Raw genomic sequence first — 144,179 nt, 5'->3', positions numbered from 1 at the left:
TATAAATGACACTTTTTATTTGAACTGAAAAGCAACCCTAAATGGCAAAGAAGTGCCAGTTATGCCAGTTCTGAAGAAAGTCCCATGTATTTGAAGCATCAGAAACATGAAGACACTTATTGACTCACATAAGCTTGCAAGGACAGTGACCCACCATTGTTGTATCATAAAGAACTGTCAGTTTCAGGGACCTCTATAATAATGCTCATGGAGCTGACAGTCTTTAAGAGAATATTTCATATGATTTTCTAGCCGAACCACCAAGCCACTCATTTCTAATGCATTAACTCATGTCCAGCCTCACTGAAACTAATACCCTGCCACTGAGCACATACTAGGATTTCTCATTAATATCCCCCCAAAAAAGGCAAAACAAACAAAAAACAACAATAAAAATGGCCACCAAGTCTTTGGCTGCCCAGAAAGCCAGCTCTGCTGCTATTTTAGGTTTATTTCATGACATCATAGAAAAGCGCAGCTTCAGGCCCGGACCTTAAATTCAATATTATAATCACATATGTCCTCTATACAGAGTTTTTACTATCACAAAAGAATAAAAAGGATCAGCAGCACTGAGAAAGTATTATCCAGGATGACAGGGAATCTCCTAGCAAAGATTGGCTTTTACTGGGGTTCAGCAGATGGGATAAACAGCCCAACTTTAGTACCCAAAGGTGCTCAATCATTGGTTGGAAGCAGTTCAAAGGAGTCTGTGTCCTCAGCATGAGCAAGTAAATCCCCAGGTACAACAACTGCAGATTGTCAGTCAACAAACTCTTTGCAATAGGTTCTCTTAAAAAGGAGATTGAAGGGCTGGCCCCGTGGCTGAGAGGTTAAGTTTGTGCACTTCGCTGCAGGAGGCCCAGTGTTTCGTTGGTTCGAATCCTGGGTGTGGACATGGCACTGCTCATCAAACCATGCTGAGCCAGCGTCCCATATGCCACAACTAGAAGGACCCACAATGAAGAATATACAACTATGTACTGGGGGGAGAATATACAACTATGTACTGGGGGGGCTTTGGGGAAAAAAAAGGAAAAAAATGAAATCTTAAAAAAAAAAGGGGGATTGAGCATTACGTCTTCATGACCACCACAATTATGTTTGACTCTCATTATTAAACTATTATTTTAGTTATTTATCAATTGCTCTCTACTTTTATATTATATAGAAATTCCCTTTATTCACTGATTTTCTAGGCTAGAAATAATTGGGCATGTAATTTTTTTCTATGTTCAAAATGAGTCATGAACATCACGAGTGACCCATATAGTTTCTCTTGTTAAATCAGACTAGTCTTTTGTCCTTTGTCATCCTCCCTTCCTACCACACTGCCTATAACATAATTTGTACACATCAAGTGATATACAAAATCTAACTGAATGATTCCTAAAATTTCTATAGTGGTGAACACTGATAGAAATCATTTTCCCATGGCTTGGTTTTAAAATTTAGTTAGGAAACAGCATAAAAGATGGGAAATGAAATCTGAGAATTAGCAGCCTGTAAGGGAAAAATCCCTGTTTACTTTTCAGGATCTTAAAGTCTCAAGTCCATTTAAAAATATTCTTATACTTGATTGAATAGCAAAAAGTAGATTTCCACAGGTCTGTAACTTGCTGAAGCTCCTGGCTTTTTAATAGCAAGCATGTCAAAGGGGAAATTTGAAGATGCTGGGAAGTATATTAGATAAAAGCCAGAGGATGGGTTTATATTCTATCCAAGATAGACATACCGGAGATAAAAGGAGTTGACACATTAAAGTGCTTTGCTATTTCCAGTCCTGTAACTAATATAAAATGTTATAACGAGTTCATTGGGTTTGGAGTGTGAACTTACTTAAAACCCACAGCCCATCTCCTGATATGCCTTATACTTGTGCACTGCTGTCAGGCCAGGAATTGCTTCTCTGTGTTCACAGGAACTTGAATTCCATTTTGCCATTTGAAACCCAATTGCTGTCCAAAAGTATCTCAGTTTAGTGAGTGCCAGTGAATTCCTTCAATTGCTTTAACTTTCTAATGCAGTGAGAAAGTTAGTCTAATGAATCAGAAAGAAATTTACAACCCTTTGATTTGTCTTAGTGAGTGCCGTGTTCAATGGTCAAGGCGCATGGTCTTAGCACGAATGTAAGCCTGACAGAGAGTAGTCATTAAGGAATCACCAGTTGGTCAATTCACTCATTTATCATTGGTTTCTTCTTTGTACATTCAGAGTGAAAAATATTTTATTATATGTTTTGTCCATCGGTTATTATCAGTTTACTTGGATTTTAGCACCTTTAAACTAGAAAATTAGCTAATTTGGTTATGACTTGCCACCTAAAAAGGCAGATATCATTGCTTCTCAAGATTATGAAGAAATGAAATTCTATAAATATACAAAATAAGTTGTTTTAAATGCTAACATTTTTAGTGTCTATTAGGAGCCTAGAGTTTTTACATGCATTATTTCATTCTCTCCTCCCCAGCTCCTTTCTTCTTTCTTTCTTTACTGAGTATCTACATATGCTTGGAACTGAGATTATGATGACAGCTCCCTTCACTCAAACTCCACACCATCCACTAATGCTTTGGTCGTTTTCAAATATTTTATAAGAATACTCTTTCTGAAAATTAATCTCTAACTTGTACACCTAAAAGAATGGCTCTGTTTATAGCAGAGAAGCAGGAATCAGGACGCGGAATCTTGTTTTGCATGTTCCTCTTCTATCAACTTACCCATCTGTAACCCTAAGTCTCCTCCAGGACACCTCTCTAAGCCTCTGAGTACCTCCTTTTGAAAACCATCAAGGTAAGGCATTAATAGTTATTGTACACATGTGTTTACCATTTGTGTACGTCAATTAGAAAAAATAGAATGTTGAACTATTAACACAGTGTCAATTCATATCAGATTAGCTTCAGAAAACCAGACAGTTTAGTTTGAATGTAAAGGGAAATATGCATAACATGTTGTGTTAGTTTTCCTCGGCTACAAAACAGACTTCTACAAACTTTGTGATTTAAAACAACACACATCTATTACCTCACATTTTCATGGACCAGAAGTCTGAACATGGCTTAGGGGGATCCTCTGCTTAGGGTTCCACAGACTGCAAGTAAAATGTCGGCCAGGGCTGTGGTTTCATCTGAGATTCTGGATCCTGTTCCAAGATCATGTACTTGGCAGAATTCAATTGCTTGTGGTTGTAGAACTGAGGCCCTCAGCTCCTGGAGGTCCCCTCCAGTCTTGCCAGGTGATGCTCTCCATAGGTAATTCACGTCATAGCAGCTTGCTTTTTCAAGGCCACTAGGATAGTCTCTTTCTTCCGTCTGGAAGGAGACAGTTTTATATAACATAGTGAGATCAAGGGAGTGACATCTTGTCACCATCACCTTTTCCAAATAAGGTTGCTTACTCAAGGGAATTGCATCCCCATTTCCTTTCCTATATTCTATTGACTAGAAGCAAGATCCTTACCAAAGGGCGGAGATGATGGGGGCCATCTTAGAATGACATTTGACATACCTGGGCTGCAACCAGAGAGATTGTAAACTGCCAGGGAATGTTTGGGCTATCTACAGGGAGATATGAAGAACAGAACAAAAACCTATTTCCTTTTTACCCTTTGTCTAAGGTTTTTCCCGAGGTTCTTCATCTTCATTTTTATAGTGTTTTCCCATTTAAAAACTAATTGTCATACTTTTTCCAATCTGTTTGTTTTTATCATTCCTATAGTGGAATAAGAACATTGTGATTCCCATTTTTACTAGTAAAGATATTGAGCTTCAGAGATGGTAATCACTAGCTCGAGTTCTTGTAGGTAATAAGATGCAGAGCTAGGAACTGAGTCAGAATTTCTGAATTCCGTTCTTAATTTGGTATCACATATCATAAGCATAATGTCTCTGTAAAGTTTGCCTTATTAGGTATATTACAGTGACTATAAGGGTTACCTTAACACCTCTTAATTCTCCATATAGGAAACACTGCATAACCATGTCGTACCTATATAAGGCAAACTGGGCTAGATGTCCACAAACACAGAGAGCAAGGTGTTTTTAACCGATATTTTTTGATGATAGGGATATTGTGGAGTCACTGTTGTATTCTCTTCCATCTCTGAAGTTAATATAAAGATCTCCTTGAGGCAGCATACCTGAGATATCAATCCAGATACTGAAGTACTAAAAGAATTTCTAATGAGACCTCTATTCTTAATATTCATTTTCAGGGTCTATTCACCAGAGCCATGATACAAATTTCAGAAAATAACATTTAGTTTCAAATGTCCCTTCATAAAATATACTGAGTTTTTCAAAGTGTATCCCTTATTTCTGCTCTGAGTCAATATGTCCCTTACGAATAAGTATAAGAGTGGTGGAGAAAGTTGGTTGAAAAATAAAGATGACTTTAAAATAAGATCCAGTGCGGAGCTAAATATCAAAGCTAACCAGGACAAATATTAGAATGGAAAGATGAGGTATGATGGTGTGAAGATGGCCAGAGGGATAAGAATGTCTGGCATCCTTCTTGGCCAAAAATTCTATAAGGAAAACTTATGAACAAGAGGCGAGGTCAAAGGAAAGCAAATTAACATTATTGTTAGCTGGATCTGTGCCCTCATGTCACCTACTCTATTCCCATTGTAAGCAGAAAGAATTCTCTGATATGCTGAGCTTCATCTTGAGGCCAAGATTAGAGGATGATGAAACCTCCTCAAACCATAAACCCCAATCCTAACTCAGTATATTTTCACACACTAAGCTGCCACATACTTGGAGAGAAGAATGAGAACCAACCAGAGCATGTGTAGAAGAAGAAAGAAAAAGGAATGTCCGCTCCTCTGACCTTTAATTTCTGAATAAACCTGATCTCCAGTAAAAGAGCCAAGTGATCATCATTGAATATTACCAATTGGATTAATTCTTTTGAAGAAGTAAAATTTGGGAGTATAAGATGTGGTTTGAAGAAAGACTGGAGAGAGGCTTGTCTCCTTCCAACATAAAAAACATTTCTTGTAGCATCGTTATAGTAAATATATCAATATCTGTAGAACATTATAATCAATAGAGATAACGAAAGGAAAATTTTGGGAAAAGTATTATCCTCTTAAATAAGTCTGGAAATGCAGATTGAAATTACATTTAGCAACTGTAATTGCTGCAGAAATTCTACAATGCTATTGTGTATTTGTGAATATCTATGTGAAATCAACTTGTCTGGCCATGGAACTATTTATTCAAGAATCATATTAATATGTCATCAAACATAAGTGTGTCAGTCGAGAAGTCTGAGAAGTAGAGACTGAGGCACAGTTAGCATTGCAAGAGTTTTATTGGGGAGGTAATGCTTGTGAGGAGGTAAAAAGGTTGAAATAGCAAGATTAGACAGTGTCACACCGCACTGAAGATATGAGAGTCTTCAAACCACAGGCAGCTCTGGAACAAAAACTGCTTGCCAGAAGAGTCCCATGTTGAGGAAAATTGCATTACCTTCATGCCTCCACCACGCTCAGTCATTGGCTGGGGGCTTCCCAAGAAGAGTGTGGCTGTAACTTGAAAGCTGAGGCAATCCTGAGGTGTTAATAGCTGGAGGCTGCCAGACAACTGTGTTCCTTACTACTGAACAGTGAGTGTTTCATGCTAGCCATCCGTGTGGTACATCTCCACGGCTGCCACAACGGGTATTTTAAAGTACCCAGATTGGAAAATTCTGACAATGACATATTCATATGAATAGGTCCAATCAATCATTTAAGCAAACTTAATTGCACGTATGGGGTTGTGCGTGCATATTGTGTGTGTGTGTGTGTGTTTGTGTGTGTGTGTGTTTTCTTTTTCTCTTATGAAAGCAGCAGCAAAAGCTGCCACCTAATATTCCTGAGAATTTACAGGATATGGAATTTCCTCATTTTTATATTCTGGTCTGCAAAATGAATACGAAATGATGACTGGCTTAATTCTCAGTAAATGCCTCCCATATTCCTCTCAGACCTGAATGCGATCTCAAGATACTGTATTGCTTAGTTTCTTGCTTTCATGAAGGTAAGACATTATGATCCATCTTACATGGAGCAGCAGGTGAGGACTAGAAGGCTTAAAGGACTAACATAATATGTGAGATAGCGCATGTTATATAAAAATGCTATCTAGAATGGGATGTTTCCAGAAATCTACCCAAACTCCTACAGACGTTGAAGTTTGTGCTGTGATTACAAATAAAAAATTGTTACATTCGGAGTTTAGTTCAGGACAAATCTATATTACATTGGTTTCCAGACCAAAGAAGATGGATGAGTTTTTTACTCAATCTTGCCCTTAAGTTTCAGAGTTTTATTTGTAGTGATCTATGAGTCATTCCTGACTTGGCCCAGAGGTCAAATGGAAATACCAACTGTAAAATGTAATTGTTTAAGAGAACTAGGCTACATTTTATGATAGTTTTACAAGAATTTGGCTTTGACTTTTAACACGACCCACACATACCCAGGGAAAATAAATTAAGCAGTGTTCTTTATGTTTACTATTCACTATACTTTGCGTTTATTGTGAATATAGCTCAGCTTGAATGGTTGCTGTTATTTATAATGAAATAGATAGAAACATGGATAGGTCAGATTTTTAAAGTTGGTTGTAGCAAGAGAAATGTGATCATTTTATAATCTTACAAATAACCTGTAAATTCCAATAAAATTTTCGTTATAAATACAGATGGCGGGCCAGATTTGGCCCGCAGGTCATAGGTTTCTGACCCTTGTTGGAGGGTAACTTTATAGAAGCTTGGAAGCCTGGAAACCAGGCGCTTAAACTTTCCTGGCTTCTGAAAGCTGATCCTGATAGTTACCCATAGCCACACTTTTTCCAGAAGCCAGTATGGCTGTGATCTGACAATGTCTAGAGATCAATTTTTGGCTACTGAAACAATCTCTTTTGACTTGTAGAAAGTATAGATCAGAATTTCCAGAGGAAAACTGTTGGGGGCTTCCACTTTTTGCTTTAGTTCATCTTTCCCTTTGCTGATCCCCAACATCCTGCTTCCCCAGCCCCTGCAGAGAACAGGAATTCGATGATACTCAAGCACATACTCTTGACTGATACACTAGGCAGAGAGGAATGGACATTCATGGAAGGCTGGGTCCGTTTAACTGAAATCACTGCAGCATAAAGTAAATTGTGCCTTATAGTCTATAACTCTGAAATTTGAGGGAAAACCTGCCTGAAAATTTGCGTGTATAAAATCGGGAAAATCAGAACGAATCCTTAGGGTTAATGGTGACTTGAGATGAATCTAGCACATTTTACGTCTTCTATACATAGTAATGCAGGAAAATATGTATCGCTGTGTGCAGGTTCACTAACACTGGTAAACAGAATTTAGAGCTCAGCATTTGTGTGTCCATTAAAGGAAATTTTACCCATTGGATACACAAAGATTATGGCTTTAAATCATTAACAGTTTAATATCATTTCTTTATTGCATTATTCATCAGCTTCATTTAATTAAACTCAAATCACAGACAGGTAGGATTCAGCCAAGCGTCTCTGTCCCTGAACCACCCCTCTTCCTTTGAAGCCCCTGACATGAAGCGAGAAGCCCAGGACAACCATCTCTTCAGGTTTACCATTAATTTGTTTTTCCCTTGGGAAAAAGAAATAAAAAGTTACTACTGAATAAAACAAAAGTTACTTCTGAACTCAAGAATAAGAAGTTACTGCTGTTACTGAACTCTGGATGCATTGATTCTGCTTGACTTCTATTATTCCTTATATAGTTGAGAATAAATCACAAAAACCCTTAGTAGCATATCTTTGTCTGATACGGAACTTACTTGTTTCATGTGTATTTCTAAAACTGACACTAATTTTTGTGCATCGTGAAAGGAGATCCTTTTATTCAGGGAAAGGTTTAGGCAATTATAAGTTGGTACACTTTGTTTATTTCTGACTCCCCTAATGATTGTAATAATTAATTTAGTAGCTATCATGTATTGCATAATTTCTGTGGGACAGACATGGTATTTGATATTTATCTCCAATCCTTAAATAAGCCACGTGAGAGAACATTATCCTGATTTTACAGTTAAAGATAATGAGAACACAATTGTTCACTTGACTCGTGCAAAGTTATACTGCTACGTGTCAATGTCACATTTTAATCTCTGTTCTCTTTAGCTTCAAAGTCCTTCTTTGTGTATTTTTTTGTTTTCCCTTTTCCTGCCATGTCATGCTTGGTTTCCCAGACTTGGAGGGAAAAGGAGTCCTCCCGGGTTTAACTTGCTGAATCAGTCTATCTGGATTAGGAAAGGAAAGGAAAATTGTGCTCATTTATCTCTCTTCTCAGAATTCCCGTGTTCCTCAGGCTGTGTATTAAATAATCAACCACTTAATTGCATATTGCCTTAAAGAGGTCTCTGATTTTTGAAAACTTCTTAAAAACAAGTCCTTGTTAGTGGACAAAACTTGTGTGTGCTTGAGCAAATGATTTTTTTTTTAATAAGCTTTGAAAAACCCACGGAGTGACTACCTACAGAAATAAGTACAAAGTAATAACAAGGAAAATAAAAGAAAAAACATGTATTCAAGCTATAAAATGATTACATGGATCAAAGAAGATGACAGCATTGTAGAACAGTGGAAATGTGTATTGTGATATATGAATATAACAAGAGAATTTAAGAATAACACTGATCACACTTATTTTCCCTACACTCTTTTGGAGCAATGTTTACTGCATATATTCATACTGACTTTGGAATTGTATCCTTGGCTGTGACAAATTTTCTTCCTTATATGGGGAGACTATCTGAGAGCTCATTCATCACAATGTCCCACATGGAATCAGGAGACCCATGATTTGATAGAATTACATCAACTGAGTGGCAGGCATGCACATACCAGTATGTTTATATGAACAGTACAGTCCTTTTGTTTTGCCTTTCTATAATTGTTTGAACTGAATGGAGAAGGCAACAGAATGGATTTCAAATTTGCTTAACCAATATTTTCTGACAGTAGATTTTTAAGCATTAGAATGAGTTATTTAGGGATGCAATACAATCCATTTCCTCCTGAGAAAACTAAGAGCCAGACAATTCTATCCAGAATATATTTGAGAAAAATCTACCAGGAGACACAATGTTGGAATAGAGTCTTTTCTCCATTTTTGACTCAGGATTTTTCCCCTAATAATTAATTGGATAAATGAAGCATATCTAAGCAGCCATGTTAAAATCTTGTTTCAATTTTTGTATTCCATTTTCCATATCAGCTTTGTACTCAAGCCTAGATAACAGTATTGTATATTCATGCATTCCACTGCAAAGGGATCAAGTCGTCTGCAGAGCTTTCTTAAATTTATTTTGAAACAAGGTAGACTATAAATAAATACATTAATTAAAAAGTAGAGAAAATCCTCTTTTGGTTAATTTGTTTATTTTAATTGGTATTAGAAATGTTTCTACATGGACAGTTTTGAAACTAATGAAAATCAGACTTTGAAAGAAACTTTAAAATACATTATATTTGCTTTTTAACTATTTTGAACTGTGATTCTGTTGTCCATATTTAGCGGCATTGCTGAGTACATTAAATTTAGTAAGAAAAAAGGAAATCTCAAAAGAATCTTGGAAACATGCTGTGGCTCAAACATTTATCACTGCTACTGGGCAAACTTTCTTCTTCTGCAACTCCTACAGGAAATCTAGTTTCACTGACTCAATTATTGTAATCCTTCAACTAGTAAGCAACTAGTGAAGCAAAGGAGGAGGAAAGGATGAAGTGATAAGAAGAACATTCTGAATTTAAGTCTCTTAACTTCAAAAAAGTTTTTTTTGCAATTTATGAGAGCTGATTTAATCTTTTCTGTTAATCATTCCAATTTGAGAAGCTAGCCAAACATAATTAACAGAAAAGAGAAGCCGCGGAATCGAGAGAGAAATATCCAGAGGGGATGTTCTGAACAAAAATCACAGTGTTTGGTATTCTAAAACAGAGTTATATGTGGAATCTCTCTCTGGCCATGGTGTACCATGAAAACTACACGAACAAAGAAGAATTATTCTTGGCAGGCCTCTTCCTTTGTGCCACAGTACACCTTGACAGATAGGCAAGAAGACTTAAGAAAAGGCAAAGCCTAATAAAGCCAACCTTCCAAAACCGAGAGTTGGCCCCAAATTAATGTATTTATCCTCCTCCTTGTAAAGCACCATGCACTGGAAAGATGGTCCATGTGATTCTTAGGTCCTGTCCTCTTAAGAAGTGAAGAGACGGGAGAGGTTTTCTTGAGTTTCCCTTAAAATAGGAAACCAGTAATCTTTGTTCATTTCTTTGTCAACTAGGGCCACTGATATTCTCTTCAAGATATGGCAAGGCTTTATAGACGAGGACCACTTCAAGCTTTTACTCTTCTTAGCGATTTCTGTGTTTTCATTTGGGAATAATAAGATACCTAATTCAGATCCTTGAGACTTTATGAATGTCTATTTGAATTTCCCCCCTAAAACAAAAACACTAACAAAAATAAGCCCTGTGATAGTCAATAAAACCTCTTAAATGGTTCAATGCATTGTTTAATTTTATCTCACTAGACCAAGAAATCACCCCCGAAACAATACCCTCACCCATTCCATATCATCAGTAACCGAGCTGAGTGGCTAAATTGGCCAAACACTGAACAGAGATACACAATGTGTCTCAGAGAGCAAAACAAAGAGATGGTAATGAAAATGATCCAAATATGACTCTGTCTGATCACTCTAACAATTCAGACTTCTTTCATCATGAGTCAATGCTCAAAACCCTTTAGGCCTAATGCTGATAAACAGACCTAATAACAACAGGAGTTTCTATTTCTTAAGCTTTAACTCTGAACCAGGCACTGCATTAATGTCCAATATAAATGTGGGACAAAAAAAGAGAAAAATCCAACCAAATGTGCATTACGTGAAATTTTCCAAACCCATGCTTGTTTATATTAACGCTCCTCTACTCCACTTCCTAATACAGGCTCTATTATATCCTTGTATTGGATCACGCAATCTCTTCTTCTTCTAAAGCAATGGTACAAGAGAGTAAGGCAGGGGATGCAAACTGTGGCCCCTGGGTCAAGTCTTACCCAGGGCCTATTTGTGTTTGGTCCACAAAGCTAAAAATAATTTTTACTTTTAAAGAGTTATGAAGATAAAACAAAAAAAATATGCAACAGTGACTTTATGTGACCCACAAAGCCTAAAATATTTATTATGTAGCACTTCACAGGAAAAGTTTGCCAACCTCCAGATAACACACTGTATTCATTTTCTAGGGCTGTTGTAACAAATTTGACAATCTGGGTAGTTTAAAGCAACAGAAATATATTCTCTCACGGTCTGGAGTTCAGACGTCGGAAATCAAGGAGTCAACAGGGTTGGTTCCTTCTGGAGGTACTAAGGGACAATCTGTTCCATGGCTCTCTCCTAGCTTCTGGTGGTTGCTGGAAACCATTGGTGCTCCGTGGCTTTTAGATGAATCACTCTAATCTTATCACATGACCCTCTCCGCCTGTCTCAGTCTCCATTTTCTTTTCTGGTGATCATTGGATTAGAGCCCACCCTAACCCAGTATAACCTCATATTAACTAATTACCAAAGACTACTCCTGCATAAGGTCATGTTCTGAGGTTCCAGGTAAACGTGAATTTTGGGGGGACACAATTTAATCCAGTACAGGCATTTCGAATTTCTTCTGTATTTGAGAATGTAGCAAACATTCCCCACTATCAACCTAAGAAAATGAGCGTAGTGTGCTTCACCCTATTTGAACAATTATCTCATCTTAAGTGTCCACTTTTACAGAGAGACATTCCTGACCAGTGAGTGTAAAGTAGCTATGTGGTCATTCTATTATCACCCCCAAATTTCAGATGTACTAATTGTCATTTTACTGAAGTGATGATTTAATCATACTTTTTACATGAAAAAAGTGTATAGAATTAAGTTCCTTCCCTATGGAGGGAGTCTTGCCAAACTCCCAATATTCAAAGTTAATGCAGTTTAATTGTTTTTTGTTCTTTCAACTATTGAGAGAAAAAGTCTTTAAAATATTTACTTAAAAAAATTCCTTCTGGGGCCAGCCCAGTTGCGTAGTGTTTTAGTTTGCATGCTCTGCTCTGGAGGCCCAGGGTTCACAGGTTCAGATCCCAGGTGCAGACCTAGCACGACTTATCAAGCTGTGGTGGCATCCCATATAAAATAGAGCAAGATTGGCACAAATGTTAGCTCAGCAACAATCTTCCTCAGCAAAAGGAGGAAGATTGGCAACAGATGTTAACTCGGGGCCAATCTTCCTAAAACACACACACACACACACACACCCCACACACAAAATCCTTCTAACATTGTTAGTTCTCATGGGGTAATTGAGATCTTCATGCAAAATTAAAGTTGTAAAAAAAATAAGGGGATGATGTCTTTTTTCCTACATTAAGCAATGAGAATTAGTTAATACATCTCACTTAATAAGTTGCAATTATATAGATCCTACAAAAGGGAGGAAGCTATGAATAACAACATAACTTGAGAGAGAAGAATTTTCAACAGTGCCTTATTTAGACACTGGATAAAATGAATACTACTATCTGGAAAGGTCAGATGTTAGACTAAAAATAATAAGTATGTAAAAATAATACCACCACATAAATATATAAATATTTTGTATATTAACTTTTGAAATATAATTTTAATTAAAATCCACAGACTTTTCTATTTATATTTTATAAATGTGAAACTAATAGCACTTTCCAAATATGAAATCGAAAGCGTCAAATATGTTCTTCTAAAAATACGGATAGCTTCTAGTGTTACTGATTCTCATAGAATCCATATGTGGATCTTTGTACATAAATTGATTCACTGGTTTCAGGACCAGAAGCAGTTATGGATAACAGATGTAAGGGCAGACGAAAATTAAAAATAAGAGGTTTAAGTCTCCCAGATAAAAATCAGGGAAGAGGCTCCTCCTCCCTTTCTGCCCTTTTCTTAGAGCACTTACTTTAGAAAACTTGTAATTTTAAATTATTTCTTTGTCTCTTTGAAATGTATGTAAATCTTTTTAAAAGCTAAATAAGGCTCTTGCCAACTTTAAGACCTGGGAATGTCTCTCTCCAGGACCTAGGAAGCATCTCTCTCAATGTAATCACGTGGGAAGACAGCATCCTTATCTCCTACTTTCTGTAGGAGGAATAGGCATCTACGTGCAGTGGGGGTCTAGCCCCCAGATCACCTCCTGTCAGAAAGATGTGAGGAGTTTACTTTCCTTTGGGTGAAGGCAATTAACTAGCACAGATGGTCATCTCCATTACCAGATGAATTTAGGATGAACTATGTGTGATAAATGATTCTGTCAAGTCCTCTTACTGGGGAACTAGTCACTGTTTATCTTGGGAGCATATATGTAATGGGTTGTATCTGTTTGGCTACACAAAGGGATGAGATTTTTTCCTGTCTTTGCAACCACTTAGCAGATTGCCTGCAATACGTGCCATCTTCTGGTTTAATGCTTATTCAATAATAAAACTATTCTCTTTCTCTTCTACCTTTGTGGAGAGGTTTTCTGGGTTGGGAGAAAATTTTGTTTTTAATTATATTTCCCCTAGATGGACCATACTAAGTAATGCATGCACTCTCTGAGTCAGTATCACATTAAAAATAGTGTCTATTTTATGCTTTCTGATATCACCCATATTAACAGATTGGCTATTCAAATAGGGCTTTTCAAAAATGTAGAAGTGTGATTAAATATCTTTTTTAAAAAGTTTTATTCTATCTTTCTGTAAAAATAAAACTTTAATTTGACAATATAAACTCATCCTAGGATTTTGTATTTGATATTTGAGAAAATATTTTAAATTACATTTTTTAAGTTTCAAATTTTATTTGAGGTCATTTCTGATCTTATTTTACTATTAATTTTGGAGTTGCCTGCTAGATATGTAATTTGTAAAGTCTTCCTAGTAGCACACAACTTTACTTTTTAACTCTTTAATACTTTTGCCTTTAATAGTCTTCACTATAATCAGCAAACATGAAGTTAACAGGTAAACAAATATTATGATCACTAACATCACAGTAACTAAAGCTTGTCAAAACACTGATGGCAAGAGAAAATGGGGTGCTGTGGCACCTCAAAGACAATTACAGAAATACCAACCTGTATACAAGTCAAATGATGATATACGTCCATCATCTATAGAAAAAAGCGAGGTAGCATTTAACTTTGGCTTGCTCTAGAGAATTCCCAGCTCTTTCCCCCAATTCTCAGTAAAGTCATGGTCACTATGAGGCTCCTATTTGCTTGAACAACTGGCCAGGCAGGTGGCTGTCTGTTGAGAGAATTGTCAGGTCGTTTTACCCCCATGGACTTTTTATTACACTGCCCATTTGACTAATTCCAAAATAGCAGATTGATTAGAAAGCATGTTGTAGATTTACCTTGAAGATGACTAGATCTGGTACATAGTTACAAATATAGAGTCAATCAAATACAAATTAATTCCCAGCGTGGACATGGCTGTGTTAACTACAACAAGTTACTTAATTTCTCTTCTTGTCTGTTTTCTTCTCATCAGGAAAAGAAACATAATAGCAGCTATTGTAAAAGGCTGCAGTGAGGATATGATGAGGCAATTCACTTAGAGTCTGATACAACAACTGGCACATTTAGGTTTCTTGCTACTGGTAAGTATTGTTTATTGTCATTTCACATTGCAGAGAAGGGACTTGAAGGGTAACACTCCAGGGGCTGTTGATTTGTTCTTATGAAAAATGCCTCCATGGGAGTACTTTAGTTCTCCCATTCTTGCATTCAGAGTGCAAATGATTATACAAGATATTGGTGTTAGCAACATGGGAAGAAAATTTAAGAGATTTTCCTACTCAGTTTTACTTTAACAACAGGGTGAAACCTATTTATGTCACTGTGAATTCTGTAGTAACTGATATATTTTTCAGGGATTGTCAGAAGGAGATTTCCCCTTCCCTCAAACTAATTGCAGTCATTGTTGTTAATCCCATTATAAAACAATTGTTGTAGCTGGTATCCAAAAAGTCCTCCCTATGAACTGTGCCTCTGATATTCACTCTGCCGTGTGGTTCCCTCCTGAGTTGAATTTGGGCTGGCCTTATGGAACAGACTGATTGTGGTGAAGGTGACTTCTGAGGCAAAGTCCTAAAAAGTCTTGAAGTTTCCATCTGGGTATCTTAGAAAGCTAACTGGGAGAAGCTGGAGACTTCATATGAAGTTTGGCTATCCTGAACTGACATCCTGTGATGAACCTAAAGCTAATCACATATAGAGGCAATATGGAAAGAAAGAGATGCCAGCCAGTCTCCAACTGTTCCAGCCATTCCTGCCTGGGTGCCAGACTTGTGAAGGAAGAGCCATCTGGTCACTCAGGCAAGTTATACCTCCAGGTGACTCCAACACAAACCTGTGGTTTCTGACTAGAGCCACCTGTGAACCCTAAATGAGAACTGTCCAAGTAAGGCCAAACAACCCACAGAACCATAGACATTGTAAAATATTTCTTAAGTCAGTGTTTTTCAGGTAGTCTGTTACACAGCAATACAAAAAAAAAATCATTTTTTATACTTAATTTGAAAAAAATGGAAAAGAACGTACCCTTTACTCATTTACGTAATTGGAATTTATGCATACTTTGGCCTGAATTGTCCAAAAACATTTAAGAATACAAATCTGACACAAGGTAAAAAACTAAATCCATACATAGGTCACACATCCTGCTGAGGACTTTGAGTCTCGTGATAGTGTTTTGCACTAAAATGCGTCCCTTCAAAATTCACATGTTCAAGCCCTAGTCCTGAGTGCCTCTGAATATAACTGCCTTTAAAGAAGTGATTAAGTTAAAATGAGGCCATTAGGGCGGGTCCTAATCCTATCAAACTGGTGTCTTTATAGGAAGAGGAAATGTGGTCAACCTGCAAGACACTAGAGATGCCCGTGCACAAAGCAGAGACCATGTGAGGACACAGCAAGAAGGTAGCCACCTTCAAGCCAAGAAGAAAGAGGCCTCAAAAGAAACCAACCCTGCCAACACCTTGATCTTGGAGTTCCAGCCTCTAGAACTGTGAGAAAATAAATTTCTGTTGTTTAAGCCTCCTTGTCTTGTGTTACAGTAGACCTAGCTGACTAATACGGACGTGAAATAAGAGTTAAAATCAGAGTACTCCCACAGCTGATTAAGGGAGTGCACCAGGGTTGGCTAATATCAACCTGCACATCCCAGCCCAGTAGGGAAAGCTGGGTTCTGCCTTCTCTGCCGTGGCTCTGCCTTGAGACTTTCCATCAGTTTTATGAAATCCATGACACACTTTAAATAAATCCCCTTTTCTGTTTAAATTAATCTGATTTGGTGTCTGTAGTTTGTAACCAAGAACAGTAACTATGAAAGATCTATGGTTGAATACCGATATTTAGATGGGTCATAGTAAACCATATACGGTAAGAGACCTCCACAAAATGCCTGTGCATGCCTTTACAGCAGGAAGTGAACACACTTACAAAAACACACGGTGGAAGAAGAAAAGCATCACATTTTGTAAAAATATAGGAGGATGCAAATTTGGCTTAGTGCAATATTTAGAAAGAGCTACAAAATAATAAAAATAGTCATAGTAAAATAATTATTATTATGCTAAACAAGAAGGGGCTGCCAAATGCTTATTAATGGCACTTTGAATAATGAATTATAAGAGAGATCTTAAGAAGTTCTTTGCTTTAGGAGTAAACTAGTGAGTCATGGCATTTATAAGGACTGCTTTTAGAGAAAGACAAATGTGTGATTGAATTCCGACTACATTATCTAACAGACATGGCCTTTAGTAAGTTATTTCTTTTATCTACAAAATGGGGATGTCTTTTAGTAGAATTCTTCTGAAGATTTAAAGAGAAAATATGTATCAAACATTAGTCATGGAATACAACAGAGCCCATATTTTCTTATTTTCAAGTCCACACCTCTGAAAGAGATGGGGAGGATGTGGTTAACTTGCCAAGAAAACTAAATTTAACCTCTTCTGAATGTAAATAGTCTATTTCGATATTAAACAGTATTTGGGGGATAAATATTCAGTCAATTCAAAGTTAATTACCTATCAGGGGTAATCTCTCCTATCAATGGATGATCTTTCTCCTACCTGCTTGCCTAGGAAGATTCCTGGATATGAGTGCAGCACATAAGTGACCTCACGCAGCAAGGCAAGTGGTTCTTGCACTGGTGCTTGTGCCAGCTGGTTTGCTGTCCTCAAATGCTGATTCTCCAAGACATGTATTATCCCTATGTGGTTATTGTGCACGTTAACTGCTACTGAACTTTGATGATAGTTTTCCTTTGGTGGAGCTTCAGAGAATAACTCTCTGTGAATTATCAGGGTCTAGTTGTCTGTCTCTCACATCATTAATCATAGGCCCAGTTTAGCAGTCACTGGCACTCCGTCGGTCCTGTATCCCGTCCCTGACTAGGTTGTCATCTTCATGGTGTCACCATCCCTTCATCACAACAACCCTGTGGTAGACAGGCTAGTACCAGCCTACTATTTCTGGTTCATCTGCTAAGAGCAAGAGAGGAACCTCTATAACTTGCATGCCACAAGGAACAAAGGGGAAGCAATGGAGACCGGGAGATGGTGGAGTACTAAGGTAGATACTTTTTGAAATTGGCTGTAGCATGCTTCCCTTCCTCCTCTGTAATGCCCATGGTGGAACGAGCGCACCTTCAGAAGTGGTCTACACACCCTGAGTTCAAAATTGGTGAACTCAAGAAGGACAAAAAATATTTCTTCTTTTGATCGTCTTCCACTCCCAGCTTATCTATGTTCTTTCTATCATTCCTCTCGAAGTTCAATTCCAAAGTGGGAGAAGATGAAGAATCAAGGACTTTCTGTCATCTGACTCCTTGCCCTTTCCTCTCTCTCTCTTGTCTTCTTTCTCTCAAGGTCTCAAAAGTGCTCTTTATTTGCTCCTTCAGTGGGTAAGAATCCCCTCCTGTCTCTTCTTGATGTCTCTCTTAATTAAGCCTCAAATAGTCCATAGAAGCTTGACTTTTGATGTAAAAATGAGAATTCCTTTAAAATTTAAAAACCCTTTGTCTTTCTACATAAAGCCTGTCATTCAAGGTTATTATCTTGCTTTACACACACGCACATGCACACACACTATATTTCTTATAAGTTAGCAATGGTTCTTCATTGTTCTTCTCCTCTGTGCATTCCTACCATGACAGTTGTAGTTGCCCTTCTAGCATTGGAGGCCTCAGGTAAAATAGGAGCAAGATCTTTATGTGGAAAAACAGAAGAGAAAAAGCATCTTAAAGTTTTTTTGATGATATCATTCTGTTTAATGAGTAAGAGAAATGCTTATAATTGAAATTATATATTCAATTTACTCTTTCATGCAATCAGTGAAAAAATATCTGTTGACCTTCCACTATATGCAAACACTATGTTAGAAGTAGGAGGATTGAACAGGGAATGAAATGGAAATAATCTCTCTTCTCGCGATGAAGACAATCACAGAACAAGTAATTACAAGTGTGATAAGGATCACAGAGGAGAAATTTAGGGTTCTATAGAACACATTACAAGAGAAAACTCAACTTTTTTTTCTCCTAAGTGACTATTTTTTTTTAACATTCAAGTAGACCTACCTGAAAAATAAGTTTGAGTGTAAATTACTTTTGAAATAACTGAACATTTATTTTAGGATTCTGTTGAAATCTTGACGTTTTAATCTACTTATTTTATTAGCAAAATTAATTATAAAAATGACAGGTAGGCATTTTCCCTAAAAACTAGCAAACTTTTTTATTAATGAAAAATATTTCCTTATCTGAAAACTTTAAAATCAAATATACTTTTCTTAATTTAGCTGGATAGAAATAAAGAGCATAAGCTAGTGAAGGAATGACTACCTGAATTGAACAGGATGCATTAAAATGTATTAAACAAATTTGTTGTGGTGAATGTCTATATTTGCATTTTTATTAACACTGTCATTTAAAAAGCGGCAATAATTAGCCTCTACCCATTAAGGAAAACTTGATTTACAGATTTATAGCCCATCAACTCTGTGATTTCTGATGTTTAGACAAAAAAAAATCTGGTTGCACGGCAAAAGTGTTTTCCAAGGACAAAAAGCAGCTGAGAAATGAGAGGGCCAATTAATCTCTCATCATTCAGAACAGAAAAGCAAGTGTATTCCATGCTGTCCTTTGTCTAACAGCGTGTACATGGAGCAAACCTGCTGTGACAAGATAGAGTGTAAGACCACAGTCTGCCGTGTTCCATCACCTCTACTAGCCGGAGAACGCAGCGGGATGATAAATAACATCAAAGGACAGGAATAATTCTACGCATCATTGGTTTGATTATAGGATTCTGAGTCCCAAAGGTGCCCTAGCTCTCCAGCACACAAAAGAATTTCTGGTTTATCTTTGATGTAATATTTAAAATATATGGGCTTCAGTGGTATTAAAAATCATTTCTATCAAGTTGGGATATATACACATTTCTCTAGGAAAAAAAATAATTCCAGCTTCTATTTATTGAGTGCTCATGTCATACCAGGCTTTATACTAAGGCTATTATATACATTATTTGATGGAAATACCATAAAACCTTATAAGTGAATAGCATCTCTTTTCTAATGAAGAAAGTGAGTTTTGAAAGGTGAAAGAAATTGCTGAATAGCACAAATAATTTCATAGGTAGTAGAATCTGTCTGATTTCCAAGTACACATACTTTACTAATTTTCCTACACACACTTTGATTGTTGTGGCCATATTTTATTTGAATTGAACTTTGTCTTTTCAAATACCTTTTATGTTCACCATCTTATTGAATTGCCGTCAAAATTAAGTGAGCTTGGGAGAGTAGAGTTTTTTTTCTCATTGTATATAGATGAGAAATTTCATAATTAAAAATTTATATATATTATCCAAAGTCATGCAATTTACTGAGTGGTAGCAACTAGACAAATCCTGGTCTTCTAGCTCAAAATCTAGTGCTCCTCTCTTTTTCGTTTGTTTGTTTGTTGACTTTGCTTCGCACTTGCCTTCTTGGTTAGAGGAGAGAATTGCCTCAGTCTGAAGGCAGTCCCTGAGGCAGAGTTGCACATTTTGAGCCAGGAGACCTGGGTTTTCATGCTCTTTGAACAAATTCAAAGGAGAGTAATAAGCTCAACCACATGTACATGAGAGAAAAAATAAGTTTTTAACATCCAGGCTCCCTATCTGAACATCTCCTATGCTGTTTTCCCCCAAACTATAATCCAATTTCCTGGTGCATGATCCAAGTTCTCTCGAACACCTGTGATGTAAATATGATCAAAGGCCCAAAACATGGACATTTTTATAGGTGAGAATGCCACAGATTTCTCTCTTCTTTTTGGTAGGGTCGTCCTCTTAATTATTTCAAACACACTTTAAACTCTTAAAAATACACTAAAAATAGAAGGGCATTTAAAAGGAGTTATAAAAGGTAAAACAAGGTCTTAGAGACTTCTCTAAAGAGCAGCTTTTCCTCAGCCTGTGGGAGCCTTTACTGGGACTTTATCTCACTTTGTAGGACACAGTGCAGCAGTGAGGGAGTGATCTGGTTGCCTTAATCTAAATAAAAGGATCTTTGAGTAGGCGATGATGCTGACAGCAGCATTCAGCAAGTACCCAAGATTTTCTCATTCACCACTACACACCCAGTATCTTGCACAAAGTAGGTGCTTGATAAATATGTGCTGATATTTTAAAGGACAGTGATAAATAGCAAAATTGATACCTGTGCTGTGACCAGGCTGAAGAGTAAACTTGAGTGAGTTCAATCTGTTGTAAGATGGTCAGGCACAGAAGCTTCACATTTGCAGTGATCAATCGGAAGGTGCTCTTTACTTAGCAGAGTTCACGGAACATGTAACTCTATCCACCAACCCCACCACCCCAACCCATGATTTCCTTCTTGGTCACATTCCTGGGAGGAAATTTTTGGAAAACTAATGCTAGAATAAGAATAGCAATGGCAAGAGAAGATCTTCTGACTTGGGGAACCCACTCTCGCTTTTTACCTGGAGGTGTTTACTGGAAGGATAGCTATTGGGAGGAGGCAGAGGGTTTAAGATCTTTTCCTACTAAATCTTGACTGAAGCTGGCCTTGGCTTCACCTTTTCCGGAGGGAGCAGTAGAAGTGGGCAACCTCAACAAAGTTCGAATGGGTGGATGGCCTATACTGCAGAGCTATCAGGATAATCAGATACGCAGACACCTCACAAAAGTTATGTGAGTTAATGAAGAGCTGAGGCGGTCTTTGCTAGGAGCTCATAGATCATTGATATTGCAAAGAGGTTTCGGGGACACAGTGAATGGATATTATTTTTACTCTAACTGGGATAAGCTAGCCATTCTCCTTTGATGATGATGATGATGATGACAACAACAGAAAAACAATTAAAATCCTCTTACTATTTATCCTTTTTATTGATCTTTTGTTCCTCCATTTCTAGATGTGAATATGATAATTGCAACTGCCTGTGAAGAACTATCATATTAATACTATAAGCAGTGCCATACTGTGGTTTTGCCCTGATTACATATGCAATTTTATTTCGGTGGGTGAACATAAAATATTATTGAATTTTCTTTCTTAACTCAAAACTGTTCTGACTTATAAAAAAGTAAATGAATAAAATATAAAAATTTAGTAAATTGGCTTTTAACCATTCTTGTGAAATAGTTGCAGGCACTTCTAGTGAGTTTTTAAAGTATACATATATTCTTATTTAAAAGTCTGAAACCAAAAGAAAGTAAAAGGTGACATCTCTTAACTAAAGAGAGTTTTCATTTACATTGGATTGATTCTGTACATAAGAGGCACCCTGAAGAAATCAAACTGAAACTTCACAGTCTTAGCAATTGGCTCAAAAAAGTTTTGACTAAAATATTTTATTTGATTTTCACCAAATATGACTTTGTCAATCTATATTAGTTATGAAAACAAAAACTGATTCCATTATATCCAAACCTAACATTCACATATGTGTTCAAAAATGATTTAATTTTAAATTACGTAAATCTACTGGTTCCATTTATATTACTCAATCACTACAATGCCATAGCCTTTACTGTAGATAATGAAATGTTTGCTTTTGTTTTTATTTATAAATGATTTATCAGGAATTAAAGTTGTCTTCTTTCTGTAAATGGGCTTAGGTAATATTTAAAAAATTCTTATTAGTGTTCTGGTTGTGATTATACACACACACTCAAAATAAATATTTCAATTAACGTTTAAACACATTTCGTTTAGAAGTCTTCAAAACAGATATATTTAATTTGGAAAAAAGAACACACAAAGAATTTAGTAAATTTTGTTTTATCATTTAGAAATTTTAAATGTCCTGACAAAATCATTTTATTGATGTTATTTGTTTATTTATGTTGATGTTATAACTTGGTCATCAAGAGAGAACCTTTTATTTGTGAATGGATATTTTAGATAAACATTCTCCTTTTCTGTAGTAGGAGGGATCTAGGCTAGCACAAATGCTGGAAATTTATAAGAACTCACACAATGATATAAACCAATGTGACCTCAATGAAATAACTATAAAAAAAACTGACAACATACAAGTTCACAAAGTAAGTCTCAACAAATTTCCAAAAATCAATATCATACAGATTAAAACAAAAAGAATTAGATGTAGATGTACATAAAGAGAATCACCCACTTTTAAAGAAGAAAGGAATATCCTTTACTGCAAATCAGTGCTGTTGTTAAGAAAATGCCCTCAGGAACCAGATTGCCTGGATTTGAATCTTGGCTTTTCTACTTAATAGTTTTTTTTTTTTTACTTTGGAGAGTGTACTTAACTTTCTATGCTTATCCCCTCATGTGTAAAATGGCAATGCTTAACTCCTCTGTTTGTTACGAGAACTAAATAAATTAATAATTATCCAAATCCTAGATCAGTGAAAAACACAGGTTAGGTTAGGTTAAACCATGTGAAATTGTCATTGTTATAACTGAAAAATTATTGCATGTCAGCAATTTTATCGTCCCAGCCCAGTACTACTGTTATTATCTAACTACTACTCCTTCTTTAAGATTCAGAGCAATGATCACTCCCTCCCAGGGCCTTCCCTAACCCTTTACCCTCTCTTTCCTGTGACTAAATTCAGTTCCACAGCTCTCTTCTCTGCTGCTATTAAAAATAAATAATAATATAATATATATAATAAATATATGTAATAAGTATTAATAAATAAAAAATCAGAGTATATTTCTCTATTAAACCTTAATTGTATTATTCTCTGTTTATTTCTCAATCTTGAAACATCTTTTTCAAGATTGTGCTTTTTATTTCTGTAGCCCTGGAGCTTATCACGTATTTCATTATATTAATTTATCAAAATTATATTAGAAGTGTCAGTAGCAATACCGGCACAGAACTTTTCTTCTCACCTTGCCCTGTTTCACAGCTGTCCTGTGAGCCCACCCAGAAACAAGCCCCCAGCCCAGTTTGTAGGCTTCCCGCTGTGCCCCTAGGGACTGCATATAGACCCGCATGGGATGCAGGGACACAGCAAAGAGCAGCACAGACACCTGTACTAAATGGAGAGAAAGGGACAATAAAAAGGAAATTGATCCTGCTCTTAGAACTATCTAAACAACAATCCTCCAGAATGAATTCACTATTTTCTAAAAGGTAATTTCCCAGACATAAAATTATGGCCACAGGAGTAATAGGAGATTTGATGCAAGGAGAGGGAGCTCATGATTTCTCACACACAGGGACTGCCATAAAGTGAAAGAGAAACACAGCAATCCTACAGACTTCAAATCTTGAATATCGTATGCATTCCATTCTTACAAAGAAAAAAATGAAAGAAAAAAACGGACACAAGAAAATAAGCGGAAAGAAGGATGGAAGGAAGGAAGGAAAGAAAAAGAGGAGAGGGAAAAGAAAGAAATTTAAAGTTAACAACAGAAAGAAAGATTTTTTATTTATGCATTTTTTTTTTTTTTTCCCATAAGTGCATTTATCTCATCATGAACACAAATATAGTATCATGACCAGCAACTAGGCTCTGGAATCATTATAAACTTGGTTTGAATCTTGGCCATTTACTATCTCTGTGAGTTTTAGCAAGTTAATTTCCTCTCTATACCTCAGTTTCTTTACCTATAAAATGGAGATTTTAATTATAGTATCTATCTCATAAAGTTGTGAAGAGTAAATAAAGTAATGTGCATAAATTATTCAATGCAATTCCTGGACTGTAGTAATTGTTCAAGAAAAGTTCATTTCTGTGTGATAGAGGTAGTGCCAGTTCATGACTAGATATGTTATATATATTTATTTTAAAAGTACAATAATCTTGAAAAGGAATATTTTCAGAGGCTATTGCTCAAAGGAGATTTCAAAATGATTGTTTTAAAAAGACCTAATAACCATTATTTTAACTTGTTTTATTATGTACAATTATAATTCTTATTTTGGAAAATGTGAACATCTAAGAATTTACATTCAAATTTGGTAAATGACTCTTGAACCATTGTGGAACTTCCTATATAAGGCTGTAAACAGGAACTTAGACAAGAAAAGTGTTTATTTCTCTCTTAATTGCATAAGAGATCCAAAACTGATATGGAAGCTCCACAATGCTGGAGACCCAGACTCCTCCAGCTTCGTCTTCTGCCTTTCATAGGATGTTGATCTGTCCATTCATTAGTCAGTATATGCTATTATATATTAACAAATTAACCCTGAAGTCCCAGAGGCTTCATGTAGGAAAGGTTATTGTCACTCTTTAGCATATCGTCAGCAAAAGGCTCTGCTCCACAAAGTCATTCAGGGATGTGGAATGATGGGAACTCTACCATCTGATACCACCATCGAATGGAATATGAAGCTTCCCTAGTTAGCATGGCAGGGGAAGAAAGAGACTGCAGATTGGTACCTGGGTTTTTTCCTGCCTAAACCAGAGTGATATAGGTCATTTCCACTCACAGTTTATTGAACAAAGGTAGTCATGTGGCCTTACCTCACTACAGGGGCCTTTGATATGTTAGGAATACATAGAATGTTTGGTGAGCATAACTATCTCTGTTATAGCCTAAATTCTCTAACACGGCTTACCACTATAGCTTCTTTCAGCCAGAGGGAAAAGATAAAAAGAGAAGTGGAAGGTATTCTCCTTTTTTTAAAAAGACAAGATCTAGAAGGTGTGCACACACTTCTATTCACAAGCCAATGGGCCAAACTTAGTGAGGTGGCTATCCTACCTGCAAGGAAGACTAGGGAATACGGTATTTATTCTGATAACTAAGTACCTTTCTAATACTTAAGGGTACCTTTACTTTAAAGAGGAGATAATGGTTATTTAAATAAAAATTCCAGCCTCAGCCATAAAATTTGTGGACAAAATTATATAATAAGTTCAATTCATTTTGGGGAAATATTTGAATTTCTGGATTCTGATATAAACAAAAAAAATAAAAATTCAAAGCAATCTTAGAGCATTTACTATGTGTCACCAAAATAGTTATTTGAAAATCAATAGGCAGTCTATAGATCTGCTGAAATATCATCTTTCCTCCTACTCACAAAGAATTTCTTCTGAATTACCAAGCCAATTTGTAGGCTTCTAGTGACAGGAAATCTTAGAGGACGTCAGTGAACTAGTGTAGAATACAGATTAAAGAAAGAAGAAACATAGATTTACGGTTCATGGTTTATCTTTCTCTGCAGTTACATGCGGGAAAACAAGTCATCCATTACCATTGCTCAGCAGAGTTTTGATGGCTTCTTTTCTCTCTCAAGAAAGGCTCAATTCTTTGAAAGACACATTTGACAGTTCCAAGAACTAATGTTCCAGTTCTGTAATTATATCAAAATCAATTTAAGGGAGACAGTTGCTGGTTGTTTTCTTCTTTTGACATTATTTTTTAAAAAGACAAGACAACCATTGCCAAAAGCCCTTTGCCCAGTTGAAATTCATCCTTAGATAGTATTTTTTAAAAAATCATTATCACTGACCACCTAAGGATTGCATGAAAGCTAATTGGTAGAAATTACTTTATTATACTGCCCCTTACAACCTGAAAGAATATTTCTGGCAGTGAATATTTCCTGTAGTGAATCCACTTGGCTATGAAAGAGAACTATTTTTTTCATGTTTTAGATAACTTCCTTACAAGTTGATTTGCAGTGGACTGGCTTCCTTCAGAATGCCAACAATTTTTAAAGAATGCATAGATTAGAAATGTGTGCTAGTTAAAAATTTCATTATCATTCTAAGGCAAAGTGCAGAAATGGAGAATCATTCCTCTATGTTTGGGACACACTTTATGTAACTCTCCAAGTTTGCTCATCAGTCACTTTCTGCTCTAATCTTGTGATAAACTAATTAAACCTATCATTCTGATGGGTTTAATCTTCTTGGAGGAAGTCTTTCTGAGCTCCAAGGCCACCTTGTGATGAGACCCATAGCCTCATGGAAATATATCTGCTTGGGCAGCTAGACCCTCACTCAGGCTGGGGCTTCTGGTTGGCCACGATGTTCATTGACGTGAATAGGCAGCACTTCACCTCACATCTTTACCCACACAAGTTGCCTTCTACCATGGGTTCTCTTATTCCCTCTGAGACACAAGGTACCCCTGGACCTTTCAGAGGCAGCCTTTGCTACTTTGAGATTGGCTTCCCCAGAAGATGTCCAGTAAAATGGGATGGCAAAACCTGTAACTCTGGGTTTAAGGAATTCTGTGGGGTTAACTTGGCCAGTGGGAGATAAGAAACAGAGGAACTTTCTGCAACAATGGTTCTCTCAGACGTCCCTCACACTGAACAATTGCCCCTGCTTGTTATGTGGCTATTGCCAGCTCAGAAATACACCCCCTTGTGTGGGATCTTCCTCCATCCTCAGCTCATTTTTCCTCACTCCTATTTTCCTGAGATTTCACTCACCCATAAAACGTTAGCATTTAGGTTTGGGTTTCAGCCACCATTTTTTAGAGAACCTGGGGTAAGACAACCACAATTCAAATATTCTTAATGTCCAGAGCTACTACATATCTTTCTCCCATTCTTCTTCCATTGTTTCTTCTTTTCTCCTATATTCCTTTCTTCTTTCATTCCTATTTTTTCATTTCCTATTTAGATTTTATAACTAATCTTTAGGCTATTCTGTGGAATTAGCAAGAGCGAAAACAAGTTTACGCACATTTGGAGGAAATATAAACTATGCTGTTTTTCTCTTTAAATGGAGATATTATCTTAAAGGACCTCCAAATAAATATGTATTATTACTCCCAATAGAGAAAAGGGCCTACAAATCACTTAGGAGAGTTGCTGTCAAACTGTAAGTTATTGCTCATAAGAAAACTTCAGTTATGTGTTCTTGGCAGATATGAGAATTTATAATGAATATAATTAACACATTAATCTGCATTGGGATTTTTTAATTTGTTTTTGACCATAGGAATTTAGCTGTAAACGTGTAAAATGTAATTTTAGAGACTAAAAAGACCTCAGCATTCACCTAATCTTAACTTTAATTATCATATAAGGCTATTAAGTCTCAGAGAGTTGAAGTGAGTTTTGAAGACATATAGCTTCCTAAGTTCAGAGACTCAACTAACCCAGGTCTTCTGAATCAAAGATCAAATCCTTTAAGTCGCTTGTACTCAGTTTGCTCTATGCCTCAGCTTTAAAGTTCTCTCTACCTTGACTTTTTGAAACTAGAACTGGAAAGAGGAAATTAAAAAATAAACAATAAAAGAAACAAAGGAATTGAACACTAGACTTTGAAAAATCTTCATAAATTGACAGATTTCATTTATGTGTTCCTTTAGAGAAATGGCCCCAAAGCTCTGTTTCTTATGTGCTGCAAAACGGAAAGCTGTGGATTCTAAATTATTTAAGCTCATGTCTTTCCAGAAGGCATGGCTTTAAACCATAGAGAAGGAAGCTATTGGCAATACTTGAGATTTTCCAACTTACGCTTCTCTGGAATATTTTGGAAAAGCATTCTTTTTAACGCATACTCAATACTCCGGGTGATAGATGGTTTTTAGCAAATCTGCCATGTAGAGATAATGAATCACAGCAATTAGGGAAACATAACACATTTCTGCTTGCTTGTGCATGTTCTCTAGCTATGATGAACATGTTCAACATTAGCCATATTTTTATTTCATTTTACTTTTAAAATTTTGGGGTTTTATTTGAAAAGTAAATCATAGTAATGATATGAAAAATAGACAACACAATCAAGTAAAAAATGGAAATAATACTAGTACCTCACAACCCAGAAGTGACAAATATTAAAATTTTGAAGTTTATCTTTATAGCCATTTTTCTATTTACATACATTATTTGTTTTTAGAAACATGGGATCTTACTATAAATACAATTTTTATCCTGCTTCTTTGCTTTAAAATATATAGTATATGTATCTCCAACTCTGAATATTCTTACATAAGTTCATGCTAAATGTTTCAAAAATACTCCATTATATAGACTATATCAATATAGAAGTAGAAAGAAAAAAATTAAATATAAATAATAAAAAAACTAGGAACTGAATAGTAGGCTGTGAATATTCTTGTTAAACTGGTAAACTTTATTTCTTTCTATTGCATAGACAAGAAACAAATTTTTAATTTATTTTCTTTCTTTTTTGATGGGTCAAAGACATACATTTACAAGATCTTTACTATATCAATCTTTTATCAAAATAATAATAAAATCAGCTAGTATTGATTTTATGCTTATTGAGGGTCAGACACATAACACCCATCAAAGCTAGATATTTTTATTATCTTCACTTTACAGAAGGGCAGAGACTCTTAAGTTGAAGTAGCTTGCTTTGTAATACAAAGATTCAGATGATTTTTTTCTGTCTTAAAAATTTTGTCTAAAGTCAGGTTTAATTATATATTCTTGTATGTGAAATATACATGCCAAAGTATATATAATATATATATATACACCAAAAAGATTCACCCCATTTAAGTATATTTGAGAGGTTTATACAGTCATGTAAACATCACCATATCAATATATAGAGCATTTCCATCACCCCAAAATGTTTTTGTCTCCACTTCAAAGCAAATTCCATCTCCAGGCAACAACTGACACACCTTCTCTACAGTTTTACATTTTCAGAATGCCACATAAATAGAATCACACAGTATGTAGTTTTTATGTGTTTGGATTCTTTACCTAGCATAATGCAATCAACGTCATCCATATTGTTGCACCTATCAGTAGTTCATCCCTTCACATTACAAAGTATTACACAGTATGCATGTTCCACACTTTACTTATCCATTTAACATGCGCTGGAGAGTTTGCTGACACTTTTTGGTGATTATTAATAAACTTGCCATTTTTCTTACTTAAAAAAATTAACTAGGAAAAGAGGTATGTTGAAAACTCCAACTATAGTCGTGGAATTGTTTATTTCTTCTTTCAGTTTTTGCTTTATATATTTTAAAGTCCTATTATTGATGCATTTTTGTTAGGGATTATTTTGACTTCTTGATAAATTGACTCCTTTGTCATTATGTGATATCTCTCTTTATCACACATAGTATTTCTTGTCCTAAAGTCAACTTTATCTAATAATAATAAAGCCTCTCCTGCTTTCTTTATTTTGAATGGTATATTTTTTCCCATCATTTTACTTGTAACCCATCCATGTCTTCATATTTTAAGTTAATTTCTTCTAGACAGTAAATAGTAGGGTCTTGCTTTTTTAGCCAATCTGTCAATCAATTCTTTTTACTAGAAATATTTACACCATTTATACTTAGTGCAATTATTGATATGCATGTATTTAAATCTTCTACCTTGCAATTTGTTTTTTATTTGTCATATCTTTCCATTCTTTTTCCTCATCTCATGTCTTCTTTTTGATTATTTGAGTATACTTCTATTCCATTTTATCTCTACTATTGGTTAACTATTTATATATTTTTTATTCTTATAGAGTATGCCCTTGAGTTAACAAAATATATTTAACTTATCCTAGTCTATCTTAAAATAATATTATACTATTTCCAATGCAGAATAAAAAACCTACAACAGTATATTTCCAGTTCCTCCCTCACATCCTTTGTGCTATCATTTTTGTACATTGTATGATATAAACCTCACAGTACTTTGTTAATATTTTTCTTTAAGTAATAAATTATATTTTAAAGATATTAAGCATGATAAAAATTCTTTATGTTTATATTTATTTTTACTATTTTCACTGCTTTTCATTTTTTTATGTAAATCCAAATTTCCATCTAGTATCATTTCCTTCTGCCTGAAGTACTTTCTTTAACATTTCCTTGAGCACAGGTATGCTGGCCATAGATTCTCTAAGTATTATTTTGTCTTGATTTTTGAAGTTATTCTCACTGGTTATTAATTTCCATGTTGAGTGCATTTTTCCCCAATATTTTAAATGTGCCACCACTATCTTCTGGCTTGAGTAGTTTCTGAAGTTTCCTGTAATTTGCTCTCTTTTTGTCTCTGATTTTCTTCCTTTTTCTGGCTTTATTCAACATTTTCTCTTTATCTTTGGTTTTAAACACTTGATTATGATATATCTAAGTGTCTCTTTGTTAGTATTTGTCCTTCTGGCATTTCTCTGAGGTTTAATCATTGTGGCTTGTTGCTTTTCACTATTTTAAAAAATTGGTCATTGTCTTCTCAAGTATTTATTCTACCTAGTTTTCACATTCTCCTTCTTCTCAGATTCCATTTACCATGTTAGAACATTTGATAATGTGCCTTATTTCTTGGATGCCTTGCTGGCTTTTTTCACTCTTTTATCTCTTTGTCTATAAGTTTAAATAATTTTAATTGACCTTTTTCTCAAGCTCACTTATTCTTCCCTCTGTGCTGTGTCCAGTCTTCTCGTAAATCCATTAGAAAATTATTTATCTTGATAACAACACACTTAACTGGCTCCATAATACTCTTAGAAAAAGTTTGCTCATTAGACAAAATCAGGCAAATTAACACCTATAAACGTGAAGAAAAGACAGTTTTCATCGTATTTAAGTTTGTTTTAGTGTTTGTGGTAGATTTGTTTTTGTGAGTCAGAAAATTCTCCATGTCAACTTCTTTTTTAGCCCCTTTAGATGGAGAAGGTACACTGTGTGTTAAGAAAGCAAGTCTTTTGGGGCCGACCCTGCAGCCAAGTGGTTAAGTTCGCGCACTCTGCTTTGGCAGCCCAGGGTTTCTCCTGTTTGGATCCTGTGCATGGACATAGCATCGCTCATCAGGCCATGCTGAGGCAGCATCCCACATGCCACAACTAGAAGGACCCACAACTGAAATATACAACTAAGTACTGGTGGAATTTGGGGAGAAAAAGCAGAAAAAAAAAGAAGATTGGCAACAGTTGTTAGCTCAGGTGCCAATCTTTAAAAAAAAAAAAAAGAGAGCAAGTCTTTTAAGTTCCCTTTCTAAAGCAATGACCCATCACTTTGATGACCCATTCTTATGTATAACCAAAAAACTGTATAAATTTTACATTACTTTTTGGTAAAATATTAAAATAATATAAAGATATAAAATCTAAAGTAATGACAGATATACATGAAATTTAAAAATTCATAAAATTGCTTTCAAAGAATATAAAATATTGTACTTATTAATTCTATGTTTTTACACATGTCCACAAAAAATTTTTGGATTTCACAATAACTATTTATGGGACAATAATGAAGTTACAGAGATTGCAGCAGGTATAACCAAAGACAGCCTGCTAAGAACACAGTAGACAAACAAACTATGGTAATTTTTAAATATGACCCAAACCTATTATGTGGAAATTCTAGAAAAAACAACACGCAAGCACGTATTCCATTAATAATCAATGATGATGTCATTATATCACATATTCTCTAGAAAAACTCCACTATTAAGAGGAGAAAAGTGAGGATGAGAAATGTAGATCATGACTTAGCATTACTACAAAAATTTATTTTAACCTCTCTGACCCCATGAAAGTCTTAGTGATCCCTAGGGGTCTATGGACCACCCTTTGAAACCCACTGCCTTTGCGTTCCATTTTGCTATTTTACAATTGCATAATTTTTAAAAATCAATTCCTGGTGACCATTATTTATATTAGATTTTCTCAGCCGAAATGACTGAGAGGATTCTGCCTAATTTACACCAGTCCGGGGAGTGCCTCCCTGGAGAGCCCTGCGAAAGGCATCACCCTCTCCCAGGCCTCCTCAGAATAAAGGCATTGTCTTTGGTCCAGCCTATGTTTGCTCTTTATTAGGTTTGGTTCCATTTAGAGCATGCAGAGATCCCCTCACATACTTGCTAAAAGTTTAATCCCCAAATTTTCCTTCACTCTGTTTTTATCCCAGACCCCATGACTGAGTGTTCAAATTGGTAAAAATGGTTCTGAGAAAAATGAGATTTGGAGTCAAGTGGCAGACTTAGTATCTTAACTTCCCAACTACCTTTAATTTATTTTATATCTATAAAGCTCTCAGTTCATTAATTTTTGATTTGAGAATAGTAATACCACCTCTCACCTATAGATTTCTTGAGTTAAATGTGCTAATATGTTTGAAATTGTTTCCTAATTTTCAAAACTTTGCCATGCTACAATGGTTAATTATGATTTTTACCCATTTTATTATTAATAATTGCACATATTGATCAATGATGTAAAAGAAGTGAAAGTATTCATTAAAAGATAACTAAACTTTTTATTCAAATATGTCATACAAATAAACCAATTTATTGTTTAAAATTAAGTATTCACACCTTTTCAATATCACATAAGCACTGCTTCACAGTGAGGTGGCATTAATTAACATCCGTTAACTCAGTAAATACTTCTTATGCACCTTCTCAAAGCTTATTACACATTTTTCTTAATTTGACTGCTATGCACATGGCATGGAGAATCTCTCCAGAGATATGAGATGAAGTCAAATGTTTTACTTTTAGCTATGTGAACTTTTTGTTAATACATATTTTTTGTGAAAAAGCATTTTCTTTAAAAGGAGTGTATGTAACAAATGTGAATAAATTTTTCCTCCCTTAGAAACAATGACAATTGCTAATTTTACATTTTTACTGTATGGCTCACATTGTTCTAAGAATTTGAACATTCATTATTTCACTTATTCCTCAGAAAACTTAATTATATAATTGGCATCATAATTCTCATTTTATAGATAAGGCTATTCAGTCTCAGAGAAGTTATTTTTTATCAAAAATCAGACAGCTAGATAGCTAGAATCTGTCAGAATTTGCATACCATTCCAAAACCCATATCAGTCTAGAATCCATACTGTTAGTTATACACTGCTTCTAATTAATAATATTAGTAGTAGTAATAATAATAGCATTATTTCTTTTTGGTGAGGATGTACTAACTTTGGAATTATTCATACCACCCTCCTCTCTCAACATTTGTAAATAGATACTCATAATACAATACTTAAAGCATTGTATATAGAGTATATGAAGCCTGTGGCCAATTTAGTGAAAAATCACTGAATCATTTGTACTGCACTCACTTTACAATCCGATTTTACTGCCAAAGATGGAATTTTTATCAGTAAAAAAAAAGTATTTCAGAGAGAGCCTTTGATTTTGCTGGAAAACATTTACACCAATAGCTAAAAAAGGCAATGACCTGTTCCCTACTTTTAAATACATACTCCTAAAATTTGAGTATACTGAATGGTTTCAAGATGTTTTTCACTGCTGAGAAAAAGAGGACTCAACACTCCCTACTTTATCTCAATTGAAAAATGTATCTTAGTTTCCTCTATTAATGAGTAGATCTTTTTGCTCTTTGAAGAATTTGAGCCAATCTGGTGTAAGCAAAAAGGGAATTTTTTGGCTCATGTAACTGGAGACATCCAGAGGTAGGGCCGCTTCCAGGCACAGCTTGATGTACTGGCATAAATGCTATTCTTAACATCTGTTTCCTCCCTACCACTTGGCTCAACTTGACTCTTCATGCTTTGACTCTGCTCTTCAACAGCCTCAAAAAAATCAGCTGTAGGAAGTCAGGACTTTATATTCTCTTAGCTTCAATTCCTTAGGAAGGGATAATGTTTTCTCTCACAGGAATCCCAAGGAAATCTCACTGTGTCTCGTTGGTTTAAAGTGGATACCAACTCTGAACACAAACTTATGGCAGGAGAATTACGTCGCAAATTGGCTTAGGTCCAGGTCACAAGATCTCTCTCTGTCTTAGGTTAGGTTCCCCAGAAGCTGATCCTGAGACAATGCTCCCTCTGTAGCTGATTAAGGTAGTATTTGTAGGAGGAACCAGGAAGGAGGATGGGGATGGGAACGAAACCAAGGAAGGGTGTAATTTCAGGCAGAGTACAGAAAAGTGTGTTTCAGGCGCTGTCCAGAAAGAGATGTCTTTAACCTTTTCCTGCAGAGAAATCTGGTGTGCAATTTACCTTTACATTTTTCAATTATTGAACACGGATAAACGTAAACTCCAGGCCTTCTGTGTGTGAAGGCAGAGTGGCTCCAGGGTCCTGAGGGCAGTCTTCTGAACAGAAGTCTTAAATGTAGGCCACTGGAAGAAAATAAACATGGAAGCTGGGCAGGGGCCCACAAAAACTCAAAAGGATTGGAGCAACAGTGTTTCCTACAAACTCTAAGGTCAAGGGGTAGCTAGGGATCTCACCCTAATGAAAACCAGGGTGAAGCTACCAGAATATGAATGAAATGAGTGCTGTGTAGCACAAAACGAGAGTTGTCCACTACATTCTCCAAATTAAATTTGGAAACGAATCAAAATACTTTTTAGTAAAGTATTGGTTAACTGGTTCATATTAGAAATCTTGGTTTTATGTTTTAAAGGACAGTAGCAGTAAATTAAGCGGCTGCTGTGAAGTAGAATTTTTACTGCACAGAGGGCACGATCTGCTCGCCGTGAGACAAAAGCCAATCATCAAGAGGCAAGATGGTGGCAGAGAAAGGGCATTTTATTAGAACTTGCTAGCAAGAGGGAAGATGGTTGACTAACGTCCAAAAGAATCATCTTAAGTGGGGCACAAAATCTTGAAGCAGTTATATAGGCCAATGGGTTATAGGGGAGGGAGTTGGGAATGTTGACTCGGGAGTCGCCTCACTAGAACTTTCAGTTTTTCCTTGGTGGTGGCCATCAGCATAGACTCTCTGAGGGGAGGGGGTGTCATCACATTCCTAAGGAACTCAAAAGAACGAAGTTATCAATTTGTCGCAACTGGGAGGCACATGGCACTAGCAGGAGTCATAAAATATACAGAACAGGTGGGTCTGCTAGAGGGTGCATATACAGCTAGGTTAGTTAGGCAGAGGTCATTCAAACTTAGAATATGGTTTCTTTCCTACAATACGGCTTCGCTTATGTCAACCTGTGTTGAGCCCGTATCAGAATGAGCATAAGATTTAGGAAGAAGTTCTGGTTTCAGCCTCTTATTTGGAGTGTAAATTTGGACAAATTAATTAACCTTACTGAGCCTCAATTCCCTTATCTGCAAAGCGAGAATTAAAATAAGACCTCCATCACTACTTGCAATGAAGATCAAATGAGATAATGAAAGCAAAGGAGGTTTTGTAACTGTAACACTGCTTGGAATGTTAATAGCTCCACCTTGCCCATTTGTGTGTAAATTCCTGAAGGCCGGGACCTTAGCCTCCTCAACTCTTCACAGTGTTTAGCCTAATGCCTACTCCTAATTTATACTCTTTGGGGATTTAATAAGAAAACATATATTTGGAAGGCAAGAATTTTGCTTTGGGAGCTAGATGTTCATGGGCATGATTGTTTTATCCAAAAATATTTGTTTTAATAGAAATATAATAAACTTTCAGGGTATTTTTGAGTCCAACTTGTATACTTCATAAGGAGAAGAAATAAAGACTATGAGGCAAATTCTTTCTGTCTTTTTTTGTCTAATGTCTTTTTTGTTTTATTAATCAGGAACTAACTAGGCATCAATTCCAAATGTTTGAAATAATTAGCACTCATTTGTTGTCAGAGTATTCTGGTTCCTTCAGAAAATTAATCTTGTGTGTGTCAGGAAGGAAACTATGAGTGCTTTTCAGAATTAAAAGTGTCATCAAAATTTTCTTAAGGAGACGTAAAAGATGTTGAGGCAGTGGGGAGAGTGAGAGAGAAAATGATAGGTAAAAGAGATTCAAGACATTGTAGTGGCTAATTGTCTAGACTTCAGAACGAGGCTACCTTGAGTTATCATTTCAGTTCTCTCAATTTTCTCATCTACATAACAGGCGATAATAATAGCATTGCTCTCAGAGGTTGTGTTGAGGACTAATTGTCTTAATACATATAAAACATTTCATTAAAGCATATGCCTTGTTTTTACCCTAATATGGTTATTGTCAGCCTGAAATTACCATTGGATAAAAGACACTCGGGACATTGTAGAGTATCCATGAATATTAACTGCAAGAATAGATGAACACCTGTAAGGGTGAATAAAATTAAAAATAAGGAGCTTAACTCTCTCTGTTAAAAATAAAGGAAAAGATTTCTCCCCCTCCCTTTTCAGAGACCATTTACCTTAGAAAATTTGTAGTTCTAAGTTCTCTATCTCTTTGAAATGTATGTAAATTCTTTTAAAAGCTAAAGAAAACTTTTGTTGGCTGTATGAATACCCCAGAACAGCCTTCTCAAGGGCCTGAGAACCACTTGATTGGAATGTGAACATTCAAGGAAAATAGTATCTCTCTCAGTTCTGTGGGAGGATAAGAGCCTAACTTTAGCTAGCTTCAAGTTGCAAAACTGTCTCCTGTGATAGAAATATGAAAAGGCTATTTTGCCTTTGAATAAAGCCAATTAACTAACACAAATGGTCACCCCAATTATCAAGTGAATTTAGGACGAACTACTTGTGACCAATGATGCTTTCAGATCCTCTTCCTTGAGAACTATTGTTTATCTCAAGAACATGTATGCATGGCTATGTCAAGGGGTGAGATTTCTTTCTGTCTCTGCAACCTCTTAGGAGATTGCCTGGGATGCACAGCACATTTTGATTTAATGTTTACTCAATAATAAACTGTTTTCTTTCTCTACTACATTTATGGAGACGTTTTCTGGATTGACAGAAGATTTTGTTTGCAATTACATTTTGCCAAAACACGTTTTTCTTTATATGTGGGCCAAGAGATACCTGAGAGAGAGAAAAGGTGACAACTGGCAAAGAAGCTCCTGGTTTATCCCTTACTCAATCTTTGATAACTTTTTTCTCTGCACAGAAAGCGGTAATCACAAAATCTAGCAAATGTAGGATTTAGATAGATAATCTTTCTTAAAGTGTTGACAAAGAACTAAATCCATCAGAATCACTTGCTCTGCTGATAAAAATGAAGATTTGGGACCCACTGCATCTTACCTCGGTTTAGTACTATTGACCTCCAATTGCCAATCCTATGGATAACTTAACTGTTGTAAGTTTCAGTTTAATCATTATTAGAATGAGGCTAACGATGCCTAGTTCACTGGGTTGCTCTGCTTCATATACTTCCCGTTGTAGTATGTCAGTCTGTTTTCACTAAGGGGGTATTGTGAATTTGCTGTCATCATTATCTTTTTGTTTCACAATAATCTGTGATTATCACCAGATTTCTTGGTTCCAATAAGGACATCTGCTTGCAATTTGATTGTGATTGTGGCTGGAGTAGGTAACACCAAAGCTGTCGACCAAAAAAAATGAAAGATCAAAAGGAATTGAAAAGTTTTAAAAACAGATTTCTATATTAATACAAAAAATGTCCAAGAAACTCAAATCAACAAGAAAACACAGTAAACCTGTTAGAAAAATGGGCGAAGAATGTGAACAATCATTTTACAGAAAAAGAAACCCCAGTGACCATATGACAAGGCAATTGACTCCTCTAGTAAATAGAAATGGCAAATTAAGCCTACAGTGACATACCTCAATCAGACTGGCAAGCATAGAAACGTATCAAGGGCTCAATATTAGGTGACAAAATAGTAGCATGAGTGAATTCTTTAGTGGAAATGAAAATGGATCTAGCTATTTTGGAGAGTACTTTAATAGGATGCAGTAAACTTTAAGCATATATAGCATGACCCAGCAATTCTACTCCACATCCAAATATACAAACAGGCTCAGAAGAGAATTTTGCAGAACGTTTACTGCACTGTTGTTTGTAGAAGCAGAGAGTTGGAAATAATTTAGGTATCTCTAATGAGGAGAATAGTTAAATAAAATGTAGTTAATATACACTGTAGGACAGTATGCAGCAGTAGCAATCCAAAGCAATGAATGACATTTGAACCCAAATGTGGACAGGTCTTAAAAATATAGTCTCCTGTTGAAATTTAAGATATGGAAATAGATCTATAGAGCAATGCAGTGTACATAGAAGCAGGTTAAAACTTCCAGATTCTAGAGCTGCATTATGTCTGGGTATGACTTCTTGCTAGCTGTATGACCTTGGGCAAATCATATAACCTCTACGTGCCTCAGTTTCCTCATTTGTAAATGGAGAAAATAATAGTACCTACACCATAACATTGTTGTGAGAATTAAATGAGTCAATACATGAAAAACACTTTGAAGAGTGCCTGACACAAATTAAGAGCTGAATAATTCTTAGAAATGTTTATTATTTAGTTTAAAATGTATTTAAAACATGTAGATTCACCGAAAAGTACTGTATATTTTTGAAAAGATCTATGTAATTTCTTGATGATATATGAAAGTGAGACTCTGTTTAAAGGCAGGATGGGTATAAAATAAAATAAAATGTCAGAAATAAATAAAATAAAACATAAAATATAAGAGAGGACCTGTACAGATTGATGATGATAGAGTCCCATGAGTGGAAGAGCATGAACTATCCTCATAGAACTGAAATGAGAGCCAAACAGAACTAATCTACTTAGTTTTTGTATGCTATTTTAACTTCAACTATATTCAGGCTTTTTCGGGACAACCTGGCACAGTTAGTTGGAACACAATTTTTATACAAATCCTTAAAGGGAAAATTCACATTTGATTATGTATGGAGAGAAGGGTAGCTTAAAACCTTGTAGGAAATCATGTCAAGACACTCCATCAAAATTTGTGTTCCTCATTCTCGCCATAACAAAATACACATATGAAACTTCTGATTGTAAAATAAATTATATTCTGGTTTGTAGAAAGGGAAAAGGTAATGGAGTTTGCCCTGCTAGAATATGAGTATCTACTTTTTTATTATTATTATTGAGGAAGATTAGCCTTGAGCTAACATCCGTTGCCAACTCTCCTCTTTTTGCTGAGGAAGACTGGCCCTGAGCTAACATCTGTGCCCATCTTCCTCTACTTTATATGTGGGAGGCCTGCCACAGCATGGCTTGATGAGCAGTCCATATGTCCATGCAAGGGATCTGGGCCCTCGAACCCTGGGCCACAGAAGCAGAGTGTGCAAACGTTGACTGCTACATCACTGGCCAGCCCCAGCATGTACTATTTGTTAATAGCTTGGACTCTAGCTCCTATAAACATGCCTGACACTTGGTAGATTCTCAATTATGATTTGTAGAGTTAATAACCAGATATTACAAGCAGATATATTCCCTCCTCCCTCACTGCATATTTAAGAACTTATTCTCTCCTAGGGATCCAATGGTCACTGCTTCACGAACAGGAAATGTAATCATAGCGCTCGATGATCTGCGTCTCTCCATGCCTGTGCTGAGCTGCCCAATTAACGAAGCCTCACAGATGCAGACACAGTTCCTTTCTGTCCCCAGGCCAAGGAAAATGACGCTGGCAGCAGATTAGAAGACTTTGATGCAACAGAGTCAGCATTTTGTTTTCTGTTTTAAGCCCATTATCTAAAATGGATAAAGCGAGGCCCCAGGCCTGAGCTGAGGTGCTCTCCATTCCCTCCTCTCTGCAAACTGTACCAAGGCAGCATGATGAGATTTCTGCAACAGCATTTCCATTATGCTCTCATTTCATCCTGAACTTGTTGGGAGCCATAGCAACTGGTGAGAACTTCATCAGTCTCTTCTCCTTGGTTGAGAAGATCCTACTTCAGCTTAGGTGGGACTCAATCTCGCCGTCCCCTCATTTGTGAGTTGAGACTCCTATGGTGGAGCCCACCTCCCAGACAAGTGCCCGTAGATATTTCGTGGGTGTGAAGCAGACCAAAGCTTATTTGTTCCACATCAGTGGGCACAGTGTTCTGGGTCCTTGTCCTGCCAGTTCCTCAAAGCTTGGCCTTATCAATTCCCAAGCTACGCCCCTCTTCCTGCCTGCCTGATTCCCATACTGATTTGTGATTAGGTGTCTGCCTGCTAACATAAGTTGTGCAAATGTGTTTGCTGAAGTTTTTTTTTCAATTATCAAAGATTAGCAACCCCAAAAGAACCTGCTTGTTAATTAAAACAGAACATATGCCAATGAATATGTTTGTCTTGATTTGTAACTATAATAAGCAGCATTTTGTTCCGCTAATGATAGTGATCACTGTCCCCCTTATTTGGAGGAGATAAAACTTCATAGATTTCTCCCATTAAAAGTCACTTCAATAATACATAATAATAAAATGCTGTTTTGTACTGTATAAAATATGTCAACATTAACAGTCTCTTTATCTCTTCTTACTCTTCTTATGCATTAGTTGAAAATTTTAAAAATGGTTTTGAAATTTTCTTTCTGTATAAATCTGACTTACTAATTAAATCTACCACATGTGCTTCAATATGTATTAGTTACTAATTACAGAATGATAGCAATGATGAAAATAAATATAGTAGTGGCAATAGGTTTTCATGTTGAAATATTATGTTTTAGGATCAACAGAAAGTGTGCTTAATTTCTTTTCGCAGTAGATAGTAGAATCACCTACTACTAAAGATGCTATGAGAATCAAATTTGGCACATATTAAGTGTTCAATACATGTTATATATGATTCTCAATATATACTGTGGTGCCATATAATGTAAGAGAAAATATTTAGCACAGCTTTATATTAAAGTATAACATCAAAAGAAGTATAAGGTTATGGTAACTTTATTCATTCAGGAATTACATTATTGACAATAGTAGAGAATATTTGTAGCTTCCTGTGGGTTTTTCTTGAAGCTGGCTGATCTAAACACTTCACTCTACCTGTGAAGACACTAATCAGGGTTCTAGAGTTGACGTTTCAGAAGAACATCTCCTTCTGACATCTCCTGTGGTGGACGTTACCACTGGTCCTAAATCATAATGCCCATCACATCATGCTATGGAGGAAAATACCATGATGCATTGTTTCCCCTGTGGGATATCTTAATGCAGTTTGCCTTTTTATTCAAAACCAAGGTCAACGTTTTCAGTAATCAGGACGGATTTTGCTTTGGTGATTTTTTTTTCAATGGAGAGCTGTAAGTAGCATCTTTTATGTTGACATTAGGTATACAGCCTTTGTCTTGTGCACAAAATTCAAGTGGGAAGTTTTATTTTATGCACTCACTTTCTTATTTAATGTGCATTATAAATTTTTCTGCCACCAAATTATCTAATAAATCATATTGTTTGATGTTTACATCAAACTTGCTATCTCCAGATTGTGAATAATTTCTCAGGCAACTCATGGGAAGTCAGAGAATCTCTATGAACAGTACACCCAATATTTATGAATAATATTTCAAAAAAATATATAGTTGATATTTTTGAATTCCATTCTTAAGAGAATAAAAGTCAAATGAGATTTCAACAGGTCATTTTGAACAGGTATAAATTCACTTTATCAAAGCTACATCTGTATATCAAATTAGGGAGCATGGTGAATTTAGAAGAGATACTTTAGTTCATATCCTCAATATCTGATTAAAAAGATTCTTGCTTTTCTATAGTCACATAAATCATTGCAGACATCTGAATCTTAGCAATTGTATATGGTATTTGGGACTAAGAGCTCAGAATTGGGAACTTAAATATGTTTTATCTTATATATTAATGGATGGCAATTTAAAACGGTGGAGCCATATAGTTTACTCAAAAAAAAGTTAGTTTTCTGCATAACATCAAGAATGGTAACAAATTGTAAAAGAAAGTATATCTTTTTTCAAATAATCATTTTTTTTAAAAGGTATGCCTTTTGGTGAGGAAGATTGACCCTGAGCTAACATCTCTTGCCAAACTTCTTCTTTTTTTTTTCTCCCCAAAGCCCCAGTACATAGGTGTATATCCTAGTTTTGAGTCGTTCCAGTTCTTCTATGTGGGATGCTGCCACAGCATGGCTTGATGAGCAGTGCGTAGGTCTGCGCCCAAGATCTGAACCAGTGAACCCTGGGCTGCCGAAGTGGAGTGCACGAACTTAACCACTTGGCCATGGAGCCAGCCTCTCAAATAATCGTACTTTATAATTAATCTAGCCCTTGAGACAACACGACATACAGTCAAAGAGCACAGGCTCTGATGCTACATCATCTGGGTTAGAATCCTAGCTTGCCACCGAAAACTATTTAACTTTCCTGTACATTACAGTCCTTATGTGAAGTCCTTATATGCACAGTAAGAATAATAACAGCAACAAATTGGATGGGCTGTTGTGAGAGTTAAGTGTGTTAATACAGGTAAAGCATATGGAAAAGTGATAATATGCAATAAGCTCTCAAAATAATTCTTAATATCAAAAGTTAATATGAAGAACATAGAAGGATAACTATTTGCAATAAATATGACAATATTGGGTTACACTAATTTTTCCCTTAAATCTATTGGAAATACTTAGATCAGTGAAGAAAAGACATAAATAGAGCATTCAAAAAGGAGGACGTATATTGCTAATGGGAAAAGGTAAACTTCATTGGTAAACAAAGATATACATATTCAAAAAGTGAAAAATAATTTTTATCTTTTAAGTTAGCATAGATATGGAAAATATAAGAAGGTACTATGCAGGAAATTTACACTTAAAAAGACATTTTTTTCATAATGCTAGTGGGAGTCTAAATTTGCGTAACCATTTTAGAAATGATTTTGGCAATACATAATGAGATTTAAAATGTTTTTATTATTTGACCTAAAAATGATATTTTGTAATTTTGCTTTTAGGTTAAAAAAGATTTAGGAAAAATGATAGTTAGTACAAAGTAATTTGTAAGTGCAAATTTTTGGAAACATTATAAAAGTACAAAAGTAACTGTTAAGTATATTAGTTTAATTTCAATTATCAAAATGCATTTTGTGAACTATAACATGAACTATGCTTATGATGAATTGTTAATTTTAAAAAGGATACAAGGTGGACTATATGATATGATCATAGTTATGTAAAACAAGCAAATACAAAGTACACATAGGCAAATTACACCAGGAGAAAAACACCAAAATATAATTAAAGGTTATTTGTAGATAAAGAAATAAAAAATATTTGTATATTATTTATATCTTTATAAATTTTTCATATTTTTATATATTGAGCATATGCTACTTATAAAATAAAAAAGCAAACTTTATTTTAGGAAGAAAAATAGTTCATAAACATTTAAGTTGCTTTCAAATTAAATAATAATTCATAGAGATTTAAATTACTAAAAGGACATTTGAAATGAAATTGTCAATGCTACAGGAAAGAAATCAGATTTCATTTTTAATCTGCATATTTCTAATAATAAAAGGTAGCGTCAGATTTCCATGTCCCTGATTAAAATGCACCTTGTAATCATTTTCATAATAGTCACCATGGACTCCATGTAAATATCTTAATTTTAAACTTTTTTATTCAATTCTTTATTTTCAACTCATTTCCTTGATCAGGAAGCTGAAGTTTGGAACGGTAAGACGCTTTGCCTCCGGTAACTCAGCTCATAAATGGTGAAGCTGGAACCCTGGGGTATTCTGACATGAAATGCAAGTGGCTTACTTTATCCTACATGGGATGCCTCTGCTCTCTTATTTGCAGAAATTCAAGGGACAAAGAATAGGTGAAAATATCATACCAGTTTTGTTATTTAATCAACCAGCATCTGTGGAGCACAACTTGCATCAGATTGTGTGATAAATACGGAAACTAAAAAGTGAATGTCACCCGTAAATCCATGAATCTTGAAGTTATTAGGGTGACAAAAATAAACACATATAGAAAATGTCATATTGGAAGTTTGTGTCAAATATGTGGAAGAAAAGTCATCTTGGAACTGTGTGCCAAGTGCAGGGAAAGAACAGGGATGTCAACGTCGGGAGTCAGGGAAGGCTTCCTAAAGGTGGTGGTCCCCAGATGAAAGAGGATGTAGAGGAACAAAGTCACAAATCAAGCGGCACTTTAGAGGAACAGTAGGTAATTCCATAAACTGGAACCACAGCGTGCTGAAGAAGTAATAAATGAGGCTGGGGACATGAATACGTTCAGACCATCTGGGTGGAATTAAAGATGATTTAAGTAAGATTAAAATATATGGCGTAGTGGAAAGAGCACTAGACTGAAAAGGAAGAAAATTAGTTTCCAGTTTTGACTTTGTTTTATAGGCAGATACTGTGAGTCCTTTATGTGCTAGATACGGTGCTAACCACATAGCTTAGAGCAATTAGCAAGAACAAATAAAAACCCTGCCCAATTGAACTCATAGTCTAACGGGTAAACATAGATTCAAAAATTATTTACATTACATATTATTGTTGCTAAGAGGTATTTGGTGGGGGGACAAGAGGGAAGGTGTGTTCAGGGAAGAGAGGCAGGATGCCCAAGGCATTAATGACATTGCAGTTCTGACCTGTAGTCTGCAGGAGTCAGATGTAAGGGGAAGGTGTAAGTCCGTGTAGAGCAAGAGATCAGCACTTAGGAAGCCACAGGCCTGCAAGAATGCGCTGAGGTCAGCATGGCTAGAGGATAACACTGGAGAAGGAGAGGTCAGTAGAGTTCAAGCTGGAAATCAGACGTGGCCAGATTAGTTTGATTTGTAAGGGAAATTAAGGGGTTATTTTAAGGCAATGGGATTTGATGGCATGAAAGGGGCATTTTTGAATGAGTACTCATTTATCATTGTGTAGAGTGGATTGTAGAAGGCAAATCTAAAGGCAATGATACCACTTAGGTTGGTGTTGTAGTCAACAAGGAAAGAGATAGTGGCATCCTCCAGTCACTAGGGTCAGTAGGAGTAGAGAAGTCAATTTCACATAACCTCTCTGAGCCCCAGGTTCATCTTCTAGCAAATAAAAATGTTGGCTAGATGGACTCAAGTTAGCTTTCCGATGGAAAAATTCCCCCCTGAGTGTTTAGCTTACGTACTACAATGAAAGGAGCATCCCACCGGACCACGGGTGTTCAGAGAGCAATGCGATGAGGATTTGGCTTAACACATAGCTCTGAGGGACTAGGCTGCTTGAGTTTGAAAGAGAAAGATAAAAAGGAGCCACAAGAGAAAGAAGGGAAAGCTAATCAAGTGAAATGTCTGCTGGGAACTGCTTCACACAGGTTCATTTGTGAAGATTCCTAGGGGAAAGGAACAAGCTGAGACAGTGTGAAATTTTCATCAGAAACTCCAAACCACATGAACACTGCCTCCTTCCAGGTTTATGCACAAATTTCGTACCAAAAGGATTTCATTCAGATTTGCGAATGTTCTCCCTGAGACCAGGAACCTTTCATCAAAGCGGAGATTCCAGTTACGCTGTCTAGAGAGGGGTCCTTTCTCGGGTTGATTGTTTAGCTCTTCGCTGGGTGTGCTGCAGTGTAACAAGGAGTGGAGATGGAAGGGAGGGGTTTGACTTTCCTGTGCTATTGCATGGAAAATCAGAGGAGGGATTTTTTTAATAATACCTGAAAAAATGTCCGGGCTCCTGCCATTTTTAGTGGCAATGGAGAAAGGACTGAAGAAGAGTCCTCATCTGGCTTTCTCATTGTTATTCACTACTCCCCCCATTCGTCGCCACCCCCCCCCACCACATTTATGTCCTTTCCCAACAAGGGGCCAGTACACTTCTGTTTCTACCTGATTGTCAGAATTTCTTCAGTTCAGTGATCTACTGGGGCTCACCTGCTATTCAGACATATCTCTTTCACATTTTACCCTGTTCATACTCAGTGAATTTATGATTAGAGTTATCAAATCTTAAACCTCAAAGGCCTTTTAAGAGTCAATCCAACATCTTCATCTTACTGCTAAAGCAACTGAGTCAGAAGTCTATGGCATCCTCTGCCTTCTCAGCCCTGTCCTGAACCAGGACTGAATAAATGGGAAAAGGATGCTATATGCCAAGTCTCACAACATTGAATAAGGCTCCTTCCAGGGCTTCAGTCCTTCTATTCCCACAGAGGTATCATCTTTGCCACCATTCTCAATTTAATGTAAGGAAATACAATGGCATTGCTGTTTGTTTAGTGTTCTTCCTGAATTTTAGAATACAAACTGCAGCTGTCTTCACAGAATTTTAACCTGATGGTTAAGGTGAAATCGCTGAAGAAATTAGTTCAGAAAAGCATTAGTTTTTACAAACATTATAGGTAGTATCAATCTCTTCATCTCTGTGCCCTGTGATGACTCCTTCAGCATCTTTTTATGGCTTCTCTAACACTGTCTCCTCATATATCTCGTTACATGCCAGCTTTCTTTTTATACTATAAGCATTTTGATGGCTGCGTGCACATATACCTCATTTTTGTATTCTAAGCCTCTAAAATTGCATCTAGCAAATAGAAAGGGCTGAGTGAATATTTGCAGAGTGAATGAGTATTTTTTTAATACTGAGGAGACAGCGTCACCTATATTAAACAAAGTCATCATAAAAAATTAAGCAAAAATATATATATCCATGAATTCTTTCAAGATATCTTAATTTCAGAGCTTTTCTGTTTATTCAGAGCTGAGAGAAATTTGAAAAAATGGTTTAAGCAAGTTTAACATGTTCTCAATTTCTTTATATAAAACCAGAAGAGAAACAAAATAGTAAAAGAAATTAGATCACTTAAATTGTACATTGTCTCATTTATTAAAGGTATTATGCAGTGTTAAGAAATACTGGCTTGAACTGACCTATCACGTCTAACAAAAGAAATTGTATGTCCACCTAGGATGTGCGAAGAGTTTCTGTGAGTTTTAATATGTATGAGACGACAGTGAGCATGGTCTTTAGCAATAATTATGTCACATATACTAACTTCAATTTCTAGATTTTCAAGTACTTTTTATTCATCCAAGGTTGAAATAAATTTTTCAGCAGCAGAGTAGATGTGTAGTGGATGCAGCTCTTAGACATATAGTGACATTTGTCATATTACAATTCCAAGTCTTCTTACACTGAAATCATTGCTGTTACATAAAGAAAGATGAATTTTTTGGGACTAAGGAGGTAGCAATTTATTTGTCTCCTGGATTTGGTGTCAAAAAGAGGCTTTGTATAAATGACTATTAAGCCCCTGACTAGGATCGCCTAACGTGTATTGAACCACCACCCACAAGCAGTAAACTGGAGGCAGTCAAGAGCCCCATCAGCAGACTCTAGCTGAATTTTCCTTTGGATCTTGCCAGAGAAATTTATCCTTGGGTGCCTCCTTTTTCAAGGTAGCAAAGAATCCTTGTGTACAGCTTGCACATGTGAAAGTAATATGTTCCCTCTAACTTTGCCACACTGACAAACTTGAGAACATATTTCTGTAGAAATGATCTAGAAGAGCATTTCTTAAAGTGTATTCTGTGTCATACAGTTTGATTAGATTTCCCCTTTTTTCAAAAGGGGAAAAGGATTCTGTGATCAAATCGTCTAGGGAAACTGGTTGGACAGGCTCCTTTATTGTCAGACTTCTTAGGAGCTATAAATGCAATTAAGTATCATCTATCTCCAGAAAGGAGATAGAGAATACAGTATTTTCTGAGCTTAATGACTGCAAAATCTGTGTTCAACCCTAAAGCATCTTGTAGGAATAGTGTTCTGTTAAAAAACACTTGCAAAAATCTCATTCGTGTTAATGGGATCGGAAGTGAAAAGAACAGCCTATTAATTGAGAAACCTGAGATGAGTTCAAAAGTCAAAGGTTTCCTTAGAGAAAATAATCAATTCAAATGATAAAAATTTACATTTTATACTGATTTATCTAATGCTAATTAAACACAATTAGCTAATTAAACACAATTAGATTTTTCCTTTCCCCATTCTGTATTTGTCTTCTGTCCTGTAGTAAGAACACTGCCTCCCAACAATATCACCATGTTTACCAATTTGCTTAGTCCTACAATACCCATGGCATAATTCCTGCCTCTATGCTCTAAAAAGATATAGAAGAAATGGAACTACAGTCACAGTGTGCATGCCTCACAACTGTTTCTTATTTTCTAAATACCATTCTTCATTAAAAGTAAAACAGGAGGGACTGGCCTGGTGGTGTGGTGGTTAAGTTTGTGTGCTCCGCTTCAGCAGCCCAGGGTTCGTGGGTTCAAATCCTGAGTGTGGACCTAAGTACTGCTCATCAAGTCATGCTGTGGTGGCATCCCACATAGAAAAATAGAGGAAGATTGGCACAGATGTTAGTTTTTTAAGTGATTGTTTTGTTACTACCTACAGATGCTTTGAAAATAAATGAGACGAGATCTGGTCAATTAAAAAAAACACACAACAGACATAAAAGAATTCATGAATCACACATTAACACTAAAATCAAACAAACAAATAAATTCAGGGAAAGGGAAAAGCTCTTCTTTACACTAAAATGCCAACTAATAATTGTCAAAAGAATGATGGAGTTAGAAAAATCACCGTTCTGCAACCAACGTACATTCAGGCAAGAATGGTCTTTTGTAGAGTGTTTTTTCTACATTACCTGTGGCTTAATTCTTTGTAAGTGGAACTCTTAGCAATAATTGTAATGTGTAGCCCACACAAATATAAAAGAATAAAGCTTTACTAAAAAATTCTGTTAAAAGTCTGGATGCAATGATGGTTTTCTTTTTTCCCAAAACTGTTCTAAATTTAATGGTGTGACTTAGAATTCTTAGCATTTTGACCAATTATCTAAATTGGGTAGTTTATTCTCCACTTCTGTCTCTAATCTTAAGAGTCATTAACTCTTTTCTTGATGAATTCTGATGTACCAAATGTTCTTTTCCAATTTTCTTTTTTGTATCATTTTAACAAACTCCAGTTAACATCAAAGTATAAAATTGACTATTGTACCTGCACACTCTGTTTTTTTGTCTTCTCTACAGTTGTTTTGTTTAGATATTTCATTGCTAACCACCTGATGTACAGCTTTATGTCTACTTTAATTTTTTTTTTTTTTGAGGAAGATTAGCCCTGACCTGACATCTGCTGCCAATCCTCTTCTTCTTTTGCTGAGGAAGGTTGGCCCCGAGCTAACATCCATTCCCATCTTTCTCTACTTTATATGTAGGATGCCTGCCACAGCATGGCTTGACAAGTGGTGTGTGGGTCCACACCCAGGATCTGAACTGGTGAACCCCAGGCAGCCTAAGCTGAATGTGCAAACTTAACTGCTGTGCCACAGGGCCAGCCTCAACATCTACTTTAATTTTTTAAAAACAGTTGGTTATTTTTAACAAGTTGGTAAAAATTAAGAAATTAAGGAAACCTATAAGAAACTAATAATCTCGTAAAAAGATTTTAGCAGCTTTCTGAATTTATCAATTATTTTTCTCAAGTTGAACATATTTTTATAATACTGACTTAAAGGATCATATAATTTTCACATTCTAAAGAAATTAATGATATTTTTGCTGACTTTGTCATAATAACTAAGAAGATTGTAAATTTATATAATTAAGGGGCCTTGTTTCATTCTTTTTTTTCTTAGTTTCTGGGAAGGCACAAGTATGCATTATGAGCCTAGGAGATGATTTTGACTCGAGATTAAAAACTAAAAGTTAATTGTAGAAATAGAAAGTCATTTGAAAATTTTTGGGAATGGGATATATACGTGAATATGTAGAGATATATATGTCCCATTTTGGTGTTTTTCAAACCTGACTGTAGTCAGGTATCCTGTCATAACGAACATCTGTTTCTTTACTGCTTAAAAATCTAACTTGAGATATCTTTCAATGCTGCAGACATAAACTGACAAGTTAAAAAAAATAAAGTGAACAACTTATTTCAGTATGAATGGTTTATTAAAATTGCAAGATCATTCCTTGATTTAGCAAATTCTCTGTCTTCTCTAAAATAGGGAAATCAGACAAAGGCATTTGAAAATAGATTCTCTGTAACTGGAATGTGTTATTAAAAACATTTAATCTACCTAGAGAACTTCATGTTCTTGTAGATCATAAAATACCGTGTAATATAGATGTTAGCACTTATCACTGCTTTAAAGAAATTTTCTGTGGGGGAAGAATGGAAAATCTGATTCGTGAAGAAAATGCAAACATTTTCTGCTGTTAGTCCATATATATCCACAGTCAACTGGATATGAATTTAGTCCTCCTTGAAAAAATGGTGCAAGTTGTTCTGTTCTTCATGATTTAATAATTATAGCAAATATTGTATAAGTTTATGTCCTTGAAATATGAATATGTTCATCTTTCAAAAGATATAGGTAGAAGAAAATTATGTCAGTTAGCTTGCTAAGATTCTGCAAGAACAAATTAGTCTTCTTCTAAATGGCCCCAAAGCAGTTTCTCGCAAGGAACAAATACAAATGATAACATCAAACTTCACTGATGTAGAATTGGGAAGTGCTATCTAAATTGCTGAAAAATCAGAATCGTTGGAAAATCATTTAAAGACAATCAGCTTCTACCAAAACATAAAATATGAAGTCATTTTAAATAGTGCTGCTACGTAAGGCTAGTTTCTCTGTGTCTGCTTTGATTGGATCACAATTAGGATTAGATTAGCCATATGAGTTCTGGAGACGGTAAGGGCGGGCTATGCTTATTTATCTTTACATACAGGATGGCTAACTTAGAGCCTGATATATATGAGAGGAACATAATGAAAATTTTCTGCATACATAAATGGCTGAATGAATGAGAATATTTGAGGAGTTTGCTTCCATTGAACAAAATATCTCACAAAGTAGTGTTCATTTTTACATAAAAGTAAGCTTTAGTCCCATATATTGACTTGCTAAGAAAATTAGAAAGTGCTTCATCTTAGTTAAAATCAATACTGGGAGAACAACATTCAAAAGGCTTTGCTGAATACCAGCTCTGGTTTTAAACACAATAGTTTCATCCATTAAAAATCCTATATAAAAAAATACTTAACTGTGGCAACACTTTAATAAAAACAATCTGGGATTAATCATTTGATTCATTTAAAATTGTCACCAAAAGTCATGGAGGAAAGTCAAGTAGAGTAAGGGGTTATCAATTGCAGTGGAGAAGCAGAAAAGAGGTTGCAATTTTATCTGAGTTAGCAAAGGCCTCTCTGATGAGATGATACTTGAACAGAGGCCTGAAGAAAGTGAGGAAGCTAATCTTGAAGCTGTCAGAAGGAGACTTTTTCAGGCAGAAGGAACAGCAAGCACCAAGTGTGGCCTGGAGTGTGCGTATTGTATTTGAGCAAACTGCAAGGAAACTAGTGTGGCGGAGGTGGAAAGAATGAGGAAGGGAGGGAAGCAGATAAAGTCTAGAGGTTAGTACCAAATCTGTTCATGTAACTTTGTAGACCATTTTAAGGGATTTTGGAGTTTTCCTTGAAAGAGATGGGAAGCCATTAAAATCTTTCAAGCAGAGGATTGGAATTATCTCATTTACATACATTTCAGTGGATCACTGACTGGGGTGTTAAGAAGGCAAATGAAGAGTCTATTCAACTCAGGCAAGATATGATGGTGACCTGTTACCACGGAGAGAGCTTTGGAAGTGCTGGGAAGTAGCCATCAACCTGATAAATTTTTAGGAAGAACCAGCAAGATTTGTGCTTGAATTAAATGTTTGCTCATGGGCAAACCCAAGGTGTTTGTTTAGCCTCAGCAACTAACCTGAAGGATGAAGTTATGTTTTATTGTGATAGAGATGACTAAAGAAGGAGCATGTTTGAGGAGATGGAAATCAAGAGCTTGCCGCAGGTTTATGATGTCCATTAAAGAACCAAATAGAGACATTAAGTTTGCAGCTGAGTGTAGAGTTCATGGAAGAGATATGAATTTAGGAGTCATTCACATTTAGATGTGTTTACTAGAGGAAATCACCTAGGAAATGAGTGAATTAGTAAAGAAAATAATCTAAAGACTAAGATCTAAGCACAAATTTCTATACTCCCAAAATGTAATGCAAGATTTAAGCTCATTCATCAGACCTATCAAGTCTCCTGCTTGCAATTATTGAAGATTAAGGTTTATCTTGAAAGTAAAGGAATAACTGGTGGTATGCATTCATTATGAAGTTATTTATTTTTTGGAATTAGAAAGAAATGGAACATATTGTGGCACCACAAAGAGAGAGTGATACGTATGAGGAATCTGGCTTCTGTTTACAAATCTCTGTGTGACTTTTCAGGCTCAACCACAGGCAATTACAAAGGCTTTACCTGACAGGTCTCTCCAGGGAAGTTGCCCTCCCCACACCAGACTTGGGGCACAGCCACTGTGCTGCAGTCTGTGAGGGGAGTGCAGTCAAGGATTCAGGGCCCCCTGGCTGGTCTCTCTTCTCATATTTGCATTCCAGGCCCTGGCACCTTCTTTCCTAGGTCTTTATCTGAGGCCCTGGGCAGTGATCTTCTGCAGGTGCCTCTGCTGAGGCCTCCTTTTGGGGACTGGAGGAAGAAAACTTGAAGGCATCTTTAACCAAGTCTGACTCAGTACTTTTCCACTCCTAGCCTTTCCCCTTTGCTGTCCTCCCAACCCTAAGGGCCATAAAACTGGTGGCGCCTTTGTTCAGGAGCCTCCTCAACACTGAGCAGACTCCCAAGTCTGTGCTAATCCACTTAACACCTGACTGTGCGCCTTTCTAGGGAGGAAAATAGAGCAACGGGAGTGGGCACTTTTTCGTGCTTCAGACTCCTGCTCATGCCATAGCATTAAGTAATTAAAGGCTTAACTCTCTCATTTCTGGTTTGTTGCTTTAATTGGCTGCTCTGACATCTGATCGCTCCCTGCTCTCTCTCAGCTCACCTGAGCTTCTGACAAAGTAAATTATCCTTTTACATATCTTATCAGAACAAATTTTATATATATGTATACATATATGTATACATATATATATTTTTTAACAGCTTCATGTAGCTTAAATTTGTATTAAGGTATTGTCCTACATTTCACATGTACTGTGATTTTCTTAACATTTCCTGATGTTCGGGTAGTTATTCCCAAAACCCTATAAACACCTTTTTTGTAGACAAATACTGCTTTTATGTTAATCTTTCATGTTCCCACTAATTCCTTAGCAAAAAAATAAAATAAGCAAACCGTATTTTATTCACTAGGTTCTTTCTCCTGGTAATTCTTCTAGCAACATTGTTACATAATTGTAACCTAATTAATTAACGGGAAGTCACACACTTGGTGATGTAACTTCAAATTACTTGAATATATTTACAATTAATCAATTTTCCCAAACTTATTTTTACTGCTTGTTTGGTAATAATGTTGATAAACAAAGTTTAATCTGCTTTAAAATCTGTTATTATTTAGTATATAATGTGTTCCAACCTTTTTTTGAGAAGGTAAAACACTGAAATTCAGTCAAAGATAATTCCATTTTGAATCTAGATATATAGAAGAAAGCTACTTATGCATTATCAGGAAAAGTGAAATGTATCTATTAAAAAGATTACTTAGCTTTTACCCAGTACCTTATATTTCATAAGAATTTTGATATTATCCAAGTACCATTCTTAATTATATTTTTGATGTTGTCATTAGGAATCAAAGGAGCAAAATGTGTTAGACATGACAGGTACAGTTCACCGAGATTTATGAAGAGGAACCTAAATGGGAACAGGTGTCAAAAGCTGGTTCCATTTTCAACTCTGGAGCTTGCTAGCTAATAACTTCTATCGAAGTCACTAAACCGCTCTGAGTCCCAGTTTCCTCATCTCTAAAATTAATTTAGTCAAGACATTATCATAGGAATCAAATGTGTCGGTATAGTTAAAAATGACATGTATTGTGCTGTGCTACTCAATCCTATGGTATTTTTATTACAACATTAAATTTGTGGAATCTCTTGGTGAAATGCATTGGATCTTCCGTGTGGCAACAGGTAGACCATGCCTGGGGAGGTTTGCAGCCTTCCATTTCCATCTCTCAATAACTTTGGTTCTTTGCCCCTTTGTTTCCTTACTGCCTACCATGGTCCAGTCCCTTCTCTCAGCAGGAAAACTTTCTCCTTCCTCACATCTCACAGGGCCAGATTATCCGGGCTGGCCAAAGAGAAAGGTCGCTAATCAGTAAGGAATGGTGTTATGGCAGGAAGAGCTCTGGAATCAGTCCTGAAAGGGCTTGAATCTTTGACCTTAATTGACCGCTTCTTTAACTTTCAGAAAATAGCTAGCTCTTGTTTCTTAGCTGTGTAATGGGGCTGGTGATACTCTTTAGCTACCTCCTAACATTGTGAAGATCAAATAAGGTCCTCAAAAGTGCCTTGTAAACAGTAAAACATATAAAAGCAAGTGGATATTCCATTTCAGATAAACTGATCCATTCTAGCAGAAGGAAGGCAGCAAAAACTCCCTGCAAATCTTTCATGATTATGAGGAGGTATTTAAGTGTTTAACAAAGGCCTTCCAGGGACAAGATCTCTCCCCTATTGCTGAATGGAAAGGAATGGCATGGAAGACAAGCTGGGGAAGGAGATGTATTTAGTCGGGGAGGTGTTACAGGTATCATTTATTGAAAAACTGATAATCTAAGTGTAGAAATGTATATCAAATATACATTATCTTCAATTCTTATTTTAAAAAATCATGCAATGTAAAAATGGTAATGGTAATTCCTCTGGAATTACCCCCAATAAATCCCTTGCATATCTAATCCCCTGTTGGCTTTATCCTTCTTGGAGAACCCAGCTATCCCACCGTACATTCACATCCCCACCACTGCACCTGTACCACGGCAGGAATTCCTTTAGAGGACAAGCTCTAGTAGTGACTTCATAGCTGGGGACTCAGTAATGGAAATGAAAAATATTGACTCTCTGATAAGATGAAGTCTTCTTGTTACTCTTAATAACATCAATTGTATATGAAATTGCTTGATGGTTCTTAATTTTGAAAGTTGGATTTTATGACTCCAATGTGTTTCTATACTGATTCTTAAGACTCATAGATATTGTGCTGTGTCTGGAAGAAGTTTCTGAAACAGAAATGAGTAACAGATGGTTTTTCGTGTATTGGAAGGACTTTTGATTCAGATATTCAAGATGAGATTCAAAATATTCGGACTGTATCCAATTGTTCTGGAACTGGTAAATGGAAAACTCCAGTGGTTTATTTAATGTGATTGGAATTTAATGTGATTGGATATAGTAGATGGAAAGTGATCTGTTTGACTCTAACGAACAGTTTTTCCTGGTTTCTATGAAAAGACTAGGTGTAAGATATGTCAAATGATCACCATTAGTAGAAGAATTGACAGAGTTTCACAAAACAAACAGAAAATATTTTAAAAGTTGAAAGTTGTTAATATTGGGTTAAAATTTCTATCAAGATTCTGGTTGAATATTTAGTGATATATTTTATATTTAGATGAATAGAAAATTAGAAGTAATCAGTGGAAGAGTTAATGGAGGCAAAAAGAGAAAAGCTGAGTTCAAGGCTTTTGTTAGTTTGTTTTGAGTGGCTAGTGACCACTAACAGCTGGTGCCAAAGAAATCATATTTAGATTATAATCAATTTGAATAGGAATTAAAACCATAGCTAGACTCCTCAAGCACTTTGTGATTATCGAAAACAGGTTGATCATTCCCATTTTTCACAATTCACTAGAAAATTTTGTTTGTTGTTACTTGTTATTTTTTATGACTTCTAAAAGTTTTATATCATTAATAGCTACTTTCCTTAATCTTGAGGGCAATTTGGTTTCAGTTTGTAAATTTGTTAATGTACTTTAGAAAAGAAAGTAAGTTTACATTTGTGGCATTTCAACAATTTGGAAATAAAATGTTCTAAAACAATATCATTTGGAAAATAATCCTTGATGTTTATAATAATATTTCACATTGAGAGTCATCATTCCTAATGTTTCTGTGACTTGATTGCTAATTTATTTTGCTTTTTATAGAGGTAACCACATTTCTTTTATCCTTCTCTGTATCAAACCATGAAAGAAGGAAACACACACACACACATGTACACACACACACGCTCACACTTTATTTAATCAGGCTGATCCAAGTTCAAGTCTTGCTCTCTCATTTACCAACAACATGACCTCAACAGAAAACTCTAGTACTAAATCTTTATTTTAAAATAACTACCTCATAGGGAGGCTGGGGGAATTAAATGAGATAATGTATCAAGGATTGCCACTATTTAAGCAAGTATTGACAATGAATTTACTTCCCTATCATGGCTTATTTCTTACCTTTGCCCCCTGCCCTAGCCAGGAATATTTCAAATAGAATTAAAGCATCCATAAAATCATTTATATGCTTTAAAAGTTGACTATGAACAAAGAGGACTCCAAAAGTTTTCTTGTATGAGAGAAAATTAAAGAGGAAGATTGTATAAACTGAGAGTAGTCAGCTTGGATTAATATTTGTAAATTGCAAAAATACTATTTTTGAAAATCTCTTAGTACATGTTCCTTCATTACTTTACTTGGTTTGAAATTTCTTTAATAATGGTAAAATTTCCTGAAAGAAATAATCTGTAAATCCTCTTTTCCATGTTATTTTCCTTCAACTACTAAAAGTATATTTACATATGAGCACATTTATTGCTGTAAGTTCTTGAGCTAACAATATCATTTTAAACTGTCATATGTATGAGATATCATCCCAAATATTCAGCCGTGGAAATGAAAATGTAGCTTAAGGAAATCCCTCTGTGAATCTGCATCTTTGTGATCTCTGTGAGGTATTGCTGATCACGATCCTCTTTGACGATCATTTCAGAAGATCTTGGCAATATGTTTCCAGTAATTTTCTGTCAGCCATGGAACTATGATTGCTGAATTTTATTTGCTAGAATTTTATGTAAAACATATTACCTATACCTATACAACAGGTCTGCAATTTTCTTATTTCTGCCTTTTTTAATGGTTTTTAAAACAAACTTTCTGAAAAAATCAAATTGAGACGTTTTAAAAACTTATTTCTAGTCTATTCCTTGAAATATAAAATAATTCATTGATAAATTTCTTTGGCTTCAGTGTGTTTCCCCCTGTTTCATGTCATTATTGTAATAATTAATACTTTCATGTCAATCTTGGATATTCCATGTTGCCTTGTTACTATTGTGTAATTGTAAAAAGTATTCTAGATGTCTCAAGTCTTTCTCCATGAGACGTTTTGTCTTCCTTACATTTTTAACTTTGGTTATGTAAGTTATCTGTTTTATTCTCACTTGCTTTACCAGTGATTTTTCTCTTTTACTTTTTAATTTCTTGCCTGTGTTTTTCAATTCAATTTACGTCATGTTTATCAATTTATAATTTTGTCTTAATTATTTTTCTCTTTTCTGAATATTCTTGCATTTGTTGTATTATTTGACTGAATTCTTATGTGACCCATTGTGTTTTTTCTAGTTGATAATGATAGCATTAAATACTGTCCATTTGCCTGATTAAATATACCTTGCATTGCATTCTTTTTTAAAAGCACTTGTTCATGCACTTATTGTATTGTAATCAGGGTATAATTATGAGTTTTTTTCTCTTTCAAACCATTATTTCATGATTCTTTCAAATAATATCAATTTCTTCTCATGTGGTAGCTATTTTGGCCTCTGATTTTCTCAAGTTTACAACAAGAGAACAATCAATCAATCAATATGTGCATATATATTTATAAACATTATTGGTTATAGTAAGTGCTGCAAAGTAAATAAATGGGCTCAGATCAGGCAGATATAGAGAAGAGAGAATAATTGTGGGGATCCCACATTTATAGAGTAGTCAGAGGATGTCTCCTTTAGACTACAGTTAAGCTTAGATCTAAAATATAAGAAAAGGCCGACAAAGCAAACTGTAAGGGAAAGAATAACTTAAGCAGAAATCATAAATTATGCCAAGGTTCTTAGTTGTGAACACCCCAGGGTCTTTGAAATGGCACTAGACAAACTCGTTGATGTTGGCAAGGCCAGATATTGGAGGGCTTCCTAGGTAATACATAACTGAGTTAATTTATATTAAAACAAACAAACAAACCTCCAACTGCAGTGTGAAGAATAGATTGCAGTGAACAAGGGTGGAAGTGGGAAAAACAGAGTCGTGAGCCAATTTAGGAGTACGGGAGAAATAATGAAGATGGTGTTCACTAGCTTACAATGGAGGTAGAGAGAAATAAACCATGAAGGTAGAAACAACAGGTATGTAGTATGCATGTGTTTTCCCGGAATACTGAAACAAATATTAATTTAAATGCCTTACGTAGGATATATACTTTTGAGTTTGCTCCCCTATCTACCAATCTGCATCAGTGTTGGGGAGGCTGCTTCAGAAATTGTACATGTAAGTAACACACTTGGCCTATATATCCTTGCATTCACAAAGCTCACATTTATTCAGAATAATTGGAGAGATGATGCAGTATAAATATATAGGTTAATGCATTACTATCACTGAAGAATCCTGGGTTCCAGCACTCGGAGCTCCTTAACATCTAAAAAAAAGAAAAGTTGCAGTAGTTACTATTATTACATAAAGTACCCCAGTACTTACCGCATGAAGCAATCATGTTAATATGCTCACAGTTTTTGTAGATTAAGAATTCAGATATGGCAGAATGGGGATGATTTGTTTTGATTCCACCATGTCTGGGGCCTGAGCAGGGGAGACTAGAAAGCTGGAGCCGATTCAGTGCCTGAGGACAGGAATTGTCTGGGGATACCTTCACTCACATGTTGAGTAGTTTGATACTGGTTGTCAGCTGGGACCTTAACTGGCCTAACGGCAGGAACACCTGCGTATTATCTCCCTGTGTGATTTCTCTGTGTAGGCTATTTTGGGCTTCCTCACAGCATGCTGGCTAGGTAGCAGGACGAAGTGCCCCAAGAGAACCAGAAAAAGGTTGTGTTACTTTTTATGATCTAACATTGGAATGCTCATAACATTACTTTCACTAGAGTCACAAGCCTTCCCAGATTATAAAGAAATAAACTAAGTCCTGCCTCTTAATTGGAGGAAGGTGAAAATCACATCGTAAAAAGAAGGATTGGGAAACGTTTCAACCGTTTCTGGAAAACACAATCTACCCTGCAGCTGGTTCAGTTACTAATGGAACTCTGGATGTATGATTTGATTCCTACACTTTCAAAGTCGTATCTTTACTTCATTGAATGTATCATTTAGTTTAAATGTTATTTTAATTTTCATCTTGATAGTTTAAGGAAAGCAAGTCACGGTTGAAAACTACACTATTTAAAGACCATTAAGAAACATACATTTTCCAGAATAGTAAAAAAAGTATTTCAACGTATTAGCTTTTCCTATGATGAATCACAAAATGAATCAGCTTTACACTAGGAAGTCAGCATGGCTCAATACACTAATCAATGAACTAAAGCTTGAGCATATGGTGCACATACTCTACTCCTCCCAAGATATTTAAGCTCATCAAAATAGTCCAAACCAGATGCACATCCAATTTTTTTTAATGCAACAGTGAAAAATCATACTAGAAAAGATTTTTTGCAAGCTCTGTGGAAGTTCTTACAATATATTCACATGCAGTCTTTAATGTCTACTTTCCTTACTGTTCAATGAATCAATCAGGATATATTGGGCAATAGCTCTGTAAAAAATGAGGGAACCTGTAATACAATTGGCTTTTCGTATTTTACGTGAAGCCAATTCATAAATTACGTATTCATTGACAAAGGTTAAGAAAGTAATAAAAATGTTGAATTTTGACGTCATGTAGATTGATACTGATGCTTTCTTCTTCTAGCAGATGCTCAACATCATAGAATATGAAATAGAAGGGTTATGAGATGCACATTCAACTAGGCACACATCTGTCAATAATAATTTGCTGCAGGCAAGACACTGTGCAAAGTGCTTTCCTCCTTTTGCTTCCTTTAGTGCTTGCAAAAACCCTGTACATTGTCTTAAAGAATGGAGGATTTGTTTTTTTGATCCATAGACAAGAAATCCTGGGAGAAGTCGTCTAAATCTTATATGGGAAATCAGCAGTAGTATAATGCTCCCTATTCTTCCTATACATCAACTTTTGCACCTCCATGTCTTGTGTCTGAATTCCAGAGAGGAAGAAGAGGAAGCCAAAAGCTGACAGATCTAAGGATTGATTGTACACACCAGCCTAGTATATTTCTTAAGAAGAAAAAGAAAAGCTTGATAGAAAAAACACCCAGGTACTTCCTTACATCTGCTTAATGAGAATTGGATCACATGGCCACCCTTAAATTATGCGAAAGTTTGTGAAGACAAATATTTATTTTCTTTTTCTGCCTCTATAGTAGAGAAAGGCAGAGAGGAAGAAAGGGCTGTGAATATTTTTTTAGCATTCACTTCACAGCGCCTGCTGCAAATCCTTTAGAGTCTAACATTTATTGTCATCTGTGTTTTACAGTTGAGATGAGTGTGGCTTGGAGGGGTTAAGTACTTTTCCCGGTGCCATACGGTCAGTGACTAATGGAGAGGGGGTACCGACTGGTCATCCGAATTCAGTCACATTTTCAACTGCTGTATAATGCTGCTTCCTATTGCAGTCCTGGACCAAAAAGTCATTATTTCAAGAAATCTCCCTTTCATAAGCTTTTCCCCTCACGTAAATATCAGGAGCAGGTATTAACAGTTTTGGAGTATCAGTAAGATGTCAAATGCTTCATAAAAGTTATCTTTATTAAGTTCTTTGAAACACATGTTAGCCCAAATTTTTAGATTAAAAAAAGAAACCACCAAGGCTTATAAGTTTAGGTAATTTGTCCATGACCACACAAAAATAAGGGAGAGCTAGGATTTGATTCCAATTCTGAAAAATTTCAAAGCTGCTTCTTTTATTTACTACACAGCAAGGCTTGTGATTTTCTTAAATACAATGACTATTCCTGACTCCATTCATCTATATCCAGTGTGCAAAGAAGATTGTAGAAGTAATTTATCTATCTATTTAATTGTGATTAAAGAAACACATAACAAAATTTATCATCTTAATTTTTTTAAAGTATAGCTCAGTTGCATTAACTATATTTACATTATTGTGCAACAGATCTCTAGAACTTATTCATTCTGCAAAATTGAAACTATACCCATTGAATAACTCCCCAATTCCCTCTTCCCCCAGCCCCTGGCAACTACCATTCTACTTTCTGTTTCTATGAATTTGATTACTTTGATACCTCATATAACTGGAATCCACAATATTTGTCTTTTTATGACTGGCTTATTTCACTTAGGATATTGTCCTCAAGTTTCATCCATGTTGTAGCAGGTAACAGAATTTCCTTTTTTTTTAGAGCTGAATAATATTCTATTGTATGAATATACTACATGTTCTTTTTCCATTTGTCCATCGATGGCCATTGGGTTGCTCACTTCTCTTGGCCATTGTGAATAATGCTGCAATGAATACGGGCATGCAAACATCCCTTCGAGATCCAGCTTTCAATTCTTTCAGATAAATGTAGGATTGCTGGATCATTGTAGAAGTAATTTTAACTAATAAAATAACTTAAAACATTAAATCTACAGATTCCATTTGGAGATTGCCCTTTTTTCTTCCCCCTTCATCCTTGCAGTTTCATGCTAGGACAACTAACCTATGGCCTTTGACCTTCCAGTTATATAGATTAATAGAAATCATCTTGTTTCTCCAATTTGTCAGACCCTTAGCGAAATCTTCTGTTTTTAATCCCATTCTGGACATGCATGTTCTGCTGACACTATCCTCCAATGTCAGTGGCTATAAAAAGCACATATTCATAGTCATACGTTAGGGCCTAGGCGGGTACGTGGAGCCTGAACACACAGAGGGGCAGTTTTGTAGTGATGTGGGGAACAGGCTCTCAGGCTGTGTGCCTGGGTTCAGTCCCAGTTGTACCATTCACTATCTCTATGTCCTTGGGCAAGTATCTCAACCACTCTGTGCCTCAGCTTCCGTTTATGTAAATTGTAGATAACAATAATAGCTACTTCTTAGAGATATGTGAGGACTAGGCTAGTTAATATGAATAAAGCTCTTAGTATAATGTCAAGTACATATTATGTACTGGCTATAATTACTTTTTTAAATTGTCATATTACTTTTATCACCCACTCATTTTTTATTCTCAGAAGCCATTCCCTTTCACAAGTCCTCACAGAAAATCATGCCTCTTTCCCCCACTATAGTTAGGTCAATGAGTCACCTGCAATTTCTTGTATTACAGTTATTGGTCCAAGGTGGTTAAATTACCATTGAACTGTGGTGTGCTCACATTGTATGACAAATGCTCAATTGCCAGTCAATACTATCAACACATTTTGCAGTTTCACCCTCTCATTTGATTGAGTTTTTGTAAATAATTCTGTCATTTAGTGAAAGCTCAGAGTATACAATTTTTACTCTAGTTTATAAGCGATTGAAGTCAGAAACTGTCAGATTCATTGTTCTAATCCTAGCAAGAAAGGAAGAGCTAGGAAGACCTGGATCTTGTCTTTCTTGGCCCAGCCTTCCTTCCTCCATTCAAATTTTCAAGAAAAAGAGTGTATAATGGAGACAAAGAAAAAGAAAAACATTTATATTAACTGGAACTTTGGCAACAAACATCAATTTTTTAAAAATCTAGTAAATTAGCCCTTGGCTCCTAGAACAAACATATACATAGAAGTTTACTGCATCCTGTGGCAAAAATTTTATCTGCCAGTATCAGAGAAAATGGAGCTGGATAGACACAGAAGCTTGTTTGATGCATGAGTCAAGCTTGCAAAGGGATCCTGGCCCAGCCATGGCTACTGACCCTGCAGGGAGAGGTACAGAGCTCAGAGTCACCAGGTAGAGAGAAAGTAAATATGTTATCATAAAGTGCATTAATTGTAATCAATTCTGAATCTTCCAGTAGTGTCCTCAGGCATTCTTCTGGGTATTTTCCATTTCCCCCCTCCAAATCTCTCCTGGCTTCTGCCCTCTGCCTGAGTCTCAGAAAACTGACCTGTATGGATTAGATCGAAGGCCCCCTTGCCCTCTGGTTTCAGCTAGAGTTTGCCAATGAGGAGCACTAGCAGAAGATCAAAGGGAAGAAGGGAAGCAATGTCGACGGGGTGTTTAAGGTTCCCTCCAGTAGGGCTGCCACCAGCTGCCAGTGTCTGTCAACTGAAGGTCACAGGGCTGATTAAATGTCCTTTTGCCCACAGCTATTTCTTTTTAACTTCCTGTAACTACTCCCTCCTCTTTGGTCCTTTAGCACCACATCCTCCTTCTGGAATTAGTTTCAAGATTCTGGAAGATGCTTAAGGGCTTTCCTAATTGTTTCCTATATTTTCTATAAAGTGTCCTTTTATTAAACTCTCCTTAAATTACACAATTTAAATACCCCATCATTCTCCTTCTGGGATGATGACTGAAAAACATCAAAAATACTGAAGTGAGAAAACATTTTCTTGCATTCCTTCTTCATCCTTGAGGAGACGAAGTCAGGGAAGAGGAGCGGGATTATGCATGCAGTACAAATGGTTCACATTCTTGTAAATATGACTTAAAACTCAGAGTTTGCATTGTCAACACACAATTTATAAGCAAAAGGCTTGAACTTGATATGTGTAATGTTGTCTGGATCACCTCAGCTCTCTGGCCCACTGTTTTCTTCTTTGTCAAATGGAAAGCTTACTATTGGTTCATTATATGCCATAGGCTTTGCTAATGGTCAGCTGAGATCATTAATATAAAAATACTTGTATAGTAAAACAATATGCTAATATTAATTACTAATATTAATGCAAAGGGAGGTTTTCAAAATTTCAAAATTTTTATTATGAGTAATCTTTTAAGACGACAAGCCAAATGAAGAATTGAAATTTTAGCACAATAATTTGAAGGTAAGAAACTAAAAAGAATTAAAAATCTAAACCTTAGTATGAATGTAAGCAGTTTTTAGTAGTGTACTTGAATCAATATGCAGGGATTTGACTTAGGGTAACTGTAGAGCATAGCATTGGTAAAGTTACCTATTGAGTAGTATTCTCTTAAAGAAGTTTTTGTATTTTATTCAGACTGTACAATTTTTAATAAAGTACTTTTTGTGACTATTTGAAATGCAAATTTTAATAATTGAAGTGCATGTCCTGAAATGCAGGAGGAAAGCACATGAGTAATGTGCAAGGTGAATTAAATATTTATTCCCATGAAATTATTCAGAGAGGGCTGCTTGGATTTTAGTACAGTGAAAAATGTTAAAAGCAAGACTTTATATTGACACAAACAATTTTAATGAGAAAATAGACTTTACGCTGTCTCAAGGGGGAAAATATTGAAATTACTTTAATATTTGCATGTATCACTTTTCTTTTACTTAAAGCATCTTGTGTCAATTTTAGTGGTAACAGCAATCTTTTCTCTAGATTAATCCACTTTATCTACTGCAAAAAACATTGAAATAATTATGAAGAAGCATGTATTTTCATTAATAAAACAGGCACTATTTTTTTACAGATTCTAAAAAAGAGAGCATAGCTTTGATTACTGTATCTGAGAGGAGTTGAGACTATAAAGTACAGTGGAGAGTAATTAATGGCATTTTTCACATAAAACTCTTCAACCAAGATCTTTTTCTTTTTTTTGTTTTTTTTTTTGCTTGAGGAAGATTAGCCCTGAGCTAACATCTGTGCCGGTCTTCCTCTAATTTTTGTTTAAGGCATGCCTCCACAGCATGGCTGACAAGTGGAGTAGGTCTGCGCCTGGAATCTGAACCCACAAATCCAGGCTTCTCAAGCAGAGGGTGTGCAACTTTAACCGCTCAGCCACAGGGTTGGAGCCCAAGATCTTCTTTTAAAATTAAAACTAAAATAAAGAATTAAGAAAATGCACTTTTAATAATGTGAGGCCTTTTCAAATGGCACAATAAACTTATTCCAAAACAGGCGTTGGCAAACTTTTTCTGTAAAATGCCAGAGAGTAGATGTGTAGGCTTACGGGCCTGGGCTACTTGATTTCTGTTGCACCTACTCAGCTCCGCCTTATGGTGCAAAGGCAGCCCCAGACGATACAGAACGGAAGGGGCTTGGCTGTGGACCAATAACCACCGCCATGGCCGTAGTCGCCAGCCCCTTTTCTAAAAAATCAATAGTCTGCATTATATTTGATTGGGACAGTAGGAGTAATTTTTCAAAGACACTATTAGTACATGTTTAAAATGTTTCAGCTGAAATGAAGTCCACACTGTAAATAACAAGGAAGGTGATAAAGATTATGCTCTTACTGGATAATATATTGTTTCTATGCTTTAAATAGAACTAAGTGGGTTGTTTTTTAGGTCTAAACTTCTCTTTTGTGAAAAAGCCTGTTCTAGTGTTGGAATATGAGCAATCACTTTGTCATCAGGTATTTCCAGGTAATTGAAAGACAAGGGTTGTTACAGCTAGAAGTACCTAAACTTAATCTCAGGTTATGGCTATAGGGGCTTGGGGAATGTATCTAATATACTCAGCCTCGGTTTTCACATTTGTTAAATAGAGCTCTTTGCTTTGAAGAGTAAATTATTAATGTATAATGCATGTAAAGTTCTAGACATGTGGCAGGTGCTCAAGAAACATTATATTCTCTCCCATCTTCAGCTTTTTATGAAAACAGCATGTCTGTTATTTTGGACCTGAAGAAAGAACCACAAACTTTATTTTTTTAATACTGCGCTGTAGTGACAGGGAAGGGAGAACCGGGAAGGTGAGGCAGAAGATACCTTCTTTCCTGATTTTCTGGCTTTTAATTTTCCTTCACTAGCTGTTTCATCAAATTAAATAGGAATTTTTTCATACCACAGCATATTTGGAATGGTTCAGGTATTAATCTTAACTAATATATGTTGCTCTTATTGACTCATCTGGGGAAGAGTAGCTGGCAGTTCAGATTAGAATGAAATTACAGGTATTAGAATATTCCAGAAATTCATAGTCTTTGCAGGAAAATTCATGCATAAACATTGACTGTCTTTACCCAACCTTTTATAGTTCAGTTCATTTTCAGAACTCTCTATCGAAAAGAAACTCTTATATTTATGTTTTTTTCTTTCTTTCTTGGTTTTTTTTTTGCTGAGGAAGATTGTCCTGAGTTAACATCTGTTGCCAATCCTCCTCTTTTTATTTTTTCCTTGAGAAAGATTAGCCCTGAGCTAACGTCTGTGTCGATCTTCCTTTTTCTTTCTTTCTTTTTTTTTTTAATGTCAGGCACCTCCACAGCATGGCTGGTGAGTGGAGTAGGTCCATGCCTGGGATCTGAACTCGTGAACTCAGGCCACTGAAACAGAGCACACGGAACTTTAACCACTCAGCCACCGGGCTGGCCTTTATGTTTATTTTCTTAGTCGGGAAATGTGAAATAAAATTAATGAGAAATTGACTTCAATGCTAAAGTGGTGATTACCTAATCTAAAACAATAAAGATACATATCTCCATGAAAACTATCAAAAAAGACACATTTTAAGAGAATGTAACCCTTTATTTCATAATGAGTAACTGAGTTTATTTTGCACTTAGGATCCATAAAAGTACAAAATACTTTGAAAAACTGAGGTACATTTGCCACACACTCACAAAATTCTCCCCAAAATGACAAGGCAGAAGCAGACAACAGAAGCCATTACTTTATTATATGCAAGCCATAAAACTTTATTTTGCGAAGTTACTACATACACATAATGGAGGAAAATAAGTTATTACGGCGATTTATCAAGATCCAAACTATTTCCATTTAGATCAATCATGTCTTAGAAGTCCATTAATTAGCCCTTTCTGCTTAAGTGCATTCCAGTCACCACAGGCTCATCTTTACTATTCAGACTCAAGGGGTCAAGGTACATTTCATTGTCCAACAATAACAATTTACCTATTTATTTTGAGACACATATTTCAGATATTGTTTGAGAATGAGAAATCAACTTCTTGGGTGTGTCTGGCCCCCAGCAGCATATTTCTATTCACAGTTCCCCTCCTTTCATCTCTTTGTCCTAATACATTATTTTTTTCTCAGTTAGAAAGGAGAGAAAGCCATTTGAAGAGCAAGCCCTTTTAATGAGAACAGATTTTTTAAAAAATAATAAGAATCTGGACAGACCTGCCTCATGATTTGTATTTCAGGAGACTATCCTTTTTCTTCAGCCCTAATATGTGAAAAACATAGGTGAATAGGAAAAATAAGCATTTGATTAAAATGTTCAAAGTAATGGCAAAAAGATTACAACCAGAATTTCCTTGTAGTGTTTTAGTGTCCATTTACACACAAATAGGTACTATTCAATACAGAACCCCCCCTCCCCTCACACACACCATGTCTCTCAGTTCATGTTTCCTGTTAATCGCAGCTTCATGACTGCCACTTGTTTTTCTTATTTAGAGGCTTTCTCCCTCCTCCATTGAACTTCTGTCTTAGAGTACTGACCTTCATCTTCTCCCGTTTCATGTATTATAGTAGCTTCCTAACTGGCTTTTCTTACTTCAAACATGACACACTAAGATGAAATTTCTGCAGTGTTAATAATGGCTCTTTTGTACTCAAGTACCTTTGTGAACTCTTCAAAAATCTACCTCACCCATCCTCCTGAAGTTCATATTCTTGCCTCTACCATAGGGCTTGACCTGTCTCTTTAGACTCACCTTTGTCTCTATATGAATGTTAACCTTCAATTAAAATGGAATTTTTTTGTGTGCCCATGCTTCTGTTTCTTTATTCAAGCTGTTTATTTAACTGGAAAGTATGATCTCTGTTAACCTCACCTATTGACATATTGAATCCTCAAGCTCCCATCTCTAAACACATATCTTCAAGAAACCTTCCCAGCACATCCTCCTGCCCTTAAATTGTATAATTCATCCTCTTACTCTCTGACTATATTATGTACTGCTTGAGGGTTCATCTTTATTCTCTTTTGTATCTAGAACAGTACATTATACACAAAAAGTGCTGCATAAATATCTGCATTTAGATTATATCACTTCCAAAATACAAACGCAAAAAAGACAGAACTGACCTTGTGTTTACTGGAGCAGTGTGGGCAATAGTGTTTGGAAATTCCATTTGGATTGTCTCTCTGATAGAGACATGGTAATGGTTTCTGTGACTTTACAGTGGCCTGTTAGGGCTCCCTAGCAGTGAAAAACAATGATGGCCCACAGAGATGTAATACCAAGTATGTCTAGTCTTCATAGGGTATGACATTGAGGAGTTAAATTTGATGATGCAAAGACAAATAGCTTGGTCAATAAATTATCTCCAAAATGTTTATGGTGGGACAAACGCTAAACCATTAAGCATCTATTGGATCAATTCAACTCCAGCACTAAGATCAATGAAAGAATCATGAATGTGGTGTCTTGTTACAGGAAATTTTGCAAGAGTGAAAATAGGCACTGGTATGTATCTTTGATAATTTTATATATGAATTTATTCATTAATTATGTGTTTATTCAATTATTGGTTATTAATTTCAATTTTATTCAAACAAATCATCTTATCTAAATCTCCTCTCTTTTATATGATCAAAGTAAAAGGTGCATTTAGTCACAATACATTGACTTGGAATACAATTTCACATTTTCCAATTATGGGCCCCTTGATGTAAGAGTACTAGCAATCATTCTTTTTGATGCTGAATCATTGGCAAGAATGTAGCCCTCAATTTTGGCACCGTTGTTAAGCTAAAATATGGTAAATTTTACTAATATAATTTGATGTCAGCATATGGGAACGCAGTAAAGGAAAAAAGCCCCTGGTGATTGTCTCCGTATTTACACACACTTACTGTGCTTTGACCTAAAGTTAATGTTTTAAAAACTCCTTCATGAAGTCTGTGTCTTTAACTCCAAATAAAATGCATGAAATGAATTGTCTAATTCCTACTTACATTAAAACTTTATATTTAGTTAGATTTGCTGGGGAATTTTATCCTTTATCTACTGAATGCTTATTTTTTCCAGAAACTATTTGATATTTTGGAAATTAATTTCAAGTGAACCTAAGTTTATCTATGCAATTCAAGAATAAATAAAATATTATTACGTCACTGTGAAACCAAAAGAATAAAAGTGTGCCTGTGACAATTTCTCTTCTCAGAACTTCTAGATCTTGGTCACATAGTTAGAGGATGGCTCTATATGAATTTACAGTTTTCCAAGTGATTCTAAATCCTTCTGCTCCCATTATCCTTCCCATCCTCTATATCCACCTTTTCGGTCTATGTTAGTGCCAAAGTTATCTAAAGGAGCCAAGAAACACAAGTTCCAGTGAATACGAGAAACTCAGACATAACTCACCTAAAAAAAAGGAGGATTTTTAAAAACATTATTTCTTAAGATGGCAAAATTAATACTTGAAAGAAGGAAGTAGGAGTTAGACTGCATTCCCTTGAAAACACACTCTACTGGATTTCTTGCAAAAAGTCTACTCCATTTTCACCTTTTCATTCTCATTTTTAGAAATAATAAGATTTGTTATTTTGAAGACCTCTCTGATGTTCATATTTAAATAAAACTACTCAAGATACCACAGACTTTGAAAATAAGTGTTTGTTTTGATGGTATATACACTGAATGTATATAGAAAAAATCTTTCATATTTTTATCAATTTTATTTCCACTTGTAAATATTGTCAACATTTAAATCCAAGTTAACAGAACACCAATGAGAACATCAAAGCTATTTATATTAAGCATTTTTAAGTATTTTAAAACATAGTCATGCTCAGATAGACTTGTAGGATCCCAAAATTAAAACTTCCCCATGATAATGCACAGATTATAGCTTAAAATATGGAAATAGCCATAACACATTTTAGTGAAATATTTTATTCTTCATGAATACTTCATTTTTCATTTGTCCCTAAATTAATAGTCACCTTAAGAATATCTATCAATACTCAATGTTATAAAAATGAATGCATGAATAATTTGTAGGTGAATATATACATGGCCAAAGTTTAATTTGGCTCTCCATTCAAAAAAAGCAGTGTCGGTGGATATTTGGGCATTATCGTTCAATTCATGCTTACCTTTTTCAGAGATTTATAAGCAAAGTGAAAAATTCAGATTTAGCTGGGGAACACACAATGAAATATATTTAGATTAAAAAAAACATGTCTTTTAAAAACATAAGTCTAACTATGTCAGAGCATCACTCATGTATTTACTAACTACGTGGAGAAATTATTGCATTAAAAGCTACAGTATTAAATGCGCAGGTGACAGCTTCTTCTCCACGCCATAAGAAAGGGCTGATCATAATTATCTTCACCCTGACAGTTGTACTTGGCAATGGAAACATTTTTAAATGTTATCATCTCCAAGATCACTCTGGTGATTTTCTAGAAAATTAGGTGATGGTGAATGAATATGGAGTTCTAGAAACAATTGATGTGCCAAAGTAGTTACAGAAATATAATGATTAAAGCTTAAATTTAACTTTCCTTTGAACAAAAGAGACATTTTGAAAACTACTAACTGACAGGTTTTAAACTATAGTGAGACACTCACTATATGAGTCCCAGACTCATGTTCATTAGAAGTGCTCTCTAACAAATCTCCACTTTTAACGTAATTTTTGAGCCTGCTCCCATTTTCTAGAAAAGAGAATTATCATAGCGATTTAGAATGAAGTTGTAAAACTGACCAGGTCCAAACTAAAGAGCTGGGAAGGGCAACACACCACACATGCCCAAAACTATGTTTCCAGAATATTTCTGATCTGAAAAACAGTACATATGCAAGACCATAGCCTCAATATGAACTTCAACTGAATTCGTTGGATGATAATTCTTTAACCACAATGAGTAAACACAAGCACTCTTCCTCAATGTTTTTGTTAATTTAGGATATGTAACATTTTTGTAGAGCATCAAGGAAAAATCAGTTCTCTCTGCATTTAACTTCAGTGTCGGTAGATCTAAACATTTCAGTGTTAACCTATTCATTCCTTATAAATGCTATGAGGCAGAGAATAAAATGGTTAAATCTAACATTCTTCCTTAGTTTTTCTTCAACTTGCATTTAAAAGAAATGACTTTGGTGGTTTCCATCCTAGTTTGTAAATGACGAAAACTAAATGTAACTGGAGTTCTATCTGATATTGAGTCAGGAAATGCACTGGATTAAAATATAGGTAAAAATTGGTTTTTCCATAAGGTAAACATTGGCCTTTTCTTCTTCTTCTTCTTCTTTTTATTTTTTTTTTGCTGAGGAAGATTTGCCTGAGCCAACATCTGTGTCAATCTTCCCCTATTTTGTATATGGGTTGCCACTACAGCTTGGCTGCTGCTGAGTGGTGTAGATCCACGCCCACGAACTAAACTGGGGCCACTGAAGCAGGGTATGCTGAACTTAACCACTCGGCCACAGAGCTAGCCCTGGCCCTTTCTTCTTTAATTAATAAAGAATTCAAAACTAATTTTTTCTTGGGAATAAAACATCTTGGAAATAAATCCAAGGAAATCATGGTTTTATGTTTTCAACTAGCTCTATTCTAAACAAGGCATACAAATAACAAGTGAAAAAAAAAAAACGCTAACGATATTTTCCAGTCAAAAAATTACTACATAAACATTATGCTTTAGAATAGGCCCTCATTACAAATAATGGTAGATTATATTTAAATAAAATATGTATTAAAATTATTCCATCTTTTAAATATGAATTACAGAACTCATAAATTTGAAATCTTAATAGGATATAAGTAAAATAAGGCAAATTAAAGTAAACATATATAATGCTATTTTAATATACTGAAATTTGCAACTAATCTGGTTTACATAAATTTAAGTAAATTAATCTGCAAGCTTTAAAATATGAAAGCCTATGAAAGCCTTAAAATAGTTACAATACTACTCACATTTTAAACATTGGTGCCTGCATGTTAAATTTACACTTCATGTATTGAAGTACAGTAGACGATGCTGGATTCAGTCAGACTGCTTATGATTTTCACCTAGTAAGTAGAACTTACAAGTAAAGATAGCCAACCCAATAAACCAGATTGAACAGGGCAAAAGCTGTTGGGAAAAATATTCGAGAATAAGAATCAATTTTGGCAATGCGTATGTGTATCCTTCCCTCCCTCCAAGATCCTGTTCTGCAGTCTTCAAAGCAGCAGAAGAAGCTAGCACAATCTTTGCCCTCCAGACACTGATACCCGTCCTCATCTTCTCCTTGTGGCAGAGAAATGTTATTCATTGGAATCAGAGTGGATCCGGGATGGAGTCCAGGAGATATCTGAGTAAAATAAGAAATGAGTTTTGAGAGAAAAAAAAAGCATGAAGAAAGATCAATTTGTCCCCTCAAGGCAAACCCTAAGAGGCTGATATACAATAAAAATACTCTTATTTTCCAAAAATCAAACAGGTATTCAATCTTATCATGTTTTTAGATGATAATTTATTTTGTAACACGTAACAATATCATTTTACATTCCAAAGATTAAGCAGAAAAAAAACACCTTTTGAAAATGAAATATACTGTATACATTTAGAAAGTTGATCTACTAAAATATTGCTAGTCATGAATCCAATTCTAAAATGAGAATAAACTGTATATTTCTGATATTTAACAGTAAAACATTTACATGCTATAAATATCTATTCATTTGCTATGGTAATATAATGGACTTTGATTATTTTAGTAATAATGAGAACAAACAGCAAAGATGACATTTTGGTAAGGCAGAAAACTTTGAGAAACTGTGAACGAATAAGAAAGATATGGGGTTTGTAATAGTGGATAAGCACAAGGCATCATATTTAGGAGAGAGAACATGCAGGTGTTAAAAAGTCAGGTTTGGGAACAATTGGTGTTCAAAATTCTGCTCATTCTACCGGTGTAGCTCTCCTCAGAGCTGGAATTACATTGGCACCTAATTTTTGTGATGGCTGTGATGAATTTCATAACTTATGTAAAATGATCTGTGTTCCACCTTGACCGATAATAATAGCTACTATTATTATCAGGAGTATTTGGGACACATATCAAATTAACATTTTATGATAACCATGCTCTGAATAGTACTTAAACAATAAACAGAATTTTTAAAAACATAAAAACTCAAGCGAGGCCAGGCTGCTACGGAATATTAAAGCAATCACTTTGGAGTCAGACAGGCTTGGGCTGAAATTCCAGCTCTGCCCAGCAGAGTTGAATAACCTTGAACAGAAAATGTCACTTTGTGTCTTCTGCTGTACAAAGCTTGCAATAACAACACGTAGATCTGTTTGATGACTAAATGAAATGATGCATATAGAGCACCAAGTAAAATATCGGAAACATAGCAAGTATTTAGCTGCAATAGGTGATACTTATTGTTGTTGATATTGCCATTGTTATTATTGATTCCTGAAGAGGATTATATCACAATTCGCTCTAAAATATGTTCTAAAATAAGCAACAATAACAACAACCTGGACCTCATCAAAAGTGTTACTGGAAAAAAAAACACGTTAATTAACACAAATAAAAAAGAAAGTAAAATATGAGTAAAGATGTCAGATTTAATAACTCTTCATCCTTCAGAACTTCCACATATTTCAGGGGTATCTTAAGACGAGAATATCAAAATTTATTATAGTCAGTAGTTTTGTTATCTAAACATTAAATACAATGCTGAGATTATAAATTTTTTAACCTGATCTTAAATTCTTTCCAATGAAAATGTTTATAAATTTTTTCATCCTAAGTTTTGAAATAAATAAATCTCAAAGCCATGAAAACTAAATATTGCTTGGAGAAGATTTTAAAAATTAAATGCAAAAAATGAGAATTTCCTAAAATTTGGACCTATATTCAAACCTATTTTATTCCTAAAAGGAAACATAGAAGCCAAACCGCTAAATATTAAACATTCAGTAGATGCAAAAAAGCGAATGATCACATTTAGTGATATTTTAAAAACATAAATGCATCATACAAGTCATAATATCCATGTTAGAGACAAAATGTGCAGGCCGAAGATAAGGAGCAATGCCATAAACACAAATAAATTCAGGATCCATTGCCTAGAAGTATCCAAAAAAGCAGAGGCAGTATATTACTAAATGTTAATGACAGATCTTTTGAGGTTGACATTTGAGGATACCTGACTAAACTCCTAAATTTTAGTGGAGCACTAAAATTATGCATAAAAATGAGACAAATTGATATTCATTTCCTTGTCACCTAATACTTAAATAGCATATGTTCAAATGCTAGTCAGAGTGAAAAGTGATTAAAATACAAGGTTGTTAGTTGGCAATTTCAAGGTTATATGACATAAAACACATTCTATATATCACTCAGCACGGCCATGAATGGAAAGATGATGTGTTTATTGGAGATATCAATTGTTCATGAAAGGGATGATTAAACATTAAAGTGCACAAAAATGGAGAAAAACTGCAAGTGGTTCATTTAAAAAATGGACTAATCGCTGGTGGTCAAAATCATGGAGAGCTCTTTTGCAGCTGACAATTTTCTAGTTTCCTGCTGCCCCCCACAACACCACAAATTCATAAATTGACAGAAACTACACTTCAATGAATGATGAATGTGAATAGAAATAGACTTAATATGTGCTGAGAAAAATATCCAAAGAGCTGACACAGTGTCAATAAAATAAAATACTTTTGACACACAGGTTTGTGACCTGGAAACCACTGAGAGATTAATTGGACGAATATACATCTTCCAAACCTTATTTGTCTGAAGTGTAACTATATTACTCATCTTATAATTTTTCAAGTAAAGATCCTGCTGCCCTTCAAAATGCAAGCATTGAAAAAATAAAAATAAATGAATTTAAGTGATATAAAAGGAAATGATATAATTGAATAGGATTTTCTTTTATTTTGAATGATATAGTTTTGAGAATATACCATTTTTCTGTTATTTCAAAAGGTCTTTAAAAATATAGCTAAATTTAACATTTTGAGAAATTTATCCTATTCTCATTATTAAAGATACATATATGTCTGGTTATATATTAAATGTTATATTCCTTATATATTAATAATATAGTTAAATATACAAAATATATTTTAAGATATACTACTATCAAATAAATATCATTAATTAGTAAAACATCTACGTACAAATTATTTTATATATATTTACATATTATAATTACTATTTACATAATATGCTAATGTCATTAATGCTGTTAAATATTACTAATACGAATAGCAACATTATAAGGTCATGTTATTGATATTATGAAATACTGACTATTATTACTATCATTAATTTCCCATTTAACACATTGCACATGAGAATGCCAACCTAAGCACAAGTTTTCCTCCACTCCACTTCCCCAAAATCTCATTTAAGTATCAGTCAGGATTTAAAAAGTTACGAAATCCACATCAGTGTTAAATATAGACATAGGATGGATCTTGGTGATGCTGAGCTGCCAATCAGCATGTCAGAATTTGTGATGAGTTTTTGAAAGACAAAGAACAGATGGCAGTAGGCCAACAGATAAAGTAGACCAAAAGAAGCCAAATGTCAGAAGAGGTTCAGGCGGATAGGAGCTATTCTTCCCATCAAAGCTTCAGAGACACTCACTCTAAGGCAGGAAGAATGAGAATGATAGAATGGAAACCATGGCATTGGCTAAAGGCCCATCTCCTGAACTAGCTTTCTACTGTGCCTGCAGAGAAGAAGAGGTGCTGACAGGTTGGCATTTGCTCCTGGTTAGAACTTTATAACTTCTAAAATAAGTAAATAAATAACCTCACTCTAACCCGGGGAGGACTAGGGCTCCTGAAGCTGGTATTGGAATGTCCTATAATATCCTCCTCATCATTTAGAGTGTGTGTGTACATTTGGAAGCAATCAGATGTCATGCTCCCCACACGCACACACGAAAGTGAAATCCCACAGTTGCAAACTCATCAGTTATGCGCCAAGTTTGCAGGGCCTGTTGGAGAGAAATCGCCAAGAACTTTCTAGGTAAACCAACAACATAAAAGAAAAAAATGAAAATGAACAGCTATAATTACTGATTCTAATATTTCAGGAAACATAACAGATCATTAAACTTTCTAATTAATTCACTTAGAAATACTTAAGGGGCTATTGTGTTCATTTAAGGAAAAAAGGAGGGAGAACAATTAGAAAATAAGAGTTCCCAGAAATTCAAGTTATTATAAATTTTAAAAAAACTAAAGCATTGTAAGATAAAATCTTGAGGAAGTTTCCCATAATATATAGAAAAAAATACCTCAACGAAAAACATGATAAAAAGAAAATCTGGAATACGTGGATTATTAACTTGGGAGGGCTAATTCATCTCATAATAATTTTACAGGAGAAAGTAGAAATTAATTGGAATAAAGAATCAAGAAAATTCTCCGAAATAAGAGATAGGAATATTAAGTAACAAGGAAGTGAATGAGGTCAAAAAACAGAAAGTGTACTAATCATTAAGAAAATGTTTGTGCCCTGGGGAAACCAATGATGATGAAAAATTTTAGGTAAGAAAAGAAAAGGGTTTACTGACAAAGAAATAATAATCAGATTGGCATTAGAATTAATCATAATAATGAATTAAGAAGTAGAGATTTAAGTGTACTGTTTAAATTTTTTAAACTAATCAGTATAATAAGTATTAATGGTAAGATAAAATATTGAAGAAAAGAACGGGAAGGAGACAATGGGAAAGCTACATTTTTCTTTCATTTATACCAAACAGTTGTAACTACTTTGAAGTTTGGTACTTCAAAAATTAGTAGTATAATGGAAATAATCATCAGAGGAAAGTAAAAACAGAAATGGTTAAAATGTGGTTAATTCTAATGGTTGAGACCAAGGGTGCAGGGCAGAGAATTTTATTCTTCCTTTGTACATTTGACATTGTTTGATTTGTTCAAGTGTTTCAACCTTGCATATATATTACTATTAAAATAATTTTTTAGATGAAATTTTTACTCATGGTTAATCTGGTCCCTTTCAGCTGCAATAATCTATGGTGGTTTCAGTAGGAAGAGAAATATGAAGGAGTGTTATCTGGAAATCAAGGTAGAAGGAGAGCTATTGTTGGGGAGACCTACATGCCTCGAGAGGAGCGTTACATGACCATTGTCATAAGTGATATTAAATGGCTACTCTATCTGTTGAAAACATCCTACATCCACTGACTCTTTAAAGTCATTTAAATAACATTCTTGCTGTATTTCTCATTTTACCGAGATCAAATGATCACTCCTGGGAACTTTGCCAAATACTATTATAGGAAGGGAGGTCTATAATTTGTGAAACAGTATATTGATATAGCTTCACATTATTTCAGTACTCTGAAAGGAAGGCAAATGTTTATTCATATAGGTATGCAACTGGCTGAAAATAAGCTCTTGTCTTTGCAGGGATTGTGAGCAGAAACAAAAAGCAAAAACACAAACCCTTCCACACATTATTTCCACCTTAATGTGCTGGTTCTGGCTCTCAGTTGTATATTACTTCTTGAACTATTGCAATAGTCTCCAAATTTATCTCCTCGCTTCTTTTGCCATTCAAGTGTATACACTATGCTACTTCTGATTATATTTCAAAAACATATATAAAAATGTCATCTTACTTAAAAACATACACGGCTTACCAGTGCTGACAGGACAAAACCTAAATTTCTTACACAGTACAGGAGATTTTCTACTTCTTGGCCATAAACCATTTTTCTATCATCAACCTGGGCTATTTTCCTTCCTATGATTCCTATTTTCTAGATCAGCACTGTTCAATGGAAATTTCTGTGATGATAGACATGTTCTCTATCTGTACTGTTCAATATGGTAGCCACTAGTCACATGTAGTTATTGACCACTCGAAAGGTGACTAACAGTACTAAGATACTGAATCTTAAATTTTGGTTAATTTTAATTAATTTAAATGAAGCAACCTAGCCATATATGACTAGTTGCTACTGTATTGGGCAACACAGCTTGGGACTTATACCAGTCTACTGTTTATTCTCACGTGTAAGGCTCAACTCTGCTCACATGGTTCCTTCTGTCTTAAATGTTCTTCCTAATTTGTTCTCCTGAAAACTGCAACTCATTCTTCAAAGATCTACTTCAACAATGTCACAATTTCTCTGTAATTTTCTCTGTCAAATTCCCTTTGGAAGAATTAGTTTACATGCTTTTTGAATACCCTATTTACACTTGAAATGAAAGAAAGCCACCCTACTCCACTGGGGCCCACTGTGACATAGCCTCTTCTCAACACTGTGTGCTTGCTAAGTCAGTGTTTCATAGACCTTAATACATGGTGTCTCAAGATTTCCTCGGTGCAAAAGATAGGCCAAATAAGTCAGACTTTGTAGTACCTGTCTCTATTTCAATAGGAACATCTCCTTTAAAAAATAATTTTTATTTATATTCTTTATAGGAAGTATTCTATTTCTGAAAAGGTATTTGAAACCAGTCATCTAATTGTTAATTCCCTTATAATGTCTTTGTTTACTTTTGATTTTTATACTGAACTATTTGTATTATACTTTATTACCTTACATTTATGTTTCTAATGTATTTTTTCACAACTGCATTTAAAGACCCCTGAAAGCAGAGAATACATTTTATCATTATTCTTTCCAAAGTGCCTAGTCCCTGGTTGGCAAAATAAATTTCCATCATTTTACAGTTTAAATTGAGAGATTTCACATAAATTCTATCCTCAAATGGATGTATTGGGCCCCTGACATAGTGTAACATGGTTTTCTGAGATTTCTAATCCGCTATGGACTGAGCATTTGAGTTTCAACATGAACTATTCTTTAGTTGGTTGGTTGACCACAATTGCTCTTCTGTGATCTTTATCTGTTCCATAAAGGATCTTGATTCCATGCTCCAGCATAGTTAACTTATTAGATTATCTTGAAAATAGATGTTGAAACAAACATACCTGAATCATATTCTTTTTTTTTTTTTTAGGAAGATTAGCCCTGAGCTAACATCCACCGCCAATTCTCCTCTTTTTGCTGAGGAAGGTTGGCACTGAGCTAACATCCATGCCCATCTTCCTCCACTTTATATGTGGGACGCCTGCCTCAGTGTGGCTTGATAAGGGGTGTGTAGGTCTGCACCTGGGATCCGGGCCGGTGAACCCTGGGCCGCCGAAGTGGAATGTGAGAACTTAACTGCTGCACCATCAGGCCGGCCCCCATATTCTTAATGAATAGAAATAAGAACACCATAAAATGTATTAAATGGAAATATGGACCCAGTCAAAATTTCATTGACATTTATAATAAAAAATGAAAAAAAAAGAAATGAAGAAATAAAAGAAAAAGGATAGAAGGAAGACCAGAAGGAAGGAAGGGATGAGAGGGAGAAGGAGAGAGTGAGGAAGAAAAGGAAAGAGAGAGAAAGGGTCCAATATATCATGTGGAAAGTAAGGTAGAAAGCATCTTTATTAATTTATGCTCTTCTGGAGGGTTCATTAAAGCTAAAAGTCTATTGTGCTCAAATACTACCTCTTCCTAAAGAAAATAAATTGGAGTGTTCTGGGATTCTCAGTAAAGCAGTCAAAGAGAGGTCAAGAAGGGAGTTTTAGTTTTGCTTAACAACAGACATATTGACCCTTCAGTGACTCTAGTCAAGGTCTTTGGTCCTGACCTATTGCCATATATAGTTTAGAGAAGAAAAGGGAGAATGCTGGATTTTAAACTACTCAGAATTTTGAGCCTATAAAAGAAAGTGGAGAGATGGAAGCATGGAGAAAGAGGAAGAGAGAGAGAGAGAGAGAGAGAGGGAGGAAGATAAACTCACAAACAATTGAAACAGGTGTAAAGGCAAGATGCTGCAAGATTTCTGTGTTTAGATTGTCCATTTGACTGTCCTGGCTGGAACAGAAGAAAAACACAGATTCCACAAAGCCCTTTAAGTAGGCCATTTGAGACAACAGCAAGCAGAACTGTCTATTCTTCATAAAAGTTCGTCCTGATTTACCTGATTAGCAAGACCATATGACCACTGAACCAGGCAGTGAGTCAGATTTGGTTAGCGATCCCAGTTTTTTACTCAGTTTCATTTAGTATCCAAAGAGCTCATAAAGCATATAACTGAACAGAAAGAAAAGACGATAGAATTTTATATTGGATGGCTCTAAAGGAAACATTTTTCGGACCTGCGTAGTCTATTTAACTTCTGATAGTTGCAATTTGGTGCTTCAACATTCTCATTTAATTTTTATTCCTTAATTTTTCATCTTTAGAATTTTGCTTCTGGAGCTTGATGCTAAATTTTAAATACTGACATATAGATTTTTTTTCTTAAATACTTATTCTAGAACAGTGTCTAGAACATGGGTATTGTTAAAAATATTTGATGAATGAACGACTAAATAAACATCATAATTTTAAAGTTTGCACTCCCATGTTTCAGCTTTCTGAGTAAATGCAACGTCTGGTAATGTGGTTGCGAGTGCATGATCTGGACTCAAACCAATCAGCTGCAGTCCTAGTGTAGCCACTTACTGGTTGAGTGCCCTTAGCTAATGTAATAATAGTACAGACATTATATATTCATAGAATGAAATTAGAGAATCCATGCGAGATTGTAGGCAGACTGGATTTTAAAGTAAATTATTTTTACTCCAAAAATTTTCATTCACAATTTCCAAAAGTAAAATTTTCAAGGCAGTAGTTGAACACGGCTATAGATGAGTAAATGATGAAATGGAAAATTCAGAGAGGATGCTTGACTTTGATCAGAGGAAAATAGCAGAAAACCTGTGTTTTTCTTTATTTAAAAATTTAGCAAATGGATATTAAAGTTGAAATAATTGCCTTCTGATGGTTTGTCTATTCAGGGGCCATAATATATCCTATGGATAAGCTAAAATAGTGTCAAATCGAGAGAGTGACAGGGTAATTGTGCAATGTAAGTCTCGAATGTGCCAGCAATGTTCTCTGCCTTCTTGGAATACTGTGGCAATCTGAAAGTAAGTATACAAGGGTTTGGTCCTGGAGTATAACATGAAAAGTAAAATATAATTTAAAAGTATGTCAAAGTTTTATGAAGAAACTAATGAAAAATGGGGGAAGGGAGGAAAGAGAATCCTAAAACTTACAAAGTTAGGAGCTAACATGGAAAACTCTATGTCTCAGTATATACACACTACGGTAGGTTTACAAGCTTACAACTCACACATAGCTGTTTTATACGTTCTCATTTATTTGGATATTTTGGAACCAATTTTTTTAAAATAATTACTAAAATCAGCAATAAAGTGCCTTCGTTGTTGGTATCAGATAAACAGTTAGCTACTTTTCTGAGTCTTACGAGAACAGGAAATATAAAGCTTAAGTTCTGACACCAAAGAAGACCTGGGTTTGGGTCCTGGACCCTTCACTTCCTAGGGCCGTCCTTGTGTAAATTACTGAATTTGTATTCGTATGAGTATAAATGAAATCACACATGTAAAATACTTAGAGACATGCCTGGCATACATAGCAAGTGTTAGATATTACTTTAAGATTGTTATAATTACTATTATAACAAGAAATTATAGTCAATCATTCAACACTTAAGTATCTTAGAAGCAATAGAATCAATTCTAATATACCAATTTGATGTGATATAAGTTAAGGTAAATATATGATTGGGAAGGGGGAGTAAGAGCATACAAATATATAAAAAACAAAAAAATTTTTATAGCTATGACTTTCGAACATAGCTCAACACTAACATTAAAGAGAGATCTCTGTTTTGTGGTCCACTTGTTGAAAGTCCAAATCCTAACACAAAAATAGGATCAAAGAGAGATCTTAAATAATTTTTTTAGGTCCAAAGAATCTACCACTTGGGGAAAATTCACAGCATAAGAAGCCACTCTTTACATGGGTGGTCCGAGAGTGTTTCCTAAGGATAAATATAAATACTCTTTTCTTGGTGGGCAATGTTAGGGTCTCCAGTTTCACCTTAATTTTATTTATCTTTTGCCAGGGTACCTCAAGCGTCCGTATCACTTTAAGCAAATATAACATGAGTGTTTAAAACAGTATCTCTAATAGTGAGTTGCTGTTTATAAAAATAGAGATTTTTAACGTACCGAGGCCTTATTTTTTAGCTTTCTGTTTCGTGTGGTCTTTCCTTTTTTGTTGCTGGTGAAATAATGCAACGTGCCATATTCCATCAAAGCTGCAAAAACAAAAATGAAGCAAACAGAAACAAAGAGATCCATCGCAGTCACATAAGAAACTTTAGGTAAGGACTTCCTGGCGATTGTACTCAGAGTTGTCATAGTCAGAACTGTAGTGATACCTGTGGAGGGAGGGAAAAAAAAAACAGAAGTTGAAAAATTACTTAACAGACTATTTTTATTCTTCCACGGGATTAGGCAATATTATGAGTGGAAATTAACAATGGAAACAAAAGGATGTGATTACTCATGATTTACAAAAAAAATTAAAGTGCCGGTAACCATAGCTACATTATGTTCAGTGTGCTCTTTGTGTCTGTATGAGTTTTTTGGTTTTGGTTTTGGTTTTTTTTTGAGGAAGATTAGCCCCGAGCTAACATCTGCTGCCAATCCTCCTCTTTTTGCTGAGGAAGACTGGCCCTGAGCTAACATCCATGCCCATCTTCCTCTACCTTATATGTGGGACGACTGCCACAGCATGGCTTGCCAAGTGGTGCCATGTCTGTACCCAGGATCCGAACCAGCGAACCCTAGGCTGCTGAAGCAGGACATGCCAACCTAACTGCAGAGCCACCAGGCTGGCCCCTGTATGAGTTTTAATCATCTAAATTCAGTGGAACGCAAGTAGTTGACTCCCCGTACCCATCCTTCCCTTCCTAATAACAGACCACCCACTTTTTCGCTGGCATGCGGCTGTCTGGAAGAACAACTTTCTTTGTCACCTTTTCTCAGCTATGTGTGGCTGCAGGCTGAGATCTAGCCAAGGAGGATTAAGACAAGGATGTAAAGAACGTGTCTGAAAGATGGCGTTAACAACGATTGAAGGGAATCAGAAGGTACAAACTTCCAGTCGTAAAATAAATAAATCACGAATAGAAGGTACAGCATGGTGATCATAGTTAATAATACTGTATTGCATATTTGAAAAGTGCTGAGAGAGTAGATCTTAAAAGTTCTCATCACAAGAAAAAAAATTTGTAACTAAGTATGGAGATGGACCCTAACTAGATTTATTGTGGTGCTCATTTCACAATATATGCAAATATTGAATAAGTATTTTGTACACTTGAAACTAATATAATGTTATACATCAATTATCTCCCCCTTAAAAATAGAGATGGCATTAACGAGACAGGAAATGCTCTTCTTTCCCTCTTTCTTATGGCTTTCTGCTGGAATACAATGGCCAGAGCACCAGCAGCCACCTTAGAAAATTAGATGGTCATGAGAATTAAAATCACTCACAACACAGCAGAAAGCTCGAAGGAGCCTGAGTCCCTCCCACTGCAGTCACCCGTTGACTTCCCCACTCCGGACTTTTCAAATGAAAAACAAACACCCCTCTACCTAATTTAAGCTATGGTGATTTGAGGTTTTCTGCCACACATGGTTAAAATTACTCCAAACTAGTGCAGTGTTTTCTTACAAGACAACTTGAATTAAACCTATTTTTTTATCTCAAAGTTTAAGTAAGGAAAACAGGCAAAATTATATCAATGGAAGATTTTAAAAGCACAGAGTAAATCTTCATATTTTGAAGAATTCAGCATACAAAATTAGGATATCACCCTCGGCCCCAGCCCTATGTGTACATCCTGGGGGTGTCTGTTTCTCTTTACCCACGGCCTTCTTGCCGTTCTTAACTCTTCTGGTTTTAGCCTCCCAACTCACAGTTGCACATGCTGTATCTCTTCTTATCTAAACTGCCATAATTCTCATTCTTTGTCCCATGAAATATGGCCCCATGAACCTAATTGTCTATTCTCTAAAAAGTACTCAATAAAATGCCAGATGACTATTAATTTGGCCAATTATTTATAGAGTGGATATACCTGGGATGAAAATAAAAATAGAAAGGGTCTCTTTGGGCTGACGAAGGCAATAGCCACCTCTTTTTCTCATGTCTCCGTTGAAACGTGCCCTAATAATTCTTCTTACACGCCTATCTTTTTATTTTCATCATCACTTCGGGTTGAAAAAAAAACTTAAAGATGACACAGGTATGGTGGTTTGGGAGTCATGAAGGCAAATTTAGGTTCAAATTCTGATGCTCCCGTCTGTTAGCCCTGTGGCTTTAGGGAAGTTTCTTAACTCCTCTGTGCCTTCCATCTAAAACAACTGGCACGGTAATATCTTATTTGGTACTATAATAAATTTATACAAAAGGTATTTATTTTACTTATTTGTTCTTAAAAGTGGATACCTGGAATACTGATTTTAAGTCTTTCTTCCTTTCTAATATTAACATTTTAAATCTATAATTTCTCCTTTATGCAATACTTTACCTGCATCTCACAAATATTTATATGTTAAATTTTTATTAAAATTCAATTTGAAATATTTGCTAATTTCCCTTTTGATTATTTTTTGACCCCAGGGGCATCTAAAAGGTCATTTTTAAATTTCCAAATAAATTATTGTCTATATTACTTTTATTGATTTTTAATTTACTTCGTTTTGGTTAGAAAAATACTCTGGAAAATTTTAGTTTTTTGAATTTTATTGAGATCTTGGTCAATGTTCTATATGCCCTTGAAAATATCATGTATTCTGTAGTTGGGTGTAGTGTTCCATTAACATCAGTCAGGTCAAGTAGTTGATAATTTCATTCATATTTTCTACAATTAATTGATTTTTTTCATGTATTCATTTCTTCATCAACGAATAAGAAAGAGTATTAAAATGTCCAGTGATGATTTCAGATTTGTCTATTTCTCCCATTATTCCTGACAGTTTTTGCTTCACTTATTTTTAAAACAGTGCTATATTTAAAAAGCTTTGCATATATGGTAAGTGCTGAATAATCTCAGTGAACACTAGCCTTCCCTCTTTCTTGCTTTGTATACTGGTTTTCTGATAACTTAGTAAATCACAACATTCTCATAGTCAGACAAAGGTAGATTTCCAAAGATATTGCTGGCTTCCATAATTATGTCCCATCCCAACTAAAAAAATCTTAATGCTTTGATTTCATTATCAATTATTGTATTAAATTTCACTGTACTAAAATATGGCTACATTTCTATTTCATAAAGTAAGGAAAACTAAAGCAGAACTTAGCTTCTAGACATTTATTTCTTTAGTTTTTTATTTTGTTTGCTTTTAGGAAGATTGGCCCTAAGCTAACATCCGTGCCCATTTTCCTCTACTTTATAATGTGGGAGGCCTGCCACAGTATGGCTTGGTAAGTGGTGCGTAGGTCCATGGCTGGGGTCCAGGCCAGCGACCCCTTGGCCTCTGAAATGGAGCATGTGGACTTAACCACTATGCCACCGGGCTGGCCCCTCTCTAATTTAGTAATTATTATGACAGAGTTCAGCTTAAAAAGAACATGGTGGATTTCCTATTAAAATATCTCTGAGTCCACAAAAATAAGAAAATATTTGGGATTTTAAAAGGACTCATTGATATTTCTTCCATGGCTTCCCCTGTTCAAAGTCCTGCAATAGTCTCCCATCACATTTGGTAGAAAATCCAGTCTTTAAAATGACCTACTGAAACTGACATGATTTAACTACTGGCCACCTCTCCAATCTCATTTTCTACCACTACTCAGTCACCTCTAGTCACATTGTCTTCTTTCTGACTCTCAAGCATGGCATGCAAGGAAGAATCCTCTTCAGAACTTTGTGGTTCTCCCAGCCTGGACTATCTTTTTACCAGGTAGCCACCAGGCTAGCTCCCACACTCCATTAGATCTCTGCCATCTCCTCAGAGAGATCCAGGCTGACTCCACGAGATAATACAGCAAACATCATATCCACCCACATCCCCTGCCGTTCTCTAACCATTCATTTTGCTTTCTCTTCATAGCCTTTACTACTCACTGACATTTTACTATATGCTTTTTAGATTTGTACATTACCCGTATATCCCACTAACATAAATGTTTTATGTTTTAACATGAACATGAGGGTTTTACAACTTTTGTCCACTGTTAACACTACAGCACCTAGAACTCTGCCTATTTCATAGAAAGCATTTGATGAATGTTTGTTAAAATGCAATGTTGAATAAATGAGCTGAGGCAATTGTCCTTCAATTATATATATATATATACCTTATCCTTCTAGTTGATATGCTAATACTAAAAAATACGAATTCATGCAAAAATACAATTCCATAATTGGCTATTCTCTTTCATGACACTATGGCATATGGTTTTTGGCTTCATGGAAACCTAATGGTAGAAATAATCCATTCAAATTCTATCTGGGAAAAAATATGAGAATAATGTTTAAAAAATACAATTTTTAAGTCATAACTCATAGTAGCATACAAAAAACCTAAAATAATTTATTCACCTTGGAACATAAAATAATTTGAGACAATGGTAGGAAATAAAACGAGGTCTGAGTGCATTTTGTCCCCGAGCTATGTCTACACAACTGTTTAGACTCCCAAAGAAACTGCATTTCCAATTACGGAGCTAGATGCCTCAGGCTTTACCTTGCTACTTTTACATGATTTGCATTTTACTATATTTATTAAATGGAGTTATTTACCAGCTATCATGGAAACCACATGAAAACCTCTTTACTGTTGAAAACAGAAATTGTCCCAACTTTCTTCATGTTTTTTAAGACATAATTATCAGTAGTGTGATTCTTGTCTTGGGAATGAATCAATTGATCAATAAGTTGTCTTCATATACAAATACATGGACGTAAGTTATCATTTTATTTTAAACAAATGTATAGTAATTACATACATTTTCTTTTATGATTTTGATTATTGCTATGAATTGCTAAAGAAAGAAAACAAGAGTCTATTTTATCAAGCATGAATTATAAATTACTCTTTTTTAATCAGCGTTATTGTACAGGCAACTTTCAAAATATTCACAGACTAATGACACATTTTATAGATTGCAGAAGCCCAGATCTTCTTGTTCCTTTCAGCAACCTGCCCTTTAGGCAGTCGACTCTTCATCAGCACCATTGTTAAAGCAGAGAATTGCAAAGCCTTCTAAACACACACTAGTCAATAAATGCTGGCTATTAGTCATTCAGCTAAAAAATAAAATCTTGATGAAAAGTGATTAAAAATATTGACTGAATTAAGACTGAGGGACTATGTGTAATTTTCATGTGTTAATTCTTGATGTGTATTTATGCTTCTCGACCTCTATTAGCAGGAAAAATAAAAATTTTTCTGAAATTTCAAGTTCTTTACAATTCTATTTTTACTTATTTTTCCTATATTCATTCCAACATCATATTGTACTAGAGTATGTCAATTTTTGCCTTATTGTAGTTAAAGGAATATTTCCACTATATTAAACCATAAACTTTTATCACATTAAAATGTTGTTAAAAGTCCTATGACATTATAGCATAATATTACATGTCATACCCAGTGACGTTCTTGCAGGTACTGCATCTTTATTGATCCAAAAAGACACCCAAGAAAGAACAACGGTCAGAATACATGGAATGTAGGTCTGAATAGTGAAATACCCCATTCGTCGGCTCAGGTCAAAAAAAATTGTCATGATAATATAATCCCCTGGAAAAAAAGAAATATGTTTTATTTGGGGTATAAAATATATAAAAGTATAGATTACAATCTGCAGGTTTAAATACAAGTGCCATTTGATGCCAGCATTCGTCACTGATTTGCATTTCCTTCTTACCGGATATCGTGTGCGAGATTTCAGTTGAGTTCCGTAGCCCTACAAATGCAAACTGATATAATCTCCAGTATTTAGGATCAGCCACTTCCACAGAAGGCTTTTTCCACTTATACTCAATTTCATTTTTAGGGTATCCATCTAGATAAAAAATTAAAGTAAAGATATGTACATTAGCAGGATCCAAATCTGTTACTCTTGCAATACCAACATTATCCAAAGACAAATTCTTTGAAATTTATTCTCATTTTTGTATTATATGTCAAGTATAGAAAATACTGTATAAAATTTATGTGTATAGTTTAAAGAATAATCATCCGATGACCAAAAAATAATAATTCACGTAACTCCACTTAAATCAAGAAATAAAACCTTGCTAGCTTCCAGGAAAACCTATATGTCCACTCCAATATAGTATTTTCCCTCCCAACCAGAGGTAACTACTAACCTGATTTGTGATAATCTCACCCTTGTTTTTTTTTGTTATAGATTTTCTGATATACATTTCTAAAAGATATAGCTTAATTTAGGTACTTTTTGAACACTATTTGATTGTTGCCATACTGGATGCAGTATTTTGTATCTTACTCCTTTTAATATCATATTTATAATAGTCCTCTATGCTATTATATGTAGCTGTAGTAAATTTGTTCCATTGTAAAGGTGCAATAAAATTTATTTATCAATTTTACTGTTGTGGGCACTTGTAATGTTTCCTGTTGGTTATTACTAACATTGCCGCTATTAACATTATTGTACATGCCTCATAAAACATGTGTATGCAAAGGTTTCTCTGGGCTATATACCTAAGTGTGGGATAGCTGGGTCATGGGTTACATATAATTTCCATTTTATGAAACAGTGCCAGTCTTGTTTCCATAAAGAATATACCAATCTCATCTCTCTCACCAGCCACAGTGTGAAAGTATATGGGGCTCCATATTCTCATTAAACTTGATGTGGACAGTCTTCTTTATTATACTGGTCTGTAGAATGTATTTTATTTCATATTTTCCCAATTATAAATGAAACCCAGCAATTTTTTCATGTTTATTAGATTCTTGGGTTTTTTCTCTGTAGGACTGCTTGCACAATTGCCTACTATTTTATTGGGTTTTCTTTCTTTTTGTCTGAATTCTGTCTGTATTCTGGATACTAGCCCTGTGTTAGTTATCTGTATTGAAAATAATCTTGCCTTCTCTGTAGCTGTCTAGAATCGAGGTGCATTATTTCAAAAGGGATATGTTTTAGTTTCTGCCACGTGACAGGGAAATCCACAAAGGCCCTTTGGACCAATGAAGTAAAGGAAATTTGAGCTGCAAGTCCACGTGGGGTGGGCTTGTGATTCAATCCTCTCAAGGAGTTAGTTTATTCTTTCCTTTTAGAGGCAACTTTCCTTTTTAGACCTTAGTGGTTGTGCATGCTTGTATAGGTGTATGGGGAGCACTTCTTCATTTTACCTTAAGTGCCCAGCCATTTGGAACCCAGCTGTGTGTAGAAATTATGTTCTTTCAAATTTCCAATCCACAATGCTGCTAAAATCAAAGCTCAAATTTACCTTGTTTGGTAAATGTCCTCAGGTCAAATTGGCTACAAAACTTCTTTCTTTCTGGCTTCAACTTTTTATGTGGATTTTTGTGGTTGAAAATTCCTTCCTAGTGACCACTTAAATGTTTTTGAGAAGATTTCAATAAGATTATCATCCCTGCAATGAAACAGCTGTCACCTGTGTAAGGATCTGTTTTCTCTTTCGTTTTTCAAACTTCTCTCTCTTGCTCTCTAGAGGTTAAACCATCTTGTTTTTCCATAATTCCCACTCTTTATTATTATTATAGAGGTAATACAGTATAGTTAAATTATATAGGAGTGCTGGCACAAACAAAAATGGTGAGCTAGTTACTTAACTACCCTAAATCTCATGACAATGACTTTTAAAATGGGGGCCATAATGAAATCTTCCAATTACAATTGTGAAATATTAGACGTAGAACGCTTAATTCTCTACTGGACCCATATGGAGTGCATGAAAAAGCCAGCTATGACTAAAATGTTTATGTCAGTGACACCCAATTGCACTCATCAGGATAAAATATTAATTCCCAATAAGACAGTCAAAACTAAAGAGATATCATGCCAAGAGCTTCGACGTGGTATCTAGAGGACAGTATAATAATTGCTACATCTTCAAATATTCGCATATCAACTATTCCTCAAGTGTTCCTATTAATCAAGTCTTTGTTGTGATGTGGCTGCTTTATTTACTGAGAAGCTAATGTTAGAAAATCAAACCAGTGACATATGAGATTATGAATTAAAAAGGACATTTTAATGAGACAAAAATCATTAGAAAAGTTAAGAAAATTGTTAATAAAGGGCAGCAAGAGGTATTGGGAATTTTGTAAGTGAAGTAGGATAAAACTTATGATACTTCTAATCTACTGTGAATAGATTTTAGAATGTGATATATGAAAAAAAATTGAATTTCAATAAAAGGAAAATAGCATTAGGCAATTCATGGATATAGGTAATATTATTTTAAAACTCATTTTACATGTTTTCAAGACTTGCTCAATGGTATGTTATCTAGAAAAATAGTTTTATAAAAATACATGTGAGGGTAAATAGATTGGGAATATAAAATAAAATTGGCATTTATATAGAAAGACTGTAACTATTTCCTTGGAACAAAATACCAGGTTTTTGTATACAAATTGTTTAGCTCTAATAATTTCTCTGTTTTATGTATCCTTTTGAATAAAATAAACTTATTTCTACCCTGGATTTTCCAATTCATTAAAGTCTTCTCTAATATTTGCTATTAACATAGTAAATACTCTTCACCAAACCAACTTATAAATTATATTTTAAAATCCAATGAAATAAAGTTAAATCTTGCCTCCAGGAAGATGAATAAACTTTGAATAAACTCATTCATGGCATATGAAAACATTTGAACACAATTTATTTTCAAAGTACTTTATTTAATCAAAATAGGAAAAGGGCACTTGGATAATCTAAGATTAGTAAAGAATGATATAATAAAATATATACATTCACTATGCATTTATTGTCACTTTTTAATTTAAAAGCAAGTATTTTTTCTAAGAGAGTTGAACATAATCCAGACTTCTGAAAATTGTATAAATCTTCTATCTCATTTCATTTTACATTTTTAAGTAAACAGTGTCAGAGGCTAAAATTCTATGAAATTATTAAGCATTTTGTCACTTACAGCTTGAAAATTCCAGTGGACAGGAATGTTCGTCCATAGGAAAGTTATGAAGCTGAAGGTAACATTCTGCATTAATTGTCAATCTATTTAGATGGAAAAATAAATATTAAATAACAAGAAGTAATTTCAAACATTAAAAATGTTTTGTCTAATTTTTAAACATGATTTTGACCTGCAATGTATTAGGAAATAATAATAAGTCTCAAAGTCTTAAGTGGTAATATCATAACATTCATAAATGAGTAAAACATTCTAACATTTTCCTTTCCAGCCAACTAAGATGCCTCTGTAGGCATCTTATGTAGAGATCACACATTTCAGTATGATCTCTGCGTTTACAGTTAAAAATTCATCCTTTGGGATCTCAACAATCACATGTGTACACACACACAGATTAACAGAGTGTACATGGTTAAGTATGGTGATCTTTTCTCTTTATCATAAAAATTTTTCTAAGGATGATTCTTAATAAGCAGATACGTTCAAGAGAATGAATTAAATAAACTTGAATCTTATACATCAACCTTCATTTAATCCTTTCCTAGGATGTTTTACATCATTAAAAATCAAAGTGTTTTAAATGTTATGGCAGGATGGGCTCCTAGAGAAAATCTCCGTCAATCATTTGCACTATCAATTGAAACCATAATGTTCATGCCACTACCTCTTCTGCTTCAAAGGAGGAAAATCAAGGGGTTTTTTTTCTCTTTGCTTTTAGTCCTTTTCACATACTAGTAATCTGAGCTTAAACAAATGTTTTTAAAATATTCTACCACTTTAGAGTTTAGGTATGAAAGGAGCTCCGTATTTCTTACTTTGCAACTTTGAAAGAGGGAAATTTATGAGGTAATCACATATTAGTAATGAAAATAAATTAGAGCAACTACATCTTTTTTTAAAAAACAGTATTACCTTAGAGTATATAGAACTCGGCCATCATTCCAAATTCGAAGAAGACGATTAGGAGTTGTTATCCAATGAGCATCAGATTTTCTTGAGTTTCTGAAGAAAGTGTCAGGAATCCAAATTTTTCCAACCATATTACTGTTTAGCATAAGCACTTTCATGGTACTATTGAATTTTAAACGACTGTCAAACCAGGTTTGGGCAAAAATTATATCTATTGTGTATTCCTAAAAAATAAAAATAAGAGTAACAACTTATAATAGTAAAGCCACTATCTTAGACATTTTCTTCAGAGATTTGAGCGTTTATATTACAAAGTTTCTGTAAGTAAATAGCACTTAAACTTAGTCTTCTTGGAGTAAAAAAAGCATGCCATTATCCTAAGTTTTCTTTTTAATTGTTTACATGAGTCATGTAAAATAAAATCCAAGATTTCTAGTCATTACTGCTGCCAAATGTGGCTGTAAATTTTTTTGTAAATTTTATTCAAGATTTTATAATATGTAGGATATATTCATTAAAAGCAAATATTCTTAATGTTAATGACTATATTAACTTTTATAATATTTACATGGTGCTTTAGTCACAAAAATCAGAAATAAGTACAAAATCAAGATGCAAATACTCACCAAATTATCTAAAAGCCCTTACACTGTCCTTTGTCCAAAAAAATCAATTATGATTATTTAGATTCACTGTTTTCAAATGTTTGAAAGCAACCACACACAAGAAACCCTACTGAGCATTTAAAATATGCCAAGTACTATGTTGAGCTTTGCCTGTATCATGTCATTAAATCCTTACTACAGCACTGTGAAATAGGTACTACTATAATCTTTATTTTACTTTTTTATTTTTTACTGAGGGATATTAGCCCTGAGCTAACATCTGCACCAATCTTCCTCAACTTCATATGTGCGTCACCACCACGGCGTGACTGACGATTGATGTAGGTCCACGTCCAGGATCCAAATCCATGAACCTGGGCCACCAAAGCAGAGCACACCAAACTTAACCACTATGCCACAGCGCCAGCCTATATAATCTTTATTTTAAAGTAACATTTATTAAGTAATAGAGAGGTAAAATAATTCTCCGCACATCACAGAGCTAATAAGCAGATGATATGGAAATGGAGACACTGCAGGTTGAATGCCAAATGCCCATCCATAACAATCGCATATAATGGTGGTCATAATGGGGCCTGACAGATGCCAAGATTAGAGCAAAGGCTCTGTGCACAATCAGCAAGTGATGGAAAACAGGAAATTGCGTGGTACGAGAGAACTCTCAGGAGTAGGGAATTAGCTGTTACCTACCTTTGTCTCCTGACAAAATGCCTGCCACATTGTAAACATTAAAATTTATTTAATAAAATTAATGAATAACAATGTAGTAATAATCAATGCAATTGAGGAAAGAAAGTGGTTATATGTATATGCGTGTATAACTGCACTATTAAAAGAGGAAGAACAGAGTAAATTGAAAACTATGAGGTATTACATGAATTACTTGTGGTGGGAGAGATTGGTTGCTCACTCTTGAGGTAATGCTAGCAATTGGCCAATTTACCTGAGAGAAATATTTAATATAAGAAATGGAAGTGTAATTGGGAGTTTAAGTAAAGAACGAAGATTTGAAAAAAATGATGGGGACAATAATAAGTAAATAGACTCGGAGTCAACATGTTAATAGAAAAGTTGGATCAAATTCTGGTTTCCAGACAGAGTATTCATAATTATAATTTACTTGACTAGAATACATAAAGTAAATTGAGAGGGAAACCTCATTTTATCTATTTCGGTGGGGTGTTTTATTGAATAAATTTGACATGTAACATTGTGTGAATGTAAGGTGTACAGCATGTTATTTTGATATATTTATATATTGTAATATGATTGCTATTGTAGTGATATTTATCACATTACCTAATTATGGTACAATATGGTAGTCTATAGTCATTATACTGTGCATTAGATCTCTACTGCTTATTTACTATTCGTTACAAGTTTGTACACTTAAACACCATCATTTCATCTATTTTAGATGAACAGTGTTGCAATTTGGGAAAGGTACATACATATTAATAAAATTATTTAAAATCCAACAGGGGCCAAAACATTATGTAATTGAGTGTGAGATGTATGCTCCATAAAAGAATTAAGATATATAGATAAATTATTATGGATAATTTGTCCATGTAATGTGTCATATGTGATCATTCAATCATCTATCCATATATTTAGCATCTACTGGGTGTCAGTCATTGTTTTGCATAGATGTGAAGAAATGAAGTCCTTGTGCACAAAATCACTTGTATCATGACCCCTTCTTCTCATAGTCTTATTTGCCATGGTGTTGCCCGAGTAACTTAGAGAGGGAGAAAATTAAAATTTAGCTTTTTCCAAACTACGATAGAATGACGCAGAACCAAACTGTGCTGCAGAATATACACTGACAGTGCTTTTGCAACCATGTAAGCTTTATACATTCCACAGCCACAACCTTGCTGATGTACCGTTTGCAATTCAAGCTGAGTTCTAATGCAAAAGACGTTTCATAATACATAATAATGAAGCACATTTATTCTGTAGACACTTAACTATCTTATTAGGTAATGCTAACAGAGTGGTACAAAAATGGGCATGCATTTTCAGTGGGTCAATGGGTCCTGCCAATATCCCTGGTGTACCTGCTCCCTGAACATTGTGGAAATTCTTGGACAGCTTCACAACAGTCATTTTTAATTCTTATTCTGACCTCCTGCTTCTCAGGCCAGATGTTTTTTCTTTGGACTAAATTATGATTTATCCAAGCAGCCTCTTCAACTGCCACAAATGATTAACCATTCAAAGTCGAACAGTGTAACCTGTCTTAATAACATAGTTTCTGGTTGTAACACTAAATACAAATAGAAAGAAGGCTTACACTCATTTTACGGTAGATCCAAGAAAGAATATTTAATCAATATTATGTGCCAGACTTATGCTGTACTTTTATATGGACTCAAACTGGTTAAGATCAAGGGAGAGGCTAACATAACTGCCAGGATTGTGGTTTGGCAAAGATCCATCCCCGGTTGGTAGAGGGAACCTCATGCTCCCTGGTAGGTAAACTTGGCTGCGGTATTCTAACTAACAGGGCATTACAGTTGGCACTTGAGAACTAATTGTCTAGGGGTGGGATTTAGCAAGTAGTTGTGAATCCTGCTTAGCAGCTGACAGGATCTTCCTAAGAAAATCTGTTTATAAAAGTGCTATCGCTGTTGGAAGAGTTACAACTTCCAAGAGTCAAACTCTCCCAAGCGGAGAGTCTGGGGGAAATATGAAAATTTTCCTACTCACAATTATTCCCTCAATCTAGGATCGAGAAGAAAAAGATACAGAGCAAATGTCTTGATAATCTACCCTTCCCAAAGCCTTTGCAGAGGCTAATACTTTCAAGCTCTTTTAAACTGCTAATCCTTAATAAGTGCCTCACTCAGATAAGAAGGTCATTAAAGTTTGTGCCATTTTCTATGCAATTGAAAAATCCAATTTCATTTACTCATTTGTGTTAGTGTAATTTCCAGAAAATGATCAAACTGTGTTCTTGTACTTCATGTTCCTCTTTAGAGGTTATAATTATCTGCATAATAAATAAGGAAAAGAAACATGAAAAGGAACTTTCATTCACTAAGCACAAATACAGTAGCTTCTAGGATAAATACACTGAGACAGGAAATAGTGCATTTAACATGTGAGATCCAATGTACATTAAAAGATTTACTTTGTCTCCTTGCAAGTTAGCTGAGAAACAGTGTTAGTCAATAAAGGTGAAGGGAGCCATCTCTATTTCGAATTCAATCAAATCGATCCATAATTGATGAAAGTGTGTGTAGTGTAGTCTTCATAGCACACTGTCACCTTTGAATTATGTACTTTGTTTCACACTTAAAGAATACTAGTTAATTCACTATTATTGTCTTTCTAGTAATGGAAGAAACTTCACACAAAATGCAGACCTGCCCAGGTAATTAATGTAGGTGCATAATTTCATCATGAGATTTGGTTGGTCCTGATCTGGTCTTTCCATCTTGACATTAATCTCTCCCTAAACCGTCTATTCACATGGTCAAAACAGTATGGTGGGCCAAATAATGGTTAGCAGTAAATCAGATACTAAGGCTATAGCCACGTAAAGTTACAAGTGTAGCTAGTCCACAGCACAAACAGCTTTAGTGGTAAAAGTCCATAGGTATCAGTTCAATTATTGTAAAAGCACCAACTTCTTGATACTGTCACAATCAGGTAAATAGAAAACTTGATGTTTCTTTTGTTTCAAATGGAAAAAGAAATAAGGAACAGAGAGGTTATACTAGCTACTTAAATCATGGAAGTCATCCAGCAATACATTGAGAGATATTTAAAAAGTAGACATGAATCCTGGATTCAGTTACCAACCCTTTAGGATCTATTTTTATGTGTCTAAATGTAGATTGCCAGAGGCACATAGCAGCATATGAATTCATCAGTTAGCTTTATTTTTTTTTTAAAGATTGGCCCCTGAGCTAACAACTGACGCCAATCTTTTTTTTTCCCCTGCTTTTTCTCCTCAAATCCCCCTAGTATATAGTTGTATATTTTAGTTGTGGGTCCTTCTAGTTGTGGTATGTGGGACGCCTCCTCAGTGTGGCCTGAGTGAGTGGTGCCATCTCAGCGCCCAGGATCCGAACAGGCGAAACCCTGGACCGCTGAAGCAGAGCAAAGGAACTTAACCATTCGGCCATGGGGCTGGCCCCCTAATCAGTTAATTTTTTGACAAATATTTTTCAGCATTTGAGTTACTTCTATGTTGTTCTGGATTTACAAAGATGAAGATGGAGCCTTCCTATTATGAATATATACATAAAAATTGGAAATTTTAAAACTTAGGAGAAGTAAAGTTAAAGAGAAACGGAAACAACAGAGATTATTTTCAGCTAGAGGAAATTAAGAAAGACTTCATGATGCAAGTTGTATTTAACCTGAACCTTGAAGGATATATGAACATTTAAATACATACAGAGGCTGATTAATAAATGTGAGGGGAAAATAAAGAGGTAGTAAAATGTAGAGCATAATGGGAAAAAAAGAAAATAAGCCATATACAGTGAAAAAAGTAGTGCATTTTTTGTACATCAAGGAATGTGCGTTCCTCAAGTCCACAAGATATTCTACATCTGGAAGAGTTTTTGACAATTATTATCTAAAATTACCAGTTTCCAATAATCGACTCTGCATCCTAGACACAGCCCTGTCCCCATGTACTGCTGGACTGAGCATTATGAACTCAAAGTCCAAATGTTTCATTTGCCAAATTTGTGCATCATGCTGAATCATACATTTACCAGATAAATATTCTATAATATTCTATATACATTTTCAAAGAGTAAAACATCACACTTAATATAATCACACATAGCTAACTTCTACAAAGGATACAAAGAAAAAATAATGAACTCCCAGTCCTTAAAGAGTTTATAATACAATAGAGAAGATAGGGTTAGCTTCCAGGTATATATAATAGGTATCCTGAGATCTGGGGTGGGAGCAACCCTTATAAGCCTGTATTAGGCAGGATTCTCCAGAGAAACAGAATTAATAGGATGAATGGATGGATGGATGGGTGGATAGGGAGGTAGGTAGATCGATAGGACAGATAGATTTATCTTAAGGTATTGACTCATGTTACTGTGGGTATTGGCAAGTCAAAAATTTGTAGGGCAGGCTGGCAGGCTGAAGAATCAGGAAGAGTTGATGTCTCAGTCCTCAGGCAAAAGGCAGTCTGTAGGCAGAATCCCTTCTTCCGCAAGGGACTCAGGTTTTTTGCTTAAAGATTTCATCTGATTGAATGAGGCCCACCAACATTACAGAGGATAATCTGATTTACTCACACTCTGACTTAAATGTTAATCACATCTTTAAAAATGGCTTTACAGCAACATCTAGACTGGTGTTTGACATCTATCTGGGTACCATAGCCCAGCAAGGTGACACATAAAATCAACCATTGCAGGACTATAATAGTAGGAATGGCCATTCATGGATTCAGAAAGCCTTAACAAAAATTATGCATGTGTTTCTCTGCTAGACAAGTTAAAATGAATACTTGTTGTGATAGGAAAAAATGTATTCCCCCACTCATGTTTCCTGTGTAAATAAACTCTCTTTTAATTTTGTCCCATCTCTTACTCACTTTACCTCTCGGAGAAGTTTGTTCCATATTTCTCAATTGGGTGAATATAATATATTAAAAATCCTTAAGCAGTAAGTTCTTTTCTCTTTTCTTCTCTGAACTTTATCTGAATGAATGCTCACAAAGTCTCAACTGAGGGTTGGAGTCAGATAGGTGCATGAGAGTGCTGACAAACCATTCGGTTCTCACACCCTAGCTCTATTCTATGCCCCAGTTTAATTACTACTAAGGAAGGTTTATTTTTTTCTTTGTCTATTTTATCTCTTACTTTACCTCCTAGTTTATCTCTCATTTGTTTATTTTTTCTTCTTTGTTTATTTTACCTATCTTCTATGCTTATTTGTCAGTGGATTCAGAATACGGGCAGAGGGACAAAAATGAGGGAAGCATTTATTGGTCCTGCCAAACACGAAATATCTGCCAGAAAATACAGATAATCATTTTTTCCCTGCAGAATGCCCATATTAAGAAGTTCTTAGATTCAGTTTTGATATTGCATAAAGGTAATGAAATTTGGAATTCTATTTTTCAGCTGAAGGACTCCTAAAAAAGCCATATGATTATTTGCAAAGTAATTCCAAAATAGTACCTGTGTTACGATTACTGCATGAGATCAGACATATAATATTGCTTATTCCCTGTACCACTCACGGGAGAATAAAAGATGTGAATTGTCCTCCTCCAGGACATCCGTTGTTAGGATAAGAAAGGTCCTGGGACTGTCAACATCTTTTTCTACCAGTCTACCATGAGAAATCCCTTACTTCAGATCCTAAAATTGTAAACAAGGTCCTCTAAACATTTATAAATTTGTGAATTTAACTTTCCACAATTATGTATGTCTTGAGAAGTTTCACCAAAATCATGCCCAATGGGATACCACATATCACATGGCAGGGCAACTCCTTGAACAAACTATAGGAACTTTCCCAATGCAAGGACATCAAAATGATTTTTACTGCCCCCCTGTAGTCCTGAAACGGCTATGAAAGAGAAACAGATGTGCACACGGAATGCTCAGCATCTGCCACATGGGGGGATGAACTGAAACGACGACAATCCAGAAGGCAGACGAAAGAACTTCCAGAATCACTACAGCACTGCATCAAGCACAAAGACAGAAACAGAAACTGCTGAAGAAAAAGCAGTGAGCCAACCGAGGAATCTGACATACAGTCAAGAGAAACACAACTTCTTTTCAACGTGGACAACTGGACTATTCTGAGCCCTGGAGGTCAGAGTGCACTTTAGTGGGTACAGCTTAGTGCAGTGTCTGGCGGTGGAAGCTACTTTGGGGCAGACTTCTTGGGTTTGAAATTCTGAATATAGCAATTTTCATCTGACCTTCAGCAAATTTCTTAGCTCTTTATGACCCAATTTCTTCTTCATGTATCTGGGGATGATATAGTATCTAGTGATTAAGGTTCTTGTTAATATTTAATGTAAATTACGTAAAACAATGATTGACACATAGTTAAGTATTCTATAATATTATGATCACAATAATGAAAGAAAACCTTCTTATTGTTTTAAAATGGGGCAATGGGGCCTTTGCAAATGCTCCATTTTACAGAGATTATAAGGCATAATCATGCAATGCCTCCTCTGGAAGAGATAAACATTTTCCAGATAGACTTTTATTTGTGAAGCAATTTCTTCATATATAGGGACAGCCCCTTCCAATACCAAGACTCTAAGTAATAAAAATTCTCTAGCTTCTGGAAAATTAGTCTATTCTAAATATCATATTATTAGTCCATTAGCAGAACGTGAATCAGTTAATTAGTTTCCATTTCAGGAAACATTTGGTCTATTCAGATCTTGGGACACCACTGAGTCTTGTTTTTCTCCTGCTTCAATGGTCACTCATTCTCAGTCTCCTTTGCTAGTTTCTCTGTATCTTTCCTATGTCTAAGCAATGAAATGCCCCAGAGTTTAATAATGCTCAGTCCCTTTCTCTTCACTCAAAAGAATCTAATCCAGTTTCATGACTTTAAGTATCATCTGAAGATCATCTACTTTAAGTAGCCAGAAGAATGCAAAATCTGTATCTCAACTGCAAATCCCCCTGCTGAAATCCCAACATGTATGTCTGATTGCCTCCTTAATGTCTTCAGTAGGACAGCTAATGGATACCTCAACCTTAACATTCTAAAACGGAAGTCTTGATCGTCATCATCCTCCAAAAAAAAAAAAAAGAAATCTCTAACTCACTTATCCATCTCATTAAATGAACAACTCCATCCTCCAAGTTTTCAAGTCAAAAAATCTTGGAATCATTCTTGATTCTTTTTCTCTAATACTCCACATCTGGTCTTTCAGAATATCCTGGCATCAAATCACCATTTTCAAATTATTCCAGAATCTGATAACTTCTCACCAGTTTCACCATCATCAACTTTTCCCTTGATCATTGCAATATTCTTATAACTAGTCTCCCTGCTTCCACAATTGGCCTCTTATAGTTTGTTCTTCATTCAAAAAGAGTTGTCTCATTGAAAACATAAGTCACATCATACCTCTCCTCTGGTCAACATTTTTCTATCACATTCGCATATTCACTCAGACAAAAATCAATGTCCTTTCAATGTCTTTAAGACTCCAGAAGATCTGAACCCTAACTACACCAACTTCTCCTATCTCTTTTAATCCCTGTTAATTCTACTACAAGACCTACTGGTCTCCTTGCTGTTCCATGAACGTTTTTCTCTCAGAACCTTTGCTCCTGCTATTCCCTCTAGCTGGCACTCTTCCTCTGGATAGCTGCATGACTTGCTCCTTCACTCCTGTTAGATTTCTGTTTAAATCTCACCTATGGAGTGATACTTCCCTTGACCAATATATACGGTAAAACCCCACTACCATCCTGACACTTCCTATCAAGTACTCTGCTTCACTTCTCTCTATTGCACTCATCACCACTTGATATGTCATATATTTATTTATTTTACAGTGCCTCTCAACTATAATCCAAGCTCCACGAGGGCAAAACATATTTGATTATTCAATTCTGTAACCTCAGCTCTTAAAAACACTCTCTGGCATATAAAAGACACCCAATAAATAGTTGTTTATAGTATAAATTGGTAAGGTGTTATCAATAAATTTTAATCCCTGGTGTCCATAGTGCATTTGAATTAATCTGTAAGAATTAGGCCAAAATCTCATAACTTCATGGCTAAGTTCATAGTTACAGGTGTGTGACCTAAACTAAAGAGTTGTACAACGATAGATCAAACACTGCTACCTCTGAAACACGGAAGAGAGGGTAACATTCTAATGGGAAGCCTGTAAATATCCAGCATGACATCTGGAAAGAAGTAATCTGCATGGTTACCATTGAAAGCATGTTAAGGAACTCTCTGCGATGGCTGTTTGATATTCAGGTGAGAAGTCTTCTTCCTAGAGAAGCCCCATCACCAATAAGGCATTGTGTTTTCCATCCATGTGAACAACATTTGCCATAGATTGGTTCAGTGCAAGATAGCTAGATTATTTGCTCTATGATCTAAGTAAGTTGACAAATGTTTTTGCATCTATAATTACACTGTTTTAAAAGTATATTCCTCAATATTATTATATTTGAAATTTGCTAAAAGGATAGATCTCAAATGCTTTCATGAAAAAAAGAAAAGGTAACTATGTAAGGTAATGGATGTTAATTAGCTTGATTATGGTATCCATTTCACAAGGTGTACTTATATCAAAACATCAACACCTTAATTATATACAATTTTCACTTTCAATTATACCTCAATAAAGCTGAAAAAATAGTTCTTGCTGTCCGAATTAGGCTTCCTATCTAAGCAAGACAGAACTCTATATTTGGGAATGGCATATTTAGAAGGAGTCTGAATGACTCATGTTTCAAATTGTTTATATTATTACCACTTCATGGATTCTTGCCACTGTCCATATTCTTAATGCAGAAAATGAAGAATTTTCTGACACTGTCAGCATGCTGCTAGGATGGCATTGTTTGGACTGCTATTGGAAGCATTGGCTTCCAGTGTTTATCTCAGTAGTTTGGATCCAATTGTGCATATCACAGAGCTGAGGGCTCTTAGCAGAAAATCTAAGGCTTATCACATAATTTGCGCAATTTTCAATACAGAAATTTGGCACAAGTTTCATTATAGCAAAATGTCAAAAGTCAAGACATTTAAACAAACTTTCTCTCCTTCACATTTTAATTAAACTGCAGAGCAACTGATGTTAGTTCAAATCCATTGCCAATCTAAGATCTAAAACTTTAGTACAGCATTTAAGGCCTTTGCGCTAAAAAAATATAAAAATAACACAGTGAATAAGACATTGAGCATTGCCTTTTAATTATATATATATAACTTTAAATACTTTTCAGAAAATCAACAAAGCTAGTACTGATACATCAAAAGTTTGTGTTGTAGTGAGAAGTTACGATATAGCATAAAGAACACTGGTTGGATGGAGTCAGAAAATCATGTCATAGCTCCAATTCTTTGACTTACTAAAATATAATGCTGACCAAGTCACTTACTCTATCTCACTGGAAAAATGAGAACACTAGGCAAAATCACCATTTTGATCTTTCCCAGCTCTAAGGTTCAGTGATCATAAGAACATTATTGATCACGAGAATGTTATAAAATGTTAGAAATTAACTTTTTAAAAAACGTTCTAAACATGAATAAGGGTAAAGCCTGAGATGGACATGGTATCTTCCGAGGACCCTTCCTCATAAAACTACTCCCGATCTATAGGTTTCTTTGTTACTTTCATTTAATCCCACCGTATTCCTGCCAAATTGAGGGTTGAAAATGGCTTAAGCTGGTGGCTGCCAAACATAGTTGGCTAGAAATCCCTGAACAGCATTTTCAAAATTCTGATTCCAAGTATCCATCTGATTACAGAATCAGATTGTCCTGGAGCAATGCAGAATTTTAGGGCATTTGAACAAGTTTGGGAGTTAACATCTACAGATGGGAGGATTTGTCCAATATTCCTCAAACTGAACAACGTAGGATGCCATCTCTCTAAATACAAGCTCTATGTATTAAACACTATATGAGACTGTGTGTATATGTGTGTGTGTGTATGTGTATTTAAGGAAAATTTGGCTTTTAACATTCAGCTAATATATCTACCTCTACACTATTTTACACTGTAATCTTCTAAAATGGTGAAATATTAACCCTCTGAAGTTATGTTAGGCTGTGTTAAAGTACCACCGTATGTGCTAAATTGCTTTTCCTTAGATATTTATTGTTTTGCTGTGTTTTTACTTTATTAGCAAAGCATTAATACTTGTCAATATCCTCCTATAAATCAATTTTATATTAAGAAATAAAAAAATCAAAACGATTGCCTAATAACTTTGAGTTCAGAATTGAAAGCCCTTGGTAAGTACTATATAATCCAAATAATTCAATTTTAATCAAAGAAGTAGAAAATGAGAAATTATGATGTAGGTTTGAATCAACCATAACATCTGACGAATGAAATAGTGGCGTGGAGCAGCTAGGTAGAAGCAAGGCTAAAACCAGCTTTTAATCACACGTTTGAAAGTCATGAGCTGACACGATCTAGGCCCTCCTTTTGTCAAGCAAGAAAGGCCCATTCTGCGACATTCTACATCTACTAATCCATAAAGGACTCAAGATTGTAACTAACTGGGACTCTCTATCTTGAGGCATATCATTAGAAAAGAATTCTAAATAGACACCTCCAAAGTCTGACCAAGAGGTATGGGAGGTATCAGAGGTGTTTGTACCCATATCCTAAGGAAATAATTATGGGTGGCCAAAAGGATTTTGATGACATTAGTCTTAATTACAACAAATTGGAAACATCCCAAATGTTAAAATAATGAATTATTAAGTGCATGTGGTACAGATACATCCCCTAAGTATTACACAACATTTAATGATATTTTTCAAAAGATAAAGTGCAATAATAGCCATGATATAATCAGAGGAAAGACACAGTTTTATAATAGAATATGTGTAACATTATAGCATTTGGGAAAACTATACACATAAAGTTATTAAAATGGTAAAAGCAATGGTGACCATTGGATAATGATAATCTATAATATTTCAATTTTTTTGTTTTGCCTACATTGAATTTCTAATTTTCCCATATTGAATATGTATTTCTTTCACAATAAAGAAGAAAACTATTTTTATGAAATATTTTTTAAAAATATCATAGGGTCACTATTTTCAACTTAAAATATGTATGGGTTTATGCACAGCATTTTTCCTGGAACTTGCCCTTCTGTACCAATCTAATTTGCATTTTTTAGCTATCCTTCCCACTAGGTTTTATATTTCTCTGAAGAAAGGAGGCCATATCTTTTCTAACTTAGTAGGCAATGCACCATCACAATATAGGTAGTAAATACATATAAGACCAAAAAAACCACTAAATAAATAAAAATGCATTTGTGTGCCTCAAGAAATAATAACATGATTTTGATAAATTTTGGAGATTCATAGGTTAACTTAATTTCTTAGCTCTAAAAGCTTTAATGTCCTATTTATGGGGCAAATGAGCATACTGGATGAAAGAAGCATAGAGATGAAAATAACACTCACTCATTTATAATTTTTCATTTTATCTCTGTTAGTGTTGAATCAAAACATACCTAAATTTTATACCGTTTTAAAATAAAGCCAGTGAAAGGAAATAGATTTTAGAGTACCTAGTGGTAAAAAAAAGTTAACGTAATACTCAAAAGGAAAAAATTAAAAACTATAGTAATAAGCTTTAAAATATTGTACAAACCAAGGACATAAACTTAAACTTTTTAAATATAAATGCATTTCTTCAAGTATTTTAATTCATCACATCCAAGACTAAAACCCTTTCTCTTCCCCTCCATTAGCATATGCAGGTCAATTAGCTAGACAGGAGAAAAATATCTTGTTTCCATGCTTTCACTGTTTCATAATTCCTCAACGTAATGCAGCTGGTAAGGAGTAACTGTTCCTGCTAATACAGTAAAAAGGAATAAACAGGGTTTATCTGATATGTAGAAGCTCTCCTTAACGCTATATTTCCTTAAATCTAGAAGCAGCAGGATCAAAAAAGAGAGGGAAGGAGAGGAATAAAAGAGAAAAAGTGAGAGAGAGAGAGAGAGAGGGAGAAAGGCAGAGAAAAGGAGAACGAGAGAGAAAAACCTATGAAGATTAGCACCAACTGTATGAACTATGCTAAATAAAATATGCTCCTTACAGTGAAAGAAATTCATGGAGGAAAATTTCTCTACGAGCATCCACTTTTTCAATATATTTAGAATGTTTAAACACAGGTTATGTGTCTGGGAAGCTTATTATCAAAAACGAGTCTGACGAAACAAGATAAAGCAAAAAAAATTTAAAAGTCAGTTCTTACCATTTTCAAACAGATTAAGTATTACCCTCACACATATAAAACTTGGCCATTCCACTTAAATGAGTGGAACAAAACATGATTACTGAGACAACGCTTATTTATTCAAGAATAAATAACTTTTATGACTTTCGTAGTTCTACCTATACTTTTGTTTAAGGAATTTCTTTTTTTGTTTTCTTTTATAGGAACAGTTGGATTTTCCTTTTCTGGTAAAAGGAGCCTGGAAAGGGGCATAATTGTTAAATATTTCTATACTGGCCAGAAAAAAAAGCATTCTGTCTTTTGCCAAGTTTCCTTAACTCTGTTTGTGTACTGCTCACCCATTGTAGTCATCTCCAGCATGTAGCTGCTTTGGAGTAGAGCCCAGCTGGTGCCTCGGCTCCTTTCTATGTTGTTCTCCTCATAAGTGGCGCCCTTGTTCCTCAGCCCTGTCTCCATTACCAAGACCAAGTGCAATTTCACCAGCCACAAGAAGAATGCATCCAGCTTCAGCGCCATATTCTAGGACAGTGGAATGTGCCACTTTGGCAGTCAGAAGGTTGTAAAGTGAGCTCTACACGCCTGAACTGGGGTCTTATTCTTGACTAGCTTTCATTAGTTGTTTTTCTCTCTGGTCCTACACTTTCAATGTGCCCATACTGGACTCTTAATCTCTTAATACTGGACTACATAATGGTCTACCAGTCCCTATAAGTAAACCCACGTCCAAATTTTAAATTATAACTGCTTTTGCACTCACTCTGTTGTGCTTTAGCTCCTGTTAGATACCCATAATATCTTGGCTTCCCTGGAGCTCTCAGTGATTTTGATTTGACTCAGAGAATCACTCTAACACTTGAATATTGCACTTGTTAGTCAGAGGGTAAACTGCTACTGTTTTATTATCACGAGATATTTACTCAAAAGAGGAGAAATAGATAATCTTCCCAAAACCTGAAAAATTAAGAGGTTAAAAAATACTTTAATTCTAGCCTAATAACCTCTATGAACATCTTGCTGTCTTCAGTTCTGATTCTATATTTTTTGTTCTATTTATATTTAGATAGTTTTAGAGCATACATACATAGCTGAACAGCCTCTCTCCAAGTTACTATTTTTTTTCAATCTTCATTAGTGTGTCATTTTGAATTTAAATTCTTAAAATGGAAACTATTTATTGACTAATTTATTCATTCATTTAACATGCAATTATTGAATATCCTATCTTTTGTTAGTGACACCGAGATTAAAGCCATTAATCTAACCTGAAAAAAAGAAGAAAGAAAAACATATCCTATTGTAGAATGATACTGTTTTAGGTTTTATCAGTAATCTACAGAGATACTATTTTATGTAGCCAAGCTTAAAAAGAAACAACAGTTTTTCACCAAATCCAATTTTGGCTAATTTAAAAAAACAAAATTGTTAAACCAATACATTAATTTTGTTCCTTACTAGTAACTTAAATTCCATGAGTAGTTAAGAGAGAATAAAACCTACCCTCTTGCTTGTTTAATTACACTCAAGTCTGCTTGCTTGATTACGTTCACATTCAAAGCAATTTTGCTCATTTTATGAAAACTGAATTCTAATTTCCCTGCATTGTTTAGCTAAAACAGTCTTCTATGTAAACTGCTCCTTATTAATCCCTGGTATGACAGTGCTTCTCTTTTAATAACACTGTGAAGTATTCATAGTTTTTTTTCCTTATGCGTGTTTTAGTATCACCAGTTTTAACAGCAATTTCATTTAATTAGCTTTTTAAAAAACGATCACTGTCTAAGGTTACAAGTGTGTAACTTGCCCCACTGGGAAAACTAAATCTTTAGTACCATGAAAGTTTTACACAGGAAGATCATCACAGAAGCCTCTCAGTAGCCATTCTTGTCAAAGCATTTCTGGAATACTAATTCAGCCTTGAAACCTACTTGTCTTTATTTTAACGACCACACTTTTTTCTTTCATGAATTCATTAAAATTGAAAACAAACGCTCCAAACAAAAAATATACAGTTCAAGAAAACGTAGACTTCCATATGCTCAAACAGGCTTATCTTCTCTAAGCACTGGTTAATTAGCATGAACATTGTAAGATTCTCCCAAAGAGAAAATTAACATTTTAGTAATGCCCTACTTTAGGAACTCCCATATTTGCATAACGTTAAATCAATACACACAGGTCTATAGAATGTTTTACCTTTACAAAAATCAAGAGGTTTGATAGGAATTTGTTTGGGGCAGAAGTAATACCAAACAATTCTTTGAAACTTTCTTTTCTGTTGCTTTCTTTGCCACTGTTTTATCTTCATTTTCTTGCCAACTTTGCTGTCTTATACTATCTCAGCTTCATCTTTCAGTTCCTTAAATGTATGTGTTCCCTAAGGTCTGATAATTAGTTCCTCTTTTCTTCTCTCTTTACTTTACAAGTGTTTTTCCCATTTCTCAGAGGTTTAGTTAATTCCTGACAAATATTTGCTCCAGTCCTAACTTTCTCCTGAGAGTTCACTCTTAATTGCAGACTCTCAAATTAAACTTATCCACAGCCAGTTCATATTCATTTGTATTAAGGTGACAGAGATGTCCCTTATGGTGTGGCCAAAATGCTGTCAGTACATTAGTCAGGGTAGGTAGCTGTGAAAGTTAATGACATTCAAGTGAACATTATATTGAGTAAGAGAAAAACTAAGCATGACTATAATACTAATAGGAATAAGCAGGCAATTGTTAAGCACATAACGGTTATGCAGGTCAATTAAGACCTATAATAAAGAGACAATTTGATTGTTGTAATAATGAATAAATAAAGTGAGGGAAAAAATCATCAAAGTGTTAGAGAATTATCTTTGGATGATGTTACAGGCTGAATTGTGTCCACCTAAAATTCATATATTGAAGCCCTAACCCCTAATACAGAAGGTGACTCTATTTGGAGGTGGGGCCTTTAAAGAAGTGATTAAGCTAAAATGAGGCCTTAGGATGGGACCTAAGCCAATCTGACTGATGTCCTTATAAGAAGAGAAAATTTGGATGCACAAAGAGCACCAGGGGTGCATGTGCACAGAGGAAAGACCATGTGGGGACACAATGAGAAAGCAGCCATTTGCAAGCTGAGGAGAGAGGCCTAAGAAGAAACCAAATTTGCTGACACCTTGATTTGGACTTCTAGCCTTCAGAGAAATAAATTTTTGTTGTTTGAGCCATCCAGTCTCCAGTACTCTGTTCTGGCAGCCTGAAAGACTAATACAAATGACAAAATCAAAGAAGATGGAAATACATTATTGAGCCCATTGAATGGGACCTAGTAGTTCGACTCACAGAAATGGGATTATTAGGGCTTGGGATAGAATATTTTTAACCTATTTTAATAATGTATATTGGTTATCTTGGAGGTGTTAATTATGTCCTCCAAATAGTAATAAAACATTATTTATTCATTGTATAAAAGATAAATCATGAATACCACACTTTATCATTTTCCATCCTAAATGACCTTGCCTTGACATTTTCTCATATTCTCTCTCCCTTCTATATTTCTCTTATACTGTCTCTCACTCTCTCCCTTCTCTACCACGATACTCTTATCTCATAGTGTTCTAAGTCAATTTTCTCAAAATAGTAGTTCATAACATTAACCTGCATTCCCACTTACTCGCCATCACCTTGAAACCAGTGCATGACTGCATGTCTATCCCTGTAGAACTCATGTATGTCTTCAGAGCTCTGTGACAAGAAGCTGGACATGAGACTAATTTTGAGGATGCTAGAGGGACATACAATTCATCTGTTATTTCATTCCTACCTTCACCTTTCATTGAATTTCATACAACAGAGATAACCAGTACCACCTAATTGCAACACCAGTGAGCCCAATTTAATCCATTTCTCATTGGATTCTCATGTGCCTTGAAAATTGATGATTAGTTCCTCCTTCTTCATCCTCTTTAATTTCTCAGGTTATATAACGTCATCTTCTCCTGGTTCTTCTCTTACCCTTCTGACTTTTCTGAGTATGCCCCTTTTCTGCTCTTCTCTTTCTCCCACCTATATATTTTATACATTGGTCTCATTATATCATCTGGTCCTCAGATCTGTGCTCTTCTTAATATGCATCTCCCCTTGGATCATTTCATGTATTCTTGAAGTTTTAAGCTATATTATATACTGCTTGTTCCTCTTTTCTTCTCAATTTGCATCTATATCCAGTCCTAACTTCATCCCTGAACAGCAGACTTAAAATCCAAATCATTTCTGGACTGCTCCTCCTGAATGTGCCATTAGCATTTGAGGCATGTGTGGCTATATTCCCTATCTCAAATAATGACTCTACCATCTACAAAGTCTCCTTATGTGTATACCTCAGAGTCAGACTGTGCACAACCAATGAATCATTAAATTTTGGAAAATTCACCTATTTAATATTTCCTAAACATGCTGTTATCTTCTTCTGTTCAATTGCTACTGCACTAGGTAAGGCCTTCAACATCTCTTGCCCAGACTAATGTAACAACCTCATAACTGGTCTCTCTAATCTTGGACTCGGATCCTTACATCCATCTACTATAGTATTGTAAGAGTGATTTATTAAAACTATAAATCTGCCTATGACACTCCCCTAAAGAAAAGATTCCAATCATTTCTCTTATCCAAAGGGATACAATTCATGCATAAGTTTCCTATTATGGCTCACAAGACCATTCTTAATAATGCCCTTGAACATCCTTTCAGCCTCAATTCCTTACCTTGTACTTTATGTTCCAGCGTCTTCAAATTGCTGGAAGTTTTCTTGATCTTATCAAGCTGTTTCACTGTCTGTGACTCTATGCATACTCCTTCCTCTGCCAGTAAGTCTCTTTTCTTCTCTGACTGACTACTTTTCCTTCAGGCCTTCTGGTTATCTCCTTCTAGATTCCTTCAGGGATCCACCCTTGATGGATCTGGTGATAATTTTTTATGCCCCAGCATAGTTCCTACCACACGTAGCACATTGCAGTAACAGGCTACACATTCTTAGATATGGGGATATTTTAGCTCCAATCCTAACACCCATCACATAGTAACTGCACGTTACCCTAACCTCATTCAGAATTAGCTATCAGAAATTACTCATAAACTCATTCTACTACTGAGGTGTATACTCTAGAACTCTATGCAAGATAACTATTTTTAATATTTACTACTCACCATATTTATAGGATCAACTGGTCCAATGCTGTTTACATAAACATCAGTTTCAATTACTGTAGGCCTCACTGCAAAATACCAACACAAAGCATGGTCAAAGATCTGATCAGAGGTTGTGTTAAATAGATCTTAGTTTTAAACAAATCTGTATAACTAATAATATTTTACCACTTCAATCGTAAAACATTCCTCATTATAAAATCAAGAAATATAGCCCATTATAAAAACACAAAACCTTTTTCAGTTTATAAATCAATACATTTTCAATTAAAAACATTCCAGTGTATAACCTAAAAATGTTAAAATTATGTAAATCATCCATTATAATTAAGAAAGTTAATTCAATAAAAAATGACTAGATAATTTGCTCCACAATAGTTGTAGAATTTGCAGATTGGATAGATTTTAGAGCCTAAATATTATGTAGTCCTACTTCAGGCATATCAGTGGTATGCTGGTAAACAACCTTGTTCTCGGAAAGAGAGGAAAAACAGCCCTGCCTTGCAGCTTTTGCTAATTTCCATGCTGTCATTACTCCCACAATGGCTGATTTAAAGATCCGACTGTAAAGTCCTTGAATGCAGAGTTGGGACAATATATAATAAGGGGCTATTTTGAGACTGTATAAGCCAATTCCAGAACACACTGGAACTTGAAGCATAGTTATGATGATTAAAGAACATAATGCATGTAGAGCATCTACTCCAGGTCTGATTCTTATGAGGAGGTTAATAAATATTTGTTCACACCTCCTTCTTCCCTCGTTAACAATATTCCTTTAGGTTGTTTATACTGACTCCAGTGTAAGGTGTATTTTCATCTAATTCTCAGAGTATATTATATAGACGTCACTATACACTGCATCTATTGTGTTTTGTACATAATCATTTGTGTTTTTTCAGTTATTCTTTAAATTTACAATTTCTTAGTTATTCTTAACTGTAATTTCCCAGTTATTTTTAAATGGTATATATAATGTTTTTATATTTTATCAAAATGTGTAGCACAGGTCCAACCTTTTAAATGTTTATCAAATGATATGTTTAATGAATCTTCACAATAGTGCCATATTTGATTATGATTTAGGCTTTCAACTTTTGCCATGTATTTCTGGCTTCCTATAATGAGATTCGCCATAACAATGATAAGTTATAGACATATGCTTTTTGTTTGCTATAAAAAACATTTTCACACAGTTTCTTTTATTCCCTCTCCCTCACCAAAGGAGACATAAAGGGTTCATTTATTGATTCAGCAAATACTTACTGAGCAATGTGTGTATAGGGTTACAAAGTAGACAAGAAGGTGAAAAACATTCCATGAAGAAAATCTGGCATATCTCTTATGGAGATTTATATAGAGATAATGCAAATGAGATAAAGCAGAAAAGCCACCTTGTAGATAAAAAGTTTCTCTACTAAAATAGCATGTTTTTAGTAATGTTTACTCAGTTTTCCTTTCTAAACTTTACCTGACTTCCCTTTCTGGCATAGTATTTATCACTTTTACAATTCAGACGCTATGCTTGGCCCGGCAGGATGCATCTGCTTCTGGAACACACAGCCCAGTCTGCCTGTCTGAGTCTCTATCTGGTCCCAAGTCTCCCCATCTTAGCACCTCCAGTCTGGCAGAGCCCCCAGGGCTAGTAAGCTAGAAAACTTGAGGCATTTTGAAAAACAGTGCCTACATAATTTCAAAACAATATTTATATTTACTCTTTGCGATAAAAATACCACACTTAAGGAAACATTAATAACATTTACATAGTTTGTTTTTCCTCAAGCAAAGTTTTTATTACATGGTGTACAAATTATCTTAGCTAGAAAAATAAATGAGATTTGCTAGAAATAGTTTTAGTATGCCAAACTATAGGTTCTAGACTCATACAATACATGAAAATGTGACTCAATCTGATAGCCAACAATTAGATTCCTTAAATAAAATTAGATCATATGATTTATGGAAAGTTTTGTAATTTAACTTAGGCTGTTGTCATCTGAAATGAGTGGCTTTAGCCCTTTGCCATTTATTTTTGACTAACTATATATTGCAGCCAATAAATATTATATACTTAGGCTAACTATAGCTATTTTTACAGAATGGTTTTTATAAAAGCCAATTAATAACAAGACAATAAGTTTATTAGTCCATTTGTAAGTATATTTATTGCCAGTTATAAGCAATTAAGTGCAATGAACCAGTCTTATTTAATTAGATTTTTTCAATTCATCTGATAAATCAACAAACACTGAGCATACACTCTTATTGCATGATACTAAGGGCTGAACACTGTCTATGCCAACAAGCAAATAATTTCAGAGGATATTTTTACAGATAGACATACTTTTTCACATATACAGTGTAGAAAGTTTTAGATATGAGTGATCTATCCTGGTTTCCTGATATCAACATTTCCTTAGCCACTTATAAGACAAATACATACACATGTTAGGGAAATATTAACTCTGGCATTAGGACAGGAGCCACACTTAAGTATTTCAAGATGGACATAGATCAAGTTGATCTGGGATGGGACAGAAGAAGAGTCCCATCAGTGAGTTCAGTGTAGAACATTGCTACTGATAAAGAAGATATTCAAGAGATAAGTTGACAAATATATATTTGTAAACTATGAATATTTTTTTAGTTATTTTGTGCCCCATTTTATAGCTTTGGGCTGTTGATGTTTCATCCAATTCTTTAAACTTCAACCCCAAAACACAAGGAAGAATAAACCTGAAAGTGAACTAAAGTATTTCAGATTAATTTTGAAACTACGGTTAGTGATTATATGCTTCAAAAGGTATAGTCAAGAGGAAAACAATGGAAATTTGTGATTGTTCTTTGATAATGACTCATTACCACTTTTGTTGATTCATACTATGAATAATGAACATGGAACATTCTCCAGGATAGATCACATATTAGGCCACAAAACAAGCCTCCATAAACTTAAGAAGATTGAAATAATACCAAACATCTTTTCTGACCACAACAGTATAAAACTAAAATTCAACTACAGGGAGAAAATCAGAAAAGCCATGAATAGGTGGAGATTAAACAAAATGCTACTGAACAATGATTGGGATAATGAAGAAATCAAAGGAGAAATCAAAAAATACCTGGAGACAAATGAAGATGAAAATACAACATGCCAGAATCTATGGGATACAACAAAAGTGGTTCTAAGAGGGAAGTTTATAGCAATACAGGCCTACCTGAACAAACAAGAAAATAAACAATCTAACAGTGCACCTAAAGGAAATGGGAAAAGAAGAACAAACAAAGCCAAAATCAGAAGAAGGAAGGAGGGGCCGGCCTGGTGGCACAGCATTTAAGTGTACCGTTCCGCTTCTCGGCGGCCTCGGGTTCACAGGTTTGGTTCCTGGGTGTGGACATCACACTGCTTGGTAAAAGCCATGCTGTGGTAAGCGTCCAACGTACAAAATAGAGGAAGATGGGCATGGATGTTAGCTCATGGTCAGTCTTCCTCAGCAAAAAGAGGAGGATTGGCAGTAGTTAGCTCAGGGCTAATCTTCCTCAAAAAAAAAAAAAAAAAAGAAGGAAAGAAATAATAAAAATCAGAGCAGAAATAAACAAAATAGAGACTAAAAAAAAAAAAAAATAGAAAAAACCCCAATGAAAAAAAGCTGGTTCTTTGAAAAAACAAGAAAATTTACAAAACTTTAGGTAGACTCACCAAGAAAAAAAGAGAGAAGGCTCAAATAAACAAAATCAGAAATTAAAGAGGAAAAAATAGAATAGACACCTCAGAAATACGAAAGATTATAAGAGAGTACTACGAAAAGCTTTACACCAACAAATTGGGTAATTGAGAAGAAATGGATAAATTCTCAAATCGTACAACCTTTCAAAACTGAATCAAGAAGAAGTAGAGAATTTGAATAGACCAATCACCAATAAGGAGATCAAAACAGTAATCAAAAACCTCCCCAAAAATAAAAGTCCAGGACCAGATGGCTTTCCTGGTGAATTCTACCAAACATTCAAAGACTTAATACCTATCCTTCTCAAACTCTTCTAAAAAATTGAAGAGGAAGGGAGGCTTCCTAACTGATTTGACAAAGCCAATAGTATCCTGATACCAAAACAAGACAAGGACAACACATGAAAAGAAAATTACAAACCAATATCGCTGGTGAACATCAATGCAAAAATCCTCAAGAAAATACTAGCAAATCGAACACAACAATACAATAAATCAAGTGGGATTTATGCCAGATACACAAAGTTGGTGCAACATCTGAAAATCAATCAACATGATACACCCCATCAACAAAATGAAGAATAAAAATTTCATGATGGTCTCGATAGATGTAGAGAGAGCATTTGACAAGACACAGCATCCATTTATAATAAAAACTCTAAATAAAGTGGGTATAGAAGGAAAATATTTTAACATAATAAAGGCCATATATGACAAATCCACAGCTAATATCATTCTCAACAAAGAAAAACTGAAAATTATCCCTCTAAGAACAGGAACCAGACAAGGATGCCCACTGTCACCACTCTTATTTAACATAGTATTGAAGTCCTAGCCAGAGCAAACAGGCAAGAAAAAGAAGGAAATGAGATCCAAATTGGAAAAAAGTGAAACTGTCACTATTTGCAGATGACATGATTTTATATATAGTAAAATCTAAAGAATCCACCAAAATATTTAGAAATAATAATTGAATATGGTAAATTTGCAGGATACAAAATCAATGTCAGTTGTGTTTCTATACACTAACCATGAAGTAGCAGAAAGAGAAATTAAGAATACAATCCCATTTACAATTGCAACAAAAAGAATAAAATACCTAGGAATAAACTTAACCAAAGAATTGAAAGTTCTGTACACTGAAAACTATAAAACATTTTTGAAAGCAATTGAAGTCACAAAGAAATGGGAAGATATTCTGTGCTCTTGGATTGGAAGAATTAATATAGGTAAAATGTCCATATTTCCTAAAGCAATCTACAGATTCAATGCAATCCTTATCAAAGTTCCAATAACATTTTTCACAAAAATAGAAGAAAGAATCCTAAAATTTATATGGAACAACAGAAGACCCTGATTAGCCAAAGGAATCCTGAGAAAAAGGAACAGAGCTGGAGGTATCACACTCCCTGATTTCAAAATATACTATAAAGCCATAGTAACCAAAGTAGCATGGCACAAACATCGACACACAGATCAATGAAACAGAATCAAGAGCCCAGAAATGAACACATACACCTATGGACAGCTAATTTTTGACAAAGGAGCCAAGAACATACAACGTAGAATGGAAAGTCTCTTCAATAAATAGTGCTGGGGAAACTGGACAGTCACATGTGAAAGAATGAAAGTAGACCCTTATCTTACACCATGCACAAAAGTTAACTCAACATGGATTAAAGACTTTAATGTAAAACTTGAAACCATGAAACTTCTAGAAGAAAACATAAGCAGTATGCTCTTCGACATCAGTCTTAGCAATGTATTTTCAAGTACCATGTTGACTGAGCAAGAGAAACAAGAGAAAAAATAAACAGTGGGACTACATTAAAGTAAAAAGCTTCTGCACAGCAAAGGGTACCATCAACAAAATGAAAAGACAACCTAACAATTGGTAGAAGATATTTGCAAACCATATATCTGTAAAGGAGTTAATATCCAAAACATATTAAAAAAACACATACATCTCAACAACAACAAAACTAACAACCCAATTAAAAAATGGGAAAAAGGTCTGAACAGACATTTCCCCAAAGAAGATATACAGATGGACAGCAGGCACCTGAAAAGATGTCCATCTTCACTATCAGGGAAATGCAAATCAAAACTCCAATGAGCTATCACCTCGCCCTCATCAGAATGACTATGATTAACAAGACAGGAAATAACAGGTGTTGCAGAAGACATGGAAAGAAGGGAACTCTCATACACTGCTGGTGGGAGTGCAAACTGGTGCAGCCACTATGGAAAACAGTATGGGGATTCGTCAAAAAATTAAGAATAGAACTACCATACGATCCAGCTATTCCACTGCTGGGTATTTATCCAAAGAACCTGAAAACATGAATGCATAAAGTACATGCACCCCTATGTTCATTGTAGCATTATTCACAACCACAATGACTTGGAAGCAACCTAGGTACCCATCAAAAGATGAATGGATAAAGAAGATGTGGGCATATATACATAATGTAATACTACTCAGCCATAAAAAATGACGAAATCCAGCCATTTGCGACAACATGGATGGACCTTGAGGGTATTGTGCTAAGTGAAATAAGTCAGAGGGAGAAAGTCAAATACCATATGATCTCACTTCTAAATAGAAGACAAAAACAACAACAAACAATCACACAGAGACAGAGATTGGATTGGTGGTCACCAGAGAGGGAGGGGGGAGGGAGGAACATGAAAGGGGTGATTAGGCACATGTGATGGTGATGGATTTTAATTAGTCTTTGGGTGGTGAACATGATGTAATCTACACAGAAATTAAAGATAATGATGCACAACTGAAATTAATATAATGTTATAAACCAATGTTCTCACAATAAAAAATTTTTTAAAAAATTTTAAAAAGAAGATGTAAATTAAAATGGACTTAAAAAGTATTTTCTCCATAATTGTTTCTAACCATCCTTTCTTGGATGCCTATTCTAACTACTCTAAGATATCTTTAGCAGATTATGCAGCTTTTTGGTCACTTTTGGATATTAAAATTAACTCGTCAATTAAAAATTCTAATCCTGGAGAAAAAGTTTGACAGTTTTTTCTTGTCGCCCCAAAACAGACATAAAAAAAGAAATATCTCCACTGATCCAGATATTGCAGTTATAATACACAGACTTTGAAAGAACTGTGACTAATGTATTCTTATTGTCCTAGAATAGACAGCAGGGGTTCTCAACCCAAAGATGTCATATGTGGGTCCAGATACTTCTTCCCAGGACTTACTAACAAGGAAATGTCGACTAACACTCACCATTTCCCTTCCAAGACAAATAGATACTGGCATGTGTACGGATAAAAAGGTACATATGGATAAATAGGTACTTAAGACTGTGTTGTCTACTACTTTAGCCAGTAGATACCAACACAGAAAGCCAGAAAAGATACTAACACAAATTTTGGACAGAAAAGAATGCCTACAAATATCACTTTAATAATTAAGTCATTTATTATTTATAGTCTGAGATGAACACATAAAATGCTACTATGCATGGTATATATGACTACTTAAATTAAATAGAAATTAATAAATTAAAACAAAAATGTTTTTTCTTAGCCACACTAACCACATTTCAAGTACTCAATAGCCAATAAACAATTTAAAGTATTTAATACTCATACATATATGTAACTATTATTAATATACATTATATACATTTATAATATACATTTATTACATACATTTATAATATATATTAAATATATATATATATCTAGCTATTGGGAATGTATTCTTAGGTGAATGGAAGAGTGGTGTCTCATCCTACAGTTAAACATCTCTTCAGGCAGCAGACTTAGCAACCTGCTCCTGTTCCTATACCTGATCAAGGGAAAAGAAAGTTAGGAGGGGTGGTAGGACTTAAAGAAACAAAAGCAGTGGAGTATCTGCACACTCCTTCCTTAGAATGTCTAGGATATTTTAGTTTCTGGTGGGTATAACTCATATCAAAATAAAACAACTGAGCTAGAGGGATTTCACCAGTTTTTTGACCCAAGAGTGTTGTGCGCCAGCAGCACATATCTCCGGACTAGATGATTGAGGAAAGGAACTAAGGAGGGAAGAAGACATAGAGACCCATCCAGATTTCCTATGTCAAGGAAGTAAGCAATATAAAATGCCTATCAACAGAACAACAAAAGCCATTTCTTCCCTCCTACCCATAAAAGAGTCATTATATATATGTCTGCCTCTCAAAGTACACCAAGGGCCAGTTGGTGTTAGCCCAGAGAAATAAAAACTAACAAGACAAAGGTTTCAGCTGTACCCATTGGAATGATCGCATACACTGTTCCCCCTCATATCTCTTGAATGTTCCCATCACTAGGAACCTAGAAGAGGTGAACAGATGGAATAAGAAAGCAGATCACACCAAGTCCATCTCTAGTAGCACTGGTCTACCCGTCCTGGGAGAAGGATAGCTTTAATTCTGTTTGGATATTAAATTTTTAGACAAGATTGAACTATTTAAATCACTGAAACAGTTTGGAAAGCCATAGATTCTAGCTGAAAAGTTGTTAAGAAATAGAAAAAGACGATTCAAAATAGAGTTGTTTAGGATTTACTAGAACTACAAAACCTTTTAGTGTTAACTCCCCATTAAGTTTAGAAGCCCTCAGTAAGTTGATTATGTAAGTTTTCATAGCCTCAACGGAAAGAAAAATACTAACACAAATTTCGGACAGAAGGGAATACCTGCAAAGGTCACCTCAACAACTAAGTCGCTCATTATATTTACTCCAAGATTCAAGATAAAATGCTACTATGCACGGTACACTTTAGGACATGTTTTATCTAATCTATTAAAAAAAGTGACAGTCACATGTTTATAGAATTTGAAAGTTCATATCTTGATTTGAAATAATGTATTTTAAATGCTAAATTCACAAATAGAGTAACTGTCAAAATACCTATATATGGAATAAAAAAGATTATATACACTGTGTTCTATTCAGCAAATATTCATTCAGCAAATATTAAGTGAATGTAGTTTATGTTTCAAGCATTGTTTTACCAACTAGGATTCTGCTGATTTCTACTTTCAGGGAACCTACATTAGACAAAGAAAACAGAGTGTCAAATAAGAATAGTGAAGTATGATGAGTAAAATGGAAGTACAGATTTCTGCTTCTTCTTGTGATAAGCAGTTGGTATCAAATTAACCATCTCAATGAACACAAGCATAAAATTTACTTAAAATTTTAAAAATAGTTGAAAGAATCACACAGCAAGTAAGACAGTCAGGATTTGACACAATTTCCTGGAAAGAATGAAAATGCAATGACGTGAGCTCCTCTTTATTCTTTGGTCACTTTTTCCCCTTGGTGCATTTGCTCTTTCACTGCACAGAAATAGTAACTGAACAAAACACAGAGGCTTAGAAGTTGTACCCATCTCATTGGGCTGGAGAGACAAATATTGGCGTTAAGGGCTGTCAAGACAGCTGAGACTTCCCTGGAATAAAGGAAACCACCACGGGGAGTTTAATCAGACATTCTACATGCAACTTCCCCTCAAGGCATTTACTAATTCCTAAATTGTGCTTAAGGACAGTGTGATGCTGAGAAACCAAATATAAATCAGCTGCTAGGCATCTACAATAATATGTGGAGATTTCAGCTATTTCAGAAATGTCTGGGGCCACCAAGGAGAGGGATTCTTATCAGGCTACCAGTTGAGACACTTCAAATGGCTATGCCCTAGCAGAAAGGAAAGTTTTACAAAAGGAAATACACTGGTTTTGTCCAAAAGAAGGTGATTTTCCTTTACTCAACCTGCCTCCCAAAACAAAATTAAATCCTCTCTGGAGGAAAATAACATCATCTAGAAGCTCCATTATTTTTAATATACTCTACTGGCATTCAATAAAAAATCAACACAATTAAATGAAACACAGGCAAATCACCTTAAACCAAGAGATAAAGTCACACAAGTGATCAAGACATTGTGGTTATTAGACACAGACTTTAAAATAACTATCATTACTATGTACAAGAAAATCAATGAAAAGGTGGCAAATTTGATAAAATCCTTGAAATTGACTTCAAAATCATGTGTAAATACAACTGAGAATTATTAAACTGGAAAAGAGGTCAATAATAAAGAACAGATTGAAACACAAAGAGGGAAATATTGAAAGTTACAGAAAAATCTATGAGATTTAATGGACATGGTGAAAATGTCAAACATATCTGCGGCTGGAGTCACAGAGAAATTGAGATAGAAAACGTGTTTAAAGAAATATTGGCCAAGAATTTTCCAAAAGAAAGTAAAGATGCCAACATGTAGATTCAAGCTCTATGAACTACCCCAATACATACCAAAAATGAAACAAAAAAATCTAGGGACATTATATATAACTGTAGAAAACCAAAGACAAAGAAAATCTAAAAACAGCCAGAGATAAAAGATATTTTAACTTTAACATAGCAAAGTTAATGTTGAAAAGTGGTTTTTCAACAGAAATAATAGAAGTTGGAAGAAAATGGAGTGATGCTTATAAAGTTTGGACAGGAAATAACAGTCGTACTCGGTTTTCATATCCATTGAAAATATCATTCAAAACTGAGGACAACACAAAAATATTTTCATCTTAATAGATCTAAGGAGGAAAAAACTCATGATTATTCCCAGAAATGTTGAAAAAGCCTTTGACAAATTTCAACACCAATTCTTGATCTAAAAACAAAGTCGAGAAAATTGAGCAACAATTTCTCATTGTGAACATACATATGAAGAAACACTAGAGTCATTTTCACTAAGATCTAGAATAAGGCAAAGTTATCCACTATCTCCACTATTTAATTATACTAGACATTTAGTGAATGCTATTAGATAAGACACATCGATTAGTTGCCTATTAATTGGTAAATAAAATCATTTCTTGGTGTATGATATGATAGCATATTTTGAAAACTCAGATAATAAATGCTTAAACTAACAATAAAAAATCAGGAGAGGCCGCCCCATGGCTGAGTGGCTAAGTTTGAGCGCTCAGCTGGAGCAGCTTGGGGTTCACCGGTTCGGATCCTGAGCATGGACCTGGCACGGCGCATCAGGCCGTGGTGCGGCAGCGTCCCACATGGAGGAACTAGAATGACCTACAACTAGTATATACGCAACTATGCACTGGGGCTTTGGGGAGAAAAAAACAAAAAGAGGAAGACCGGCAACAGATGTTAGCTAAGGGCCAGCTCCTCACACACACACAAAAAAAATCAGGGAGATAGTAGGATATAAAATGAGCACTCATAAATCTATAACATTGATATACAAAACCAATAATCAGAAGACATTATGGTTGAGAAAATACCATTTACAGCAGAAAAAAATTAAACACAAGATTCAAATGTATGTGAAAAATGTATGTGAGTAAATCTTTAAATTATTCACAAAAGATACAAAATAAACATGAAGAATTGGAAAGGCAGCCCACGTTCCCACATTAGATGACTCAATGTTATAAAGATGTCAGTTTTCCCAAAGTTATATTACAAATTTAACACAATCTCAATAAAAATACCAACAAGTATTTTTTTATGGAGCTAAACTTGTTCATAATAAAGCCCATATATTTTTTTCAAAAACATGAAAGAATAGTCAAAAAGCTGAAAATGAAAAACACAATAAAATGAAAATATAAGGTGGAACTAGCCTTACAAGACACTACTATTAAATATTTTAGTCTTACTATAGTGTTGAATTTCTACTATTAATATGAAGTCGTGGCAAAGAAACAGAAAAAAATAGATGAGAGAATGGAAAAGAAAGGTCAGAAATAACCAAAGTATATAGGAAAATGTAATAAATTATAAGGTTGACATCTCAAAGAACAGAGGCAAAAATTGACTTTTTAATAAATGATGCTGAGTCAACAGAAAAGCCATTTGCAAAAGATAAAAATTAGATTCATACTTGACACCATACACAGGAATAAACTCCAAACGGATCAGAGAATTAAATATAAAAAATAAAACAATACAAATTACTAGACGTAAACTCAAAGTAGAATACAACCAGTAACACTTGAACCAAACTGCATTGAAAATGAATAACATAACCACACTGACAGAAATAGAGAAGAAAATAACTAACCTAAGTAACTTTGGGGAAGAGTATTTTGATGACATACTGTAAAGCTAAAGACAAAAATAATTATACATGAATATTTAATTCTAGTTAATTTGTTTTCATAGATGTGTTAAAATTCTAAAACTACTTTTATATATTTACTACAATTGAGCAAATAAGAAAATATTTTACGGATAAATGAGAGCCAGGGGCCTACTGTTGGAAAGAGGAGCTACAAATGAGAAAAGGGGGAAAGGCTAGAATGAACCCCATGGTGTTTGGATTGGAATCACAGCTATCAGTGTGAGCTCCTGGTTTATAATACATGTAAAAAGGGACAGAGATAGAAATACAGATGCCTGGAATGTGCACGTAGAACACATATTTCTACTTCTATACACCAAAGGGTCAAGAAGTAATGACACCCTATATTAATAAGTACACCTAGTGGCCAAATCTTGGTTTCTGAATACCACTCTACAAAAAGAGGAACCAGGGCTCCATGGAGAAATGGTGAATTCCGTTGCTGGATTAAGATGAGGCTGGAATACCTTATGTGCTAGAAAGTAAGGAGTGTTCAGAAAATCATGGGGACATGTGAAAGAACACAGAAGCTAAATTATAGAAGGTTCCAGTGGTCAAATTTTTATTTTAAGAAAAAAGGTAAATAATGATAGTAATGAGTTATAAACTATAAAAGAAAACATATCTTTAAGTCTACACTGAGTAAATAAGTAAATGAATAGACAAATAAATGGAAGAGAAGTCACAGTTCTTCCTTATGGTAGAATTACAATTAAAATACGTAGAAGGAATGATGACACTATTGAGTCACCATTTGGCAGACAGCACAGTAATATTGCTGAAGGGAAGACTTATTGCTGGACACATGGTTAATGGACAAATGTGTGCTGAGAAACGTTTCAATAGTTTCTCCCCACGGCACTATGTCCTCACAGCACAGTTATTAACCAAAAAGGGAAAAATAACAACTCTACAGTAGAGAAATGTGGAAGAAACCACACCTAAGCAAGTGATCAAAGTTTAACATCACCAGTAGTAAGATATAGTAACATCACATACCTCCTGATAGAAAACACTGAATGGGTAACATACCACTAGTCCTAGCCAGTGCAACGTGGCATAACAAATATATAATTTTCTAATGAAGTAGAACACTCATTATTTGCAAAATACACTATTTGAAAGTAGTCATTATTTGTAATAGTCATTATTCTCTATCTTTGTAGAAAATCTAGAAGAATATAACAATAAATAATTAAAATTCATAAACAAATTTAGCAAGACTCCTGTATACTGCTAATACAAAATTAGAAAACAAGTTTTTAAAAAACCTATTTACACGTGAATGAAAAACTCCAAATATATAGAATTAAATCTAGTAAAATATATTCAACACTTCTTCACAGGAAAATTGATTAAAAAATAACTATATAGAGCCAGTCCTGATGGCCTAGCAGTAAAAGTTCTGTGTGCTCCGCTTTGGTAGCACAGGTTGGGTTCCCAGACATGAAACCACACCGCTCATTTGTCAGTAGCCATGTTGCAGCGGTGGCTCACACAGAACTTACAACTAGAATATACAACTATGTACTGGGGCTTTGGGGAGAAAAAGAAATAAATATATAAAGAGAGGACTATATGTTGCTCATGAATTTGGTATGATAAAAATTCAATATAGTAAAGATTTCAATTTCCCTATATTGACCATAGATTTAATGCAATTCCAATAAAAAGCTTTGATGATTTCTATTTTCGTGTGTTAAAGAGTCGTGGAGAGGGACTTAGAATTTAATTATGTTATAAAATATACAAAAGACTGAGAATAACAATCTCAACAAAGAACAAAGTAGGATTACCTACACTAAATATACTATCAAGGCTTATAATTTTACATTAATTAAAACTGTGGCATTGGCACAAAATTAGAACTCCTACTTGCTTTTCAAATATTTTCTTTCATAAAATATCTCAGCTTTTCAGGCAGTTTATCGAAACTTTGCCGTTGTACCCTTTGTTGTGGCAGTTGTAAAATAATTACCTCAAAAATGTTTATATGTCTTTCTTTGCACATCAGACTGTGAACCTCTCAAAGATAGTGCTACATTTCCAAGCAATGATTGTCAAACCCAGCAGTTTCTAACATACATCAGACACTCAAGGAATATGAGATATATGATTAAAATAACATCAGTAGATATGGTTTTCATAATCATCAAAATCCCAGAATGATAGTTCAAACTTACCTCCTATATCTGGGCGAAGTTTATTGTCATACCCTCGAAGCAATGAATTGAGAATTTGTGTTATATCTCCTTCATGAATCTTTGGTGCCAAGACCCAAGTTTTGTTCACTGTTAAATCCTCATCATCTTCATCATCTGCTTTATCAATGCTAAATAATTCAAAAAAAAAAAAATGTGGATGATAGAAAGTTCAACCAAACTGTGTATTTAAAAAAAGTAGTTTAAGATTATTATAATTATCATAATTTTTTAGGGAGTAGTAAGAGAGAAAATAAAAACCATTAGAAATATGTTACATTAAGATTAACACCTTCATCACATGAACTGTTCTGATATAATAATACTCAAAAATGAAGAATTCAGTATAAGAAATATAACATAATATTAAAATAATGAAATAAATCTTGGCCACCTCCACAAGTGTCATTAAAGGCCACAGAGATTATGCACTGAAAATGTGAATGGTACCCTAGATTTGTGCAGTACACAATCTACACAAAGATGAGTGAAGAAAGGTTTGACCAAAAAAGGGGACAAATTATTGAACACACCTATGCTTCTTCCTTTGAGGTCAGAAGAACCCATTCATCTTATTCCAAAAATTGTGTTAAACGTTGTCTTACCATCAAATCATAAGTGGGTGACTCACTCTCCACATATTTTTTTTTCGAGGGAGGCATGACTATCAAATATTAGGACTGGAAGTGAGACTTTAGAGATCAAATAACCCACTGCTTTCATTTTGTAAATGAGAAATCTAAAGACAGTTGAGAACTAACTAAAGCACAAATCTTTTTATTAGCAAAACTGAAAATCAAGTCCTGACTCTCCCAGTAATGCTTCTTGCTACAACCATGTCTTTAACAAGTACACGGAATCCACTTACTTCTGAGTCATGGTAGACAATGCAGTAAGATAGACATTCATCTACAATTCATCAACAGGAACAAATTACTCTTCCTTTATGACGCATAAGTAACCCCCTCTTCATTTGAGAAAGATCATCCTAGACTTAACATACCCTACTTCAGTAATCTTAGTCTACCAGGGAAAAAGATTCAAAAGACCCTTTATTACCACTTACTTTGGTAAAATCAGGCAAATCCATCATTTATTAGTTATCTACATATATTTCAGAGATAGGCTTCTCTCCAGCGGCAAATATGCAAGTTTATCATAATATCTTGAGTTGATCTTTTCTCCACTATCCATGCAGATCTCTTTTGCTTTGGACCTAAATATCTTACCTAACGCTGCTCCCATGCTCTTTATCCTTCTTTTAAAAATTTTTCTTCCAGTCTTATTAAGGGGTAATTGGCATATAACATTGTATAAGTTTGAGGAGTACAACAAAATGATTTGCTATATGTATGTATAGTGAAAAGATTATTACAATAAGTTTGGTTAACATCTACCCTCTTTATCCATGAGTACAAGTTAACATTTTTAAATTGAAACTTAACCTTTAAAGTATTTGCTACATTTCATATTCATAATAATTCTGTTGATACTTATTATCAACAGATAATAGGGTGCATTATTATTCTCAATACTTCACTTCTCCTTTCTGTCAAGAGAATTGTACTTTTCACTCCATTGACTTCTAAGTTGGTCATGTGACCTAAAATACTCCTTCCTGTGAGAGGATTATACATCCTTGTCCTATTGAATTCAAGTGTGGCCCTGTGATTTGCTTTTGCTAATGGAATATATGTGACATGTGTCACTACCAAGCAGAAGATTTAACATCAGTGCACACAGTTCACCATATCTCTCTTGTCCTTTTGCCAGAAGCAGCCATACTCAAACAGAGGCTGCTCCATTACCGCAGTCTCAGAGTGAAGGCAGCACGGACACAGCCACAGTTGACCTACAGTGGACATGCAGCCTGTATGAGAAATATTTAGCGTTGTAGGCCACTGAGATTTGGGGGGTATTTTATTACCACGATATCCACCGTTCTCCCTATGTGAACTACTAGGGTACATTTAGTTAACAAATTTTTAATGAAATGCTTATTTATATTAATTGTATCGCTCTATTTAACTTCTAAAAGTATATACCATTGATATAGTTGTGTGATTTCCTTTAAATAATTTCCTACAATTTTCTCTTAATAAAATATATACATACATACATTCATTCATAAACTAAAACATTGAAAATATTGACGTATTAAGAATCCTTGCTGGTGTGTTCTCCAGGAAAGTTTTCATATCTAATTAGAATTGCCAAGATAGGTCAACAACCCAAATTTTAGGGCATCCGTTTAGCTTTAAATCCCAGTTTTATAGAATGAAACATCTAGTGGATAGAGGCAGGCCACTGCCCATGTAAGTAGTTGATCTTTCTTTGAAATATGACTGCAGTCAAATGGAAGTTCCCAGCAAATATAAAAACGTTTTTCTATTTTTTGCCACAGCAACATCCTGGTAATCCCAAAAGCACATGCTCAGAGTGATTCATATTCCGCTTTTCCCAGCCAGCTCAGAGGGAATATGAAAATCGGCCTCAAGGATATTACAAAGCTATGCTTCCTCATTTCCAGCAATAATAGAAAGGAAATTTCATTATAGTTAATTTTTCTACCTCTTCCTTCCAAGCTTTCTAAATTACCTTCAGAACATTCATTAATTATCATGAATATCATATTGATATTATTTTGGTGATTAAAAGTACTTCCCATAATTTTAAAATAGTTCATATAACATAACTGATGTCTCAATATCTTTCATAGGCTTGGAGATTTTTGTAACATTTACACATGTTGAGTGACTATTCATTTGGGGAAAACAAATACGATCTTTTTACATTATACTCTGAGAATTCCTAGACTTATGCTCAAGCTCTTCTTTTAAATAATTTGAACAAGCGTAAGTTTATCTTTAGTGGAAATACATTTAGACTCCTGAATATAAAATTTTACTAATTGTTTAACAGTTGATGCTTTCATTGTTTTCATCAGCTACTGAGTTCCCATAATGCACCATTAAGTGCCTACCATGTTTCAGGAACTGTGTGATAGGTTCCTTCCACATATTATGTCATTTAATCCAGAATAATCCTATGAAATAAATATTAATATTCCTATTTTATAGGTGAAAAAATCGGTTTATAGAATTTCCAGCATACATATTATTAAATAATAGAGCCAGGATTTAAAATAGATCAATTTACTTTAAAGACTCGTTTGCTCTTTCCTTTGAAGTTTCATAGTATCATCTCATTCTATCTTTATTAAACAACCCAGGGTGGTTGGATTTTGAGTTTTCTAATTCATAAGAACACAGTGACATTTACGGTAAGTAATCTGAAGCGCATTTGGATTGTGCACAGGTAAGATACCTTAGTCTCCGCCTTTAGTTCGAGACGTTAGAATAATAAACTCAAGGAATCACAAACACACTCTCTATGATGGAAAAAACTTTCTAACATGTGTGCTCAACTTCCAATCCAATGCTTTAACTCATTTCTAGAGGAAATCCCACATACTACAAATGTGCTAAGTGCTGAAAATACAACAGCAAACAAAATTATATTCCTGATCTAGATGATCTTATTTTCTAATAAAGGAGAAAACGATCAAAGAAATGATACAGAAAACCATCATATATAAAGATGCTTATCACAATATTATCTGTGGTAGTCAAGTTTTAAACAATAAGAGTATATTTACATAAATTATGACGTATCCATATGACGTAATGGATGCATACATTCAATTGACGGTTGTGAAGAGTCTGTAAAAATATGAAATTATTTTCATAATTTAATGTTATATAAAAATAACATATAACAATTTGCTTTTATCAAAACTGATGTATAAAATGACTAAAGATTTAATAAGAAGTTGGCATAATGAATATACTAAGTACGCTACACTAGTGGAACTGTAGAAAACTTAATTCTTTTCTTTATATTAATAGTATACTACAATCTTTCTGTATAATTTTGTAATACAAATACATGAAAAAGAGTTAATTTGATATTAAAGCCTGCCTAAAAATGAACTGCTTTTTCCTATACACCAGACAGATAGGGCTCTGAAATAGATTTCTAATAAAAAATAAATAATTTAATAGAGCCTTTTATAGAGGGCAGCAGAGCTTTATATTCTGCCAAGAAAAAGACAGCAGAAGCCCTGAAAATTTGCCACGTGGTTTTCCTGATGTGGGAGCATAGCTGACTGACAGTTCAGCTGCCAGCCCTCCAGACCAGCACTGTATCTGTACGAGACCTAGAGCCAGTCACTCAACTATTATAAACTATTTTTCACACGTAGGGCAAACATTGATTGAAGTTTCCTCGGGATGGCCTGGTTTACACCTGTTTCCTAGAATAATTATTAATAGCACCCTCTTTCACTTACAAAATGACCTAATTTGGATGATAAATTATATAGTCATCCTTTATATAGTTTGTGTAAAGGTGACTGCAAATGTCCTGATTCTGACACCTGGAGAAGACTCTTCCATTAATCAGTGAAGAAAGAGCAGATAGAACTCCAAAGCCAGGCCTCATCTGTGATTTATTGCTCATGACCAATTAAATAGTGTTTATTTATAAACATCAGGTATGTTTCTATAAGCATAGTAACAAGTGACAAGTTCCAGGAAAGAAACATACTTGTTCTAACGTTTTTGAGTAGAAGATATCCTAATGTCAAAGCCTCCAAGAGCTAGCTTTTAAAGAGGAGCACTCATTTTAGATCTGGAAGTCAAAGGAAGTCAAAATAAAGGAGAAATTTAAAAAAACAAATTTTATTATTTTCTTTTTGCCTCTATATTTTAGCTGCTAAATTCTTTTGGACAAAAATTCCTTTCTAGCGTTGTAGCTCTGAATCATTTTTATTGCTCATAAAAGTTGGTAGGGAAGCAAAATAAGTAAAAGAGTGAAAGGGTTACAGATTTGCACTTCCAGAGTTTTAGAGAGGTGAAATGACAGTCCACTCAATTTTGTGATTATTTCATTAGCACAAAAGAATATGGGGCCCATCACTTAACACACACAGAGATGAATGCTTTGGAAATTTGAAGAGGGAGAGGGGAGCCAAGAATAGATTATTAAGTAGGTGTGCTCTACTATGTGCTTTCACTCTGTTCAGTGCTTAACTCCACCAGGAAATTGATCACATTGCATTTTAATTAACTAGTTTAGATATTTATGACCCTCTCTAAGTTCCTTGAAGGCGTTCAACATGATATCGTTGGCACCAAGACCAATACTTGGCACACGGTAGGTGTCCGATAAAAAAAATCCACTGAATAAGTGAATGAATGAAAAGAATATTAGAGCTCATCTTGCTGTTTGCAGGTAAACTTATAGTGAACCAAGAAAATTAACAACTAGAAACTATTCCTATTGGCCTTAATAAGAGAATTAATTATTGTAGCTAACCTAATATAAAATTAATTTAAAAAATACAGCAGTTTTCTGATACTACTATTAATCTATCATAAACAAAAACAGGAAAAGAAGTGATTCCTTTCAAAATGATAGCACAACCTATAAGACGATTGAGAGGAAATATAACAGGGAAGGTATAAGTCTTATGTAAAGAAATTTAAAAATAAATGAAGGATATAAGGACAGAAAAAAATAAAAGCAAAGTAAATATTTTGGCTGTAAAACAATATTGTTGATATATCATTCCAAAATAAGTTTATAGATTTAATGAAGTTTTAATTCCACAGTTCGTATGTAATAGGTTTTGAATCATTATGGTTAGGTAGAAGAATCAAGATGAGGGTTTACAAGAAATTATTGAAAAAAGTATTGTTAGATGAAATTTGTCCTGCTAGAATAAAAAGAAAACAAAATAAAGTTACTGTAATCAAAACTATATTGTAGTAAGACATACAGAAATCAGCGAGAACAAAATCAAGTAAATTCAGATCCCGAGTGAATAGAAATTTAGTATATAATAAAAGTGACTAACTGGTTTAGCAATGAAAGGATGAATTATTCAGTAAATTGTACTGCAATGCTTACTAACCAATTTAGAAGAAAATAACTTAGATTCCTACTTATATGATAAATTGTAGATATCTTAAAGATGAAAATATAATAAAGTATAAAAATATTAAAAAAGATATTGCAAATTCTTTTTGACCTTTGGGGTAATGACGTCTTTCAGGCCTACACCTAACCAAACGAGGAAAGAAAAAAAATTGACAAATAAATAGAAAAATGAAAAATAACTTATGAATGACATAAGACACTTGACAAAGACTAGGGACAAAGGGCAGACTGACACAAAAATATTTACAACATAACAGGTACACAAAGATTCAGAGGGGAAAAAAGTTAAAAAAAGACATAAAATTATGCTAACATCTACTGGTAGCAAGGCATATAGGTTTAAAATGTGACAAATTTTAGCCATCACAATGGCAAATCACTAAAAGATTCATTACATCCAGTAGGGGTGATAATATGGATAAGTGGCATTTTTATAAGCATTAATAGAAAACTAAATAGCTTTATGGTAATTTGGCAACACTGATGAAATATTGAAATTAAGTATAATATATAATATTTCAATGAATAATATTGAAATTATATGTAATGTATATATGTACACAAAGTCAATGTGTGATAATACAAAAATCACACAATTTTGTTTGATAAACAAAATCAAAGAGAGACTTATGGAATAATTTAAATTATGATTCCTCTATAACATAGATACCACATCATCATTAAAAAGGAGATACAATTACAATGGGGCCAGCCCGTTGGCATAGTGGTTAAGTTCATGCACTTGGCTTCGGCAGCCTGGGTTTCGCAGGTTCAGATCCCAGGTGCAGGCCTAGCACTGTTAGTCAAGCCTCACTGTTGTGGCATATCACATAAAATAAAGGAAGGCTGGTCCAGATGTTAGCTCAGCAACAATCTTCCTCAAGCAAAAAGAGGAGGATTGGCAACAGATGTTAGCTCAGGGCCAATCTTCCTCACCAAAAAAATAAAAATAAAAAAGCAAGAGATACAACTAAGCACACTAATCCAGAAAGATATCTTTAACATTAGTTATGCGACAAAACAAGTGTCAGATTTCATTTGTATAGAAAACTTACACACACAAATTGTATGTTCATTCATGTCTAAACTTAGGTAAAAGTCTGGAAGTATAGACTCAAAATTGCTAAGAAATTTTGAGGAGTGGAATAAAATAAGTGACCTTCTTATTTAGATTATATGATCAAAAACATTATGGTTAGGGAAAACAGTTTTGTTTTTCTCCATATATTTCAACAACACCAGCAACATATATATATATACACAGGTTTCCGCTGATATCCAAACGTAGAGAATTCCAACGAAATCTTTCCTAAGCTGAAATGGTATAAAGTGAAGAAGCAATTACAATTAATTTATAGGGGAAAAATTTTTGAGCATTCCCAGACTCCAAAAATAACCTACCAAATCATACCCAATAACATATAAAACCCTTATTTCGTTCATCATGATAAAAACTCTTAATTACATCCAGTTTTACACTAAGCATAACACCCTTACGAGCTCTCTTAGGCTTTTCTGATACCTTAGGACGCATCTTGCTAATGGATGCACAAAATAAATCGAGATGAAGCACAGATGCCCACAGACACAGTTCAAAGCTATGGCAGCTTGATGCTGAGATCCTGGGCACAGTTTCCGGGGAAGGACTTGTGGGCGCCACTCTCGACGCCGAGAGTGGGAGCTGCCTCTATAAAGCCAGCACTGAACGATAATTTTGCTTTTCGTCTTTTGTCGTAAAAGTGAAAATTGCCTTCAGATTTCTTCTAGTTAGCGGAAACAGGTATTAATGTAGGTCTTTTGTAAAAGTAAAGTGGCGAAAAGCAAACTTTCAGATAGCAGGGAAATCTGCATATAACTTGGAAATTATTCAAATTATTTGTTTAGAAAACAAAGAAAAATAAGGTCTAAACTATTTGTGGTGAGAAATTTAAAATTTAAAGTATTTTATGTCCAAGAATAGAACAGAAATTGGATTATAAATTAATGATTCTACAATTTGAAGTGTGGAATATTGATCTAAGAGAAAAAAATAAAATGTGACATCTTCATCCTTTGTAAATTTTATGTAGTTTCCTTGGTAAAGCAGAATATACAGAACCCTTCAAATTACATTAAAGATAGGAAATAAATGGCAATAAACATAACTTTTGGCACAGACTGCTTCATTGTTAGTTTCAAAAAGGGGTCAGCACAATTCCTAAATCTATTAGAACATAGTTTGATCTGATTAAATTAGATATAAAAATGTACAGTTCCATTAGTTAATGCCAAAAGGGACAGATTAATATCAGAATAGATTTATAAAAGATCAACTGGTATAGCAGCATGTTTTTAGAAAGAGAATAAAAACAGAGAATTATAAAATAAAGCAGAGATTTTTTTAACATCGTGATTATAGATATGAAATTTCTGAGGCTTAATGATTGATCCTTAATATAACAACAAAAATTACTAACAAAACATTGTCTTTTGCCAATTTTTGGAGTTTTGTTTTTGTTTTGCTTATTTGCTTTGTTTGGCAGGCCAGATCTGCTCTTTAAAACTTAGAAAATTAGGAATCACAAGTCCAATAAATAATCTTCAGGGGGATGGTGAATATCCAGAGATCATAAATGTTCTTTTGGGACCATTTCCATGTGAGTATTTTCTGGAGGAAGGGAAAGAAATTTTCATTACAGTCTATAAAAAAATGAGTACTGGGTAGAAAGTATATTAAAATGAATACCAAATTCTCCATTGCTCCAATTTATATCCATAGTGGTTGACAGAACATAAATTAGAGTTAGAAAGAATACCACTCTTCATGACATTCACATTTTGTAGGCCTTTGATGCTCTTCTGCATCAGATAAATTCTACAAGGCTGCTAAAAACTTTGCAAAGTGGAGGCATAATGTTGAGGCTTAATACATTGTAAAGCATATTAAAAGATCTTAAAATTAAATGGAAGAAAGAAATGGGAATTAGTTTCTCTGAATGCAGAAAGATATGCATTTGTTTCCTAAGTCTTGGGATCATAAAATGAGAGACAAAATATTTTCATTGACATAAGGATCCTCTTAGACCATTCACTTCAATAGGGAGAGAATACAAATGAGTAGAACAGAAACACCAAAACACTCTTTCTTGTCAATTCCAGTTATGACAATTTGATGGTTTTTCAAACAGAATTGTCACTAAGGATATGATAGAAACAAATACACACTCATAAGCCACCTATCAAGAGTAGCAAATTAGTTTGTAGAACACAGAGGTCTGAGTTACACTTAAATTTAAAATAGCCAATATAGCTGCTTTGTGCTAATCAGTATGGTTATTTTGTGGAAAAGGTGATCCTTACTCAAGACACTCTACTACATGTGTTGGAAAATTATTCTGCTAATTATGTACATCTAGGATGACTGAGAGATGAATGATGTCTCTGTATTTAAGTAATTCACAAATTGTGCAATCATAAGTGATGGTCCTAGGAAGCTACTCAAAGATTAACTTGTTGCCAGGATCCTTGATTCTAGCAGCCTTAAAGCTAACTGGAGAACCAAATCACATCCTGATCACACTAATATTAAAATATTTATATTAAACCCACTATATTCTAATCACAGACTGTCTGATCTTCCCATCCAGCTACAGATTGGAGAGCAGGGTTCATGTTAACTTTTCTTTTACATCCCTAGTGCTTAGCACAGTCCAACTACTGTGTTACTCAATATATTTGTTACTTAATATATTTGCCTAAAAATAAGGAGAAAAGTTAAATCTCCAAATACATTGTATCTGGGGGGAAAGGATTCCTACAGTTCAGAAGTTCACCGTTAAACTTAATTCTATAGCCTTTCATAGGATGTTGCTATTTTAATACCATATGTCAGATGACCAGAGTAAAGGTTTTCCTAGAAGATATAGGAATATCATTTTCATAAGGCCTACCAAATTTTGAGACCATACCTTTGGCCACAGAAGAATAATGCTATTTCTCTCTCTACTCTTCACTAACATTGACCTGAACTTGTGCCCAGGACAGCTGAGAATATTTCATCTTTTCCCAGAGTTGCAATTGATGTCACTCTCCTTAGTGACCCCCCATAGCTCACCTAGAATTCTAAGTAGCATTTATAGCATTTTACTGTCTTTGTTTATATTAATAAACTATCTCATATAAATTTCTAGAGTTTAAGTTCACTGGGGGCAGGGACCCTGCCTTCTTTGTCCTGTGAATTTAGTACATACACTGTCATATACATATGTCCTGTATACACTACACAAACACTATTAGGGCAGGCATTATGTCTTGCTTACCACTGTATTTCCAGTTCCCAGAATTCTGCTTAACACATAATAGGCAATGAGTAACTATTTCTTGAATGAATGAGCATTATTGATGCTCAATACGTTTACTGAATGAATTAATAGCTAAGACTATTTCCTGAAACATGGAGCTTGAGTTGGTTAAACTATCTTAGTATTGATAGAATTAGATTGTGACATATTTAAAAATAGAAAAAAGTATAAATTTCATCGGCGTCCTACAGAGTACAAGGGCTCTAACAAGCTTCTGCTTGAAGAAGTCTAGTGACAAATCATCCATTGTATTGTTAGAGGGCTTTTTTATTGAAAGAAAATCTGCCTTCATGCAGCTTTCACCATTTGGTTATGGTTTGTCTGTTACACTTAAACCTAATAAATTCAATCATGATTTTATTTATATAGCATACTTAAAAATAAATAGCCATCTGATTCCTCAGTAAAACTTACCTAAATTCCAAATTCGTGTTTTTAACTCTTTATCCTATGGTGTTTTTTTCTAGATCAAGTACTCCAGTTAAAGTTTTCCCTAAAATAAGTAATCTAGCACTGCATATAATATTCCTGATTATGTGGTAGGCATAACAATAGATTCTTATATTTACTGTGCTTTCTATCAGTTGCGTTATCTCTCCTCTCCTTTCCTTTCCTCCTTCTTCCCTCCTCCCTTCCCTTTTTCCCCTTCATCCACAGTCATGTTAATTGCTTTGATTTATATTGCATTTGTAATCTGAGAGGTGTGGTGGTTAAGAATGCAGGCTCTGGGCAAGGAACACATGGATTTGAATCTTGGATTCAGCGCCGATGATCTTCAGTGAGTTTCTAAAAATCACTGTGCCCTGGTTTTCCCATCTGTAAAATGGGGATAATAACAGTATCTAGGCTTTATTCTCCCTTCATGCTTGATGGTTCATTTGGCTAAGCATAACCTTCTAGGCAGAACATTTGTCTTTAGAATTTTGGTGACATTTCCTCCATAATTTTCCCGTATTGCTGATGAGAAATCTCATGACTCCCTAATTCTCTTTCCTTGATTAAGATCTGTTCCATCAGCACCCTCTATCCTTAAAAGTTTAGACTCCTCTGTTTATCTTTGGAGTTCTGAAAGTATATTTTCTTGTTTTGTCTACAAGATGTTTTCCTTTGATGATTACCACAAATCTAGGTCTTAGTAGTGAATACAAGCTCCATATGGGTAATAATCATGTTTAGTCTTTTCACCCCTATAAACTCAGCCTGTTGCACTGTCTATAGCACACAGAAGTTATTCAATAAATATTTGTTGAATAAAAGAATGAATGACATCTCCCAAATCCAAAAGATATTTAATAATGTACAATGATTCAAGGACTTTACTGAAGTTAAAACAACTTTAACCAGGATAAATAAGACTAGAATCACTGTGATTCCAAGAACATCTGTTGTTATGTCTTTTCAGTTAAAATTTTAAGTGCTACATACTTTGCACAAGTTTTCTCTCTTGGTCTTGAAACAAACTGGAAAGGTAGATATCATTTCCACACTTTACAAATGAGGGCTCTCTGCCTCAAAGATTTGCCTGAAATCACTCTAGTGGGAAATAGTGGAGCTGAAACTAGAATTTACATCTAATGATCAAGTTCAGAATTCTCAATTGGTACCTAGTGTATATGTGAATTATTCTCCTGAAGCCTGTATATTCAATTTGTGCCCACTCTTCCCCCTTCCCCCATGACAGTCATTTATCATATTTTGATAATACCTCAAGAACCATCTTTTTCTGTTTTCCACCTTGCCTTGTCTCCTTTCTTTGGGATCCCACCTTCATTATTGTTTTCATAGATAAATTTTAATCACCTTTATATAAACATAAAATACTATATGTCTATTTAATGTTTTGATGAAAAGTCAAACTTTTCCTTTTCTTGCTTAGCCAAAATTATGTCTCCTAGTATATAATGGAATGAAATGGAAGGAGAGTATACCTAAAAGACTATACACAGGGGATTTATCAAATATAGCTTTGCATCTTAGCTCCAAAATAATTTTGTCTCTCAGTCCTTCTTTGAATATTTAATTATCTTGGACCATTATTACTCACTTATTTGCCCTCAAGTTTGCATCAGTATTTTATTAGAAAATTAAGCCAACCAAAAATCTAAATGCCTAAAGAAAAATCATTCACTATTACCTCCACAAAATATATTACTGAAGTTCTTTGAAAATAATATATTTTATAAAGCAAGGATAATTGAATATTTTTATTTCGGCAACTGAATGCTAAACTGTGTGATTGTTTTAAAAAATAAAAACAAGTTATTTTCCTTTGGTTTCTCAAAATATAACTTCTTAGTCAATGCTTATTGTAAATTACTTTTTAGAACAGCTAAAATCTCCAAGCACTTTTTCACCTATTTTTAAAAACCTGACTGTAATTAGATTTTTTCCAACGTTACAAATAAGTCAAATCAAGCTTAAGAGATTTTAACCAACTTGTCAAGATGCCATAGAGCCTCACGGGGAAGGAAACACAGGAACCAAGACTACAGCTTTTAGTTACAACAATAGGATAGATTTTCATAGTTCAGCAATATAAAAATCAGTATAGTATCTCTCCTTTATGCTCTTGATGGAAACTAATGAGGAAATAAGCTTTTGTTTTTGATTAGATATAAGAAATAATAGCTTCCAATTTGGTAAACCGCAAAATAGATGACTTGGAAGATTTATTTTTGAAATCAGTGTAAAACATCAAAATTCCTATAAACAGAACCATCAGTGGTTAGTTTTTAAAGATCTCTCAAAAGAAGAAAAAAGGAAGAAGAAGATACGAATGTGAATTGTTTATTCATGCTGGCATCAATTTTTTCCAACTAAATCTTAAAAGGATGAAAAGTTCACCACAATGTAGCTACTTTAAAAATTGAAGACATATTCTCTCATAATTGAGGCCCAAAGAGCTAATTATAACAGCAACATACAGCTTTTTTTAGTATTTATTTACTCACTGGCCAGAGTAATCCAGATGGTCTATAGTACTATGATAAAATGAATTATTTATCTACTTTAACTTCATAACACCTCTCTCTCACTCACTCATACATATGCTAAAAAGAGTTCATGGCATTCTCAATTAGAATTTCCCTCTTGAAAACTACTAAGAAAAAGCCAGTAAAGCAATCATTACTTTATGTTTAGCTCAATCTTAGACATATTGAATACGAAAATTTGAAAAAGTCATAAATGATCTACTACTACCCTTCATTTGCTAGATGAAGAAAGTGTGTTCAGAGAGGTTAAGGACCCTTGACACATAAAATCATGTCTCCAGACTGCCAGATCCCATCTCTCTCACCTACACCACACAATTCTTTAATTCGGAGCAGCTGGAAGAGAATTCTGGAGCCAATTATGATGATCATAAAGTAAACATCCTTAAAAACAAAAGATGTTATTTAAAACAAAACGTCTCTTTAGAGAGACAGTATGCCCCTTAGCAAGCAGCTTGCCCACTACATCGCAAGGGAAACTTGCACTTAGAATGGCAAAGGAGCATACAGGTTGTTATTTCAGAAAATCACAGGCTAAATCTGTTTTTCCTTATGAGAACACAGATTCATTTGTATCATTATGAAGATGCATGAGAGGATGGGTACGTGTTCTATGAAAATATCTTCTATAAAATTTTATAATATATTTTAAAGAAATAGAACATGACACAACTTGCATATAGGAAATGATTAATCAAGTAGCATATTTGAGCCCATGCAGAACATTTAAGTTTCTAAGGGAAAAGGGTAAATAAACTAAAACTGTAATACTTAAAAAAGCATTGTGTGTTAAATATTTTCTGGCAAGTCTAATATGACTTAGCATACTTTAATCCAATCTCTATTTTCGGAGAAAGAATATAGTTGTTCTATCTGCTGGTAATGGCAAAAATATTCACTCTAGCTATAATTCATTTTAGCAATGATGCAAATACTTATACAGGCGTGTTTCCATCTGCATAGTGATTATATTTTACTCCTGAGTTCTAAGCAGCACCACATAATACAATAATATAATTTTAAATGTACATTTATATAAAATTTCGTTACATGATATGAGTAGTATGTCAAAGACCTTTATAATGTCTACATCTAAACCAGTATTGTAACTTCTTTCATCCACTACTCCTAAATCCAGGTGCAATACCTGAGCATTTTAGTTTTCTACCAGAATGATTTCAAAGTTTTATTGAAAGGTATTACAGCCCAAGCAGCTCAAGTCTTGCTTTGGTTAAGTTGGAGGCTTGGGGCTGATAATTTCTCTCTCTATCTCTGTCTGTCTTTCTGTCTGTCTCTCTCTCCCTGTCACATACATACACACACACACACACACATACACAGAGCCAGGATATTCATATCATCATACAATTTTTATTTACTTGTAGACAGTCAATGAAAATAAAAATCACCCAAAGCTGGCTCAATAAAATATACATAGTTATTTCTGGCTTAAATATTTCAACTGTGATAGTTTTTTTTTAGCTATAATCATAATCTTTCTTGAGGTAAAACTTTGGTGTTTTCCAGAATAGCAAAAACAGAAAAAAAAGAATACCAGAAAAAGCAATATTAGTATATAGAAAAGCATCATACATACCATGAAGTGTAACAAGTTTCTAAAATAACTTTGCTTTTAAAACGCAGATTCATCTGGAAAGTTCATCAATGGCATTCATTCATTAAATTTAAAAGCAAAATTATTTCTACTCCCCCACCCCACTCCCGGTAACTGAACCTTTACTAGTTTCGACTTTGCTTCAGGTGAAAAACAACTGAACTAACCTTCTAACTAACATAGGTTAATTTCATTCTATCTGAAAATGAAGAGATGTAATTAGAAAATAAAATGCTAGTAAAATATCGCACACATGCCCAGGAAAATGCAAGTTACTTAACTTAGAATCATTTTTAAAAGAATGAGAAATGAGGGGGAAGGAGATAGATCCGAAAGAATAGTTTTAGGTCCTTAAATTTACTCACCAGTTTCCCAAATGCAGGGTCAGTAACAAGAACATCAGCCTCACCCCTCTGCTTTGACTCCACAGAAGAAAAGGAGAGAAATGAAAATCTTTCCAAGAACCCATTGGGATCGCTTTTTCTGCTCAAGTCTCCAAGCCAGGACTTTTTCTCCCACCTCAGCTGCAGCCCAGCGAGTACGAGAAGGGAGTGCGGGAAGGCAGTACACCTCCCAACCAGGTAGGATGCGACTCCCAGCGGAATTGAGCAGGGGAACCAATCAGAACTAGAGGATGTTGGCATAAATTATCTGAAAAAGAGTTGGGCCAATCAAAGGCTCAAAGAGGCGGGGCTTCCCCTACTAGAAATCGTGCCCAGTAGGGAAAAGGGCTTCGTCTTTCTAAAAGAAAAACAAACCTCTTCTCCCTCGCAGCCACGGAGAAACGTTTGAGTAGCCTTGACAGACTTCCTTTCCAGGGACAGGCAGCCTGCCTCTTCCCCCTGGCCTTCCCTCCTGCCTGACTCTATTTGGGAAACCACTACCTCTTGCCTCTCCCACGTTTAGATTCTGAATCTGTCCACCGAGAGAGACCCGTGGGAAGCTTGCAGTGTCTAATTGGTTTTCCCCAGGCTCGAGAAGGTTCTGCTAATTTTTGTTTATTATCGTTGATTTTGAGTGTGGGGCGATGTCTCATTTCTCTGCAGACCCAGCACCTGGCGCAATGCCTGGCACAAATGAGCTCTCGGGAGATGTTGAATAAACAACTAATTGAATGAATGAATGAATGAATGAGCGGGCTAGGTGCATCGCCGGTAACGTTTCCTCAACCCCTTCTGTCTTTATGAGTGAGAGGATTTGCAACTCCTTTTTTCTCCGGGTACCAGAAGACGATGCTGATGAATACTGTCAGGCAAGAACGATCTCATTTTACAAAAACAGAAACAAAAATCCGTTTTTAAAAAGGTCCTCTTGAGTTGTAGACCTATTACGTGGGTAATCCTTATTCTCTGCTCCCTTCCCAGTTGCCTTTGCGTTTGTTGAGCTCCAGTGTTTGGTACCTAACTTCAGAGGCTCTGCTTTGAGTTTGCAGCAGAGCCTAACTGTTGCCATGGCAACCAGAAAGCCTCTGGCAGCTTGAACAACTGTACAGGCAAGACGGTGGTGGTGGTGGAAGCAGGCTGGCTCTGCCCAGCCATCTTCTGCCTTCATGCCTTCCTAAATCCCTACTTCCCATTAAAGCCTCCTAGGGTTGGGGTCTTTGGCTATCTCACTAATCACCCCACAACCACCTGGAATTGGCCACATTCAGGGTTGAACTGCAATTTACCACCTAGTTATCCGACAGTATTTGTCTCCCGTGAACAGTTCAAGGCAGAAGTAACAGTGTTTGTGCATGACAGTAAGGTAACTGTTGCTATCCTGCCTTCTGAAATCACTTAAAGGAACTGGATGGAGTAACAAGGTTACAGATATTTTCTTGCCCGGAGTAACAGATGGTGCAGTGCTGGGCTTTTCTCTCCCCTCTTGGATTGATTCTCCAGACTTTTAGTCTTCTCTGAAAAAAACGGTATTGACCTCCTTGTTTTTCTTCTCCTACTATACATTAATTAGGCACCATTATTCTCTTCCACAAAGCATGTTAGTCAAGGTAGCTCATCTCAAATAATTTATATAACAATAAAGTTTCATTAAAATAGATTTTGAGGCGAATAAATTTAGTTAAAAGTTGATAACATAAATCTGGGTAGTATTTTTTTTCTGCTTCAATTAAGAATGTGCTTCGGATAGGTATTTAACTGTTTCATTGGATGCACAAACTAATCCACTATCTGATTAGCGGGGGAACTAGGAATTAATTCACTAGAAGTATGTAATGAGTAACAAATAGTTGTCTAGTTACTCTTTGCATTTTGCTAAGATTAGGTAAGATTTTTGCATATATTAATGGGAATATGATACTGCGTAGTCTTATACAATAGTAATTGATAGTTCTCCCATCAGAAATTCTTAGCAAGGTTTAACTCTCATTGTTGTCATATACAACTGAAGGATGCTGAGAACAGTTAAAGAAATTAATGGAGAGAAAAGGTGAAGGATACACCCTTGGGCAGTTATATATTGCCTGCTTATTCTTGTAAAAGATAAAGACCTGGAGTAATTTCCAGACTGGGAAATCTCCTGTATTTTCCAAAACATAGGTTTTTGCCAATTTTGTGCTGAAATATTTTCAAATTTATTTCATTCTTATCTTTCAAGCAATTGTATCTGACTCTTTATTTCTATGCCTCTTCCTTTGATTTTTTTTTTCCTTCTTATAATATATGTCTTCTGGGAAATTGATCCTATTCTGCTGTCGTAGTTAATTATAATTCCCTGTAAACTATGTAAAAGGGATCTGAGCCCTCCCCTTCAGAACCTGAAGAAGAAATGATGATATTGGATATCAGCCATGTCTTAACCCTGACAGTCTGTCTCATCTGATTTAATAAACTAGCTGTGTGTGTGTGTGTGTGTGTAGTTGGAGAGGGGGATGGCATATATTGTGAGTTTTGGAAAAAGCCAAAAAGGTGCCCTGTACTTACCAAACAAACTGTAGCATCTCACAGAGGAACACTCACAGAGAAGAGATGAAGTGTCTCATGCAATTTTAGAGTAGAAGGCCAGAAGTTGCTATAAGGAAGGGACTGGAGAAAGCTCTCTGTCTTCCATCCTGGCTGTGTTTTCCAACTCAAGGCCATTTGACCCCATGGAACGTTTATCAATGTCTGGAGACGTTGAGGGGGCTGGTGAGCTACTGGCATCTTGTGAGTAGAGTCCAGAGTTACTGCTACACATTCCAAAATGCAAAAGAAAGCCGTCCCATGACAAAGAATTATAGAGCTCAAACTGTCAACAGTGCCGAGGGTGAGAAACCCTGCAATATAGATAAAGAGGACAGGGGGCCAGATTCCATTGCAGCTGATGATTTCCTTATATTGTCAATGAAGTCACCATTCCGCTCCTCCTTCCTTTGACAGTCTGAGCCACTACCATTATCCACCAGTCTTATATCTAGCTGGGATGACTATCAACTCATAGTGCACGGCAATTTTCTTTTTTTCAAAATTTGTCCAGATATCACCTTAAAATAAAATGCTTGGGGTACCTTTAAAAATGCAGATTAATGGGCTTCTCTCCAGACCTAATGAATTAGAATTTTTAGCAAGAACCTCTGGAGAATCTCATGAGTCAACAAGTTTGAGAACAATTGTCCTATAATCATCTCACAAAATGACTGGTGAGATGGTGACCTGATTATGTATGTGCAACCCTGACCCTGGCAAAGCTGGGTTTCTGCATGATTCATCTGTCCATTATGAATTTAGTCATTCAAAATATTTATTAAGAAGCTGGTATGTCAGACTCTGAGACTGGCACAAGAATAGAATGGTGAACAAAACTTATCACTTTGTGCCTCAGTTTCCTTATCTATAAAAAGAGAATAAGAATTCTACTTAGTTTACATTGTTGTTTTAAGGATTAAAACGATTAATACATGGAATGACTTAAAACAGTATGTGGATAATATAAATTACTCAAACAATATTAGTTGTCATTTATGTAAACTCATTGACAGTATGTTTTAAACCTACTTGATTCACTCCAGCCCTTAGTATGGTACCTGGCACAGAGTAGCAATTTCTGAATGTACAGTCTATCAGGGACGATGGAGAGGTTTACCGGACACTGATGCTCTCACCCCACCATTGACACTGTCCTGATACCTGGCTTCTCCAGAACAAGAAGACATTTGCATCGTGTTCCAGTTCTCCTGATGCACTTTTCCTCTCAGGGTGCAAACTCTATACTTCAGTCAAAACCACAATTTTGGGGGCCAGCCTCATGCGCAAGTGGTTAAGTTCACATGCTCTGCTTCAGCAGCCCAGGGTTTTGGGGTTTCA

General features: G+C 34.9%; 1 protein-coding gene across 1 annotated transcript; it reads right to left on the bottom strand.

Annotated features, from left to right (window-relative positions):
* Nucleotides 1-66,817: 66,817 nt before the first annotated feature.
* On the bottom strand, nt 66,818-140,565 carry GABRG1 (gamma-aminobutyric acid type A receptor subunit gamma1). Its single transcript, XM_070612918.1, has 9 exons — nt 140,262-140,565; nt 124,928-125,076; nt 110,857-110,924; nt 92,111-92,331; nt 91,199-91,281; nt 87,970-88,107; nt 87,690-87,842; nt 82,245-82,456; nt 66,818-72,446 (listed from the first exon to the last, which is right to left on the bottom strand). Exons 1-9 carry the CDS (start codon nt 140,363-140,365, stop codon nt 72,177-72,179), a joined length of 1,398 nt encoding a protein of 465 aa, XP_070469019.1. The 5' UTR covers nt 140,366-140,565; the 3' UTR covers nt 66,818-72,176.
* Between the last annotated feature and the right edge of the window lie 3,614 nt (nt 140,566-144,179).

The sequence above is a fragment of the Equus przewalskii genome, chromosome 3, assembly GCF_037783145.1.
Source record: "Equus przewalskii isolate Varuska chromosome 3, EquPr2, whole genome shotgun sequence".
NCBI lineage: Eukaryota > Metazoa > Chordata > Mammalia > Perissodactyla > Equidae > Equus > Equus przewalskii.
The sequence above is the reverse complement of the archived record's forward strand: the minus strand, read 5'-3'. Positions and strand labels throughout refer to the sequence as shown.

Excerpts from the sequence above, each read along its gene's own strand:
- GABRG1 (XM_070612918.1), bottom strand. The coding sequence starts at position 140,365 with ATGGGTTCTTGGAAAGATTTTCATTTCTCTCCTTTTCTTCTGTGGAGT. Across the intron at positions 110,925-124,927 it reads ACTTCGCCCAGATATAGGAG|TGAGGCCTACAGTAATTGAA; the intron begins GTAAGTTTGAAC and ends GGTATTTTGCAG. Across the intron at positions 91,282-92,110 it reads CGAGTTCTATATACTCTAAG|ATTGACAATTAATGCAGAAT; the intron begins GTAATACTGTTT and ends CCATCTAAATAG.